The sequence below is a fragment of the Manis javanica genome, chromosome 10 (genome assembly GCF_040802235.1).
Source record: "Manis javanica isolate MJ-LG chromosome 10, MJ_LKY, whole genome shotgun sequence".
In the NCBI taxonomy this organism is placed as follows: domain Eukaryota; kingdom Metazoa; phylum Chordata; class Mammalia; order Pholidota; family Manidae; genus Manis; species Manis javanica.
Window position 1 is genome coordinate 34,551,107 of NC_133165.1, and position 143,083 is coordinate 34,694,189.

At 47.4% G+C, this 143,083-nt stretch overlaps 3 protein-coding genes and 1 long non-coding RNA gene across 20 annotated transcripts; 1 reads left to right on the top strand and 3 right to left on the bottom strand.

Moving 5' to 3' along the window:
* Window positions 1–5,319: 5,319 nt before the first annotated feature.
* Window positions 5,320–11,766, bottom strand: UPK3B (uroplakin 3B). 8 transcript variants are annotated; one of them, XM_036998632.2, is made up of 6 exons: window positions 11,390–11,766; window positions 9,750–9,899; window positions 9,289–9,523; window positions 8,235–8,314; window positions 7,258–7,387; window positions 5,320–6,763 (listed from the first exon to the last, which is right to left on the bottom strand). In XM_036998632.2, the coding sequence occupies exons 1-6, from the start codon at window positions 11,418–11,420 to the stop codon at window positions 6,604–6,606; spliced, it is 786 nt and encodes a 261-aa protein (XP_036854527.1). In that variant the 5' UTR covers window positions 11,421–11,766; the 3' UTR covers window positions 5,320–6,603. The 8 variants fall into 8 exon arrangements, 5 of the variants coding, with proteins under 5 accessions (XP_036854527.1, XP_017495939.2, XP_017495941.2 ...); XM_017640450.3 differs by having other exon boundaries at window positions 10,056–11,766; XM_017640452.3 differs by lacking the exon at window positions 9,750–9,899 and having other exon boundaries at window positions 10,056–11,766.
* Window positions 11,767–12,456: 690 nt separating this feature from the next.
* DTX2 (deltex E3 ubiquitin ligase 2) lies at window positions 12,457–52,016 on the bottom strand. Of its 10 annotated transcripts, none has more exons than XM_073215168.1 (12): window positions 51,862–52,011; window positions 50,509–50,595; window positions 42,696–42,829; window positions 33,468–33,587; window positions 30,732–31,368; window positions 25,488–25,588; window positions 20,906–21,046; window positions 18,068–18,141; window positions 16,481–16,639; window positions 15,665–15,826; window positions 14,274–14,363; window positions 12,457–13,087 (listed from the first exon to the last, which is right to left on the bottom strand). In XM_073215168.1, exons 5-12 carry the CDS (start codon window positions 31,361–31,363, stop codon window positions 12,860–12,862), a joined length of 1,587 nt encoding a protein of 528 aa, XP_073071269.1. In that variant the 5' UTR covers window positions 31,364–31,368; window positions 33,468–33,587; window positions 42,696–42,829; window positions 50,509–50,595; window positions 51,862–52,011; the 3' UTR covers window positions 12,457–12,859. The 10 variants fall into 10 exon arrangements, with proteins under 10 accessions (XP_073071269.1, XP_073071270.1, XP_017495931.1 ...); XM_073215169.1 differs by having other exon boundaries at window positions 31,191–31,368; window positions 33,233–33,587; XM_017640442.3 differs by having other exon boundaries at window positions 33,233–33,587.
* A 15,106-nt stretch (window positions 52,017–67,122) lies between these two features.
* ZP3 (zona pellucida glycoprotein 3) lies at window positions 67,123–75,908 on the bottom strand. Its single transcript, XM_017640435.3, has 8 exons — window positions 75,269–75,908; window positions 73,373–73,491; window positions 70,846–70,949; window positions 70,598–70,775; window positions 70,381–70,498; window positions 67,906–67,997; window positions 67,663–67,799; window positions 67,123–67,370 (listed from the first exon to the last, which is right to left on the bottom strand). Exons 1-8 carry the CDS (start codon window positions 75,563–75,565, stop codon window positions 67,153–67,155), a joined length of 1,263 nt encoding a protein of 420 aa, XP_017495924.1. The 5' UTR covers window positions 75,566–75,908; the 3' UTR covers window positions 67,123–67,152.
* Window positions 75,909–89,350: 13,442 nt separating this feature from the next.
* LOC140844052 (uncharacterized) lies at window positions 89,351–93,573 on the top strand. The gene is made up of 2 exons (XR_012122188.1): window positions 89,351–89,461; window positions 91,310–93,573. It is a non-coding gene; the product is annotated as an uncharacterized lncRNA (long non-coding RNA).
* The last annotated feature ends 49,510 nt before the right edge of the window (window positions 93,574–143,083 follow it).

Here is a 143,083-nt window from a genome sequence, read left to right on the forward strand (position 1 = left end):
TTTCTCTGGGATAACTTTAGCCTGGTCACCCACAGGGAATGGGGTTTCAGGGAGGCTGGGACTGAAGTGTTTGAGCCAAAGGAGCTTACAGATCTTCACTCATTTTACAGAGGGGAAACTGATGCCAGGGAGGGCTGGCAGGGCTGCCTAGTGGGTTTCATCCAGCAAATGAGGCACAAAAGGTGAATCCTGGACTCCCTTCTCACCCCGGGGGCTCTGTCCTCAGGAGCCAGGGCATCCAGGTTGGGACCAGTCTTGGGGAAGAGAAGGGGAAGGCCAGGACATGGCTGCAGTGGCTTATGGCTACTCTGGGTGAGGGGCAGCAGGAGGAAGGGGCCCAGAAAGCTGGGTCAAGGGGCCATGAGTGGGTGAGGGCCAGGGCCGTGAGCCCAAGGCTATTCTGAAGGCCTCTGTCGCTCAGCACATCACCCCAGGCTCTTACCTACAGCCAAGCCTCTGACTCACTGTTCCTGCTGCCAGAAAGCTCCTGCCCTCTGCTTGCCTGTCAGCTTTTAGCTGCTAGATTAGTCTGTTGTCTGCTGAAGCAAGATGCAGGCGGCTTAAATAACAGACATTTTTTCTCTCATGGTTCTAGAGGCTGGAAGGCCAAGATCAAGGTGGCAGGGTTGGGCTCTGTTGGTGCCTCTCTCCTGAGCTTGCAGACGGCCACCCTTCTGCTGCCTCTTAATGGTGTTATTCCTCCGTGTTCATCCCTGGTGTCTCCAGGTCCTAATCTCTTTTTACAAGAGCACCAGTCGGCCTCAGTTAACTACCTCTATAAAGTCCCTGTCTCCAAATAGTCACATTTGGAGACACTGGGGCATAGCGGTTCAACAAGAATTTTGAGGAGCCCAGTTCACTCTGTAATAGTGGTTGTGCCTTATGCCAGAGTCATAATGTGACATTCTCTAAGGACATGGACTGGATCTGAGTCCTCTGTGTGGCTATAGGATCTCTGGGCTGGGTCCCTAGGTCTGCATTCTGCCCAGGAACGGGATGCCCAGTAACTGCCCTGGGGATGTGGGGAGAGGGTGGGGGCAGGCTGCAGAGTGGGTGATGAAGTGTGGCTGTGGCCTTCGCTCCTGTTTCATTCTGAAGGCCAAGAAGATGGTGCCTGCCCCGCCCTCCACAACAGGCCTGGTGGCATCCCAGGCTGCTGCGGCAGGGACGGGAGGGGGCTCCAGGAAGCCCAGGGAGGCAGTGGGCTGGGTGTCAGAGGTGGCCGAGAACTGGATACCTCCTCTCTGTGCTCTGACTTCCTCCTATGGATGCAGAGAGTCCTTGTGTCCTCATCCAGGGGAGGGGACGGAGAGCTCTGAAGTGGCAGCAGCAAATGGTCGAAGTGACAGCTGTCTTCCTCTGAAATAACAAAAACATCTCAGAGGAAAATATACAAACTGTTTAATCGAGCATTTAGACATCAGACCCTTTCACCTACCTTATCTCATTGGCCCTCACGGCAGCCCTGGGTGATGAGAAATATTGTTCCCATTGCACAGATATGAACACTGAGGCTCATAGGTAGGATGTGACATGCCCAAGGGCTGGCCCCTAGAGAAGCCCTCCACAGTGGCCTTCAGAGGCAGGCAGTCACAAACTCCAGCAGCTCTGAAGAATTCCCAGCATTCAATGAAATTCTTTCATTACGGTGACCATGCAGCCAAGCATAAGGTCCCCATGCTGCCCCAGTGCCCAGGGCCGGGCCTGCTTCCTGAGCATGGTAGATGGCTGCCTTGACTGCCCAGCTCCTGCAACACACTTCCTGTGTCTAGGACATTGCTCTCCCGCCACAGCCATTCTCGGGGCCAGCACAGGCTGTACAATGTCTTTGTGAGAACCACAGAAAGGTGTCCCTTCGCATGGACTGTGCCCCCTCACCCTCACCCAGGCATCCTAGTGCACTGCCCACCTATGGTGGGGCCTGGGTCTGCACCTCCCACTACAGTAGCCAGACAGCGTGGCCTTCCAGGCTTCTGTGCCACCAGTGTGTCCACCTACCACGCATACACACCAGACAAAGAAGCAGATGCCATGCCCAGTCCATTCTGGCCAGGGTGGTGGCTGCCATGCCCAGCTTCCAGAAGTGGCTGGGCCGGAAGGCTCCGCAGCAGGGCCTGGAGAATGCAGCTTTGTTCTGTGCTGGGGGTCCTGGTGGTCTCTGACCATGACTCTTGGAACTTCCAGGGGCTTCCCCATCTCCTCTAGAATGTTCCTTTCCCACCTAGCCTGCCATGATTGGTTGCTACTATTCGCGGCTGAGAACACATGGGGGTTGGGGAGCTCCTGGGTTCTGTGGAGACTAAACGTGCTTGATGAACTAAACCCTGTTTATGAGACTGGGCACAGGAATGCAGTTCTACTCGGGTAAAAATGACCAAGAAATGATTCAACAAAGTGAGAGGAACACAGTGATAGGCAGATGCCCAGGCTTCTGTTTCCTTTTCCCTAAACTTTACACTTAATGAAACAAGCCAGTCGCGAGGACCATCGATTGTGTGATTCCATTCCTATGAAATGCCCAGTAAGCAGACAAGTGGTTGCCAGGGACCAACAGAGGTTGGGGAGGAGAGGGAGGAAAGTGACAGCTTAATGGGTACAGAGTGTCTTCAGGGGTGATTAAAATATTCTAATATTGAGAGTGATGATGGTTTTGCAACACTTGGAATATGCTAAAAATCATTGAATACTTAAGTAGATACCTTGTGTGGTTTGAACTATACTTCAATGAAGCTGATTTTTTTTTATATGTGAAGATGTATTGCCTTTTACACAGCCAGTAAACATTTATTAAGCACCTACTGGGAGCTGGGCATGATGTTAGCTCCAGGGGCACCCCGGTAAGCAATCCTGATGTGGTCCCAGCCCTCCTGGAGTTTACGGTTTAGTGGCGGAGATGTGACAGGTCACCAATTTAAATGTCTAATTACAAAATGGAAAATGTGCTGAGAAGGAAAATAACACAGCTCCAGGAGAGCTGAGGGACTGGAAGCATTTCTCTGAACAAGCGACGCTGGAGCTGAGGAATAATCCAGAGGAAGGGGCGTGAAGTAGAGGAGTGTTCTACATAGAGGGGAAAACAAGTGCAAAGGCCCTGTGGCAGCAGGGCTGATGGGGCATGTGTGGCTAGGACACAGGGAGCAAGGGATGTATTCATGAGATGCTGAATCCAGGTTCTGTTCTTGAAGCAGGATGTCTCTGAAAGTTGTAAGCAAGGTTATAATCTGGTCCCTCTGGGTCCTGGAAGGAGGATGGTAAGGGGGTCAAGAACACTGGTTGGGGGAGACCCGCAAGAGGGCAGCTGTTGACATCCCAGAAAAAGACAGTGGGGGCTGGCCTGGGGAGTGCAGGGAAAATGGCAAGGAAAGGAGGAATAAGGTGACCAGCGGGATTGAGAGAGGGAGCGGTGGTGCCTGGTTGCCTGGTTTCCACCTGCTACCAACCCGATTGCCTTGATTTTTGGCCTGATGAGTCATCTGCTAGTCATGGCCCCCACAGTCATTGCTGTTTTTTTCTTTTTAAACAATGAACGTGTTTTTAGCCACCGAGCCATTATGTTCTGGACCAATGGATTTGGAGACATTTCCCCAAAGAGGACCCTGAGGAAAATGGAAAACATCATTTAATAAAAGATTCTCTGTAAAGTGGCTTTCTGCTGAAGACCATCATGAGCTGGCCCATGCAGGGCTTGTGGTCCCTCTGGGGCAGAACTCCCTGGCACAGCTCCCTGGGGTTGGCAGGATGAGCCCACCACCCTTCTCCATGTGGATTCATGACACTGCATACTTGCCAGCAGAGCCCTGGTGCAGAACACCCACAGACAGGCAGGCCCACAGGGTGGCCTCTAGCTGACCCGCAGTAGGCTTCCTTCCTTATAAAATATTAACAATTTGTTAATGTTCCTGTGAACTCACCCATCTGCTAAGATGATGTCCCAAGGACCCCTTTCCTGGGGATCTGCTCTGAAGCAAGTTGGGGAGATAGAACTACTTTGGGAACATAAAGATCTCCATTTTGCATTCACCCCTACCCCCACATCTCCTGGATCATCTCCCACACATCTAAGAAGCCCCCAGTTCCCTGGACCACCTTCTGAATACTTCTGAAATTTCCTTCCTCTCTAGTCACCTTCATCTGCCCTGGTTCCATCTGCCTGGAAGAGCAGGCCAACCTCCCTTCCACCAGTTCCTCAACCCTCAGTCCCTGCTGCCACCTCTCCACCCCAGGGGACCATCTGTGCCACCACAGGACAAGACAGTTTGCACCTGGTCCCCCTGAATCGCTTTCTCATCCTCTCCTACTTGACTAACTTCCATTTGCCCCTGAAGATTCATTTCAGATCTCAACCCCTAGGAAGCCCCCTTGAGCCTCAGGTGAGGTCAGTTGCCCACCTTGGGTTCCTGTGCCCCTGGGTCCACTTCGCCCACTGTGTTATGAAGTCTGCTTAGAGCCTGACTCCATGGTCAGCCCCAGGTGGCTGGATGGGGTGAGACGAGCCCCTTAAAGGGTGCTGGGGGGCTGTTCAGAAGTGAGGAGTAAGCCGTGGGTATGCACAGGACATCAAGGGGTTGTGCCTAGGATCAGCACAGATTCAGGTGCTAAGAGCAATCGGATGAGGGCCCCAGGACATGGGAGAACCTGGGACACTTCCTCCTCCCGGCTGATCCTGGGTCCTGGGCAGGTTGGTTCATGCTGTCGTTCAGCAAATAGCAGTGGACCCCTCCCCTTCCCTACCATCCTGCTGTACTGTCTGGACAAGCTCCAAGCTGGGCATCTCAGCCTCGAGGGCTTTCCTGGTGTTGGAGCCAGGCTGGGTGAGGACAGGTTAATAAACTCTGCTGGGGGTAGCCAGCGAGGATGGGTGGCACCTCCTCCAATTCCAAGAGGCCAAGAGGAACCTGGGCTCCACAGTAGCAGAATTTCAAAAGTGGCTGCCCAAAGAGGCTGGCTCCTGTGTCTGCACCTGGAGGAGACCTTGCGGTTGTCTGGGGTGCAGGCAGGATGGGGGAGAGACCACCAGGAACCAGGGGTCATGGGTTTGGAAAGCACAGCCTCCCCGGAAGCCCTTGCCTGGGAGGGAGCTCAGCTAAGTCCACATAAGCTGGGTTAGTGACGGGTGTCCTGGCTCTGCATACAGGGGTGGGTTTCACTGTGACCACTTAGAAGGGGGCACCTCAAAGTACAATTAGGACTAGCAATCAAGGGGACAGACTCAGGGCAGCCCTGGGGGCTGGCGGTGGGGTGGCTGGACACAGTGAGGCCAGGCTGGACTCTGCATGCAGATGCCCCTCTCCCCAAACCAGTGCAGGCATGCTCAGGTGATGGAGGACCCAGACTGCGTTTATTCACCTCCAAAGAGGGAGGGTCGTCCGCGGAGCACCTGCATGCTGGGGAGCCGCTCAGGGACACTGGCGGGAGGTGGCAGTGGGCAGAGGGCGGTGGGCAAGTCACTGGGCCTCACTTTCTCCATCCAGAAAGCGGTGGCAGCTGTGCGGACTGGCCGATACACAGTAGGCCCTCAAGCAGCAGCGTGATTGCTCATCTCTCTGGCTTGGCCGAGGTAAGGTCTGGGGACCTGACCAATCTCGTTGAATGGCGGCTGCTCTTCAACGGCAGGTCACCCGGCCGGCACCCTGCTGGGCTGAGTCGGACTGCGCGTGCGCAGGGCCAGGGCCTGTGGCGCACTGGCGCCACCCTGTGGCCCTGAGGGAACCACCGGTCTTGCGGGCGGGCAGAGAGAAGCTGCGCGGTAGTTTGAAGGTTGTCCTCCGGGCGATGGGGGGCTCCTGGGCCAGAGAGAGCCCACTGGGGCGATCGTCTGAGGAGTGTGAGTCTGAGGGCATATGACAATCTGAGGGTGTGACAGCCCTCACAGATACAGGCCACATCTGGACCCGTGGTCATCTAAGGTCCAGGGCAGTGATTCCCAAGATCGGCACTGGTTCTGCCTCTAGGCGGGAAGTCCCATGTCTAACGCTGTGCATGATACACAGCAGGCAGTCAATAAACGTCTGTGGATTGAGAGTGAGTGCATAAGGATATGAGCCATGTGTGTGCAAGGGGTTTGGAAGGACGTCTGAATCAGTGGCCAGGTTGTCATAAGTTATGCCTACACTCCGGTCATCCTCAGAAAGGTCCCAGCCTCAGTGACAGTAGAGGTGCCTCCGAAGGCTTCACTGCAGCCTCGGCCACTGGCAGGTGGAGTAGTGGGACCCAGGGAGGCTCAGGCTTCACACACACCTTCATGGGCCCAGACCAGAGCATGGCCCCCTGCAGTCCTCCTCCTGGAGCCTGGAAGCTTCCACTCAGGGCAGCCTCTCCATATTACCTCCAGCCTCACTCACAGGAAGCCAAGCAGAACAAAGGTAGGGATGGAGGTGGGGGTTGGATGTCCAGCGTGAGCACCACCCTCCCCCCAACTCCCCTGAATGCAACTTTGGTTGTCTGGAGAAGGCAGGAAATGTCAGGGTTGATGGTGGTGGGATTTCAGGCAGGTGGGGAAGTGTGATGGGGGGAGAGAGGCATGTGGATGCTGGGGCTGAGAAGGAGCACAGGGCGCTTGTCCCCCATGTCCCCACTGCCCCAGCCCCAGCCACACTGGCCAGGCTAGGGATTGAGGCTGGGGAGGGGGTCCAGGCTAGGCTCACAGTCCACAGGCAGGGTGGCAGCCTCGCTGGGCAGGATGTGGTGGGTCATGTAGCGCTTCCCCATCAAGGAGCCGATCCGCAGCTGCTCAGGGGCCTCCTTGGGCCACCACAGGCTGGAGCTGGACAGAATGAGGAGGAGGCAGTGTATCCCTGCTGGATGGAGTGGGCTGCCAAGCCAGGGCCCCCTTGTCACCCAGATCCTTCCTCCTGCAGCCTCTGGTCTCTCTTTCCTCCTCTGTAGAACCAGGTAGAGGCTGGCCTCCTCCAGGCGGCCACCCTGACTACCCTGGTGTCAATTCCGAAATGGCAGAGGGCACACTGGAGATAAAAAAAGTCCCAGGAGGAGAAGGGCCTGGGCCAACCTCACACTGAAGGACAGAGGCAGAGTTAGGTAGCCCCTTCTCTGAACCTGTCAGCAGAGGAGCTGCTGCACCTCCTCCCTGACCTCCCAGGTGAGATACTCAGGGTGGAAACTCCCAGCATGTCCCTGGAAGGGGCACCTCCCACCCCAAATCAAAAACACAAGGCTCATGGAGAGCTTCCAGGTGCTGGGGCCAGTGAGAGGGAAGGGGCTCCAGGTGGGAGAGGGGCCCCCAGGGGCACCCCCACTCACAAACGCATGGTGGAGGCCACCAGGAAAGCCAGGAGCAGGAAGCTGGCCAGAGCAGAGAGGATGGAAGTGATGACGATCATATCACCACTCCGCCGTCCCGGCCATGTGTCGATGGACCCTGAGGCCTTCCCTGAACACACAGCAGCTGCTCAGAGGCCGCTCTTCAACCTCAGGGCAGTCACCTCCCCACCCATGCTCACACCCAAGGCCTAACTGCCCCATGACCCCAGACAGCCTCCCAAACCCAGCCACCTGTCCATCTCAGCTGGGCATCGGTGCCCTGCCATCCCGGACCACCCGTGAACCCAGCCTCTGCCTTCTCACCCTCTGGGCTGTTCCCACCAATATGGCCGCCCACCAAAGGGACAGCGGCGGCAGACCTCAGGGCTGACTGGTGGCTGCCCGGCTCCCTGGAGCCTGGCATTCACATGATAAGGTCCCCCAGTTACCTCCTCTTTCCACAGCCTGTCTCCCAGGCGTGCCCCACACTGGACACTCCAGCCTGGTAAATCACTGGCCCCTTGGGTCCTGCTGATGGAAGCCTCCCAAATCCATGGCCCTGACTGACCTCAACCGCCTGCCCTGGCCCTTCTCCTCCACCTGGCACTGGGCACAGGGCTGCTCCCCGTTTGAGGGGAAAGCTGTCTCTGCCCGTAACTGGGCTGGAGCCTGGGCACCCAAAGGATGGCAAAAATGGGATGGACAGAGCCAGTGCCTCTGCCAAAGTTTGAAGGATGAGGTTCTGTTTTTGGGGAGTGGGCCTGACTTGGACACTGCCCCCAAGTCCCAGTCTCATGGCAGCAGGGGGAGGACCAGCTGAACAGGACCATTTTGCAGAGGATGACCACAGGGGCCAGACCTCAGCCAGAGTGCCCCTCCCCCGGAGCTACCTCCCCTGGGGCCAGGCTATGGCTGGTGCTGCTGTGCCCCCACCATCCCGGAGAGTCCCTCCCCAGTGCACTCTCCCCCAGAGCCACCTTGGTGGAGGGCGATGGGGTCAGACCACCTGGTCTCAGCCTGGGGTGAGCCTCTGGCGTCCATCACAAGGAACTTCACTCTGGGGAGAAGAGGAGGGGTGAAGTCTCACCCAGCCCCAGCTGGTCAGATGCCTTAGCCAGGCCCCAGGCAGCTCTCCTGGGCCAGGCTGTAGGCCCTTCCTATGATGGGGGGTAAGGTGGGGCACATCAGAACCAGCCATAACCTGGCCCTGCTCTGAGAACCTTCTGAGACCTCTCCAGCCATGGTGACCTGTGCCAACAGCCCCAGTCCATCTGACCTGCTGTTTTCCAGACACCCTATCTGGTTTGGGGGAACCTACAGGATGCCTCAGGGTGGCTCAGCAGGGCTACAACGGCGGGGGGAGGAGCTCGGGCAGGGAGCTGTGGAAGGTCTCTGAACAATGAGGGACCCAGGCAGGCTGGCACAGAGGGAAGCCGGCTCTGGTGGCTGCTATGGATGGGGGCTGAGGTGAGACAAGGTCAAGCCAGGGAGTGGGCATGGGCAAGGTGAGAAAGTGGGCCTGGCAAGGCTGGTGAGAGGGCAGAGGGGGGCAGATGGGCAGAGGCACACCCCACCTTCCCTGCTCCATCTGCCTTTCTCCCCGCTGAACTTGGTCACCCTGAGGACACCTGGCCTCAGCCTGGGCTGAGGCCCTCTTAGGGACAACTGCTCTCCCATCATGGCCATACCCCTGACCTTGACAAGCCACCTGGGGCTCTGTGCCTAGTTTCTTCACCTGTAAAAGTGGGCAGTAGTTTCTCCTGCTTCCGCACTTCATACCTACTGACTGAGGCCTGCAGTCCCCAGCCCACCTCTACCAGCAATGTGGTGCCCACCTCCTCCTTGTGGCCAGGCCTTCTGGGAAGGCCAAATTCTGCCTGCCACCCAGATGGAATGCGTGCTGTTCAACCCCATGGAAGAAGAAATCAAGACTTGCAAAGGGGAGGGGCCTGCCCCTGCCTACAACCAGGAGGCTAGGGAGGGCAGCCCCTGGCCTGGAAACCTCTTCTCCCCCAGGCAGCCCTGACCCACCTGTAAGGTCCAGGGCTAGGGAGGGGGGCATTGCAGTAGGCGGGCTGGTGGAGGTCAGCAAGGCAGCCAGGGTCATTGCCCACTCGCAGCACGTGGATGCCCCTGCTGCCCCCAAGGTGCTCACAGGGCAGCCGGTCCAGGGACAGGGGCAGTGTCATATAGTAGCCATCAGTCAGCAGCTGTGGGGAGGCTGGGATCTCAGCCAGTGTCTTCGGGTTCTGGAAGTGCTTGGCGGCTGCAGGAAGGAGGGACAGACAGCTTGGGCTGGAGGGCATAGCCCCTCACTGGGTCCAAGGCCTTCAGCCCTGGCCCTCCAGGCCCCAGGTCCCAGAGGCCCCCTCTAGACACAAATCAGTCCCCTTTGTCACCCTCTAGGAGCCTCTCAGGGTAAAGCTCCACACCTCTGCAGCTCTGCTCTGCCCCAGCCCTCACCCCAGGCCCCAGACCTGCACCGGACGCACCGTTGCTGAAGGCCACCACCAGCCAGACAGTGTCGGCTGCACTGGCATGCCCATCCAGGACACAGTGAGGCTGCTCCAGGGAGAACGTGGTGGCCGTGACCTTCCCTTCCAGGTCCCAGGCTGTTATCTGGGGCGTGTAGGGGATCAGCTCTGTGGCCGTGGAGAAAGGAGTGAGGCCCTGAGGCCCACTGCCCCTGCAGCTGCCTCTCCCAATTAAGGGGTGGCCTCCCAGGGTCCAGTCACTCCAGCAATTGCCCCAGTCCCTTGGGGCTGACCAGAGGCATTCATCCCGGGACCCCCACTCACCCAGGCTCACGCAGGGCTGGGGCCACACCAGCGCCACCATGAGGAGCAGCAGGCACCAGCCAGGCTGCCTCTGGGGGAGCCCCATGGTGGCTGCCTGCCCAAGCACCCTGCCTTCCACATCCACAGCCTGCGGCTGATCTGGCTGCCCCTGCAGTACCCCCTACCCCCAACACCTGGGGCCTGGAGGAGCAGGTTAGTCAGGTTTGCCAGGCTGGCCAAAGACTGGAAAGACCTGAAAATGTAACTGCACCCCACCCCTCCCAACAGCCCGGCCCACCACGGGGAGGTGCTGGGAAGCCCAGTGAGTGCCAGGCCCCACTGCCAGGGCCAAGGGAGAAGCCACTGGACCCCCAGGTGCCAACCAGGCCAGCCCACCGTCCCATGTCTGAATTTGGGCCCCACCCAGCCTCCAGTCCTGGGGAGGATGGCCAGTCTTTGGAAACGGGCTTAGGGCCACATGCTTGAGATTTCTGCAACCCAGGCGCCAGGAACCTCCCTCCAGCCTTCCAACCCCACCCAGGGAATTCCAGCAGCAGTGGGGTGGCCCCAGCCTGCCCAGCTCCAGCCCCCTGGCGCTGCTGCCATCTCTGTGCTCTGCCCTACAGCCACCAGGCCACAGCATCCCTTCCTCCTCGGTTCCCTCATCCAAAAGAACTTGGAGCCAGAGAAAAGGCTGTAGTGCCCTTGAGAGCTGTCAAAGTCTCCCACTTACATTAGTCCCTTTAGTTCTTTTTGTAAAATTATATTTACATTCCATAAAACTCACCCTTTTATAGCTCCATGGTTTTTAGCATGTTCATAAGGTTGTACAATCCCCCCAAAAGGAAACACCGTATCCATTAAATTCACTCCCCATTCCCTCCTTCCCGCCGCAGCCACTCATCTTTCAGCCTCTGTGGATTTGGCCATTCTGGACATTTCTTATAAATGGAATCACACACTACGTGGCCTTTTCCGCCTGACTCCTTTCACTTAACATAGTTTCTAAGGTTCCTCTAAGTTGTAGCATGCATTAGGACTTTTTATTTATGGCCAAGTAACATTCCATTGCCTGGATAGACCGCATTTTATCTGTTCAGCTGATGGACATTTGGGTTGTTCCCACTTTTTTGGCTCTTGTGAATAACGTTGCCATGAACATTCATGCCCAAGATTTTGTGTGGACATGTTCTCAGTTCCTGGATATATACCTAGGAGTGGAGCTGCTGGGCCATTAAACTTCTATTGGAGTCACTAATTGCCTGACTGTTCTCCAAAGCAGCTGCATTTTGCATCCCCACCACCAGCGGACTAAGGGTTCCAATTTCTCTACATCCTCACCAACATTTGCTTACTTTTCAGTTTTTTTTTTTGGATGCTTGCCATCCTGATGGGTATGAAGCAGTGGATCGCTTTGTGGTCTTCATTTACATTTCTTTAATGATGTTCAGCATTTTTCATGTGCTTGTCAGCCATTTGTCATTTTGGAGAAATGACTAATCAAGTCCTTTAACCATTTCTAAAAATTGGGTATTTGTTTTCTCATTGTTTAGTTGTAAGGGTTCTTTATGTAGTCTGGATCTAGGTCAACTGTTATCAAGTATATGATTTGCAAACATTCTCTCCCATTCTGATTCTCACTGTACTTTAACAGAGGGAGCCGAGAGGGCAGGGGCGCTCAGGTGCTCACCCAGCTCCCACGCTCTGAGCCAGGGGAGCGAGTCTCACCGTGGAAACAAACAGGTTTGGGTCCAGCAGGTCCCTCCAAAGGACCAATTCTTCCATGATGCACAGTAGGCACAGTGCCCAGGGCCAATAGCATTAGGGGCCCATAAAAATATATATTTATTTAATCAGAAGGAAAAAAAACTTTAGATGGAAAAAAATACTAACAAACCACGAAGTGGAATTTAATTTTTTCCCTCGGGAGAGAAGGGGCTTACAAAGGCAGTGCCCCTCACCCACTCTGACTGCGGCCACGTCTCCAGGCCACAGTCACTCCTCTGGGAAGGCAACAAGTCTGGGAGCATCTTGTCCTCCTTCTAAGAGGGTTGAGAAGAACTTTTGAGGATGGTGTCTGACCAATCCTGGACTGGATCCCAGCCCCAGATTCACTACTAGCCTGACACCTGGGGCCAGTCACTGTGCCCTTAAACCTGTAAAATGGGGATGGCAGCACCTTCCCCAGGAGTACTGTTCAGTAAACCAGAACCCTGGGGGAAGGAAGTGGAGTGGGAGGCCTGGTACTTGCTGGACTGCACCCTGCCAGGGTAACTGGAGTGGGGCACAGGCTAGCACACAGGTCAGAGCCACGAGCTCTCTGGCCCTCACTGCAGCTCACTTCTTCACTTAGGGAACAGGCACTAAGCAGGCAGCCTATGAGCTGCCTCCTGCTCTAGACAAATACATCAGGCCTGCTGACTTTGGTTATATGGCATTTATTGCAAACAGAGCATCTGAGGTATGAGAAGCTGACCCCAAACCTATGCCTGCCCTGGCTGAGGACAGGGTGGTCTCTCCTCACTCCACACCAGGCCCCCAGCACTGGGGGCCAAAAGCAGCTGCCGATGACGGAGGGCCCATGCACTGAGGTAGCTGTACCTTAAGCCCCCACAACTACAACTCCCCAGGCTTGCCCAATTCCTACACAGACCCAGGCCTGGAAGGGGGAGGAAGGGGGAAAGGCTGGCAGGAGAAGCCCAGCTTTCAGCCTCTGAGGAAGGCATCTTCCCACCTGCCCATTCCAGGATAGCCCAGCTGCAGTGGAGGGAGGGGGCAGCTGGCTGCAGGTGGGGTGGGGTGGGGAGGGGTCCAGCCAGACCAGGTCACTGCTGCTCCAGACAGTCCTCGGTCACCCCCTGGGCGGCCAGCTCGGCCAGCACATTCTGCAGGTAGTTGGGGTCGGGGTAGCCGTGGCCTGTCACATTGCGGTCCATCTCGGTCTTGTGGTGGATCTCGTTCCACACCACTGTGTCCGTCTCGCCCGTGGTGCTGGACGTCCCCACTGTGAAGATAAGGCGCCTCTTCCAGGCCACCTTGAGCAGCTCCAGGACCTGCCCTCAGAGGAGGAAGAGGGATGAGGAGGGCCTGGTCAATAGGCAACTGGCCTGTGTCTTCCTTTTGTCACGTGTCACCCTGCTGGGAGCACTGACTGCCCCCACAACAACCCCCACTGGTTTGATTTGCCCCTGCGATGAGGATAAGGATGACAACAGCTACCATCCACCAAATGCCAACTGTGGGTCAGGTGTGCTGCAGGGCACAGGCCCTCAGTCCCCTCATCCTGTACCATTAACCACCAGCAGGGCTGGGGCATGCCCTTACCTGCATTCCACTTTGCTCCCTCCTATAACCTCATCTGTAGTCCCAGGGTGTGAAACCCATCTGTGGGCGGCCCTAGCCCCCAGCTCCTGCCCCGACCTCCCAGAATTCCAACAGCCGACCAAATGGCCCAACAGCACCCCATACAGGCACCTCCACCACTCAAGCCTTGGCCCCACCCTGCGCCCGGCCCTCCACCACAGAGGCCACTGCAGCTGCTCAGCCACTCAAGCCAACCCCTGAGCCATCCTGACCCCCTCACTGGTCACCCCATACATCTTGAATGAGCTCTGGTCCCTTAGAATCCGGGCACCCCTGCTCCCCCCAATTCCTGCTGCCCTCCTCTCACAGCAGCAGGGGCAGCGCTTTCAAACCTAAAACCAGCAGCTCTACTCCTGCTGTTGCCTCCTGTGGCCTCACACAGTGCTCAGAATAACCCCACTCCCCCGCTGGCCATCTCTCTCCCCTCACCCACCCACTTCATTCCCCTCACCAGCCTCACAGCCCCTCAGGCTCTTCACACCCTCCCAGCCAGTCTACCTCAAAGCCACCCCAAAGCCACCCTGGCTGTTCTGCCCAGCTGGAATGCTCTTCTCAGAGCTGGAAAGTCCCAACTCACGTCTCAGTTCAGAGGTGGCTCCACAGGCCATCCAGGTCACCCAGTCCAAAATGAACCTAGTCCCTCCATTGCTTCACATAAGCCTGTCTGAAGAGCACGTGGCCCAGCCCAACAGGCTGAAGACAGCCTCTCCTCCCCTGCTGCTCATGCACCTATGAAGTCCCAGTCATCTCTCCTTGTACCCCCAGCACCCCGAGGATGCCTAACACACAGCAGGTCACCAGAACGGAGTGGCCAACAGCCCAGCCAGCCCCCTGGTCTCCTGTCACCAGGGGCCCCTTCCCAAAGGTGGCTTTTACCTTGCGGCCCTGCACGCTGTCTGGAAGATAGCACTGGCGGGGAAACCCTCTGGCGGTGAATGGCTTTCCGGGGTTGGGGTGTTCGGGGCCCTGCAGGGGAAATACGGACACCTGGAGTGAAGGGCCCCGAGAGGGGCTACTAGGTACACAGGAGCACAGGACAGTATGCCCAGCTCACCCCTCCATCTTCCTCGCTGGGGCTATTCCTGTGCTCAAGTGACCAAATAAATCACCATCTCAAATCCTGCCCCTCAAACACCAATGTGAACATGGCCTCTCATCCATGAACCTCAGGGAGGCCGCCCTCCCTGAACCATGCCACTCTGCCTGGCATTAGATACTCCTACTAACGTGCCCTTGCCCCAATGAGGCCAGAACCCATCAAAAGCCAGGACACAGGCTCCTCCTTCGTTGGCCCTCTGGGCACTGAGCTCTCCAGACTACATGGCAGGATCCTCACTTCAGCATACAAGCCCCTCCACTGTCTACTCTACAAGTGGGTGGAGAGGGAAACCCGAGACAGTGGCAGTGAACTGGACAGAAGGGTGTGTGTGGGACAGTAGGCAGCTCTTGCTCCTGCCCTCAACACACAATGACACACGCATACAACTCCAAATTCCCCTCTCGCTCTGTGGCTCTAACGCTGTCTGGAATGTTTTTAATTTTACTTTGAGCCATGGAGAAGTGGAGGGAAACCAGGGAAAAGCACACGGTTAAACAAAACAGAGGGATACCCCGTCTGTCATGGATGAGCCCCATCTGGCAACTGGTCCCCATTGCCCTGTACTTTCCCAACCTGCCACAGACTCTGAGGTTAACCTTGGCCCAAAGCAGGAGGCTACAGGGCCAGGGCTCCTATCTGGGTCTCTACTGGAACCCTGGTGCCTTCTGCTTAGGTTTCTGTTTTGTTCCTGGCATTCAGCCCCAGCCAGCCCTGCCACTCCCAACACAGGCCTGGATGTGGCCACTGAGCTGGTCTCTCAGGAAGTCAGTCCTCACTGCTGGCAGCTCCTTGCCCCATGCTGTGCCCCCTGGGTTCCCACCCTTGGGCTCCCCAGTTACCCAGCCCATCAACACAAGTGTTCTTCCTGCCTATACACTTGGCTTTCTCCCCAGTACAAGTCCAACTAAGATGTTTCTGTATCCAGGAAGCCCGCCCTGACTCAGGAAAGAGCTAAAGACCATCTCTTTGCTTCCAAAGCCCTAAGAGCTTGATCTAACCTCAGCACTAGGGACTCCTCGTCCCTGGGAGCCAGAGTTTGGCAGCCTGAGCATCCTCTCGGTGACCCAGTGGCAAACTGCTAGGAGAGGGGCAGGGCAGGAAGAAGAGTACCCAAAATGTCTGATTCCAGAACAGTCCAAGCAAACTCCTGTTGTGCCGGACCCCTTACCTGAATACCGTGAGGAATGGTGTAAACTATGAGTATTGTCCCGCAGTCCTCGTGGCCAGGGAGGGACACCTGGAACCTGAACACTTCCATCTTCCCCTGGGGCTGGGTCCCGGTTTTCTCTCCATAGATGGTTTTACAGGAAGGACACTGCAAACTTCCATCCTGAGACAAGGCAGAGCACCACAGACTGAGCCCTGCCTGAACTCCAGGCACAGCCATGCTGCTGTCCAGACAGGAACAACCTACAGGCACCTGGACTTGCTGCTGTTGTGCAGCACATTCCCAGCAGATCGCCCTCTCCCAACCAGCCTCTCTCCCAGAAACTCTTCTAAGAGCTTCCTTGGAAAGGTAAGTTTTACACCAGAAACTCATACAATTTTCATTAAAGGGACAAGGTAGCAGGAGATGGCCATTAGGTAGGAAAATCAGATTTGTGGGCAGAAGTCTCCACACTGTAATCATGCTTAAAAGCAAAGAGAAACCTTGCCACTAGCTGACTGCTGGTGCTGGTACAGGATGGCACAGGGACACTGCAGAGAGAAGGCAAGACAGGCCCAAAGACCTGCGATGTGACTCAGTTCCCTTTGTCCATTCCTGCTAAATTCCACTGAAGGATGAGAAGCCAGGTGCCGCCCCCAGGCCCCCAGCTGCTGTGTCCCATTCTGTTGCAGGGCAAGGGCTGCAGGCATCTCAAGGCTACCTCTGAGCCCAGCCTGGGTCCTTCACAGGGCAGTCACCTGCCTAGACACAGCACGACCAGGACTCAGCTGTGGACAGCTTATTCCTGACCCCCACCCCGAGCAGCCGTGCGGGCACCTTGTTGCCATTGCAGTACATGGCTAGCAGGCAGAGCAGGTGGAAGGTATGGCTGCACTTGGCAAGGCGGCCTACAGCAACCGGCCCAATGGTCCTGCTGTCAGTCACATCACTGTACCCAGATGCCATGGACAGCTTCTCCATACAGATGATGCAGTCCTGGAGAAAGACCAAACGGCACGCTCACAACAGCCCACTGCGCCCCAAGAGGTGTCTTACAGGAAAAGGCCTCATCTGCTGGGGTGCTGGAAAGAAAGTCAATTCAACAGGTGTTTGTTCCAGAAGTTGGGAACACAGATGAGTCACTGGGATCTGTGGCCTCAGAGAGCTCACCAGGGCACAGAGGAAAACAGGCAGAGAGAGTGTGGGGGCCAGTGCAGAGACAGAAGCGAGGGCTGAGACAGCAGCAGGGACTGGCAGACAGACAGGAACAGGGTGGGCTCCTGAGAGAACAGGCCCACAAAGTTGTGTTTCACAAGGGAAAAAGGACGTGTCATTTGGACAAGTATGGGCATTCCAGGTAGAAGAAGATGTTCTGAAGTATGAAGCAGCATCCAGCTGGGGAGTGATGGTGGCCCCTGCAGGGGGCTGGGGGCATGTGTGTGAACAAGGTGTGGGAGATGAACACAGTGGGAGAGGACCAGATCTGGAAGGTTCTGATAGCCACGCTCAGGAGCTGGGGCTCTTGGTCTTACACCATCAGGGACCCACACTGAGGGGCTCTGAGCAGGGGCTACTTCCATGATCATAGCTGCATGTGGGCTTATAGAAGGCAGCTAGGAGGGGAGGGAGGCTGGAGGCAAACAGTCCGGTTATGCTGGATGAGCACAAGGGCAAAGGAAAGATACAGACTGGGCACTGTGGAGCAGGAGTACAGAGAGGGCGGGAGAGAAACACGAGAATGACTTTGAGGTTTCTGTCCAAACTTTTACCAGCTGGAAGTTTCTTACGCATTTACCTGCAGGAGAAAGAGGCATGGGAAGCAAGTCCTCAGGTCTGTTCTGGCATGACTGACCTTTAACCCACACCTCCAGGACTCTCTAATTCAAATCAGAGACAGGTGGTGCAGGAGTCCCCAAAACAGGCCTCAGCGAGTGGTTTGGGTCCTACTGAAGCTATTATGGGAGTCTAGGCAGGCCCTGTAATTATAGGAACCCTGACCAGCTCTCCCAATAGCCAGAGGGGCAGGACTGCTATCTAGACAAGGCCACTTTGCTTCAATACCAGTTCAACTCTCAGGGAGGGGACAGGCTCTCCCATCCTGTCTCCAGGACCCTGGGCCCAGGATGGCAAGGGAGGGGACTACAGAGAGACCTGTGTGAGAGAGGAGCTTTGCTCAGGACCACAGCTCATCAGTGGCAAAGCTAAGATCAGAACCCAGGTCTCAGAGAATATGCTGCCTCTTCTTAGTAGGCCTGCTTCCTACAGGAGGCCCAGAGATCAAACCCAAGTGTCCAGAGCATGGTGGCAGGCCCCAGAGGCAATTTGGGAGGTGCCCTTCCAGCAAAGAACAGGCAGGCACCCTTCCCACCTGGACCTAGCAAAACCAAGCAAAACCAAAAGCCGCATGGCTCCCATGACACCTACCTCATCTGGGGCGGTTTTCAACTCTTCGGTATAGTTTTTTATCACCTGCTCTGGCTCTGGCCTTGGAGTCCCTCCTAGAAAAGAGAAGAACATGAGCAGCACCCCAAGGAATATGAACTGGAGGCAATGAAACCAGAGAGGAAGGAGGACAAGGGAGAGGTCCAAGCTGCCGGGAATGTTAGAAGGGCTGAGACAGGAAGGTGAGCATGCGGGAGAGGAGAGACTTGGCACCAGGCACGGGGACACTCCAGAGCTCTACCTGACTGAGCCCCATCCGGACTATCCACTGGGGGCCCAGCCCCAGGAGCCCCGGAGGAAGCAGGAGAGGAGCAGAGGCAGCAGCTGATCACAGCACTAGAAGCCACATACTGGAAACCAGCCACGTCCCTGTGCACATTTGGTCTGGATGCTGGACTCAGGCTCTTCAGAGCACACACAAAAGGGCCAAACAGCAGCTTCTAAAACAAACTGCCCTGGAGAATGTCCTCACAGTGTTTTTACTCAACTTACATTGTTCTTGTAAGAAACTCTCAGTGGACAAGTTTTATGAGCTGAGCATGTAGCAGATGCCTACCCAGTGCGGGCATCTGTGTGCATGCTGACTGCAGATGACAGCCACACTGACACTGCCACACAAACCACAAAGTCTTCTGACACCTGTCCCTCGGCTGTGGGACCTCAGCAATACATCTACTCAGAACCTAACCTGAACAACTCTGGGAAGTGGCTGACAGGCAGCACGAAGGGTGCCCTGACTGCCCGGCTCCTGGAAACCTCCCACCCCTCTGTGTGCACATGTGCAGGAGGCTGGGGGGGGGACCCCTGCACCAAACAGGCCCCACCTCATTGACAAGAACGCCCCCGCTAGTGAGGGCAAACCAGTGCAGCCCAGGGGTTCTCCAGCAGAGGCAGTGGTGGAATCACAGGGCATGGCAGCAAAGCCTGTGCAGGAACTGGAGAGCAGGAACTGGGAAGCCCTGCAACCTGGGAAAGTGACAGGCACCGGGCATCTCCTCTGGCAGCAAGGTTACCAGGAGCTCCTGCTAGCCTCTGAGCCCAGGGAGGCTCTGGTCTGAACTCAAGCTCATGGCCATCAGTCTGTGGCTGCAAAGACTTATAAGCCTGTGGGTTCAGCAGCAGAGCTCCCTCTAGACCAGAGCAGGTCAGATGACAGTTTGAGGAGAGCAGAGAAGCTGGGACCAAACACGTCAGGTTTGATTTTGGCTCTTGTGCTGGGGCCAAATCAGGTCACCTGAGTCTCAGTTTCCTCATCTAAAAAGTGGAGACCTCATACCTACCCAAACTGCCATTGTTGTAAAGGCGTTAACTGCCATTACCTGAAAGGCCACTAGAAAGAAACATCACATTCACACACACACCCCACACAGATGCACACACCCATGCACGCACGTACACACATACACACACACACACAGATTTCTAGGACCCTGATTCTGGTCACTGGTGAGAAAACCAGGCCAATGCACAGTGACTTCCAGCACTTGGTGGCTATCCTGGTAGCTGGGACTCTACTCAGACTGAGGGAAGGGGCCTCTTAGAAAAGCCTGGTGGCTCAGGCCAGTCTCCAGACGAAGCCCAGGACCCCATCTGCTGGGACTAGCCTCTGGCCCACCTGTGGCGGTGAGGCCCAGTCCAGCATCCCGTTCCCCAGCTACATCCTTGCCTAGGCAGCCTTTTAGAACTGAAGGCTGACCCTGATCCATATTACTCCAAGGGGGCCATCCAGGTGACCCCCATCCCAGGAAAGGGACATCTGAGCCCAGGAAGGCCAGAAGGTCTGACAGCCTGTGTTCTTCTCCAGCAAACTCAAGTAACTCAGGGAGCTGCTGGCCTGCCCACTCACAGGTCTGTCTCCACCGCCAGGCATAGTAGTTAGGGGAGTGGGGTCAGGGGTTCTGAGGCCTGCCCGAATGCTGGGGTGGAGGTGAGGTGGGGGAATGGGTAGGTAAAGCCTGCCCCTCCCTGGGCATCCCTCTTACACTATGCATGGAGGTTAGACAGACAGTAGACATGATCAGAGCAGCCGCAGCTAGTATGAGCCAGGTGCTTCGTGTATTTCCTTTCCTTCCACAATCAATCTGCTAAGCAGGAAGCACCCAGCACATGAACAGAGACACTTGCATAAGATCACAAAGCTAGTGAGTGCTGGAACCGAGGCTGAGAAATGGGCCTGGTTGAGACAAAGCCACACTCCCTGCTCACTGCACTGCCCTGATGATCACTGGACTTTCAGCAGACTGGGCTGCTCTGGACCAAGGATGGAGGCAGAGCCACTATCAGCTGTGGAAATGGCAGGTTTATAACTCACTACTCACAGACCCCTCCACAGAAGTCTTATTAAAACCCACAGCATTTTCCACGGTCCTGAAATCCCCTTTTCCAAAGCCAAGAGATGAACAGGGAAGTGGTCATCAGAGGACCCCTCTGAAGAAGACCCACACAGTGGCCAGACAGCTGGGGTGCTTTCTTGAGACACATGCTGGCCCCAATGGAAGGGACAGAGTCATCCCCCATCCCGTACCAGGCCTCACCGAACACATGTTTACAAAGTCAGAGTCCTCATGAACAAGTCCCTGGCACTCCAATTGTGCCAGGAAGACAGGACCTGAACTCTGGGTGTTCAGCAGAAAGTAGATTGCCAGGGGCCACCTCTGTGTTGAAGGCAGGGAGGGGCCACTGAGCCCATCCCCAAGGGGTGAAGGAAGCAGAGAAGGCTGTAGGAGTCAGAGAAGAGTGATCAATGTGGCAGTCAAAGGCAGCAAGACTTAGCTGGAGGAGGCTTAGCAGAAGCCAAGAGTATTTGTGAGCAGGAACTACCTTTCATGGACATTTTCCTCAATCTCTTAACTGAGCTGTGACTTTTAGAGGCCAGACAGGAGGCGGGAGGGCTGGCAGGCTGGGGCGCACGGCTAAGACACACAGGGAGTCCAATGGCTGACATCAGAATACTCGTCATGCCTACACGGGGTGCGAGATCAGACATGCAGAGGGGAGAAACGTTAGAAGGAGTCATTGGCACGTGACTTCCACAAACCTCAGCTGAATCCAGGTGGCACTGTGATTGGCCATCAGGACCCGCCGATGCCATGGAATCTGGCTGCTCAAGGATGCCAGGGCCTACCCAGGAGGCAGGGCTAAGCTCTAGGCCAGAAACAAGTGAAATAACTGGCTCATCGAACCCATGGCCCCAATTCCACAGGTGTCCATACAAGCAACTGCTCAGCCCACTCCCTGAGCATGCAGGGGGCAAGGCGTTTGCTTCAGGAAGCCTCCTAAGCAGTTTGGAGTGGGGTCTCCCCATGCCAGTTGCAAGGAAGGAGAGAAGGGGCGACATGGAAGAGTGCAGCCAAGCTATACAAAAGTTTACAGGGTCTCGAGCTCAGTCCTCTGCCTGTGCTAATGTGGATCCTAGCCACTTAGCCTCCGGTGGGGTGCTGTCTGCTTTCCACACCCCATCTCATCTGTCTGGGTGCCTTCAAGCTGCCTTACCAGAACAGGTAAACAGGAATGCAGTCCCTGAGCCTGCTCCCCGACAGCCTGTGACAGTTCCTCCGGAGCAGAAAGGTCCTGAGCCCACAGCTTCCTTCTCTGGCACCCTCAGCCACAGCCCCAACAGCCCCTCTGCTCGCACGGTGGGCATGACCACAGGGGAGGGAGCTGCAGCAGCCAGCCATGCTGAGAGGGGCTATCCACTCCTGTCATTCTTCTCAACCTGGTGCTCCCCAAACGTTCTAGCTGGATCCTCACCCCACACTGCTCCCTGCACACCCAAGGACCCGACACTTTCTGAACATGGCACATCCTCCTGTCAGAGCCCCTAATCCTGCCACTTGCCCAGCCCACCCTGCTGTCATGGTACCACCTACCCAATCCTCCTGGTCCTCAGTCTGGCTCCAAAGCAACTTCTCCCCAGGGCAGGGGAGCTCTGGGCTTCTCTTTGGGTACCTCCCTGAGGGTGGCCTTCCAGTGCTCAGAATCTGGCTTGGGGCTGGGCACAGTGGCAGCCTGGGACAGGAAGTGGGGATCCCAGCCCTGCTGGGCCCCATTCCCCACCAGGCCAGGCAGTGCTCTACACTCCAGGGGGTGACCCAGAGGTGTGAGGGGAAAATTGGCCACTGTGGCTTCTACCAGAAAAACAAAGACTTTCCACATGGCAGATGCACCCAGCTGGGCACAGAAGCAGAGGTCAGCCAGTAGGTGGGCAGCTCAGCCAGATGGGAAGAGTATGTTGTGGTGGCCGCTCAGCAGCAGACATGAAAGTGTACACCGGACCAAGGCAGACCAGGTTGGACCCTGGGTGCCCACTCAGGTAATGTAAGGCCGCCAGCATCCCATGTTCCTGGGCTCAAATGTGGGTTCTCTTGGCAACTAAATGCCAGGCAGACTGAATGACAAGCAGGTAAGAGGATAAAAAGAGGGAGAGAAGAGGAACAATTCCTTAAAAGAACCTGGGGCCTCTGTACTGACCATGACCTCTTCCACCATCCATTAGCTCCCATGTGCCAACCAGACCGCTCCTCAGCATCACCTTAGAAGCAGCTCTCTGATGACCCCATCTAAAAGGCCTCGTTCCCCTCAACTCTGTCTCCTTTACTCTGCTCAGCATCCCTACCACCTGAGAGGACTCACTCATCTGTTTTGTGACTGATGCTCTTCCCCTACTGAGTACTAGGGCAGGAAGGCCTGGTCAAACAAGTTGCACAGTCCCTGTTTGCTGGGGACAGTGACATCCTTGAATGTCACTGGGTGACCTCCACCCTGAGGCCACCATATCAGCCTCCAAGAGGCCAGCATGACCAATGTTCCTGCCCTTCTCAAGGCAGGACCTGCTCCCCTGAATTCAAGTCACAGACACTAATGTCTCAACATCCAGTGAGCAGGATAGGGGGAGGCAAGAGTGGCCATCACATCTTCCCTAATAGCAAGGGCTCAGGGAAGCCCCCCAAACTCCTAACACCCCAAAATAACTAACAGCAGGGATAGATGTGGCTTCTCCTCCACTCATCTGAGAATTCCCACCTGATCTGTGAGAGCCCCAGAGGGTTCAGGCCCTGTATGCAGCCAGATGTGCAAACACCCATTTTCTGGCACCAAGGGCTGGCCTATGGTCTAGGGACCAGGGCCCAGGGCCCAGGTCTGAGCCTACCCTCCTCCAGCCCTGACCTTACCAAGCTGGATTCTGCCCAGCGCCACTCCTCCCTGAAATGTCCCCTCACAGGGTGGGGATGCAGCCCCAGCCCCAAGGGCCTACTCCACCCCACCCCAATAAAGGAGAGGGCCTGGCCATGCTGCAGATAAGGAAACTGTCCCTTAAGGCACTCCTAGACCATGGGTTTGTGAACTGCCTGCAAAGCCCTATGCCCAAGTGCTCACCTCACTGTGGCCGTGTGTAATCCCAAATCCATAAACTAAGGCTAAGGGGAACTCTCCAGATCCTACTTTTGGGGGGCTGACCTGGGATCTCTTGTTCTGGGGTGTCCTAGACATCAGTCCCACCAACAGGTACAAGCTAGAACTTGGTGTTCAGGGAAGGCAGCATTTGGCCATGGACTCCAATCTCCATTATTTTCTATCTGGGGAAACAGGTCTGTTTCCCCAATGAGTAAAATGGAGGTTAAGATGCCTGCCTAACTCCAGGAATTCGGAGCCAAGACGACAGGGTCATCGTTCCCCTCAACTCTGTCTCCTTTACTCCGCTCAGCACTAGGACAATCTGGGATGAAGCCTGGACAGGGTCCTCAGGCTCAAGAGCAGAGGAAAGGGACCAAGAGCTAGTCCCCACACCCAGACCACTTTCTTTGAGAGGTTATTATAACATCTGTATTAAAGCCTTGACAATTAGAGCTGAAAGGATCTGGGCCACATGCAGGCCGGGCCTGTTCACTTGCCACCTTTCTCCAACAAGACCGCCACCACACACACATTCACAGGCAGGCACACACATGTATTCACGCGTGCATGCACACACACACACACATCTGGCTCACCTATGACATCTGCTGCCATAAGACCTAAATTGAGCAGGAACTTTCTAGTCACCACATCTCTGCTCACTGTTCCCTTCTCCCCAGAAGACGACTGACAGCTGAGTGGCTGCAGCACATTCTAGATGGCCTGCTGGGCAGGGTCTCCCCCAACCCCCTCTCTCATCTGCTACCACCTCTTTGATTCTTCCATTCCCTTCAAGGGCTCTTCCTCATGTCCCAACATTGTCTTCATAAGCTCACACACTCCCATGGGACAGGGGGGCAGAGGCTGCCCCATCCCACCCGAATGCTCTTCTGCACAGCACATCCAAAGTCGCAGTGTCTCTGGAAAAGCTCCACCTGGCTACACCCACCGCCTTCAACCCCCACCCCTCCCTGTGCTCCCATCAGACTCAAACAGCACCTTGTAACATCCCAAGGCCAAGAATGCCTGAGGGTGAGTCCCAGCTATGCCAAGGGCTGGCTGGTTGGCTGACCCTGGGAAGTTTTTGGAATTCTCTGAGCCTCAGTGTTCTCAAATATAAAGTGGCAATAAAAGTTCCTACGTCACAGAGTTGTTATGGGGATGGAATGAACACACATGCGAAGCCCCTGGTACTCCTCATTGACTGTGAGGACAGAGGACAGCCCCACCATTGGCAGCAGTATATCAGTCTCCTTCCATTCCTTCTCTCACAACCAATCCAATCACCAAGCCAGCAGCTCCTCCCTCCCTCCCTCCCTCCCTCCCTCCACTGCCAGGGCCTTGGCTGCCTCACCTGCAGCAGGACATCAGGCTCCACACAGGTCTCCCTGCCTCCAGGCCTGGCCCGCTAATCCCTCCGCTACTCCAGTGCTTCACTTCCCTTTAAACCATGGAGTCACTATACCCTCAGTCCACCTTTCTGCAATGCTTCACATTTCCCTGAAGTTAGAAATAACTTTCAGTGGCTCCCTAACACCTGTAAAAGGAATTTTTAAAACAGTTCAACAATGTATGGTTAATAAAAGATCTAGTCAGACACAAAAGGTACTTATTTAAAACGTAACTCCAACCTTCTATGAGTTCCCCAGAAGGCCCCTTCAAGAAAGTGTCCAAAGCATTTCAGGACAGAAAAGTGACTTCCTCAACCACAATACATGGTAACATGAAAATTTTAAAGATGGGGAAAGGCCCACACTAGGGCACCCACCGTCTTCAGGCATGACTCCCCCTCTGAGATGAAGGGCACCCCAGGCTCACTCACTGGGGGTACACCATCACCGAGAAGAGGCACTGCCACCAAAAGGAGCCCCTTTAGCTTTCCACGAGAACACAGAGGGTAACAAGACCCCCACCACACAATCTCCTTCCCCCACCCCCATCCTCCCAAGTACTGCCCCTGCGAGACACTGTCTGCTCTGGAGTTGGGAACCGGGAGCCATGTGCCTACCTGCAAGGGCTTGCTGGACCCTGCTGGGCTTCGGCATCTGTATGGGCACAGTGGCGGGGATGCTCCCAGGGCTGCTGGTGGGACCGCTGGGGAAGGAGGCACTTGGGGAGAGAGAAATCGAAGCTTAGTGTGGAGCCTACAGCACAAACAAGAGTCCCGGATTAGGAAGACCCTGGTACTGCCGAGGCCCCTTTAAGGTTGGCTTCCTTTACCACGGCTGCCTCTGCGGGAGGGAGGGCTTCTGAGTCTTTCTTTAAAGATCCTGATGAAGAATATCTGGAAAGAGGAGCAAGGAGACCTGAATTTCACCACTTTCAGACCTAAACTAACCTAGAAAACCTGAATACGAAGGTGTTAAGCCCAGAATCTGACCCACCATCACTTTGTCTGGGAAAATCAAACAACCAAAGTCAAACTTGAAGCCTGGCCTCAGGGGTCGGGGAATGCGGGCAGGGACAGGGCAGTGATGGGCAAGAACACTGAGGGCAGGAGTCCATCTTTTCACAACGTATCGAGGATGAAGCTCTAACTGTCAAAAAAATGTTTTCCCTGGCAATTCAGAGACTCTAAGGACAATCCTGAAAGGATTTTGAACTCACCAGCTTCATCAAAAGCAAGGCTTTATGGTATCTTAGAGGGAAAATCTAGCAGAAACCACTCTAGCCAGTGATCAAGAATGACATCCCCAGTCACATGACCAATCAAAATCAGGACCCTCAAGGACAGAACACCTCTTTTATGGCTCCTGCCAAAACCCTCAGTCCCATCATGAGAAAACATGTGACAAATCCAAATTCAGGGACATTTGACAAAGTAACTCTTTAAAGTGTCAAGGTTATGGGAGATGAAGAAAGACTGAGCAACTCTTACTGACTGAAGGAAGAGGAGGAGAAATGACAACTGGATGCAAACTGGGAACCTACAGGTTCCTGGGACAGAATGAGAACAGCAGGGAAAAACTGGTGAAAACAGAAAAAGTCTTTAATTAATAGTATTGCACCAATGGTAATTTTCTGGTTCTGACAACTGTGCTGTATTTATGAAAGACGTTAACATGAGAAGTCAAGTAAGGGAGACAGGGAAACTACTATTTTTGTTACTTTTCTGTTAAATCTAAAATTAATTCAAAATAAAGGCATTTAAAAAAATAATAAGGGTCTTGCTCCCCACAGTGACCATGTTTGAGTCACTCAGGTGGTCTTAAGCCATTGTTTTTAAAATAACAAATCTATGCCATTACAGTTTGGGGTGGGCCCGCACCGGAGAACACTTGCTGCCAATGTCCCAGATGCCTGCCACCTCCCATGTCCTCTGGTCCATCCCCGCCCGTGTTACAGATGATGAAATAGGAGGGTTATGAAACCGCTCCATGGAGTCCCTAAAGTGGAGCTCCCCAAGGAGAGAGCCTGGGCATGTATCTGAGGGAGAAGGCCTAGTTCAGGTCCCATCACCAAGAACTAGAGCAGAAAGCAGATGGGCAGTAAGCTTCCATCCTGGCACTGGGACCAGAGGCTGTGACTAAGTTCCACTTCACAGGGGTCTCACGATGCTGCCACTTCCCCTGTAACTGACTCAGCTCTTCCCCCACATGCTTCACTGCTGTAAGCAGGAGGAGCGGAGCAACAGGAACAGAGCAGTAAAAGGACCCAGATGTTCCCGAGATGGGAGCAGACAGAGAGTTAGAGGTCACCAACAACCCTCCACTGTCCTCATAAGGGCCCAGACTAGGAGAATGTTCCCCAATATGGGCACCATTTGTCCCATGAGGCGCCCTTCTCTGAAATTTCCTCCAGTCACTGCCTCCTTGCCTCACCTGTTCCTGGGTCTTCCTACTAGGCCCTACCTGACTTTCCCATCTAGAACCATCTCCAGGAACTTGCCTCTGGAGCTGAGAATGTGAGACATGAGGACTTCTAGTCTTCTACACAGACAGGATTTGAAAGCCCCATGCAAGGGGCAGAGCTGGGATGCTGGGAGTAGGGAATTACAAAGCCTCTCTCCAGCTCCCAGAACCAGCCAGGGAACCTCTGAGCAAGTACAGTATGAGGAACAGGATGCACAGTAAGAGCAGCTTCTGATGCTGGCTTTCAGTTAAAGCTGTCTGCCTTTGGACATTACATGCCTCCCTTCTGAACTTCAATTTCTCCATCTGTAAAACGAGAGTAATTCCAAAAGGCCCCCGGGCATTTGTGAGGCTCCATGTATAGCCCAATAGAAATGTGTGTTGTTTCCCAGGTCTCAAGAGGAGCAAAGTGGGGGCAGAAAGCAGAAGGGCCACCAGGCACCTGCCCTGAGAGCTCTCACTAGCTACTGAGACCCATAGCAATCCCAGGGCAAAAGGAAACTTCAGAAACTGACCAGCCCAACTCCTTAATCTTAAGGGGAAAAGAGAGACATGGAAAGGGAGCAGAGCTGACCCCAAGAGCTTATGGCGAGTCAGGAGGAGTCCCACCTGGAACCCAGGACTCCACGAGCCTTAAGAGGGTGGCTGGCAGCCGAAGGGAGGGGGTGCTTTCAGAGGCTGGGAGCAGTGCAGTAACAAGGACAGAGCAGGTAAAGCCACCTGGGAGAATCACCTCCCAGGGCCATTCAGTGCAGGGGCGAAGGGCCCCAAGGCTTAGCCATGCTGAAGCTGCAACAGACTACTGGCCCAGATTGCCACCCAAGTCACTGGAATGCCAAGCTGCCACACCCTCTATTACGACAACAGTGACACATTTTGGAAAGTTTTCCATACAACATCATTAAAACACAAGTTTCGGTGCTTAAAAGATAAACTTCAGCTACCAAGAAATGTACTGGAAACCAGCAGCTCAGGGACAAATGATGTACCTTCTTGATATGTTACTGGTCCCTGAGAAGTCCTCTGAGGGTACAAGGACATCTGTCAGCCCAGGCTTTCCCCACATTGAGCAAGAAGTGATCTGAAACCACATGGGTTCCACAAATCTTAATTTCACTTGCTCACATGTTCTTTCCAATGGCTACAGTAAACACAGCATTCTCAGGCTTCCCCAGCCCATGGGGCTGCCCACCCTGCTGCGTTCTCCTCCATGCCTACCACATGCTTGTCTGTGAAAGTGCTGTTGACATTCATTCAGTCTGGAGAGCTCTATCCCCCAGGGAGGCTGAGGTGTCAGGTGTTTTCAGCCCTCTCAACCTCCTGGGTTAAGAGGTCAGGTATTTATCAAGACCCTTTTGGCTCTATAACACCCATCAGAAGAGGGTAAACTGAAGTTGGCCACTCACTACAAATTAGACATGGGAAAACCCTGCTCGTCAAAGCAGCGCTAGGCCCATCCAAGTGAAGGATGCTCCTCCCAACTCCTGAAGAGCTGCAGAAGATAAAGATGAACACCCAACTAAGGAGGCAGGCCCCTCTGACGCTGTTTCAACTAAGAGAGCTGGCCAATTCCCTCCTGACTTACAATGCAGAGTAAGCAGGGCAGGTAGCAACATGCATGGCCAAGCAGCAAAGGTAAGACCATCTGGCCCAGCCACCTTCCCCCAACACCCTGCCTGGCCTGCACGATAACGGCCCACAGCAGCAGTCTCTCAGGCCCAGAGGATGGGGAGGGAAGACCCCAGAGAAATAGCAGGGGGTACCACATACCAAGAGAAAGCAATACAACCCATTAAATCACCTGGCTCAGTAGAGCATTCCAACCCTAGAATGATCTAGATATTTGCCCTAAAAGAACTTAATGAGAATCCAGGAAGCTAGGCAAAGCTAACCTAGTAGAAGCAGCTCCTGTCCTGCTGACAACCATTCTGGGCTGGCAAACAGAGCACCCTCTAAAAGACTGACCCACTTATTGGAGGGGGCATCACAGAGCACTGTGTGGGCTGGGAAAGCAGCAGTCTAGGAAGCTTGCTGAAGTCTATGTGAAGGTCTACAGAGAAGGCCAAGTGGAAGTGAAACCTCCCTCTACTCCCAATTCCCAGAAAGAGCACACGGCCTGACTCCTGACCTGTCGAGGCCCAGCCTCCTCGTCTGTGATGAGACTCCTCTGCACTCAGGATGCTTCTGCCTTCCTCCCACTCTGCCTTTAAGAGGAGCTCCATGTGCCCCACACAGCCCACTCCAGGGCCTGGGTTAATCCCAGCTCCCCCACTTGCTGGCTGTGCTGCCAACCTTACCAGCCTCACTCAGCTCACCTCAAGCAGAGGACACCACCCACCAGCTGGCCGTTATGAGGATAAATGAGATCACACCAGCAAGCAGTCTGCTCAATACAGCCTAGCTATAATGCATGCTCAACAAATGATAGCTGTCACTGTGTCTTACAGAGGCCCGCAGGGTCCTCTAACACCTAGCTAGAGGCCCAAGAAGCTACGAAGAAGGGCTCAGGGACACTAGGAGGCTTCAGCCCTCCCCTGGGGTCAAGTGGGCAGGGATGCAGCTAGGTGAGGAAGGTGACACCAAGACGCTGGTCCCCTGGGAGACAGGGCAGCCACAGGGCCACTAGTCATTACTACCCATCCAGGTCACCCTCCCTCAGAAATCTATCCCCATCCCGGCTAACATTTTCAATTCTCAAAACCTTCTCTAAGCCCAACACCCTCAATAAGGATCAATTAGGAGGCCCCTCATCAGTGACAGGTCCTTGAGCACCTCAGGGACACCCCCACTGACCACTCCAGGGTTTTTTCTCATTCTAAGGTGTCAGCTGGTCTGGATGGGGTCTATTTCATCCTGCTCCCAAGGTGCAGAGCACTCTGGGAGACACTGGGCAGGACTGTACTGGCACAGCTGTCCTATGTCACCAGCTGCCACCTCCCATACCCTCAGCATTTAGGTCTCCCCTTCGCCAACTTTTAAGCACCAAAACTGGGCTCGCAGCTTTCCCCCAGATGAGACTAGATTTGTGGGAGAAGACTGAATTCTCTGTGTCTGGGTCTTCAATGCTGGGCACACAGAGTTGTCAGTGAGATGCGCTGAGGTACATGGCATCAGCTGTGTGGCATACAGGCACAGCCTAAAGCTCTTTGCTCTCCACAGAGCCTTGTTCTCCTGAGTGAACATAGGGATTACTGGTCTTAGCCCATCTGGCACCTATCAGCATGCAAGTACCAGAGGTCAGGTAGGCTCCATGGGATGTGAAGCTGAGGACAGCCACAGCACCCTAGTGCCACATAGCATGCGCCAAGGAGACACAGCAGGGCAGGAGGCAGGTAAAAGGAGAAGCCCAAGCCTGCTGACAAGGCACACAGGAGCCCCAAGCGACCCTCAACACAAGATACCTGGCTCCACTGGCAGTGGATGATCCTGGGGGCTGGTGCTGCAGTCCCAGGTGGGAGAGGCTGGCGCGGTAGAGGGGCTGGCTCCCCAGGGAGGGTGGCACCCCACCCCAGGAGTTGGTGGTGTTCAGTCTTGGAGCAGACCTAGCCCCAGAGAGTGTAGGCTTACTATATGGGGCGAAGGCCTGGTGGGCCCCAAAGATAATAGCAGTCCTGTGGGAAGGCTGGGGGACAGGGTATGAGGGGAGGTTGGTCATGGAGTGGCGGTAGCGGCCTGACACAGGGCCAGTACCACTGCCACTGAGGCACTGATGGCAAGAGCAGGCAACTCCTGTGTGGCCTGGTGGAGCAATGATGGTAGTCACTGGGTAAGGGAGCCCTGCTTGGCGCCGCACACTGCGACAGAAGCTTGAAGTCTTATTGGTCTGCTTGTGGGTGGCGTAGTTGATGGTATAGTTGTACCCAAGCGGGGCCAAGTCCACCAGCTGGTTGCCCCTGGCCACCTGCTGCTCCAAATAGTCACAGACGCTGGCTTCATAGGCTGTCCAGGAGCCATCATCACTCAGCCACTCCCAGATGATGCCCTGGCCCAATGCTGAGTGCTGGGGGAACAGGTGTCTGCGCACAGCCCGCATGGTGCCTATTGGAAAAGGAGTATCACACATAAATGGTTCATCTGCTAGCCCCCTGGAGATAAAAGGCAAAGGATTTTAAAATGTTGTTTTCTACAACCAAAACCAACCAGTATGATCATGGTGTACATAGGGTCATGCTGCCATCTAACCTGGAGGCTGGTACTAGTTATTCTTTCCAAATTTGGGATGAAGGGTAGAGAGCTCTGTCTAGGTAAAGAAACCAGGGCCCATAGAGATCACGTGGCAGAGGGGGATCTGCACTCCACAGCAGGAATGGGAGATGCCAGGAGCTTAGGTCAAAGAATAGCTCAGACTCAAGGAGGCTTTTCAAAATAATATTTCTAATGATGAAAACTATACAGCCTTAAAAATTTTTTAATGAAGCATAAAGAAAATTAAATCATCCACAATCCAACTACCAACAGGAAAGTGCACAATTTATATTGCAATGTATTTAGTTTTCTAGGCATGTACATTAAGTAGCTTAATCATAATAAACCATACTGAAAAATTTTTCCTTCTATTTTCATACATTATGTTGTATTTATTGTGTATCTAAACTTTGTAAAATTCTTCACTATTTGTTAGGTAATTCTCTCACACAGATGTACCATTCCCTTTGACTTCTCAAGTAACAAATGGATCCTGGGGGAGGTACATATTCTTCCCTGATATTTGGAAAGCACCCTGTGATTAGCTTATTTTCTTAATAAAGCAAATCTGAAGATTAAGGAAAAAAAGGAAAGAGATCAACCTGGGCCATGCTCCCAAAAGTACTTGCCATAAGATGACCACTACGATTGCCTTCTAGAAGCCTGGTCTCTGGCCTCAGCCCTGCCTCCATCCACAGCAGCCAGAGGGATCTTTTAATCCTCAACTCAGATCACATCATTCCTCTGCCCAAATCCTCCCAAGATTCCCCACTTCAGAAGAAAAGCCCCCCACAACCTGCCTGTCCATCCTGCCCTTCCTTCAGATCTGTCTCTGTTCCTTCCCAGTGACCTGGCCACCCAAGCTCAAACTTCAGATACACCTCTCCCAACACTGTCCACTCCTGTTCCCCGAGTAACACATACTGCTATTACAATATACAATGTATGCACTATTTATCTTCTTCACTGCCTTCCTCGGTTGACTGCAAACAGCCATGCAGGCAGGGACTTTCACCTGCACCCAACTGATTGGAGGCCTTGGTGCCCAAGGGTGCTGCTACAGGACCAGAGCCAGAGCTTCTCAGTCTCAGCCCTGAGGACATCCCGTGTCAGTAATTCTTTGTCATGGGGCCGATCCATACACTGTAGAATGTTTAGCTGCACCCCAGCCTCCACCTCTAGATGTCTGCAGCACCCACCCCTAACCCAGAATCAGGACAATCAAAAATGTTGCCAAATACTGCCAAATGTCCTGGGGGGCAAATTCACCCCCAGCTGAGAACCACTGGTTAGAGGGACAGGGCACATCTCTGGATCAAAACATTCACATAAAAAACAAACATGTGTGCCCAGGAGTGTGAAGTCACTGGCCCAGGTCACAGTGGAGCCAAAACTCACCACCTCATCACAAGGACCTCTACCTAGCATGTCTCCCCACCTCCACATCAGCCTGCCTGCCAGTGAGACTCTCAAATCTCCATAGGGGGAGGCAGGCATTTTGGGTTCGGGAGACAAGGGAAAAGGGGCTGGAAGGGCCTCTGCACTGTGCTCCCAAGGTACCCTCCACTACTAAGCGGTACCTCTCACACCATGTGGTACCTGTTATCACTCACACACCTGCCTCCTGAGCATGTCAATTCTGTAACCCCAGCACTCAGTGTGGAGCCTGGCCCAAAGCAGGCACTTGGACACATACTAGAGACAGGAAGTGTCTTACCAGTGTCCTGGCGGAACTGAGTCCAGCTGGGGAGGTCGATGATGTAAGGGGCCAGCAAAGGGTCAGCTTGGCCTAAGGGGATGCTGTGGGCCAGACTTCCCAGCCCAAAGCGCTGGCCCTTCTGCTGGACAAACTGCTGCTCGATGTAGCTGCACACGGCAGCACTGTATGGGTGCCAGGTGCCCAGCCCATCCTGCCATTCCCACACGGCCACTGCCACAGGGCTGGTGTACACCTGAGCCAGTGAAGGGCTTGGGGCCATGGCCATCTTCTCCAGGACGTCCTCTGCTTTCTCAAACGGTTTCAGACCACTCTGGCCTGGAGTTTCGGGTTCATCTCAGGGCTTCCTGCAGACCTATAAACAAGATGGACAAGCAGTTACCAAGGCACACAGTGGCCCTGCCGAGCCAGCCTCAGTGCAGGGAAAATACCATGCTTTTCTTCAGTCCCTATTCTTCCCAGTATCTTAAGAGCATTGTGACCAAGTACCTGAAGCTGTCTTTTTGCTTGGCAGCCAGGATGAAGGCAGTCAGTCTAGCAGCCTACCTCCCTCTACAAATGGTCAGGAAGACACTGTGGAGTGAATCTTGGGTGCTAATCATCAGCTCAACTTCTCTCTTTTTACCAATAATTTCCTTCTGACTCAACTACTAAGTGCATCCTTTTAAACTGTATGTATTTTCATGAGTCATCCCAAATCTGTTGTGGACTGAGGCCCTGATGGCCCCTTATACTTGTGTGAGGACTCTGTGGTTTCCAAAGCCGGTTTGTTTGTGGTACACATAATAACACCTGCTATGCTACAGCTGAGAAAAAGCTGTGTCTCAGAAAGGCCAGGACACCCAGGGGTCAACGGCAGAGCTGGGACTCAAAGCATGGGTCCTGGCTGTGCCCAGATCTCCAGGCTGCCCCCAGGGTATCATTAAGCACAAAGAGTGCCCCAGATAAACATTAAAATCTCACGGATGCTGAAGCTCTCCCTCTCTGGCCTCTCTGCACCCTACTCTGTGGGCCTGGCCTTGCCGACCAGCAGGTGGGTCCAGAGAGTTTACACCCACCTCCCAAGACATTCTCTTCCCTTGTAAACTCCACTTATCCTCAGGCACAGACTGCATCACTCAGGGAGGCTTTCCCCAGCCACCTGTCACATGAACTTCTTCCTCACAGCACTGTCCAGGGTTCTAAGACCCACCCAGATGTATGGGTATGGGGACACTGTCTTTCTGCCCTGCCGAGACTGGACAAACTGCTGCTCAACAGACTGCAGACACCCAGTAAGTCTGCCTTGTCCGCAGCCTGACTGCCAGCCCCAGCACAGGTGTTATCATGGAATAAGTGTTACAAAACGCATTAGTTCAAAACATGCTGAATGGAAGTAGCCAGCAGCCGTCCACAGGAGAAGAGATCTGTGGATGTACCAGACCATGGAAGTTCCCCAGAGCCCCAGCTCCTACAGGACAAGAGGAACAGGACTAATGTTTAAAGACAAACACCAAGTGTACTTGTCCTATTTAAACCAGATGGATGACCTGGTATTCCTCCCACTTTATGGAGTGGAAACTCAAGGCTCAAAGAGGTCAACATCTTGTTGGAGGTCACATATACACAGCTAAGTGGCAGCTAAGAGAGCAAACCCTATTGCTCTCTTATGCCTATTTTCTCAGAAAAGTTCAGCATGAACTCTACCTTCACCTCCCCTAACAGGCCCCACTTAAAGGAAGGCAAGGAGGAAGAGAGGAGCCTGCACTGCAAGCCCTGAGCACCTGCAGCTGTCACGGCAGGTCCATGTGGAGCCTGGTGCCAACAGGGCTCCTAGTCATACATCTGCTCTCAGATGTGGTATTTTCTCCCCATTTTGTAGATGATGAATCCAAGGCCCAGGTAGTTGCAGTGACTTGCTGTGGATAAAATGAGAGTTTCTGTGGCCAGGATTCTCACCTGCCCGTGGTTGACTAGCTCACTGCACACCTGTGGGCAATGCATGGCTGTTGACTCTACATAAAGAGCTCCGCCCAGTGCTCTGAGCGTGACGTGGTGGCAAGGCTGCAAGGGTGCAGGAGAGCAGAGCAGAGGCTGGAGTGGTGGCAGCGCCGAGGACAGAGGCCCAGAGGACAGCTGTGTGAGACGACTGTGCAGAGAGGTCCAGAGGACGGCTGTGTGGAACGACTGTGCAGAGAGGCCCAGAGGATGGCTGTGCAGGCAGAGAGAACCAGAGGATGGCTGTGCAGGACAGTTGTGCAGAGTAGCCCAGAGGACAGCTATGCGGACAGAGGGGCCCAGAGGCAGAGACCAGCTTGCTGCATGCAGACTCGCTCTGAGTAATGGGATTCTAGTGACTGAAATAAAGTTGGGTATAACCCTTTCACCCCAAAGAGCGTTTTGCTGTCAGTTTTCTTTGGTCACATTGAATCCATAGTGAACTTGCCTGGGGCTGAAACCCACTGGCAAGACACTTGCTTACATGGCTGGTCACAAGGCTGGAAGCCTGGGATTCCACTGCAGTCCCTGTGATTGCACTACACCATTGAGGTTTGGAGGACAAGGCCAAGACCACCTGCCCCACAAGGAAGGGAGATCTGGAGCAGCACATGGGCTCTGGCATTGACACAGGAACACCTGCTCTCCTCTACTCACTGTATTATCTTGATAAGCACTCCAGGCTTGCTTGCTTTCACCTGGAAATGGAGACAGCAACATCCATTCTAAGAGCTTCTGTGGGGATCAGAGCAGGTGTGTATAAAGCACCCAGCATAGCACCGGACACACAACTGCAATCAGCCAACCCGACCTCCCTGCCCTTCCCTGACCCCCTCAACCCAGCACCTCCCCACCCCTCAAGTCTGAGTGAGGAGTGGTGGCCTAGGGCAGCACAGGGCAACACAGCAAGGGAACGCGAGGGATGAGTCAGGTTGACAATAATTGAGCACATCTGTGAGTGCCAGGGCTGCTGTGCGGCTGCCAGCTGCTCCAGCAAAAGAGCCGCATGGGAGGATCAACCTGGGGTGCCCTCGGGCTGGCGGGTTGGCTGATTAGCTCAGCGCCTGCAATTAGAAATCTCTGTAACCATGTCCAGGTACAAATCACAGGACTGGTTTCAGAGCCAAAGACTCTTGGGCCTGGACCTTCCTCCTGGCACCTCCTGGCACGCATCACTCATCTCTCAGGCAGTGGGGCCTCCCACAGATCAGCGCATGAGCTGTGTTCCAGCCTGTCCACACATCCCCAGATGAACCAACTTGCAGAATTCTGCCAAACAGCTCGAGCAATAAAGCCCAGAAATTCAGCTAAGGCTTTTCAGGAGGGCATTCGGTCTCTGCAGACAGCGGGCCCACCACGGCCCAGACTTTGTTGGGACAGTGGAGACCCAGAGATGAGGAAGACATGACACACAGCCCCTCCATAACAGGCCACTGTCCCCACCCATACCAATGCCTCCACCTTATGTCCAGCCACATGAGATTCTAGCAAGTGCTAGAACATTCAGAGGCATTTCCCACCTCTCAGCCATGGATCTTGCTGGAGCATGTATCCGGTTCCCCATCCTCTCTCTACCTAGGCCCCCAAGCAAGCCTGTCCCATCTTTCCAGACTTAGCCACTGCAGCACCTCTCCTGTGCACCATGACCCACACCCTCACAAGAAAGTGCTGACTCCACTCTCTCGTGCCTCTGGGCTGCCTACTCCACTTATCTGAACAGGACTGCATTTACTGGTTTCAGTATCTGTCTCCCTCCCAGAACAGGAGCCCTGAGGGCAGAGCTAGAGCTGACCCAAAGCTGGGGCTTCAGCTTTTCAAATGCCCAATATCCCAGGGGGTCTGAAACACCAGAGGACAAAGACAGAAAAGCCTTCTGCTCCAGGGGCCTGGGGTATATGTGAGGCAATGCCCAGGAATGCCCACTGGCGTCCACCTGAACACAACAATTATGCACAAACATCAGGCGTGCAGATGCACCCATTCTCTGCAATAACCTCACCCATCATGGAGCTGCCGTTCAAAAACCTAATTTGTTTCAGCTTCTAATGACAGTAGCTCTTTAGGGTGTTCTTAATGATGAAAATTATTATAATTGGCCTCCATCTGGAAGCAACCTAGCCCCTTAAAAATAGGAGATTCTTAAATAAATTATGGTATATCCTAATGGTGGAATATGAGTCTTGAAGAATGTTTACAAAAGGCTTATGGACCTAAGATAATATTGATAACAATAAAACATACAGGATATATAACTGCATACTATGCTCTCAGGCAGGTGGGTATGCCACTTACTGAGCACCTACTATGTGGCATCCACTCTGCTTCGTGCTTTAGTCAACCAGTTCTCTCAACCCTCAGATGCCCCCAAATATAGGGATTATCCCCATTTTAGAGATGAATGAACTGAGGTCAAAAGAAATTAAGAACGTAATCAAAGTCAGGTAGCTAGTTGGGGACACCATAAAACCCAGGTTCTTTCTACCTTATGTAAACTAATTTTTAAAAGGCTGGAAGGAGCAACTCTGAAATGTTCGTAAGAGTGATGGAATTTGGGATTTTTTTTTACCCCTTTCTGTACTTGCAAATGTTCTATAATGGTCATATTACTTTTTATGATCAGACCAAAAGTTATTATTTTTTAAAATATCAACAAGTTTGACCAGGAAAAAAAAATCCTGCTTTCTCTTGCGTTCTCTCACTGGATTTATCTACAAATCCCTATTCAAGCATTGTGGCTCTGAGGCACACAGGAATGCCACTATTCTACCAGAGAGGCATTTTCACACAAAAGAAAAAGGTTACATGTGTCCAAGAGTCTTTCTGTTCCCAGAGGATTTAGAAAAGCTTTAGAATGAGATCTGAGCTGGCACAAGAATTTGAGTGAAAATCATCCTGGGTCATTGTGGGCCTCCGGCTAAGTGAGCCATGCAAATGGATCTGAACAGTTGTGGCCTCTGGGAAGAAGGCCCCAAAGTGTTGTTTTTAAGCTGGCGTTCACACTGAGTGACTGCCAACTGCCAACATGTGAGGACCCCATTTCATCCCTCCAAAGCCCACTGACATACAAAACCACCTGGCCCATGCTAAAGCATGGCAGATCGCCCGGTCCACACTACTGCAATGGCTGTCCCTCTGCTGTCCAGAGCAGAGATGAAGATGGCCTGTCAAATCCCTCCCCTTGGCTCACACCTGCATCAGTCTCCCACAGGCCCAGTGACCTTGGGACAGTCCCCTCCCCTTCCCTAGGTTCTACTATGCAGATGGTTAGATAGGTTGTTGAGCCTTTTACAAGCAGCAGAACCCCTTTACAAATAAGGTTGTATGCTGCTCAATTTGTAAAATGAAGAAACGTGGGGTGCTCTCTTTGACAGAGGTGACCTCCATTCTTTCTTCTCGAAAGGCCCAAGAAGCTCTTTTGCAGAACACAAGGGTTCAGAGGAGTGTGGATCAAAAACTAGTGAGAACAAAAGATTGTTTTCTAAGCTGCCTCTTTCCAGCCTTTTCCAAAAAGCATGGACTGAAACTCCACACTCTACCAGTTGATACAGTGAACATGAACGTGACCTGTAACTAGAGCTTGACCTTCAAAGACTTCTTATAGTGCAGCCAACCAGCCCTAGAACTGTCAGGAACCCTTCCCACAAACCCAGGAAAATCCGAATCCTGTACACCAAGAAATGTTTTATTTTCTTTTATGTTCTACGTGACTAGAAATGTGTTTCTAATACAAATTAAAAACACTGGAGTATTATTTTTCACCTATCAAAGTAATAAAAAATAACCAAATTTCAATACTCAGTGCTGACAAGAACACACTGAACTTCTGGAAAGGATAAAACCCTTCCAGAAAAGAGTTTGGTAATATGTACAAGAGGTTTAAAAATGTTCAGTTGCTTTGACCCAATAATAATCAAAGGAGATAATAAAAAATTTTGACAAAGACATTCATCACAGCACTATTTTAACTAGGCAAAAGAGAAGCATAGAGAAAACTCAACAAAACTGTACTAAAACAGCTGCCTTTGAGGAGCAAAAATGTAGGAGGCCTTTTGTTTGACTTCCTTATATGTCTGAATTCTCCCCATTTTCTTAAGTGAGAAAGTATTACTACTGTTACCAGGAACAAATCTCTTTAAAATGCCCAATGCTCTCAAAAGACAGTAAATATAAATCAAACCACCATGCTACTATCATTACTTTTAATGCCTGTTGCTCTCTCAGTGGGGTTTCACTAACAGGCCTTGTCAAAGTATCATGGGGCCTCTTAGCCAAGAGACAGCTCTCATCCCTGAGTTCCAAGAAAATGCATTGAAATAGGCCATTTGGGCACCTATACTATTTCAGCAGGTGAGCACTATAAGGTGGGGCTTTTTGTCTTGAAAAGAGATGGCTCAAGCCAGTGTCACTTCCTAGGTAGGTTTCTGGGAAATGGAAGGAAACCAACACATGACCTGTCTCTTGTACACTGGGCTGATTGGCAGGGAAGTGACAACTCCTCTTCTGGCTAGTGCCAGCTTTGAGCCCTCCAGGGGCAGGTCAGAGTAGAACCTTCCAAATGGGGCTCAGAAAGCCTCAAGGTGGCCAGGGAGCAGGCCCTAGTAACCTACGATTTCCTTGCAGGCAACCTCTTCTGCCAGCACCAAGAACCTGCTGCTCATTCTCTGCCAGGAGCAACCTGACCAACAGCATCTCATCAGGGGACAGAGCCCTGGTTCCCAGGCCTACCCAGGGGTCAAAACGGGGAAGGAGTATAAAGTGCAGTAGCAGCATCATAGCAATGCCTCCCAACCAAGAGCTTACAGGCATCAGGCATTAAGTGCACTTATAAGGCACCTTATAAGTGTCCTCATTTAATACTCACAATTGTGGGGGTGGGGGTGGGGGTATCTCTATTTTACAGATGAGGCAAAGGAAGACAGGCAACTTGCCCAAGGATACAAAGGTAAAATAAACTAAAATCTGCTTCCAAAGTCCACCAAGACAGCAGGGGTAAACTGATATTGGGCAAATCAGCCTGCCAGATGTGGTATTTTTTGGCCTATAGTTTTTTAGGTTTTTTTTTTCAATTGAACTGATGTTTAAAAATTGGAATATTCACCATGAGAAAAAAAATCCAGGTTCCAAGCTTCTTGGAAACCAGAAAAGTTGGCAACATTTGCAGGGATTACCTAGACTCACTATCTATCCAGTAACAACTAGCTGAACTACAGTGTCAGAGGGTACACAGTCTCCAGGTTACCACAGTTATGATGACTCCCCAAGACAAGAGTCAGCAAGTTTTTCCTGCAAAGGGCCAGAAAGTACGTATTTTAAGTTTGGCAGAACATAGGGTTATCTGTTGCAACTACGCAACTCTGCCACCATAGTGCAGAAACAGCCACAGACAACGTGTAAACCAACCGAAGTGGTTGTACTCCAATAAAACTTTATCAACAAGAACAAGCAGTAGGCTGGGCCACCATTTTGCTGATCCCTGCCCTACTGCCTCCTCAACATCTAGTATGGTGCACCCATTGTGCTATAGTTGAGAAATACTTCTCTGAACCTATTTCCCTATCACAAAGTAAGAGGGTGCCTATGCCTCTGGCTAGCCTCCCCAACAACATCCCCTGCCCTCTGAAGATATGTCAGTCTTTGCCCAACATCTGAGGATGAATTACAGCATCGAGCAGTATGGCAGGCAGCATGTTATCAGGCCACCCGCAGGAACTCCAACTGCTTCCCAGACCAGGCCTCACCACCTTTCCCTGTGTCAGGCAATCAGGCCCCGGTCTGCACCACCCCTAGGCCTTCTTCTCTGTTCCTATGGCTTCAATAATCCCATACATGCAAACCATCCAAATCTTTCTTTAGATGCCCAGCCCAACCCCTCAAGGCCTCTGCTCCAGCCATCAGGAACTCCAGGGTGGGCCCAGAACTGGCCAGCCTGTTTCATGCCCCTCACCCCCACTGAGAGTGTCTATCCCACTTGTTCACTTACTCATTCTTTATTTCCCAGCTTGAGACTCTCTAGTTTGTGAAATCTTTCATACACCCACTCATGCCCCACAGGGAGAAGTGGCCACCTCTAAGCATCAACGTCCATTTAACATCTGAGTATCTATCTGTTCCCTCTGCTAGGGTTATAGGTACCTTAAAGGCAAGAATCATGTTCATGAAAAGATTTTTTCAAACAAGACACAGAACGGTGACTATCAATGAAAAAACACATTTCGTTATGTTAAAATGAAGAATGGTTATTCAACAAAAGATGCCCTAAAGCAAATAGGAAGTTACAAGATAGAAGAAAATATTTGGAATGCACAAAGGATTAAAATTAAGACTATTTAAAGAACTCCTACAAATCAATAATAATAAAACACAAAGAACCCCACAGAAAAATTGGTGAAAGACACAAATATTTCATAGGGAACACATATGCCAATAAACTGAATGTTCAACGTCAAGGCTTAGGAACCTACAAATCGAGATACCAAAGATCCCATTTTATACCCATTCAATTGGCAAAAAAAATGTTATTTTCTGCCTATAGCAAGTACTGGCAAGAATGTGGAGCAACTGCAAGCCCCATACACTGCTGCTGGGGGGAAGTGGTACATCACTTCAACAAAATCTGGCAATATCTATGAAACTGAACATTATTTACCCTATGATGCAACAAAGTATCACCCCTAAATTCATGCCCAAGAAAACCTCTTGTACACATACAGGAGATATGTATAGAAATGTTCTGAGCAGTGGAAAAGTACCCATCAGTGGAAGATAAGATGCATACACTGTGATGTATTCACACCAGAGAATATCACTCAATCGTAAAAACGAATGAACCAGATGCAACATGGATAAATCTTTGCAATATATATTCCTGCTTTCCTTAGAAATACATAGATACAATAAAAACTGTATGAAAAAGAAAGCAAGGGGATCATGGTTATCTCAGGATGGGAATGGGAAGAAAGATCAAATGATTAGATGTGTTCTTTTGTTTCAAGTCCCAAGCTTTTGTTTTGGGTGACTAGAATGGGGGAGCTTACTATACTCGTTAAAAATAACTTAGCAAATAAATAAAAGCCATTCATGAACAGTTATGAGTGTGTATTAATCTAGTTCTTCATCTATCTTAGGTAAAAATTCAACACATAAAAGTGATGATTTAATTCATCTCTGTACTCAAGTGCCAAGCATGATCTGTGGCACACAACTCCTTTAGGCATGTGTGGAATGAATGAGATTTTTCTCCCCAGACAATGGCCCCATTCCTTTTGGTCTCCTAGACACCTTCAACATGACTGAAGTGAAATTAACCTTCCTAATTGTGCTTTTCCTCCTGGATTCCTTAACTCCCCTCTGCCCCAGGCAGTGAGGACAAAAACTGGGATTCTTGCTCCTCCTCAACCCTCCCTCCACAGTCCTGAAGGTGTCACAGCTTGCTCGCTCTCTCCTCACCTCCTCAGCCCCCCACTGCCAGCATCTGGGTGGGACCTACCTGCTTCTCACTTTGATATGGATTCTCTCTACTGGCTTCTCCAATTCTTGTCTCTCCTTCTAGTTCACCTCAGAGACCAGTGCAAGATTAAGCTTCCTGAATCATCGTTCGATCCTGTCTCTTCCACACCTTACCTGGATTTCCAAAATAAAGTTCAAGTTCCTTGGGTTAACACTAAAAGCCCATCATAATCTGGTTCCCCCTATTTGTCCATGCATTTCCCTTCCATACCCTCTTTTCATACCTCCTCCCACAATCCATCCCAAAGAGCGTAAATGATGACCGGCTACCCCCATATACATCCAGTTTCCCCACCTCCATGCCCTGGCTCTACCCAGAGACCCATTTACTTGTCCACTCATCACTCACCTTACTCATAGTTTTAAGACCCAATTTAAACAGCACCTCCTTGATGCTTTGATGTGTACAATAAAGGAACACCCTCCCTCTGATCAACATTCATCACATTGTCTGTCCTTCACAGCTCTCTAGGTCCATTCCATCTCTTCAATGAGACTATGAGCAAGTGAAGGCAAAATCTAATGTCTACTTCCCCCTCTATCTGAAGCTGGCATGGTGTAAGGAACAGTCACAAAAAGAATAACCCAATCTAATCCACTCCATACTTTCCAGTCAGTGTGCTCATTTAAATGCCCCTCATGGGGGGATCACGGGAAGATGGCAGGATGAGTAGTTCAGAGGAAATCTTCTCCACAAAACATATATATTTATGAAAATACAATAAATACAACTATTCCTAAAAGAGACACCAGTGGATGCAGTACAACAACCAGGATACATCTACATCTGTGAGAACTCAACATCACATGAAGGGGGTAAGATACAAGCCGCGGCCAGTCGGGACCCGAACGCTTCCCAACCCCAAAACCTGGCAGGAAGAAAGGAGTCGGAACGGGGAGGGAGTGAAAGCCCAGGACTGCTAAACAACAAGCTCTAGAAAACCGCACATGGAACGCAGACACAAGGTGCACGGGATGCTGGATATTAGAGAAACGGAAAAGCAAAACCTGTGGGCAGGTCCCCACAACCGGCGCCCCGAGACAAAAAGAAAAGCGAGTGCTTTCTGCAAGTCTTAAAGAGACAGGGAACCCATAGCTGGCGAAGTTGTCCTGGCAGCTGGGAATACCGGGGAAACTTAGGCGCCCTAACCTCCGGGAGGCAGTGCAGCTCTGAAGCCCCTCATGGCAATAAGCAGCCTGCCAGTCATTCCTCCAACTGACGCAGACCCCAACACACCAGCCCAGTAGCAGGAGAGTGGCAGTGTGTGCCGGGGATGGCAGCACCAGAAGGGACTGAGAGCAGATCCGTGCGCTGCAGGAGAGGCTTGTGCTAGCCCGCAGCGGCGCTACCGAACAGCCCAGGCACGGCTCGCGTGCACCGGCAGCAGTGAAGCCAGAGGAGCCTGGTAGAAGCCTGCAAGGAAGAGCCCCGCATAGCTAGAGGGAGCAGGTGCACTCCCAGCAGCCGATCGGAAACCCAGCCCAACGCACAGCTGCCCGGGCCAGACCGAAAGGCCTCTGCTGTCACACAGCTGCCTGGCAGGGTCGCCGCTAGCACGGAGGAGTGCACCTGGCATGCCTGCCACTCCCCACAGGGCTCCACGCTGCTCTGATGGACACCCCGCCCACAGCAGCTTAGGAGACTAACCCCGTGGCTGCTCCAGGAGTGTGGGTAACCGTCAGAGGCAGTGGAGAAGGGCAAGGTATCCAGCAAGCAGGAAAGGACTTTCTTCTCCCAGCTGACACACCCGCAATCTGCCTGCAGCCACTGCTACCATCATGAAAAGGCAAAACAATCTGGTCCAGTCCAAGATAGTTACACATGAGAAAGGATCTGCAGAGGCAGACCTAACCAGTCTCCCTGAAAAAGAATTCAAAATAGAAATCATAAACATGCTGACAGAGCTGCAGAGAAATATGCAAGACCTAAGGGATGAAGTCCAGAGGGAGATTACAGACGTCCAGAGGGAGATTACAGAAGTGAAACAAACTCTGGAAGGATTTATAAGCAGAATGGATAAGATGCAAGAGGCCATTGATGGAATAGAAACCAGAGAACAGGAACGCATAGAAGCTGATGCAGAGAGAGATAAAAGGATCTTCAGGAATGAAAGAATATTAAGAGAACTGTGTGACCAATCCAAAAGGAACAACATCTGCATTATAGGGGTACCAGAGGAAGAAGAGAGAGAAAAAGGGATAGAAAGTGTCTTTGAAGAAATAATTGCTGAGAACTTCCCCAAACTGGGGGAGGAAATAGTTGCTCAGACTACGGAGGCACACAGAACTCCCGAGAGATGGGATCCAAAGAGGACAACACCAAGACACATAATAATTAAAATGGCAAAGATCAAGGACAAGGACAGAGTATTAAAGGCAGCCAGAGAGAGAAGAAAGGTCACCTACAAAGGTCACCTACATCAGGCTATCATCAGACTTCTCAATAGAAACCTTACAGGCCAGAAGAGAATGGCATGATATATTTAATGCAATGAAACAGAAGGGCCTTGAAACAAGGATACTGTATCCAGCACGATTATCATTTAAATATGAAGGAGGGATTAAACAATTCCCAGACAAGCAAAAGTTGAGGGAATTTGCCTCCCACAAACCACCTCTACAGGGGATCTTAGAGGGACTGCTCTAGATGGGAGCACTCCTAAAAAGAGCACAGAACAAAACACACAACACATGAAGAATGGAGGAGGAGGAAAAAGAAGGGAAAGAAATAATCATCAGACTGTATTTATAACAGCTCAATAAGTGAGTGAGGTTAGACAGTAAGGTAGTAAACAAGCTAACCTTGAACCTTTGGTAACCACAAATCTAAAGCCTGCAATGGCAATAAGTACATATCTTTCAATAATCACCCTAAATGTAAATGGACTGAATGCACCAATCAAAAGATACAGAGTAAAAGAATGGATAAAAAAGCAAGACCCATCTATATGCTGCTTACAAGAGACTCACCTCAAACCCAAAGACATGCACAGACTAAAAGTAAAGGGATGGAGAAAGATATTTCACGCAAACAACAGAGAGAAAAAAGCAGGTGTCGCAATACTAGTATCAGACAAAATAGACTTCAAAATAAAGAAAGTAACAAGAGACAAAGAAGGATATTACATAATGATAAAGGTCTCAGTCCAACAAGAGGATATAACCATTTTAAACATATATGCACCCAATACAGGACCACCAATATATGTGAAACAAATACTAACAGAATTAAAGGAGGAAATAGAATGCAATGCATTCATTTTGGGAGACTTTAACACACCACTCACTCCAAAGACAGATCCACCAGACAGAAAATAAGTAAGGACACAGAGGCACTGAACAACACGCTAGAACAGATGGACCTAATAGAAATCTATAGAACTCTACATCCAAAAGCAACAGGATACACATTCCTCTCAAGTGCACATGGAACATTCTCCAGAATAGACCACATACTAGGCCACAAAAAGAACCTCAGTAAATTCCAAAAGATTGAAATCCTACCAGCCAACTTTTCAGACCACAAAGGTATAAAACTAGAAATAAATTGTACAAAGAAAGCAAAAAGGCTCACAAACACATGGAGGCTTAACAACATGCTCCGAAATAATCAGTGGATCAACGACCAAATTAAAATAGAGATCAAGCAATATATGGAAACAAATAACAACAACACAAAGCCCCAACTACTGTGGGACGCAGCGAAAGCAGTCTTAAGAGGAAAATATATAGCAATCCAGGCATATTTAAAGAAGGAAGAACAATCCCAAATGAATAGTCTAACATCACAATTATCGAAATTGGAAAAAGAAGAACAAATGAGGCCTAAGGTCAGCAGAAGGAGGGACATAATAAAAATCAGAGAATAAATAAATAAAATTGAGAAGAATAAAACAATCGAAAAAATCAATGAAACCAAGAGCTGGTTCTTCAAGAGAATAAACAAAATAGATAAGCCTCTAGCCAGACTTAAGAGAAAAAGAGAATCAGCACACATCAACAGAATCAGAAATGAGAAAGGAAAAATCACGACGGACCCCACAGAAATACAAAGAATTATTAGAGAATACTATGAAAATCTATATGCTAACAAGCTAGAAAACCTAGGAGAAATGGACAACTTCCTAGAAAAATACAACCTTCTAAGACTGACCCAGAAAGAAACAGAAAATCTAAACAGACCAATTACCAGCAACGAAATGGAAGCAGTAATCAAAAAACTACCCAAAAACAAAACCCCTGGGCCAGATGGATTTACCTCGGAATTTTATCAGACATACAGAGAAGACATAATACCCATTCTCCTTAAAGTTTTCCAAAAAATGGAAGAGGAGGGAATACTCCCAAACTCATTCTATGAAGCCAACATCACCCTAATACCAAAACAAGGCAAAGACACCACCAAAAAAGAAAACTACAGACCAATATCCCTGATGAACGTAGATGCAAAAATACTCAACAAAAGATTAGCAAACCGAATTCACAACCACATCAAGAGGATCATACACCATGACCAAGTGGGATTCATCCCAGGGATGCAAGGATGGTACAACATTCGAAAATCCATCAACATGATCCACCACATCAACAAAAAGAAGGACAAAAACCACATGATCATCTCCATAGATGCTGAAAAAGCATTCGACAAAATTCAACATCCATTCACGATAAAAACTCTCAACAAAATGGGCATAGAGGGCAAGTACCTCAACATAATAAAGGCCATATATGATCAACCCACAACTAACATCATACTGAACAGCGAGAGGCTGAAACCTTTTCCTCTGAGATCGGGAACAAGACAGGGATGCCCACTCTCCCCACTGTTATTCAACGTGGTACTGGAGGTCCTAGCCACAGCAATCAGACAAAACAAAGAAATACAAGGAATCCAGATTGGTAAAGAAGAAGTCAAACTGTCACTATTTGCAGATGACATGATATTGTACATAAAAAACCCTAAAGACTCCACTGCAAAACTATTAGAATATCGGAATTCAAAAGTTGCAGGATACAAAATTAACACACAGAAATCTGTAGCTTTCCTATACACTAACAATGAACTAATAGAAAGAGAAATCAGGAAAACAATTCCATTCACAATTGCATCAAAAAGAATAAAATACCTAGGAATAAACCTAACCAAGGAAGTGAAAGACCTATACCCTGAAAACTACAAGACGCTCTTAAGAGAAATTAAAGAGGTCACTAACAAATGGAACCTCATTCCATGCTCCTGGCTAGGAAGAAATAATATCATCAAAATGGCCATCCTGCCCAAAGCAATATACAGATTCAATGCAATCCCTATCAAATTACCAACAGCATTCTTCAATGAACTGGAACAAATAGTTCAAAAATTCATATGGAACCACCAAAGACCCTGAATAGCCAAAGCAACCCTGAGAAGGAAGAATAAAGAGGGGGGGATCTTGCTCCCCAACTTCAAGCTCTACTACAGAGTCACAGTAATCAAGACAATTTGGTACTGGCACAAGAACAGAGCCACAGACCAGTGGAACAGAATAGAGACTCCACACATTAACCCAAACATATATGGCCAATTAATATACGATAAAGGAGCCATGGACATATAATGGGGAAATGACAGTCTCTTCAACAGATGGTGCTGGCAAAACTGGACAGCTACATGTAAGAGAATGAAACTGGATCACTGTCTAACCCCATACACAAAAGTAAACTCCAAATGGATCAAAGACCTAAATGTAAGTCATGAAACCATAAAACTCTTAGAAAAAAACATAGGCAAAAATCTCATGGACATAAACATGAGTGACTTCTTCATGAACATATCTCCCCGGGCAAGGGAAACAAAGGCAAAAATGAACAAGTGGGACTATATCAAGCTAAAATGCTTCTGTACAGCAAAGGACACCATCAATAGAACAAAAAGGTATCCTACAGTATGGGAGAACATATTCACAAATGACAGATCCGATAAAGGATTGACATACAAAATATATAATGAGCTCACTCAACTCAACAAACAAAAAGCAAATAATCCAATTAAAAAATGGGCAGAGGAGCTGAATAGACAGTTCTCTAAAGAGGAAATCCAGATGGCCAAGAGACTCATGAAAAGATGCTCCACATCGCTAATCATCAGAGAAATGCAAATTAAAACCACAATGAGATATCACCTCACACCAGTAAGGATCACCGGCATCCAAAAGACAAACAACAACAAATGCTGGCGAGGTTGTGGAGAAAGGGGAACCCTCCTGCACTGCTGGTGGGAATATAAACTAGTTCAACCACTGTGGAAAGTAGTATGGAGGTTCCTCAGAATGCTCAAAATAGAAATACCATTTGACCCAGGAATTCCACTTCTAGGAATTTACCCTAAGAATGCAGCAGCCCAGTTTGTAAAAGACATATGCACTCCTATGTTTATTGCAGCACTATTTCCAAGAAATGGAAGCAACCTAAGTGTCCATCAGTAGATGAATGGATAAAGAAGATGTGGTACATATACACAATGGAATATTACTCAGCCATCAGAAGAAAACAAATCCTACCATTTGCAACAACATGGATGGAGCTAGAGGGTATTATGCTCAGTGAAAAGCCAGGCAGAAAAAGACAAGTATCAGATGATTTCACTCATCTGTGGAGTGTAAGAACAAAGAAAAGACTGAAGGAACAAAACAGCAGCAGATTCACAGAACCCAAGAATGGACTAATAGTTACCAAAGGGAAAGGGACTGGGGAAGGGTGGGTGGGAAGGGAGGGATAAGGGTGGGGAAAAATAAAGAGGGCATTACGATTAGCATGTATAGTGCATGGGGGGCACGGGGAGGGCTGTGTAACACAGAGAAGACAAGTAGTGATTTTACAGCATCTTACTACTCAGATGGACAGCGACTGTGAAGGGGTATGCGGGGGGGAATTGGTGAAGGGGGGAACCTAGTAAACATAATGTTCTTTCTGTAATTGTAGATTAAGGATACCAAAATATAAATAAATAAATGCCCCTCATGGAATTCTTGTGCTAAAATCCTGCTCCCCAGAGCCTCGGCATGGCCCACCAAACCCACCACTCAGTCTTCACCTACCTTACCAGCCTGCTCTACCCCACACCCAACCCCTTGTTGCTCCACCCATATTTAGCTACTTATAGTGGCCCAGACATGCCAGAGAGCTTCCAGACTTTGTGTATGCCAACTCTTCTGCCAAGCTACTCTCCCTGCTTTCTAAGTCCTGCTCCTTCACTGCTCATCTTGGCTCTTATCTTACAGAAGCCTTCCTGAACTCTCTCTTCCCCTTTCCTGGACAACTGGGGTGGTGGGGGAGCTTTGCCCTGTGATTCCCCCCTCAACATGTTATCATATTGACAACACCTTGTCACTGTTTCTGGTTTGTCTGTCTCTTCCACCAAACAATGAGCTCCCAGAAAACAGAGCTCTTGTTACTCATCACTGTACCCCCAGCAATCAGCACGGGGCTTGACACAAAGGAGGCACTCAGTTCTGTTCATGTGATGAAAGAAATAAAAATTTCCAGTTCAAATGCAGAAATTGTGATTTTTGTCCTTTATCCCATAAAGGCATGTCTTAAAGCAGAAACCATGTGGCAAGCATCCCCTAAGACTGGTTAAGCAGGAGAAACCACTGGCAAGAAGCCACTGGATTTGAGACCGTTGGCAATCAACAAACGACTCCCAGGGATCACTTTCATCCTGGAGACCTCAAATTCCTCTCTCCTCAGTCCCTACCTTCTCTACGGAAAACCTGACTGAGAAGGCAGCAGTGCCAAGGCCCCGTGACTCTCACCTTTTCTCTCTGGAGAGCTCGCACAAACTGTCACTTCTTGAAGGAGATACCAGATCCTTAGGAGGAATGACTTGTTTGAGTTCCCATCTTGACACAAAATGTAAACAAAAAAACCAGGCAAATGTGAAAGGCTTGCTGACTCAGCAGCACAAATTACAAGGCATCTTTGCCAACAATAAAAAAGATGATCAGGTCTTAAAACTGAGAAACAGCAGTTAATGAAAACGAATTCACAAATGTCGGGTCTGCGCGCTGCAGCTGGTGACTAGAAACCAGCACATTTATTTTCCAACAGCCTGGACAGAGCAGAAAGGACAATCTCCCTCTGCTCACTCAATAATGAAGGGGATGGCTTGAAAAAAAAAAAAAACCAGAAAACCTCAGCCCTTTCATGGAAAGGCCTAAAAGGATTTCATAAGCCAGTCTGCAGTGCGTAAATATCCAGGAAATTAACACACCAGAGAGGATAAAAGTTTGGCCAAGATCACACAGCAAATGAACAAGAGACTTAGTTGTAGCTACCCTGATTAAATCTGTACTTTATAGTTACCCAGATTAATTTACAGGATTAAGTAAAGCCTGATTTTGACTACCAGAAAGTCCACCTTACAGAACTCTAGAGGAGCTAGGATGGCATACAAAAATTATTTTGAGTTTCTTAAAGGTCCAAGTGGCTGTGCACACACTATTTTCACTGTCCCTCGTTCCTCTGGAAGTGGAACCAGTGTGGAGAGGAGCAGCTAGATGAGAAGGGGAGATAAATGGTAGCTCCAGAAAAAGTCTTCCAAATCCTCTTTCCGTATACATCTTGCCCCCACCCCCCAAAGTGACCCAGGGTCCCAGGAAACAGAATCCTTCTGAAGGCGGACCCGACTTGAGAGAAGAGAAGCAGTTAGGAAGCAGATTCTTTCAAAGTACGGCCCCTGGCTCCAGTGAGTCGTCTACCTGGAGACAGACCCCCAGCAGAGTCCACGCCCAAGCCAGGTAGCCCCGCGTTGGTATCACCACCGCCTCCCGTGGGAAGGGGCCCACTCCTCCCGACGGACCCTCACTCCCAGGGTCTGCGCCCCGCCCCCTGCTGGCCCCCGCCTTCCACTCCGGCGTTCACCCTCCCACCCAGAAGCCAGTCCCGCCCTCAGCTCCCAGTGCCACTAACTCCCTCCCTCAAATCCTCCAACTCCCGCCTCAGGACCTCCAACCCGGGGCCGGTCCTCCCGATTCCCCCCGGCCCTCACTCCGGGTCTCCTCTCCGGCCCGGCCCACCCCTTCCGGTCTCAGCTCCGCTCGGTATCCCTCCGCGCCCTGGGGAACCCAGCCGTGGCGACGAGAAGGGGGCCTCCCCGCCCCTCTCACCGAAGCTAAAGAAGGCGAGGGGGCAGGCTGAGGGAACCGCCGCGCTCGGGCTGCAGCTCCGGCTCGCTGTGCCTCCGACTCTGAGGAGACAGCCAGAGTGAAACTCAACCGTCACAGCTTCCTCGCGCCCCGGCGCATGCCCGCGACGCGGGGCCTTCTGGGAAATGTAGTTCCGGCGGAGGCGGTGCCGGAGAGGTCGGGGAGGAGCCGAACAACCGCTCACCTGTCCAGATTTATCCATTCTGTCGTCTTAGCCTGTCCACTCGTTGACTTTGTCCTTCGTTAATTTACCGGCTCATTTTAAATAGTTTTTACCGGTACGTGCATGATGCCAGGTCCTTGTCCTGGATAGTAGGGATTAAAAGGTGCATCAGAAACCTGGTTTCTTTGCTGGGAGAGCTTCGTATCTTGTGGGGAAGACAATGACAACATAGTGGAATTAATCTAATAAAGGAGTAGAAGCACAAAAGGGTGTGCCTACCTTTGGGAGGGGGACAGTCAGGTGTCAGGAAGACATCACAAAGGGTGATGCCTGAGTTGGGTTTTGATATATAAGAGGGTTGCCAGATGGAGTACAGGGAAGCGCTTGGGAAAGAAGAGAAGTATGGAAGTGCCTGACACATTCGGGAAGCAGTGGAATGTCCCCTGTGGCCAGGGCAGATGGTATATCAAGTGGGTGAGGACAGAGGAAACAGATTAGGGTGTGGCAGGATAAAGCGTGGGGAGAAGGCCTGGGAAGGTTATGATTGTCTCTTAATGCTGTGCAAGGATTTTAGGCAATGGGAGTCACTGGAAGAATTTAAGCAGGGGAATGACAAAGTTGGCATTGAACAGGAGAGGGATACCCTGTGTGGTGGATGGAAGATAGATGAAAGAGAAAGAGGTAGGGATACCAGTTTGGAGGCTATTGCTGTCTAGACAGAAAGTGAGGAGGCCTGAACCAAGCTGGTGACTAATCTTTTGGGATCACAGACCTCCTTTACAAAGCCAAAGAAAGCTATTCCCAGAAAAGTACTCAGATGTAAGTATTCACACATGTGTACACACATGTTCCATATATATACAATCTTGCATACAGTTTCAAGGGATTCAGAGTCCTCTGAATCTGGGACTTTAGTCAAGTCTCCTTGACCAGACCTAATCTAACATCAGTCATACTTGATCAGGGATTTTAGGAAGATTCAGACTGCTGGTGATGGAGGAAGAGACCTCCCCCATCATTAGGTTCAAAAACTTCAGTTTATGGAGGAGGAAGCTGAAGCTCAGAGACGGGGAGGAACCCACCCAAAGTTTGTGAAGGAGGAGGAGTGCCTAAAGCAGACCCAGTCTCTAAAACCCTCAGCCAGGATCTGGACCTGACTTAGAGGACACAGGCCTTGAGTCTGGGAAGGCAGCAAAGTCAGGGTCCCCCAGTTATTCCCAGAGCCAGTCCCCTATCAAGAAATGAAGGGTCGCATTCTCCTGTGAATTATACTAAACGTCTGCACTGGCTACTGTTCAGATGGGATTGTTTCCCTTCCCCTCTCAGAAGCTCGGATTCCTCAGCCCTAACCACCTATACCATTTCTAAAGCACCAATTATCACCAAGCACGTGACACACATCACCTTATTGAATTCCTGTTGTTATCCCCATGTTAGAGGGACACAGAGACTAAGAGCTTAAGCAACGTGTCTAAGGTCACACCATGACAAGTGGCAGAGCTCGTCTTTATAAATTGAGAGAGTCAAACTGCAGGCTTGGGCACCCTGTATGACTGCCCTTATGGAGCAGGGGTGGGGTGCAGACACAATGTTCTGAAGCACCAGAAAAGCCTTTCAACATTCCAAAGATATTTTCTTAAGTGCTTCCTTTTTCTTCAGGGAAATGCTGGAGAGATATTGTCTAAAAGCCCCACCACACACACACCCATGGAGACTCAAACAGAGATAACAGTGGTGGGAGGCCTGGCTGAAAAGGTTCTAGAACCTAGGCTCTAGAGAAGGGAGGACATCCCAACCCAGAATGCTGGAGGAACCGGAGCTGTGAGGGAAGCTTGAGGGGGCCGCCAGGGTTGGGGACCAGTGTGAGAGCCAGGGGAAGGCCAGGGCCAGAAGCCCACAGAAGCAGGAAGTAGAGGAAGTAAGACACAGCCTAGAAGATGGGGTGCTTGGGAGTGCCCCCCATGTGCTAGAAAACACTAGAAAAGTGGAAGGTATTGGTCAACAAGTTATGTTTGAGGTAGAGAGAGGGGGAAGAACAGCCAGGGGTAAGGCTCTGAGTTAGAGAAATTTTGGGGTCACAGGCAATGAAATCAAGATCCCTTGGAAAAACCACAGAAGTTGAGAAGGTCCCAGGCTGAGGAACGCTGACTTTTAAAGAACAGATGAGATACAGAAGTGTCTGGTGGGGTCGAGGGAGGCTGGACTGGGGGACATCAGGTAAGCATGATGGCAGAGAACCAAGGGACGTGTCCTATGAAGGTAGTGCCCATTGGTGACAGACACTTCTGAGAGGCCCAATGAGCTGGTCCACTGGGAGGGGAACCCATACCAGATCCAGGGGGGTACTGCCTTGAAGTTCTAAGCTCTCTCATCTTTCTGTCTTCTAACTTCAAGAAGGTCCCAGGTTTCTGACTTAGCTACAGGGAGGCCACTGGTGACCATAGAGTGGTTTCCACTGAGAGGTTGGAGCTTGAGCAGATAGATGTCTGTGGTTATCAAGGTTAGGAATGCAGTCTAGGAGCATAGATAGCTCTTCCACAGAGCAATCTTTATGTTCCACACATTGGGGGCAGGGGATGGGGATGGAGGGGGCAGAAGGGGCGGTGAAATATAAACCCACACGTGTGGAATGATGCCACTTACATAGGGTTGCCCATGGCTGTGTGTGCCCAGAAGGACACTAGCCAACACAGTAACTTCTGAGTGGCAGGATAGCAGGTGATTTTCACTCCCTTTGTATCATTTGAGTGTGTCCCAGTGAATTTTTTTTGGTATCATTAATCTACAATTACATGAGCAACATTAAGGTTACTAGACTCCCCCCATCATCAAGTCCCCCCCACATACCCCATTACAGTCACTGTCCATCAGCATAGTAAGATGCTATAGAGTCACTACTTGTCTTCTCTGTGTTGTACAGCCCTCCCCGTGCCTCCCCCCTACATTATGTCTGCTATTGTAATGCCCCCCGTCTTGCCAATGGGTTTCAGCCCTGGGCAAGTTTGCTATGGATTCAGTGTGACCAAAGAAAATGACAGCAAAACGTTCTTAGGGTGAAAGGGTTATATCCAACTTTATTTCCAGGTGGCAGGTCAGTCACTAAAATCCTGTTCACTCATAGCGAGTCTGCAGGCAGCAAGCCAGTCTCTGCCTCTGTGTGCCCCTCTGTCCACACAGCCGTCCCACACAGCCATCTTCCGGGCCTCTGTCCTCAGTGCTGCCACCACTCTAACCTCTGCTCTGCTCTGCTCTCCTGCAGCCTTGCAGCCCTGCCACCGTGTCGCACGTAGAACACTGGACGGAGCTCTTTTTATAGAGTCAACAGCCGTATATTGCCCACAAGTGTGCAGTGAGCTAGTCAACCAGGGCCTGGTGAGAATCCTGGCCACAGAAACTCTCATTTTGTCCACACTCCACCCCTCCAGGATTCTCTCCTCTCAATCCATGTGCTCTTAGTCCTCTGCAATGGTCCCTGTGCAAGGAAGCTTGAACATTGTTCTCCAGCCTCTCCAGCAAAAAGTCTTGCAGACACACAGACCACACTCGTGGCTCTGTCTCTGACCTCTGCCTCTTTGGTCTTAATGGCTGGAACTGCTGCTCTGGTTTCAGTTGTTGCCATAGCTCCAGTAAGATCCTATTTGGCTTCCCGTCTAATTTCCTTCCATCTACTCCTGCCTGTATCAAATCAACCCACATCTGGGTCCTCGTAACCCTCATGAGGCCCCTCAAATTCCTCCTGTGAGTAACAGGTCTTATTTCTTTCCGGGTTCTCATTGCTCCAGCTACTGTACATGTCACCTCGCATTTTGTAATTGCTGCCTCAAGGCGGGCTGCACTGTCAGGGAAGACAGCTTTCCCATCTCTGATCCTGACAGAACAATTCCATCCACACCTAAGTCCCACAGCCCCCAGCTCAGCGTGAGTATAGGGGCAAACCATAGAGTGCTCCACGACCCGGGGAGGGGGCTGCTCCTCTCCTTGCGGAACTTTCAGCAGCTGGGCCTTTATTTTCTTTACAACCCTGGGTGTGCTTTCAATACAGGAGGGACCAGTGCCTCTGGCACCACCCCTTCATCCTTCTCCAGCTCCTCCATTTCTGGGACTGATGGCACCTTTCTGTTCACTCCCCCAAGTGCCTCCTCTGCTACAATCTTTACTTTTTCTACTGTGCCTCACAGCAATGCCAGCTCAGTCTTCAGAAGGTCTCTTACCTTCAGCTCAATGCTTTGCAGCTGATGTTCTCGTGCCACCTCCACCTGTGCTTCCCTCAGGAGTTCGTTCTTTTCCTTGATGGCCTCTTCCTCCTTCAGAACACCTGGCAGCGCTGCTGTCTTGCTTCCAATGGCACCTTGCTGCAGGTGCTCTCGTGCTGCCTCTTCCCACATCAAGGCCATCTCCTTCCTCAGGGAATCCACAGACGTTTGCAGCTCATGTTCTCGTGCTGCCATTCCTTGGGTCTCCTCTGTAGATCTTTTTTTTTTTTGTAGATAATTATTTTTTATTGAAGGGTAGTTGACATACAGTATTACATTAGTTTCAGGTGTACAACACAATGATTCAAAATTTATATACATGATAATTCTAGCTACCAGCTATCACCATACAAAGTTGTTACAATATTTTGACTATATTCCTTATGCTATACATTACATCCTGGTTACTTATTTATTTTACAATTGGAAGTCTGTACTTTTTTTTTTTTTGAGAGGGCATCTCTCATATTTATTGATCAAATGGTTGTTAACAACAATAACATTTTGTATAGGGGAGTCAATGCTCAATGAATAATCATTAATCCACCCCAAGCCTAATTTTCGGCAGTCTCCAATCTTCTGAAGCATAACAAACAAGTTCTTACATGGAGAACAAATTCTTACATAGTGAATAAGTTCTTACATGGTGAACAGTACAAGGGCATTCATCACAGAAACTTTCGGTTTTGATCATGCATTATGAACTATAAACAATCAGTTCAAATATGAATATTCGTTTGATTTTTATACTTGATTTATATGTGGATACCACATTTCTCTATTATTATTATTTTTAATAAAATGCTGAAGTGGTAGATAGATGCAAGATAAAGGTAGAAAACATAGTTTAGTGTTGTAAAAGAGCAAATGTAGATGATCAGGTGTGTGCCTGTAGACTATGTGTTAATCCAAGCTAGACAAGGGCAATAAAACATCCACAAATGCAGAAGATTTCTCTCAGAACAGGGGGGGTGAAGTTTTAAGCCTCACCTCTGTTGATCCCCAATTTCTCACCTGATAGCCCCCCTGCAACTGTGCCTGTCTTAGGTTGTTCCTCCCTTGAGGAATCTTACCTGTCTCTGGCTAACCAGTCATCTTCCGGGGCCATACAGGGAAATGTAAAATTGGTAAGTGAGAGAGAAGCAATATTCTTTGAAAAGGTTAGCTTTTTACTTCTTTGCAGATTTATGCCCTGTGGCTTCTATGCCCAGCATTTGTCTTGAGGTATCTTTACCACTTGGAGGAATTATGATACTTGGTAAATTCAATATGAGGCACGAATTCTATTTAAGGGTTGTAATTAGGAAGGAAGAAGAAAAGCTATAGAAGTAGCAGGCGGAAGAAAACATGGGATGATTGATTATTTCTTTAACATATCTTCTTGTAGAGTAACTTCAGCATGTATAGGTTTTAAACTACTAATTAAATTGTGCACACACATTAACATAATAGGAATACAGTTGCATAACCAAAGCAGACCTATAATTACCAGCCATCTCCAGTGAAACCAAGAAAACCAGTTAGGTACCCTAGGCATTTGTGAAAACTTATCTATGATATGGTGGATATTGTCCAACTGAACTTGAACAGTCTGAGAGAAATCAGAAAAATTAAAACAACCCATTCCTGGGGACTTTTCACATCCCATATGTTCTTTTAACAGTAGATAGTCTGTAGTTGTAAGATTTTGGAGCATTGCAACTTGCACTTCTCCTAATTCTTGGTTGAGTTCCAACAGTATAGATCCAGTCAAATTTGCTGTCTTACTGTATGCACAGGCCAGCTTAGATATCTCCTTCTTCATTCCCATGGCAAGTCCAGGAACCAGTGGGATGAATGCAGCTACAGCTGTAGCAGTGCCTGGATCTTTGTTGAGGTTTTTTGATGATCATCTTCTGGTATGAATCTTCCAGAGAGTGCTGATGTTGGAAGTTCTTCTTCATATCATATCTTAGCTCATTTTCTGGGTAGCCAAATTAGGCTTTGACCCTCTGTATAAACACAAACAGACCCTTTGCCTACACTTTGATATGCCCTTTATACCATTGTGTAGAACTCATTGGAGGTCACCACACAGGAACTGCTTTTTTTTTTCTCTTAAGAGAAAGTAATATTATCAGAAAAATGTACCTCCATACCCGATCATCTGACACCCTTTAAGTGATCAAAATTAAGGATATTTAAAGCATGCATTAATCGTTGATTTACAGTTAGTTTTATCCCATCAGGGAGTAATCCCCTTTTCTGTAGATCTTTTTAAGACTGAGAAGCAGCCAACCCACAGTCCCTGCTGCCTCCCGGGCACTCTGCTTCTCAAAGGATCTGCTTACTATACCAAGTGCCACCCCTACTGCATCAGGTGTCACCTCCACTTGCCTCCAGTCCTAGGGTGAGGCCCAGTCCTCTAGGAGGAAAGCCACCTCACACCACATACCCATTGGGGGACGATCCACTGTCTCCCCATTCACAGGGGCAGCCCACTGAAACACCTCTCCCATCAGGGCAGCCTGTCTTTTTCCTTGGTCAACAATGAACCCTGCTGACTTTTGCCAATTGTCTTGCCAATGGGTTTCAGCCCCAGGCAAGTTCGCTATGGATTCAGTGTGACCAAAGAAAATGACAGCAAAACGTTCTTGGGGTGAAAGGGTTATACCCAACTTTATTTCCAGGTGGCAGGTCAGTCACTAAAATCCTGTACACTCAGAGAGAGTCTGCATGCAGCAAGTCAATCTCTGCCTCTGGGCCCCTCTGTCCACACAGCCATCCTCTGGGCCTCTCTGCAGTCATCCTGCACAGCCGTCCTCTGGGCCTCTGTCCTTGGCGCTGCCACCACTCTAGCCTCTGCTCTGCTCTCCTGCAGCCTTGCAGCCCTGCCACCATGTCACATGCAGAGCACTGGGTGGAGCTGTTTTTATAGAGTCAACAGCCATGTATTGCCCATAGGTGTGCAGTGAGCTAGTCAACCAGGGCCTGATGAGAATCCTGGCCACAGGAACTCTCATTTTATCCACACACACCCCTTTTTTCCCCCCTTATCCCTCCCTTCCCACCCACCCTCCCCAATCCCTTTCCCTTTGGTAACTATTAGTCCATTCTTGGGTTCTGTGAATCTGCTGCTGTTTTGTTCCTTCAGTTTTTTCTTTGTTCTTATACTCCACAGATGAGTGAAATCATCTGATACTTGTCTTTTTCTGCCTGGCTTATTTCACTGAGCATAATACCCTCTAGCTCCATCCATGTTGTTGCAAATGGTAGGATTTGTTTTCTTCTGATGGCTGAGTAATATTCCATTGTGTATATGTACCACATCTTCTTTATCCATTCATCTACTGATGGACACTTAGGTTGCTTCCATTTCTTGGAAATAGTGCTGCGGTAAACATAGGAGTGTATATGTCTTTTACAAACTGGGCTGCTGCATTCTTAGGGTAAATTCCTAGAAGTGGAATTCCTGGGTCAAATGGTATTTCTATTTTGAGCATTCTGAGGAACCTCCATACTACTTTCCACCATGGTTGAACTAGTTTACATTCCCACCAGCAGTGCAGGAGGGTTCCCCTTTCTCCACAACCTCTCCAACATTTGTTGTTGTTTGTCTTTCGGATGGTGGTGATCCTTACTGGTGTGAGGTGATATCTCATTGTGGTTTTAATTTGCATTTCTCTGATGACTAGAGATGTGGAGCATCTTTTCATGAGTCTCTTGGCCATCTGGATTTCTTCTTTGGAGAACTGTCTGTTCAGCTCCTCTGCCCATTTTTTAATTGGATTATTTGCTTTTTGTTTGTTGAGTTGAGTGAGCTCTTTATGTATTTTGGATGTCAACCCTTTATCGGATCTGTCATTTATGAATATATTCTCCCATACTGTAGGATGCCTTTTTGTTCTATTGATGGTGTCCTTTGCTGTACATAAGCTTTTCAGCTTGATATAGTCCCACTTGTTCATGTTTGCTTTTGTTTCTCTTGCCCAGGGAGATATGTTCATGAAGAAGTTGCTCATGTTTATGTCCAAGAAATTTTTGCCTATGTTTTTTCCTAAGAGTTTTATGGTTTCATAACTTACATTCAGGTCTTTGATCCATTTTGAATTTACTTATGTGTGTGGGGGTTAAACAATGATCCAGTTTCATTCTGAATTGTTTCCATTTTTATAACCTCAGAAGAAAGATTATTTTTCTTTGGAAAAAATAAAGAGTTCTGATAATGAAAGAAAAAGCTAAATAGGGCAGCAGCCAGAAGGAAAATGCAAGTGACGTGGGGCAGACATGAGCTTTTAATTTTTAAGCAGAAAAGTACATGTGCTCTGTTCTGAGGGTGCAGCAGGATGTCTCTCAGGAAGCTGGAAATGAGGAAAATAGTATGGGTCACTTGCAAACAACTTCAAGCCATATACACAGCAAACAATAAGCAATGAGTGCCCAGCCAGCCGAAGAGGGCTGAACACTAGGCAGAAAGAATGAGGAAGACTGACAAGCGCTGATGCAACCTGGTGGCCAAGATCTATTGTTACATAAAAATGAAACTTTCAGAGCAGAAGGTAGAATAGAATGTGCACCTGTTTGTGTGTATTTTTGTAATGTACACACAGGCTTGTAGGAAGTTTCCAGGAAGAAACCTAAAATGCTCCAAGAAGATAGGGATGAGCTGAGGACTTTTATTTATTATGTACTCAGGCTATTTGTTTTCTATTAGAAAAATGTTAGGATGCCCTCCTAGCATACACACACACAGTAGGGCAGATTGGATATGCCTTGCACAAAGGCACATAAGCTAGGGGTGAACAGAAGCTAAAACATTCTGGCAAGGGGCTCTTTGTCCAAAATCATCTGCCCAGATACTTTCTAATATCTCAATGGCTGGAATCTGTGCTGTTCGTGGGCCTTCAAGTGCCCCCAAAGCAACTGATAATGAATGAAGTGGCCCAAGAAAGAATGTGGCTGTTGGCCATGGAATGGGGAGTAATGATGTTGGCCAAAGAAATTTAGATTAAAAAAAGAGCCCTTAAACACCTCTCCGGTTTACTGCTTCCTAAGGTGGAACCAGCCCCGGGAGCCAGAAAAGATAAATGCTCACCTGAGAAAAGGAAAGACACTGGGGCCTAGCATCACACCTAAGAGGCTGAAGCCCTGTTCTCATGTTCTGCTTGGAAAGGCAGAATTTTGTTGCTTGGCGCCTCAGCTCATTGGCCTCCATCTGACACTCTGGAGGGATTGTCTGATTAGAAGCCTCAGCTGCCTTGTTCATTATTTCTGATTAATGACAGCACCTGAAATCTCTGGGCAACAGGGTCTGCCTGGGACCCAGGCGTGACCTACCCCGTCAACAAAAGCAAAATGGCTTTGTAGCCCCAGAGTAAGCAGTCTCCCGAAAACCGTTGTCTTAAGTAAGTCCTGGCCCCCTAGGAGCACATTTTGAACTGGCTCCTCCTCCTTGCCAGTTCCTTGCTGCAAATCTAAAATAACTGACATGTGCTCACAGTGAATTCATTTGAGAAGTTTGTTTTAACATTAAGCAATCACACAAGACCTGTATCCACCGCCACCCGCCACCCGCCACCAGTTGTTATTCTCATTGTACATTGATACTGTGGCACTGTCATTTGGGATCGAGAGTTGCTCAAGAGAAGGGATCAGTTGTGGTGTGTGGGCAAGCCAATCCTCCCAGCCTAAATGTTGAGAGCCAGAGGCCCCTTGGGAGATACAGTGTTATCCACCTTCCCCCTGAAAACTTCCATTAGCCCCTAGGAGCCACTCAGAATCCATTGCTAAAAACACCTGATAAAGCTAACACCTGTCAGGAAAACTGTGACTTTGACATTGGCAAAAAGATTGCTGTGTGCTCTCTAGAGCCCTTTCAGATGGTCTGATTCTACAAGATTCCTTGCCTTTCTGAATCTTTGACGAAAGCGTTGTACAATTCTGTAAATGGTGGAAAACCAATAGTAATACAAATGATTGTGAATGATTCTTGTCCATAGAGGTGCAATTGACGTCTGCCTTGGAAGAAACCATTTTTGCATCTATCAGCAAAGTCATTTCTGCATTTGATTAGCTGCATTTGATAAGCCTGTTCTTTGGATTCTCTTGTGAGCCCATTTCTTTACTCCTGCAGTTTCATTCAATGAAGGAGTTAGAACAAGATCTCTGACACATTTTCATTTTGTATTTGAACAATGATCTTATTTTTATCCCCCATTGTCCTTTAACATACCTCATCTCTTTTTATCTTGGCTACCCAGAAACACAATAGCAAAATTTTAAACCCACATGCAAGGTGTTGATTCACCAAGAATTTAACAGGATATAATGGAGAGCTGCTCCAAACACCTGGGAGGCAGCTGTAAAGCAATGAAAATTGCAGCAGCCCTCAGCTTCCCCCCATTTCCCTCCCTTTCCCACTCAAGCTTCCACAGGAGGCCAAAGGCAGGGCCCTCTGACATTACTACAGGATGCAGCCACTCTGGCCCTGCAGTGGAGGGAGGCAAGTGCCTCATGCTGATCAGAGGCTCATCTGGGTCTGACATTCAGGGTCACATCCTGGTCACACTTCCTCCCCACACCAGACACAACCACTTCCTCTTTCTGCTGAGGACAGAAGTTGAATGACAGATGAGTTCTTAGGGTGTTGTAACACCCAGGAACATGAGGGTAAGTAATGGAGGAGTGTTCATTGCAGGGAGTCGCCCGAGCAGTTCCATCTGAACACATGCTGGTGTTGGAGAGGAAACATTTTCTTCTGACCTCTAAAGTTTCTTTTGGCTGGTCTAAGAATTAACGTGGGACAGATTAGCAGGAGACAATCAAATTTTTGAACATATAGGAACCCCACATCCATGAGAGATTCAAAGACAGAAAGATAAAATGAATATGCCATCCTGAGCAAGGAGGGCAATTCACAGGGCAACAAGAGCAGGTGCTTGATAATTAGATGTTTGCCTGGCCATATAGATGGTCATGCAGGCAAAATTCATCTCTGGTTAAAAACTCTTATTTTAGGAAAGTACCCCAATTTAGATTTCTTCTAGGTTAGGTAAAGGGCACAATTTCTCTTGAGCCCACTGTGTCTCCATTGACCTCAGCTCAAAACAGTCCACCTGCCAAAGTGGGAGGGAGACTTCTTCTGAACCCCTTCGCCCATACTAGGTGTCATGTAAATCCTTATATTAACCCTGACATCGACAACTCCCCCATGTGAAATAGGATGCAAAGCAGGAGGAAGTGTTAGGGGAGCGCTGTGTATTTTCCTTGGTCCTTGTCCCTGCTGAAACAAAGAATTGAAGGGCAGAGTCACAGTAGTAAAGCAGAGTAAAAGTTTTATTTTAAGTTACTTAAAGAGAGAAAACCTCAGGGAGAGGAGGCACCCTGAAAGGTTTGTTTTATTTAAAGAGAGAAAGTGCACACTCGGAGAAAGGGGAGTGTGAGCTACCTCATAGAAGAGGCACTGAAAGATTGGGAAGGTTTTATTGAAGTTATGCACTTAGAGTACAGGTGACTTCAGAGAGGGGTACACACTGAAAAATTTAGAGTCTGGGGTTTTATAGGTGTTTGAGGATTTTCAGGAAGATGACAGAGGGCCAGGTGCAGACCTGTCAAATGGTCCCAGAATGTTAATCTTTGCTAAGACATTAAGTTTCTTCTTTTAACTTAACACAAGAAATTTTCTGCTTTGATTCCTTTCCAGGATGTCAGTTTCTGTCTAGCAACATATCAATCAAGACTGTCTGCCCTGCCTCCAAGGTGGACTGAGCCACTGTCTGTTTGATTAAAATGCAATCTTAGCTTTAAGATAGAATTCTTCCTGAATAGCTGGGCCTTTGAGCAGGCAAGAGTAAATCCTACAACGGTATGTTCTAATTGACACAGTGACCACATAGGCTATGCTGAGATACTTTTATCTGGGGAGTATTTGACATTCTAGATCAAGTTGCTCCTGGCCTTCTGAGCTTTCTATTTTTAACTGGTTAACTCTTTGAGTCCCTTCTAGTGGGCTTTACTGGCCTTATTCTTATTCCACCCCACTCATATCTCTTTTCCTGCCTAACAGAGAAGCCTCTTCAGTCAGCGGCAGAGCTGAGGGAGGATGTTGTCAGGCAGCTGTGTCTGGGTAGGTCCCTCTCTGTGCATTAGGTAAAACTTGGACAGGGGAGGGTTCTTGATTCTGAACGAGAAATAACTCTCCAGCAGATTGGAGAACTGTAGGTAAGGAAGGAATTCATTAAAGTGAGAGTAGTGGGGAATGGCAGCTGCCTTGCAAGCAGCAGAGAGCAAGGAAAAACAGGGAGAAAAGGGAAGCTCACTGAACTCCTGCTCTGCATAGGGCAGATCCCTTGCCAAGTCCTGAAGCCAGGGTCACTGAGTGTCCAGTATCTGCTTGAATTTGCACAGCACAGAGACTAAGCCCCTTCCACCCCAGGATTTGGGGGAGCCGCAGAGCACTGGACAGAGTGAGATTATGTTCTGAGAACTTCTCAAAGGCAAAGGAGATTTTCATGCAGACTACTTAAGTGTGTGATCATATAGTCGCAGTCCTGGCCAGGTCACTCAGGTGATGGGAACTTGCAAACCCACATCAGAGATCTCACTAGCCCTTCCCTACTTGTCTGAAGTAGAATGGAGAGAGTGAACATTTGTGCTTAAGTCTAGAAAACTGAATGGAATAACAAAGTAACAAAGACATCCACCACTGGCAGGGTGCAAAGACAAAACACAGCAAGTTGAATGATGAGAAGTCTTTATTTAAGGCAAAAAGTACACACTCAAAGAAAGGGGAGTGCAGGCAACCTCAGAGAGGAGGTATACTTAAGGGCTTAGGATTTTGTCTTTTAAGGCTTTCAAGAATGGGTCAAAGGGCAGCGGGGGACCAGTGTGTAAGCCTGACATGTAGTCTCATATCTCTCTTGTGAGAGACATGTCACCATCAATAGTCTTCTAGATAATTTTGTAAGAAACTTAACACAAGGAATTTATTGATCCTGTTCTTCCCCAAGACAGTGGTTTCCCTCAAGCAGTGGGAACATAGCAGGACTGCTTGTCCTGCCTTCAGATAGGTTATTGTATGATTACCAAAGGATCTGTTAGGAATCTTACCTCCAAACTCCCTGGTTTTTAAAATGGAATCTGAGCCTTAAGATGAAATCCCTCCTGTTCTTACTATACTATTTGTATCTTAGCATTTTTCATCAAAGGCAGGAAATATTCATTATGTTGCTTGTCCTGTCCTTGCCCCACTTCAAGCTGGGCCCCACAGCCCTGCTACATGACCCAGGACCCCACTGAGCACTCACCTCAGTGCCCAGACTGTCCTGTTGGTCCCATCTTACAGATGAGGTGACCTGGCAAGGCAGCCGAGGCAGGAAGCCAGGCTGGCTTTCCCTCAGCCTCCAGGCCATGTTCTCTGCTGCTCTGTTGGTCTTCTTGATAGGGATGGTCCATTCATGCACTCAGAACTCCTTTGCATATTATCACTGGCCTTGTGAGGCCTCCCTCTCCACCCCCTGCCCCTTTTACTGGACATCAAAGCCCGCTAGTTCTTTTAGGATTTGCTCTGGGATCACCACCTCCAGGAAGCCCACCTCCTGTACCCCCATCCTTACTCCCTTAGGCAACACTTCATGACCTTGCTTGGAGAGCATGATTCCTTCTTGATGCAAACCCCTGGTCCAGTGTACTTTAACACACAGAAATCATCTGGAGATTGTTAAGATACTGATTCTTAGGTCTGGGGTGGGTGCCTTTCAAATCCCTGGGTGATACCAACAGTGTTTGCTGAACACACCTGGAGTGGCAACAACATATATCAAGGGGCTTCTTGTTCTCAGTAGACCCAGAATCATAAACCCTTTCTCTGAAGGTACTCTACGGTACCCTTCAACACTTGTGAGCCCTGCCCTCAGCCAGACCCCCCACCCACAGGTCAAAGAGATGGAGCCACTCTAGATGTAGTATTTAAGTCAATTTATACTCAACCCTGCCCAGCAGGCACCAACTCCATTGTGCCCACAAGGACCCTGAGGCTCACAGCAGGTAGCTGGCAAAGCTGGCATTCCACATGAGGGCAGCCTTCCCTGAGAATGAGTCAGGTCTGGAGTGAGGCAGGAGCCAGCAGAGGGTCAGCCCACTGTGAGGCTCACAGCAGAGGGAACATAACCACCTCTCCTGGAGAGGGGGCCACAGCTCCTTGGGGATCCCCGAAGTGCCATGCCCTTGCTGGGCACTCCCAGGAGCTGTGGCAGGAAGACAGCCTGTGTTGGGGAGGCAGGAGGCAGCTCCACTGAGTATCAGGAAGCCCAGAGCAGGTCCCAGCCCTCTGGAGGCACCCACCATGGAGCTAGTGACTTGGCCACGGCACGCTCTCTCACACTCCTCTGCAGGGGCTTAGAGCCCCAGCCGACCACTGCCCTGCACCCTGTCCTCTCTGACCTTCATGCCTCTAGCCTGCTGCCCCTGGGGCAAAGGACTGGAAGCATGCCCTACCACTGAACTAGATCCAGGGGCCCAGATGCACAAGACCCTTTGCTAGCCCAGAAGTGGCGCTGGCAGGGCCCACCCCCCGTTGTCCCCAGCAACTTGCATCTTGGCTTCCCTGGAGACATGGGTTTACAGCTGCCCCAGGAAGAGGAGCCATGGCCCATGGGAAGACACATCGCCCAAAGCCAGGAAAATGCAGTCTTTCCTTCATGAATCGGCCTGGCCTCTCACTGTGGGAACAAGCCAACTCACTAGAGGCAACACTACTTGCAGGCTGGTGCTACTGGAGCCCATGGCCCTGCTGTGCACCCTCCATCCCCAAATCACCTGAATCTGTAGTCACTGTGCTTCATGCAGGAAGTCACTTTATTAGGAAGCAGACACAGGGTACATTGGGGAGTGGGAAGCAGTGCGCTGCCTCCTGGCAAGAGCCAGGACAACAGTAGCCAGAGTCAGGGTGACCCCTGTGACCAGGCCCAAGCCTAGCATCACAGAAGTGACAGATGAGACCGAGCTTCCCATGCTCTGGTCACCAGCCTGGCCCAGGAAGATCAGCGGCCCCATGGTGACATATGCTTCTTCTGTCACTGAAAAAAGACACCCAGGGTCACTTTAGTCCCTAACCAGGGATCAGATTAGGGGTTTTGCTCTGCATCCAGGGGCTGAACTAGGTTTTGTGCTAACAGCTGCATTATCCCCCATACTTCTGATTACATCTATTCAGAACCCCCCACGACAGTAGAGCTACCCTGGCTGACACCCAGAGGGGTGCTTAGAAACTCCCACTTAGCCCAAAACTGCATTCCCCTAGGAGCAAGTAGCCTAAACTAGGGGATGAAGGAAGAGTGTCCCCCAGAAGTGACAGCAGTTAAGACCTACCATGCCTACGACTGCGGGTAGCAGGCTTGTGCCACTTTCTCACTAGTGGGGACAGACTCCTGGTATGGCCTGGAATGCCACAGCTCCCCTTGTGACAGCATTGACAGATGTCAGCAGTGCCTTCCACAGGGGACCAGCTGAGAGAGACACAAGAGCATCAGATGGCCATGTTGCCCGCAGAAGGCACTGATAACATGCACATTGGAGACCGAGTGGACACCAGGGCCCCATCTGGTCGCTCACCTGTTGGAGGACTTGCTGAAGGAACAGGCTTTGTTTAGTTGGTCCGGGACTCGATCAGCCGGAGTGACCTTCAGATGGCAGGTGATATATACCTGGAAGTAAGAGCAGATTACCATGTAGAGTTCTTGGCTGTGCCAGTGATTTTCACACACCATTTCTTACATAACCTTAACCCTTTGGGGATGCCCCATTTTAGAGATTGGGACAATAGAGGGTCACAGGTTGACTTGCTTAAAACTTGGATTGGAACACATTATCGCCCAGTCTTTCTCAAACTTGTCCAGTCACTTAGCATCCTGCCCCCTGTAGAAGGGAGGATTTTGACAAACCCAGGGCTCAGGTCTGCCCTGGTCCTCTTGGCAGAGGCATCCCCTGCCAGAAGTGACCCTCTGACTCTAGGGAGTGCTCCCAACACTGCAAGGCCTTGAAGTTCTACCACCTTCCCTCTGCAGAGCGACAAACCTTGTCCACCACCTAGTGGTTGAGTACCAGCAGGGAGGACATTTCAGAAACTTGAACAAGCCAGGAAGCTCCTCTGGCCTCCTTCCTTCTGTCTGCCCCACCAGAGAAGGGCTTCTGTGTCCTTTAGAATCCCTGGTTTTAGGAAGGGAACCACTTTTATCCTCAGCTTCCCCATACATTTTTCTGATGCTAACTGGGGCCTACATCCCAGGGTGGTTTTAGTAGCTCTGGATTAAGAGTTTCCTTCTCCTTTGTGCCATGGCCATGGTCAACCTAGCCAACCCCTCCCTTTGAGGGAGAACCCTCCCAGAACTGAGGCTACCTTCCATTGATCTGCATGTCCTCTGGTCTCTGTTATCCATCCCCCACCCAAGTCCCTGGAGATACAGATGCCAACTCAGGTTTCACTCATGCTGATGACCACCATCCCTGTGAGACCTTATCCCCTTATTCCTTCCCACTGGACTGCCTAATATCAACATCAACTCCCTACCCTAACTGGGATCCTCTGCCCTAAGACCTAGAGGGTCCAGGGATCAGGACCCTTTCTCTGTCTTCCTCATTTCCAGCCCCATTCAACCTGGGACCGGCCATCAGAAGCTTTAGGACAGGTAGCAGGAGGGACATGGATTAGAGCTGTCTACCCATCTGTATCAAACTACTGTTCTCTGAACAGAACGATTGGTCAAAGTGAGGTAACATCAATGGACTCTCCTAAAAATTCACACTGCTCACCCTTTAATGCCATCCTACCCTAGGAGGCTCTGGGTCAGTGTTTTGCAAACCTAGCTGCTTATTAGTCACCTAGAAGCTTAAAGCTTCTGATTAATTGCCAAGTAAAACAAGATAGACTAGTGGATGGGTGGTGGAATATGATATTAGGGGGAGAACCTAGGTTGTAGGTACATAGGTGGTTGCTATAAAAATTCAGTTTTACATGAAGACTAATAAAATGTTGGGAAAAAGTGATGTCAGGCCTCACCCCAATTAAGTGAAAATATAGGATTATATGCAAGTATCAATATTTTTATGGCTTTTCCAGGTGACTAAGAGCCAGAGTTGAAAAATCCCTTCTTTAGTCACTTCTCCTTCCTGACCAGCTATTCCAAACTTCACATCCCCACTCCTGTGCTGGGAAACTTCTTTAGAAGCTGCTTGATTTTTAGTTGTAAGATTTAACCAGTCTTTTCTGGCTAGAAGCCAGTCTTTCTACCTATGCTTCCTGCCCCACCTGCCCAGGCCTCCACCACCAGGAGTGGTCTATACCCTAGCTCCCTCCCCCTCTACCGCCCTTAGCTTCAAGTTGGGGTTTTTAGCTTAGGAGTTCAGGGGGTGGCCCCCAGAGCAGCAACACCAACAGTACCTGGAGGCTTGTGAGAAATGCAGATTCTAGGCTCCACTCTGGACCTACAGAACCAAACCCTGGGGGTGGGGCCCACAGTCTATATCAACAGGAAATCTGAGTGCATCAGCATCATAAGGAATCACCAGTCTAGCCTACAGTCAAGTTTGAGAGGCTACCCTATGTGAAATGAAGTTCATACACACTTTCCTTACCCTTCTAGAAACCTCCAGGAAGGCCAACACTCACTTTTATCAACTCCTTTACTCAACCCAACATCGGCTTCTGGCTCTGCTACCCCTGGCAGGGACAAGATGAATGACCTGGTCACCAAAAGTTGTGGCTGTTGGTCATCTTTGAGACATTGGCTAAGTCTCCTGGGTTCCTATTCTTCTAGTTGGTTCTATTTCTAGGACCCCTGGTTCTCTCTCCATCCTTCACAGGTTTTCTACTTATCTCCTAAGGGTCTGTGTTGATCCTGCCTTCTCCTTGAAGATCTCACTAGAGCCCATGGCTTTATCTACTTGATAAGTTGGTGGCGTTTGAGACAGGGGCAAGCTATCGAGTTGTTGCTTAAGGGGACAGCTAGTGAGTGACAGCAGCAGACAGTAAGCCTTCTCTGCCCAAGCCTGCAGTTTCGTCTGATACCAAGCCATTAAAAAAGCTATTACCGTGTTTCTGGAGTCATTTGCAAAATGGAACACATCTACTGTGAACTGGAGAGTCTCTGGCCGGGGTCTGGGGGCTTTGAAGGCAGAAGAAGCATCAGAGAGACCATCCACAAGACAACTTTGAATAGAACAAGTGAAGAATGGAGTTAGAGGCCAGGGAAGGTGGCAAAGTTCATGTTGTTACAAGGATTGCCTGGAAAGGCAGGGCAGCCCTCACCCGTGGAAGTCCACAATGCTGTGATAAGGGGAAGTGTTACGGTCTGGTGTCAGTGTGGCCACACAGTGGTCCACGAATAGTCGCAGTGGCACATGGCTGCCAGTGTGGACTTCGGCCTGCAGGTGGGCTGTATCTCCCAGCTGAAAGGTGGGGGACCTCTTCTCAGCAACCCAGTTCTCTGAAAGGCATACAGTGATCAGAAACAGCTAGAACTCTCCACCAGCCCCCCACCAGCCCTCTTTGCTCACCATCCATCAGGCGTAGAGAGAAAACCAGCTTCTCCTCCGAGAACACTGTGCTCTTGAAGGGTACCCAGGTGGGCAGGATGGCCTGGCTGCTCACATTGCCCTGCCTGGGAGAAGAGCAGCAGCTGCTCACACCAGCCTGGGGCTCACTGCATCTGGCTCCAGAGTGGGCAGAGTCCTCAGCTGTGGCCCTAGGCAGCTGCTAGTCCCTGACGGCTGACAGGCCCCTGAAGCCTGAGCCTGCCCCCAGCGCTGCTAGCCCCCACACCTGTGAGCAGGCCCCACCCCATCAGCTGTGACAGACCTCCAGGCTGCAGCATGAGACAATACACCTGAATTAAGAGTTTGGTTTCTAGATCCCCATCTGCTCCTTATCAAGGTTATTCCTGGGGGCTCAGGCTTGGGGCCTGAGGGTGCAGCCCCTCTGCACCCCTCAGGGTTCTTGAGAGTCCTAGCAAATGCAGGCCTCTGGAGGTAAGTGCGGATAGGCCTCTGGTTCTCCAGGAGCCACTGAGACAGCCCAGGCCTATACTGGAACAGGAAGGTCCTTGGAAGCAGCCAGGCACCCCCAGGTGTCTGCACTGCTGATCCCCCAGGGCCATGTGGAAGAAACTGCTCCTAGAGTGGTGCTGCTATGAGGCCAGAGCTCAGGTCCCTGGGGCCAGGATAAAGCACTGTAGCTAGGGGCAGCCACCCTGCAAGGTGCACAGCTGACAGGCCCAGTGAGCCAACTGTTAATGTGTGTATGCAATTTAACTAGTAGTTTGTTAAAACCTATATATATATATTCAAGTTATGTCTGTCTTTCGACATGTTCGATCTCAGCCATGTAATGCATATTTCACCCAAAACTGAGATACCATATAATCCACAAGGCCAAAGCATTGTAGAATGTGCCCATGGCACCCTTAAAGCTCAATTAGAAAAAAAAAAGGGGGGGGGGAGTTATACCCCCGGTCACCACAGAACCATTTAAATCATATTTGCAGCCAAAACCACATCTGATATATTAAATCAGATAATACATGTTCAAAGAACCCCTGAATAGTCTCTGGCACAGTCACACCTCTCTTAACCCTAAGCATTTTATGTCTTCTATTGCTGTTACTAGGGCCTTGTGTCCTTCGCAGCATGTGGAAACTCATCCAACAAGCCTTAAGAGACCTGCATCATTTGAAATTGCAGACGGCCCCCCCACTTGTAAATCATAAGTTCTAAAGTCAAGTATGGTAGCCAATGACGGGTAAGATATGGTTGAATTGTAAATACCAACCTAAGACAGGGAGTGGTTGACAGAGGACTATAGCCCCATGACAGGTAAGGATTTACTTCAACCATACAACCTAAGACAGGCACATACCTTGACCCAGTCTGGGTTAGGCTGGTTGTTTTACTAAAGAAAAAAAGGGGGAGATGTTGGGGACGGCCTTTGTCTTCTCACATGTTTGCAGGCAGAATGGGAAAGCATCTTCCATGTCTGAACACAGCATAGGAAAGCACAAGCTTGAGAGCAACCGGTACAGTCCTTGGAAGTTATCTGCCCACAAAAACATATCTTGTCCTCAAAGACAAGCCAAGACTCCTCACTCTGAAAATAGGGTGACCTTGAGAATGTGTGAAAACACCTCCCCTGCTTCTGGCCTGCCCCCCACCTCCCCGAGAAGGGAAAGATGAGTATAGCACTTGGCTGAGGTCCGAGAAAGGCAGTATAAAAAAGGTGCTGCACCACATCGGGGCTGCAGCCATTGTCTGTCTGTGTTGTCTGTGTTCTTTGTTCTCTCCTTTCACCTAAAGAAGATGAGCAGCACGTTACATCTGGCGCCCAACGTGGGGCGTCCTCTCAGAGTGAGGTTAGAGATAGATTAGAGCTTGCTTGCTTATGCTGTAATAAAGAGCTTGAGTGAACTATCAGTCCCAGCCTGCCTCCTGTCCAACCCTCATGCTGCTGGACGGCACAAGGAGAAGAAATTCTAATGATATGTTCCAGGGGCCCTCTGGAAAATATCACCAACGTTCTCAGGTCAGTCCCAGGCAGGGGTTCTGAAGTGAGAAACGGCTGTGGTCCCAGGAAGGCTTTGGCCTCTGACCAATAAGAGAGCAGCTGGGCTTTCTGCCCTTGGCTCCTACGCCTGCCACTCCACGTGGTCAGGCCCAAGCTCCTCAGTGCTCAGCTGGGCCCTAAGCCCCTGCTGCTACATCTCAGCCCCGTGTCCCAGACCCTCTCACCAACTGCCATCCACCTGCTATATCAGCTACCGGTGACCTTCCAGGCTGAACAGCAGGCCTCATGCATTCTGCAGGACTCTCAGGAGGGGCATGGGCTCAGGTAAGCCTGAATGCTTTTACTGGGCCTATTGGGCTCTGAGAACCTGTCTGTCGCTCTCACCTTCCCAACTTTTGATGAGACCCTGGGCTCCAGCCCCTACTGGTGACATGCCCTCCCCTTTGGGGAGCAGAGGGCTCTGCCCAGACTGTCTCAGGCCCCTCCCAGGGTCTTGCTCTGGGAAACTCTACCTTGACCCACGCTAACCTGGGGTAGTGGCACTTGATGGGAATCTTGGCGAGGTTAGTCCTCAGGATGGACAGGTTCCTCTCAGGGTGGGGCTTGTGGAGCAGGAATGTGCTGTACACCAGGGCATCATCGGTCACCTGAAGGAAAGGGGTGGGTTAACCCTACAAGCATCACCTGTCCTAGGTGTGCCCAACCCATGCTGGTTGAAGGGGGAGGGTAGAGAAAACACAGACTCTGGACTCAAAGCCCACCTGGCTGTTGGCCTATGGAGAGCCTGACAGGTGCCACCCTCGCCAGTGTTTTATCCCCAAAAGGACACCACCACCAGAGGGTGTGGATCAGCTCTGCAGCAAGCAGTGCTCAGTGACCAGAGGCGCTGGGCATGGGCTCTGCAACTCAGGCTACCACAACCACCCCACTCTCACACTTGGTTTCCTTTTTCAGGGGCATGGGGCCAAGAAAGCCAGGCAGTTCCAGGAACTTGAACTCATTGTCACAACAGTTAACACTAGAGTTGTCCTCTCTCTTCTGACCTATTCTCAAGCCCATTTCACAGAAGGAGAAGCTGGTTCAGTGGTTTCCCGAGGCTGGAAGAGCCCAGGTAATGTGCAGCTTTTGATAGGCTGCACAGAGGCTGCTAGGGCCCAAGTGGCTGCTGGCCCCACCTGATCCACTCGGTCTTCAGGAACAGTCCTAGCTTTCTGCTAGCAAGCACCCCAGGTGGACCATCTCTGTAATTTGTGGGACCCAGTACAAAGTGAAAATGTGGGGCCCTTGTTCAAAAGTCAGGAATTCAGGACAGCCAGCACTAAGTCAAGTGTGGGCCCTGTGGGACTGCATTCCCAGGAGCCAGCCCTGGCCCCAAGTGATCCTCATCTGGCAAGGCTGGGAACCCGCACTGGAGGAGGAGGGACCAGGCTGTGCTCCACACTGGACTCACCTGGGGATCTGAAAATTACTGACACCTGTTCCCACTTTCATTCTCATTTAGGATGGGAGATAGGATTTTCCCTAGGTGATTCTAATGCCCAAGATTTGGGAGTCGCTAGACTAGAATAATTCTGTTAGTAACTCCTAGGACTCTCTGGTCTGCCTCCCCTCTCACCAGAGAAACAAGGGTCAGGAGACCTCAAGCCCTGGGGCTTCCCCTTAAGGCCACAGCTCCAGGTGGAGGCTCCAGGGGCTGCACCAAGGGTACCCCAGACTAGCCAGGGATCCTGCACCCTGCCCAGTCCTTCCTTGCCTTGCTGGCAGGCCCATTCTTGTAGACTGATATCCGTGTCCCCACTGCTGACTTGCGGAAGGAGGTGTGGCCTGAGTCACTCAGCTCTCTTGTCGCATAGCCTCCCATGTGGGACTGACTCCCAGATGCCTGGTTTGAGCCTTAAGGTCTTCAACACAGAAGAGATAATACCCTTTGTCCCTTCCTTCAATGCCACCTTTAATTTGAGGCTTCAAGCCATTAGACATGAGAGAGTTAGGCCAAAATTTAAGTTTTTGGATTACCTCTGGGCTTTCTGAGGTGTCAACATTGACCTCTTCCAAACAAGTTTCTGGGGCCCCAGCAAGTGCTGGGCTACCCACAGGGTTATCCTAACATACCCCACACCTGGGCCACGTCTCTCCTGGATGCTCTCGAGAGCTTCATAAACCCTCAGGAATCAAGTGGAGTACCCAGTCTGACCCACAGTACACTGCCACCTGTGGACTCTGCCCTACTTACCCGATTTTAGCAGCTAGAGGGAGACCTTCCCCCCTCCACACCCCATGTCACCAGTGCCCAGCTCCCAGCCTTAGCTGCTCCTCCCTGCCCCCCAACCAGGGAAAGGGAGCTGCCTTCACCCACCTGGAGCTGGCTCTGCAGCACCCCCACCATGCCCCCCACTGAAACCAGCCCTGTGGCCCCAGCCTCACCTGCATGCTGCTGCCACACTTATGCAATCCGACCTCAAACCTGACCACATTGTCCTGGTCCAGGGGCTCACAGTTCTCAGGGCCGAGGGTGAGGTCTGCAGGCCTGACGAGCTTCCCAGTGCCAAAAAGGTCCTTGTTCACAGTGACCACCAGCTGGGCCTCCAGGCACTCCACCACCACAGGCGCCTTAGAGGGCCTGGGACTGGGGGTCTCACTCCTCCAGGTGGTCTGGGAGTAGCATAGCTCCATACCTCCCCAGAGCAGAAAGCAGACAAAAAGCCTGTGACACAGGATCATGGTGCCCACAAAGTCACTCCCACTGGTAACTGCTAGGTAACCACCACCAGCCCTCTTATATCCTAGATGATGGCCATGCCCACCTGGGCTCCCACCTGCCTCCCTTCCCCAGCCAATCCAGTCAACTAGGCCCTAGCTGCTCGAAGTGGCCCCTGGCCCAGCAGCATTGGCATCACCTGGGAGCCTGATAGAGCTGCAAACTCAGCCCCACCCTAGGCCAATCTTCTGGTTTGTCAGAACCTGGTTTTCCACTGTCTCCCCATATGATCTGTATTCATGTTAAGGTTTGACAAGTGTGGGCTGGCACCTGGTCAATCATAATCTCTCACCCCCTCCTTATGCCCACCCAACCTCACAGCCCAGTGAGGGAGCTGAGGGCCATCCCAGGTCAATGGGGGAGACCAGGAGAAAGGCCTTGACTGAAGGGTGAGGAGTGTTTTGTCAGAGGTGGTAGGGAGCTCATTCCAAGTGGAGTACAGGAGGCGGTGTCATCAGGAGGCCAGGGAATTTCCCTGGCTGCTGCCCAATTTTGGGGGAGATAAGAGGGGAGGTCGCTCAGGCAGAGGCAGCTGTACAAACAGATATGTAGAGAGGGCACTGGGTGAGCTTGGGGGTGAAACTCAGGGGCTCAGAGTTGCTGGTGTCTCAGGTCATGGGGGTGCAGGGCAAGAGTGGCAGTTCAGGGGGCTGGGGAGTTGGAAGGAATAGGATCATGAAGGTACCCCGCTGAGAGGCTGAATTTTGCTCTGCAGGCAAGGGAAGCCACAGAAGGGTGCTGAAGGAGGTGAGTGACCTGGCTAGCTCTGGTTGGGAAGGGGTAGGACTAGAGACAAGGGTCAGGAGGCTACTGTCCCGGTCCTGGCAGGAGAGGGTGAAGGACTGCCATGTCAACATTTACTGGTGGTCTGTTCTGCCAGGCCTGTGTGAGACTCCTTCAAGAGAGGAGGAAACTACAAAAATGAATGGCACTTAACTCCTAGGGGCAGTAGTGTAGACTCACTTGCAAATGCTTGCTTCCAAAGCAAGTGAACCACAGATTTAAGTTACCTAATCTGTCCGTGGGTTCTTTTTGCTGCGTGTGTGTGTGTGTTGGGGGTGGTGTTGATACTCCAGTTTACTTGTGGAGGGAAGAAATTAACCCCACAACTTCTTTGATTTGGGGGTAGTGGGTAGAGGCAGCCAGCAGAGAGAAGCAGGTGAGAGCCTAGAGCTCAGGCTCCAAGCTTGCCTGGGAGGCCTACAATAGTGGAAACCCTCCCCTCCGGGTTTCCTGCCTGCTAGGCCTAAAGGGAGAGAACCAGCTGTGGCCTGAGGCCGCTGAGAGACAGTGAACTGTGTCCTCCAAGTGGTGGCCCGCTGGGGGAGGGGCCTCTCCGTGCTTGTTACCCCCTGTGTTTTCGAATTGAGCGGAGGATGAAAAACCAGGGCCTCCCTAAAGCCTGGTATCAGTCCCCTCTCCCTCTCTGCCTTCAAGTTAACCACCCCGACACCCGTTTAGAAGGCTTCAGAAAAAAAAGATTGAAGAAATTGGTGAGGGTGGGGATGAGGTGTGTAGTGGGTGGGGAGCCTAGGTGAGGATAGGGGAGAGTCTGTGCACATGAGGTGGTGGTAAGCATGTGTTCCCCTAATCCGGAAAGAGGACTAGACACAACCCATCAGTGAAGATGGCTTGTCCAGCCCCTACTCACTCAACCCTGTCCAGATACGGGGTCTTTTGCATTTTTCTGAGAAGTGCTGCCATCTGGTGGCCAGAATGCGCCAAAGGTGTGGCCACCATCCCATAGCATTTCCCTTAAAATTCCTTAGATCCCAGATACTGGTTTCTAAACACTATTCCTCTCTAAAAGCAGGACTCAGGGATTCTTGGAGAATTGGCTGATTCCAGGACTGAGGCCAAGAAAGTACAAGGTGAACCTGGAGTATCTTGTGCCCAAAACTCACAAAATGATGAGAACATGTGAAAGACCACAGGAACCAAATTGGGGAAAAATGTATATCAAAGTGAATGAGAACAATACAGACTATTGAATAAAATAAGAATCCATGAGCATCCATACTGATGATAAATACATGCATAAAATCTCATAAATGGGAAACTTCCTTACAGTGGAAGGTCAAGTAATTAATCTTAGGAGGAATGACAGATTTAGAAAATAACCATTTGCAATCACAGTAGTAACAAATCCAGGCAAGAATTATCAGTGTATGTTAAAAACTTAGTTGATGGCATGATGGAGATGTTAGCTAACTGAGGTTGGAATTATTTTGCAATATATGCATATCAAATCAACATGTATACATCTTGAATTTGCACATTGTCAATTATATCTTGATAAAGCTGGGGAAAAAAGTTCTGGAGATGGATGCACATCAGTATGAATGTACTGAATGCCACTGAACTTAAAAATGGTTGAAATGGTAAATTTTCTGTTAAGTATATTTTACCAAATAAAAATAGTAAAAAGAACAAAATGAAACTAGCTGATGGATGTTTGAATACATAGTTTCAAAGTTTCTCCCTAAAGATTCTTTAATTACAGAGGAGTAAGTGGTTACTTTAGCTGGATAAATCAGCAGATACCACTAGCCACATGGTCAAAGTTAACTAACCACTAGTGGAATAAGTCTCCCATTAGTGGGATAAACTGACATCATATGCCCCCTACTGTGAGGGGCTGATGCTCAGTGTTTAGAAAAAAGTATGCATATGTGTATGTATACATGTATGTGTATATATACTTGTGTGTATGTATATATATGTGTGTGTGTGTCACCCAAATGGGGGAAAAATTTTGATTTCTACTTCATATATAAAAATAAAGCCTAAACAAAGAGCTGAATGTGGAAGAACAATCTTTAAAACTTGTAGAGGGAAATAGAAGCTCCTAGACCAGATTGAGGTAGAAGATGCTCACTAAATACGACTCCACTCCCTCATCCCATAAAAACACAGATCATTAAAGAAAGGTGTCTTTTTAGGGCACTTTCATAAATAGTGGTAAAAATATCTGTAATAACAATGACCATTTATCATTTAATCACACTATGCCAGGACCGGGCTAAGTATCCCAATCCTTACACCCACCTAGGAATTCATCATTGACCCTGCTTCACACATGAGCAAACACACACCCAGAAATTGTGCCTGAGGATCCAAACCAAGATTCCATACCAGATCTATCATACTCCAGTTCCTGTTCTGTTGCCTCTAATGCTTACTGTCTCTCTGATGCTTTACAGTAGAGCTAATAATACCCAATGAATGTCAGGGTAGGGGAGGAGATACACCCAGGTAAATATCTCCAACACAAGTGTTAGAGTTTACATACCCCAGCTCCCCAGCTAGTTCACGTTAGACATTCCGTAGATGCTTAGAAAATTAGGACTTCCCCTTCTACCTGTCACCCTGGAAAGACAAAATAGCTGGCATGTGATAGAGGATAAGAATAGTCACAAATTTGGGAGCAGCTACAATTTTCCAGACACACTTAGTCAACTGCTGTTTATTCTACTACCATTTCATTAAGTCTGTAGCCAGACCTTAGCTGGAGGGGCTCCATCGGCTGAGATTTGTGTGTAGTTTATTTGTGTAGTGGTTGAGGTGAAAATTTAGAGGTACAAAAGGATAGGGGTTCTGGAGTGTGTGGAAAACTTTTCACTATTTCATTATTAAATGTCAAATGGTATGTAAAATTTACAGCCCACTTGAGCAAGTATGTGACCTTGATTACAGCTAAGGAAACTGGATAGTTTGTACAACATTTTGGCTTTTTATTATCAGGTGTTAAAATTATCTTAAAAAATAAAGACGTGTCTAAAGTAAAAATGAAATCCATTCCCTCCCACCTCCAACCATTGTTAATAGTTTGTGGTGAATCCTTCCAGACATTTTTTTATATGCATATATAATCATTTAAAAATACACGTAATGGGGCAAGGGAAACAAAAGCAAAAATGAACAAGTGGGACTATATCAAGCTGAAAAGCTTCTGTAAAGCAAAGGACACCATCAATAGAACAAAAAGGTATCCTACAGTATGGGAGAATATATTCATAAATGACATATCCGATAAAGGGTTGACATCCAAATATATAAAGAGCTCACACACCTCAACAAACAAAAAGTGAACAATCCAATTAAAAAATGGGCAGAGGAGCTGAATAGACAGTTCTCCAAAGAAAAAATTCAGATGGCCAACAGACACATAAAAAGACACTCCACATCACTAGTCATCAGAGAAATGCAAATTAAAACCACAATGAGATATCACCTCACACCAGTAAGGATCGCCATCATCGAAAAGACAAACAACAACAAATGTTGGAGAGGTTGTGGAGAAAGGGGAACCCTCCTACACTGCTGGTGAGAAATGTAAATTAGTTCAACCGTTGTGGAAAGCAGTATGGAGGTTCCTCAAAAAGCTCAAAATAGAAATACCATTTGACCCAGGAAATCCACTTCTAGGAATTTACCCTAAGAAAGCAGCAGCCCAGTTTGAAAAAGACAGATGCACCCCTACGTTTATCACAGCACTATTTACAATAGCCAAGAAATGGAAGCAACCTAAGTGTCCATCAGTAGATGAATGGATAAAGAAGATGTGGTACATATACACAATGGAATATTATTTAGCCATAGGAAGAAAACAAATCCTACCATTTGCAACAACATGGATGAGCTAGAGGGTATTATGCTCAGTGAAATAAGTCAGGCGGAGAAAGACAAGTACCAAATGATTTCACTCATCTGTGGAGTACAAGAACAAAGAAAAAACTGAAGGAGCAAAACAGCAGCAGACGCACAGAACCCAAGAATGGACTAACAGTTACCAAAGGGAAAGGGACTGGGGAGGATGGGTGGGAAGGGAGGGATAAGGGGAGGAGGGGAAGAAAGGGGGTATTACGATTAGCATGTATAATGTGGGGGGGGCATGGGGAGGGCTGTGCAACACAGAGAAGACAAGTAGTGATTTTACAGCATCTTACTACACTGATGGACAGTGACTAATGGGGTGGGGGGGACTTGGTGAAGGGGGGAGTCTAGTAAACATAATGTTCATCATGTAATTGTAGATTAATGATACCAAAATAAATAAGTAGATAGATAGATAGATAGATAGATAGATAGATAGATAGATAGATAGATAGATAAAGATAGATAGATAAAAATACACTTAATGCAATGTGGTATCCTGGAACAGAAAAAAGACATTAATGGGAAAACCGGTAGTATTCAACAAAGTCCGGAGTTTGTTTAATATTAATGTGCCAATGCTAATTTCTTGATTTTGACAAATGTATTGTGGTTGTATAAGATCTGTGTTAACATAAAGGGAAATTAGGTGGAGAACATATAGGAACTCTGTGTACTATTCTGGCAACTTTCTGTAAACCTAAAGTGATCCCAAAAGAAAAGGTTTATTTTAAAAATACACTTAAAAATGAGGTTCATATTCCACAGTATTATGTAACTTGCTTTTTCACAAAATGAGATGTAGAGGACATCTTTCATGCTAAAAGGCCCCTCATTCCATATACAAATGATGTACCACCGTTTATCTGACCAATGTCCTCTTGCTGAACATTTAAAAGGTTGCAGTTTTTTCGCTGTTATGAACTAGAACTCCCTTATACCTCTGTCTTTGCAGGTCTGCATGGGGATTTCTGCAGGATCAATTCTTAGAAGTGGATTGTGGGTCCAGAGGTATGTGTGTTTAAACTTTTCATAGATACTGTCTCTGAACCTATGTTCATTCTCACCAATCTTTTATGGACATGTCTGTATCCCTTACACTTGGTCTTTTCATTCCTTATCCCTGATGTACACATTTATCCAGTAGGGAAGGGGCCTATTACCCATAATATATTCCCTCCCCCTAAGGGTACCTGCCACTTGCTCACCTTCTACAGTCAGGGGTGTGGTACTGGGATTACAGGAGCATCAAACTTTTCCAACAGGACCAGGAAGGGTGGAGAGTGATGGAGCCTGCAGATTTGGAGAGGATGGTCAGGAAATGACATTCTGAGGAGGTGACCCTGGAGACTTGTGAGCAATTCCAGGCCAAAGGAATTGCAAGCACAAAGTCCCTGAGGCAGAAGCAGACTTGGTTCAGGAAATGGCTCAGAGGCCAGTGTAGCTGAAGAGGAATGAATGAGAGAGGGACTGGTAGGAGGTGAGCTCAGAGAGGTAGCCAGGGACCAGTTTGTGAAAGGCCTTGTGGGATGACAAGCCCCTCAAGAATGACAGCAGGTGAGTAATAGGACGTGATCTGTTTTCAGAAAGGACACCTGTCGCTGTGCTGAGAATATATTTAGACGGGCAAGTATGCAAGTTAAGGGATCAGTTAGGAAGCGACTATAGACTATCTACTGTTAAAAGAACATATGGGATGTGAACAGTTCCCAGTAATGTGTTGTTTTAATTTGTCTGATTTTTCTCAAACTATTCAAATTCAGTTAGACAATATCCATCATATCACTGATAATGTTTTCACAAATGCCTAGGGTACCTAACTGGTTTTCTTGGTTTCACTGGATATGGCTGGTAATTGTAGGTCTGCTTTTGTTATGTAGCTATATTCCTATTATGTTAATGTGTGTATGCAATTTAATTAGTAGTTTGTTAAAACCTATACATGCTTATGTTACTCGACAAGAAGATAATGTCAAAGAAATAATCAATCTTCCCATGTTTTCTTTCGTCTGCTACTTCTATAGCTTTTCTTCTTCCTTCCTAATTACAACCCTTTAGTAGAATTTGTGCCTCATATCGAAAATTACTGAGTATCATAATTCTTCAAGTGGTAAAGATACCTCAAGACAAATGCTGGGCATAGAAGCCACAGGGCATAAATCTGCAAAGAAGTAAAAAGCTAACCTTTTCAAAGAATATTGCTTCTCTCTCACTTACCAATTTTACATCTCCCTGTATGGCCCCGGAAGATGACTGGTTAGCCAGAAATGGGTAAGATTCCTCAAGGAAGGAACAACCTAAGACAGGCACAGTTGCAGAGGGGCCATCAGATGAGAAATTGGGGATCAACAGAGGTGAGGCTTAGAACCTCACCCCCCTGTTTTGAGAGAAATCTTCTGCATCCGTGGATGTTTTGTTGCCCTTGTCTAGCTTGGATTAATACTTAGTCTATAGGCACACACTTGATCATCTACATTTGCCCTCTTACAGCACTTAACTATGTTTTCTACCTTTATCTTGCATCTACCTACCACTTCAGCATTTTATTTAAAAATAATAATAATAATAAGGGAGAAATGTGGGATTCACATATAAATCAAGTATAAAAATCAAACGAATAATCATATCTGACTTGTTTATAGTTCATGATGCATGATCAAAACCGAAAGTTTCTGTGATATGACTGCCCTTGCACTGTTCACCATGTAAGAACTTATTCACTATATAAGAACTTGTTCAAAATGTAAGAACTTGTTCATTATGCTTCAGAAGATTGGAGACTGTTGAGAATTAGGCTTGGGGTTGATTAATGATTGTGCATTGAGTCCCCTATACAGAATTTTATTGTTGTTAACCATTTGATCAATAAATATGAGAGATGCCCTCTCAAAAAAAAAAAAGAGATCAGTTAGGAAGCTACTGCCAGTCCATGTGAGATATGATGGTGGAGCATATCAGACCCCGGCGCTTTTGGCATTTTTAGGCTGGATCATTCTTTGTTGTGAAAGCCTGTCCTGTGTTTTATAGAATGTTTTGCAGCATCTTACCCTGTTTTGACAACCAAAAATGTTTTTAGAAGTAGCCAAATGCCCTCTAGGGGGCAAAATCACCCCGGTTGAGAAATATACCGTATCAGAGAGACATGGAGGAGGGAAGAAGAGGCTGGGTGCTGGGTATGCATTGAAGTAGGGCTGAAAAGATTTGCTGATGGAATGGATGATGACAGCAGGATGCAAGAAAAAGAAGACACGAGAATGACTTTGGTGGATAAATAAATGGGGTCTCTTCATACAGTGAAATATACTATTCAACCTTAAAAAGGAAGGAAACGCTGACACCTGCTACATGGATGAACCTTGAGGACGTTATGGTGAATGAAATAAGCTAGCCACAAAAGACAAATACTGTATGATTGCACTTGTATGAGGTCCCTGGAAGTCCAGTCACAGACACAAAGTAGAATGATGGTTGCCAGGGGCCAAGGGTGGAGAGAGTTGGGTGTTGTTTAATGGGTGTAGAGTTTCAGTTTTGCAAGATGAAAAAGATCTGGAGATTGATTGCACAACAATGTGAATACACAGAATATGACTGGACTATATGAAAGGAAAGGAGTGACACATAGCAGCAATTCACCAGAGAGTTCCGCTTTATTAGGGAAAGGTGCTGGGTTATATAGGAGGGGGCATGAATTGATTGAGGTGTCACTTCTACGGGGCTGGTGGCTGTCGGCTAGGTGCTGGGATTGGGAGGGGGGCGAGAGGTGATTGGGCTTCAGGTGGCGCCAGCGGGAACTGAGGACCCCCGAAGAGAAGCCGGAAGTTTGCCATCTTACTGGTGGGGACCCTTCATTCCCCCCTTTCTCCTCTATGGGTTTGTGGACGTTGCTTTCTCTCTGGCTGCTTCCTGCTGAACAGGGGCGGAGAAGGGAGTGAGGGCTTGAGGATTGGGAGGAAAGGGTTGATAGGACTCCCCACAGTAAGGACGAGTAGATGTGGACTTCTTCAGGTTTGGAAATCAATGAAGGTTCCCTGTAACCATAGGTTGGCCAAGAGGATATGGGTGTCAGGACCCAGGCGTCTGTGGCTATTGTTTCCAGGAACAGTTTCCAGTGGAGAGAGGGGTCCATCTCAGCGAGTGGTGAGGAGGTCACGTGAGGGTGAGGGATCTTCTGTGGCCAGAAGCTGGTAGTTCCTGAGTAAAAGCTGGTTGAAAGCTTGATTAGAGATTTTTCCGACTTGGGATTTGATGAACTTTATTATACAGGGTAAGAAGAGACAGGCGAGAAGAATGATTATTATGGGGCCTGCAATGGGCCAGAGCCAGGTGAGGAAGGGGTTTGTTAGTATTGACGAGAATGGGTTGGAATTGGAAGCAGAGTGGAGACTGGAGGCAAGGTCGGTGAGTTTGGTAATGTCAGTTTCTACAATGCCAGATTCGTTGATGTAATAGCAGCACTCTTCCCAGAGGAAGACGCAGGTGCCGCCCTTCTCGGCTGTAAGCAGATCTAGGGCCCGCCAGTTTTGAAGGGTGACTTTAGCTAGCGAAGTGACCTGTCTTTGGAGAGAGGCTAGAGAATCGGCAGTGGATGTCAGGGCTCCCTCAAGTTTGGCGTTGAGATCTCTAACTGCCTATAGAGAGTGACCCAAGGCTTCTCCCGAAAACCCTGCCCCAATGGCTGAGGTGATCAAAGAGCTACTGACCATGATGGGAAGGAAAGCAGCTCTTTTTGTGCGCGAAGGCAAGGGAGGTTGGAGCTCAAGGAATTCTGCCATGCTGTAAAGTGTTAACTGTGGGATTAGGGTGACGAGAATGCAGGGTGTATCAGAGTTGAGAGGCAGTGAGTTGAAAAGACTGCTATTACACTAAAAGAAGTGTCCCGATTGCATAAAAGTCTTAGAGCCGGAGGTAGGGGTGTAGATAGAGAGGCAGTGAAGTGCGCTGGAAGGGGGTGGAGTTGGGCTTACACAGTGGTGGATGGTGAGATTATTTGCGTATTCTGGTTTCCATAGGGGTATGTCTGCCAGGGGGCAGAGGGGTTGTCTTTCTGCATGGAAGGAGTAGTTGGAAATATTAAGGGGCACGGCGGCCAGCAGTGGGCGCTGTAGCGATGCGCACAAGAAACAATTGACTGTTAAGGGTGTGGTTCAGAAAGATGGTGGTGTCCTGAATGAGCTGTAATGAAGAGTAGGAGAAATGGGAAGAGGGGTGGGGATACGAAGATGAAGAGGCACTATCAAGAGTTTGGGTAATGACTTTTTGGGAATGTCTGCTATCTGATGCAACTTGAGAGATCTGGGAATGAGAGGGAACATACTTTCGAGAGATATGAAGGGTACCGTGGGGGGTCGAGGACCCCCCGTAGTAAACTGAGGCTGTGACTCTGGCGGCCCATCGAGAGTCCCAGGGATCTGGGATTGATAAGGAGAATGAGCCGTTGGGATATTTCATGAAACGGTTGGAGGAGTAATACTGTGGGTACTGGAAGTTACCTATGTAGTGAATGGTGCAAGACTAGTAGGGACATCTCCTGTAGGTGTCTGGCCATCGCCTGCAATAGGCTTGTTTTTGGTCATAGAGGAAGCAGAGGTAGGGAGAATAAGGGTAGCTGCTAGTGAACACTTCAGTGGAGGGAGGAAAGTGGAGGTATAAAGGCTCAGAGCAGCTTTTCAGAGGGTAGTCTGGTGTGGCAATGAGGGCAGTAACTTTTGTTTGATGCTGTGTGTAAGTCTGTCTGACTTTGAATCGTCGTACAAAGGAGGCTGGGGTGGTGGGGAAGACAATAGGAATGAGGAAAAAAAGCGAGAGAGCAGTAAAGGAGGAAAAAGTCATGATTCGGGTATGGATGGCAAAGGGGGTGAACGGGATTTTGGAGGAAAGAGGACAGTAAGGTCAGGAGTCTGGAGGGAGGGAGAGTCTGTAAACTTTTGTAGGTTAAGAGATCTTTTAGGTGATGTGGGGACAGAATGGTAAGGGGCGCTCTGAATGTCAGTTTATGAGCTTCTTTCTGCAAGAGCTGTCTAGCGGCTAATGCTCGTAGGCAGGGGGCCCATCCCTGAACTGTGGGGTCTAATTGCTTGGAGAGATAAGCTACTGGGGCAAAGGATGGGCCATAATATTGGCTTAGGACTCCTAGAGCTTGACTGGACCTCTCATAAATGTATAATGAGAAGGGCTTCGACAAATCAGGAAGATGGAGAGCTGGGGCTTCCACAAGGGCTTGACAGAGCTTAATGAAGGAGTGTTGGGGTGAGGAGGATAATGGTTTTTTAGGGGGGTCTCTTGCTGAGGTCGTATAGGGGTCTTGCCAACAGGGAGCAGGGAGAAGTTAGGGATCTATGTTTTAAAATATCAAGCCAGGCTTAGAAAGGGCCTAGAAAGGAAAGGATTTCCGTCTTGGTTTTGGAAATGGGCAGGTCAGAGAGGAGCCATTTTCTGTCTAAGGTAATGGACTTTCTTTGTTGAGATAGAAGGAATCTGAGGTAAGTGACAGGAGGGGAAGAGATTTGAGCTTTGATGGGGGATACCTGGTAACTTCTGGAAGCTAGAAGGTTAAGTAGGGAGGCAGTGTCAGGTTGAGACTGTTCCCACGAGAGACTGCAGAGTAGAAGATTGTCCATGTATTATAATAAAGTGGACTTGGAGTGATCATGATGAAACTGTTTGAGGTCTTGAGCTAGGACCTGTCTAAAAATATGGGGACTATCTTGGAAGCTTTGTGGCAAAATTGTCCAGGTGAGTTGTTCAGAATGTCTTGTATATGGGTCCGTCCAGGTGAAGATGAAAAAATCCTGGGAGCAGGGGTCTAGAGGGATAGAAAAATGGGTCCTTGAGATCTAGGACTGAGAAGTGGGATGCTGAGGCTGTATGGATTTGGAACTAAGGGATGGATAGGGACAATGGCTATGTTGATGAGGCGAAGGTCTTGGACAAGGCGGAAAGATCCGTTGGTTTTTTTAACAGCTAATATGGGGGTATTAAATGGGGAGTGAGTGGGTGTGCTTGAATGATGGGTTGGAGGCCTATGAGGGCTGAAGTGGTTAGGGGGTATTGGGCCTGACAGATATACTGAGAGGGGTCACATAATTTGATAGAGGCAGGGGGACATAGGGCCACGGAGGGGCTTGTAATGTCCCAAACTTTGGGATTTACAGGGTGTATGAGGGCAGAACCGGAGCTTTCATTGGGTAGAGGGGGGTCGTCGGCTATGAGGGCCATCAGAAAGGGAGTACTGGGGGCTGTGGGAGTGGATATAGTTATGGAAACGTGGAGGAGGGAAAGGATGTCTCGTCCTAGTAAAGGGATGGGACACTGGGGCATAACCAGGAAGGACTGGGAGAAAGGTATGGGATTGTCTTGGATTGTGCATAAAAGGGTGGGTGGGGGGTTTAATGGGAAAATCTGTTTACCTCCTACTCTGACTATAGGAGTAATGGCTGGCGTGGTAGGGCCCCGGTATTCTCACAAGACTGAGGTGGCTCCTGTATCTAGGAGGAAGGAGATGGGGTGACCGTCTACTGTTAAAGTAACACTGGGCTCCTGTTTGGTGATGGAAATGGTCGGGCGAGAAGCCCCCGGGCCCCATCAATCTTCTTCTGCCAGCCCCACTACGGCGGGCTTAGGATGGGGGTTGTTCATCCAGCCTCCCCTTCTGGTGGTTGGGCAATCAGACCCGCAGTGGCCCTTTTTGTGGCATCTGGGGCATGGGGTGGTAGGAGATCTGGGGGAGGGGCACGCCCTTGACCAATGTCCCTCTTTTCTGCACTTGAAACAAGCTCTTGGGGGGGCTTGTTTGTAGAGGGGCGCCCAGGTTGTGGTTTTATCAGCTGGGCCAACATCTGGAAATTGGCCTGATCAGCCTTTTGTTTACGGCATTCTTTCTCCTCCTCCCGCTTATGGAAGACTTTAAAGGCCACTGTTAGGATCTCAGTCTGTGGGGTAGCGGGGCCCTGTTCTAACTTTTTGAGTTTAGCTTTAATGTCGGGGTAGCCTTGAGCTAGGAAGTATGTCATAAGGACATGTCTTCCTTCAGGTGTTTCTGGGTCCAGGCTGGTATACTGTAATAGGGCTTGAGTGAGTCTGTCTAAGAACTCGGAGGGGATTTCATCTCTCTTTTGAATTATGTCTTGGAGCTTTTGAAAATTGACTACTTTACAAGCTGCCCTTTTTCAGACCTGCTATTAAGCAGGAGGCAAAAATATCTCGAGAGCGGAGACTCATGGCGGTGTTATAATTTCAGTGTGGGTCTTGTTTGGGGACAGCAGTGGGGCCAGGGGGATAGGTGGGGTCAGTCCTGTGGGTTTCAGTAGCCTGCATTTGGGCGAAGTCCTAAACTCGTCTACGCTCTTCAGGGAGGAGAGTATTGGCCAGGAGCATGAAAATGTCATGATGTGTGAGGCTGTAAGACTGGAGGGTCTATTGAAACTCCCTGATGTATGTCATGGGATCAGTGGAAAAGGAACTTAGGCATTTCTCTAGTTAGGCTAAATCTCTTAAGGAGAAAGGGACGTGAATGCGCACAATGCTTTTGGATCCTGCTACCTCCCGGAGGGGGGCGATAATTTTGGGAGGCTCTCGGGACTGAGTCTGAGGCGGACTGAAGGGTTCTGGCTCAGTCTGTGGGGGAGTGACGCGGTCTAACCATGCCTAGTCGAGCAGGTCCTGAAGTGCAGAAGGGGGGCAAAGAAAATAAAGATAGAATCGGACCCACATGTCACCAGCTAGCAGCCCAGCTGCTTGCCTCTGCTGCTTTAGTTGGGCTTGAACTCATGACTCTGAGGTTAAGAGTCCCATGATCTACTGAGCTGCAGCAGGGCTCCAGTTAATTGCTTATGGAATGCGTTGTTTTCTATTCCTGCCACATCGGCAAGTGGGGGAAGGGCATAGCTAGCAGCAGGGACGGTGTTTCTACACATCTTCAAGGTCTCCCTATTTTCAGAGTGAGGAGTCTTGGCAAGATATGTTTTTGTGGACAGATAACTTCTAAGGACTGCACCGGTTGTTCTCTAGCTTGTGCTTTCCCATGCTGCGTTCAGACATGGGGGGAGGTGCTTTCCCATTCTCTCTACAAACACGTGAGAAGACAAAGGCGGTCCCTAACAGGGGAGAAACAGGTGATGAGGGCAAAGACGGAGAGGCCCCTGGGACCTAGTTAAAGGGGGGCTGAAAGGCTCAGGCTTAATCTGCAGGGAATGAAGGTGGAGGAGGTGAGATGGGGGAGGAGATGGTTGGGGAGGAAGGGAGAAGGGCTGTTGTAGGAGAAGAAGGGTAAGGGAGAGGATGGGAAGCTTCTGCTGCGGGGAAAGAGGCAGCGGTGGCGGCGGTAGAGGAAGGGGGAGGGGCTGTTGTAGGAGAAGAAGGAGAAGGGAGAGGATGGGAAGCTTCTGCCCCGGGGAAAGCGGCAGCGGTGGCGGCGGTAGAGGAAGGGGGAGGGGCTGTTGTAGGAGAAGAAGGTGAAGGGAGAGGACGGGAGGCTTCTGCCATGGGGATAGAGGCGGCAGCAGCGGCGGAGGGTGGAGGGGTTGTAGGAGGGGGAGGGGTCGAAGGGGGAAGTCTGTATGGCGGAGGCTCCTCGGCTGGGTCAAAGGTAATTGAAGAGGGACTGGGAGTGTGTGGAGGGGAGGGAGACGGCTTGCAGGCTAGGAGAACTTGGGCCAGGGCGGGGAGCAGGTGGTGCAGAGGCTGGGATTTTGAGCTAGGAGGCGAAAAGCTTCAATATAAGGAATCTCCTTCCATTTTTTCAGGCGCTGGCAGTAGTTAAAGAGATTGCGAGTGATGTTAGGATCAAGTTTTCCCCCTGCGGGCCATTGGTTTTTATTGTCTAGGGGGTATGTCGGCCAATCTTGGGAGCAATATTTACAGAGAAGTTTTGGTTTTATATCAGGCATCAGGGAGAGGGTAGCCAGATGCTTAAGCAGGCATTCAAGAGGTGAACTTTCAGGGAGGGATGAGGAGGCTCCCATGGCTAAAGGACAGAGAAGGAGACAAACAGGGGAAGACGAACGGAGATCCTAGGACTGGAAGCAGACCACAAAGAGACAAAGGGCGTCCCCGATGATCCTTGGTGGTCTGCGGAAACTCGTATACGAGTCGGAATTTCTTGGGAAGTGTGGGTCGTCACCCAGACTTCCCTAAGAAGGCAGAGTGCCGGAGTCACGAGGTACCTAGCGCTAGGCGTTTTCGGCGGACGGAGCAGAAGGAGGAGGGGGGGAAAAGGGAGCATTCTCATCCACAAAGGAGTCACCTCGTTTATGGCTGTTGGAGGGGGGTGCCTGAGAGTCAGCCGCAGCCGTGAAGGCCTGAGGCGGGGATTTATGACTGTCGGAGGAGGGGCCTGAGCGTCCGCCGCAGCCGTAAAGGCTTGAGGCGGGGATTTATGGCTGTTTGGGGAGGGGCCTGAGGGTCCGCCGCAGCCGTGAAGGCCTGAGGCGGGGAGCGTTCCCTCCTCATCCCCGAGCGTCAGGGCCTTGCCCGACGATCACGGTCAATGGCACTGCGATAGCTCGGGGAAGAGTGGCCCACTCTGGGGGGAAAACTTACCTAAAGGCCAGAGAGGAGTGGTGAGTGTGATGAGCCAGCGCCGGAAAAAGAGGATGAGGGCAAGCTGCTGCTGGTGTCGGGGGAAGATGGGGCCCAGTTGGGGTGTCCCGTCTCCCGGGTTTCAGCACCAATGAAAGGAAAGGAGTGACACATAGCAGCAATTCACCAGAGAGTTCCGCTTTATTAGGGAAAGGTGCTGGGTTATATAGGAGGGGGCATGAATTGATTGAGGTGTCACTTCTACGGGGCTGTTGGCTGTTGGCTAGGTGCTGGGATTGGGAGGGGGGCGAGAGGTGATTGGGCTTCAGGTGGCGCCGGCGGGAACTGAGGACCCCCGAAGAGAAGCCGGAAGTTTGCCATCTTACTGGTGGGGACCCTTCACTATACACTTAAAAACTGGTTAAGATGGTGAATTTTATGTTATATGTATTTTACTACAATTAAAAATAGCATTAAAAATTATTGGGTTAAAAAAAAGAATAGTTTCTAACCAATAGGGTCTGCTTGCTTCTCAGAATGTCACAGCTGCTACCAGAAGGTTCTCTGAAATATTGGTTGCCCAATACAAGGGCACTTTCTTTTGGGATGTTTCTGCCTTGGCAGCCCTAATAACTCAGGCTGCTTCTGAAAGAAAGTGCTGGACAAACATAATCGCCCCCAGTCCTGGTCTCACAAAACCCTCCTTGAACACCAATGCTTCACCAAATGTGGGAAGCGGGCTATGCCCTTCCCCCACTTACCGATGTGGCGGGAATGGAGAACAAAGAACATTCTGTTTACGCATTCCATGAGCAACTAACTGGAACCCTGCTGAGCCTACCTTTGCCAGGCTACTGCTGACGTCAATACTGTGCTTGATTGTCTATTGGATAATGCTATGTCCTGGAATCATGTAACCCCACTGCATTATATAAACCCTGGACCTTCATTAAAGTTTTGCTGGCGACGCGTAGGAGCGTCAGCCCTCCCAGTTCTTTCTGTCTTTCTTTATTTTCTTCGTCCCCCCTTCCGCACTTCAGGACCTGCTCGACTAGGCGCGGCTGGACCGCGTCAACCAAATATGTGTTCTGCAGTCGTCTCTAGAAATATTGAAGGATGCAGCTTCAGTGACTCTCAGAGGAAATATTTGGCACATCCTTTCTATCCTCTGGATTTTACTTTTGCATGTTCTGTGTGTGGAAATTGCATTTTGTGGCAGTTTGCAACACTGGATTTCAGTGGATTCCCACTTCATCCATCTTGTCTAGAAGGAATGGTGATCTGGGCACACTTGTCAAATTGAACGCCATCAATTTCCTGACTCGAGGGCTAGCCGTTAGAAGTGTATGAGGAGGTCTTTTCATAACTGACCTAAATGGAGTCATCAAAGTATTTGAGTGTCACTGTCCTCCCAGGGACCTGAAGAGCAGAAGAGTTGTGCTACCTGGGAAAGACATCCAGAATGTGGAGCCCGGTGGGAATCCACTCACACACTGTGCACCAGATTTTCCTATACTCCAGCCAAACCCAGCTGCTTCCAAAGCATCTTTGATCTCAGAAATCAGTGAATCGATTCCTAGTCACCTGCAGCATCTCATAACTGGAAAAACCACGTGTTGGAATCCATTTTCTATACCTCAAGGTCATGATTAAGTGCTAGAAATCTTTTCTTTTATTTTTACTTATGAGTCTGTTTTGTTCTTCTACATCAGCTGAGACTTTTTAAAAGATGTTTTATTTTGAAATAATGACAGGTTCACTGAAAGTTGCAAAGAAATGTATAGGGAGGTCTATGTGCCTTTACCAGGTTTTCCCCCAATGGCTACATCTTACATAATTAAAGTATAATATCACTGTGACACATATACAATGTGAGTGTATAGTTTGTCATGTTAAACGTGTAGATTTCTTGTAACCGTCATCACAGTCAAGACACAAAACTATCCTATCATCACAAAGACCTCCTTGATGCTCTCCCTTTGTAACTACACCCTCTGCCCTTTTACCTCCACGATTCTCAAACCTCGGGCACCATTCATCTGTATTCTGTTTCTATAATTCTGTGATTTTCAGAATGTTGTATATGGAATCATATTGTGTGTCACTTTTTGAAATAAGTTTTTTTTCACACAGAATAATGAGGTTCAGAATAAACAGAAGCCCTGAGGTTCATCCAAGTTGTTGCACCTATTAACAGTTTGTTCTTTTTTATTGCTAAGAAGTATTTCATAGGATGGCTGTACCATGGTTTGCCTATTGTAAGACATTTTGATTATTTCCAGTTTTTTGGCTATTACAAATAAAGCTGCTGTGAACATTCATGTATAGGTTTTTGTGCCAACATAAGTACTCATTTCTCTGGGATTAATGCCCAGGAATACAATTGCTGGGTCACAAGTATAGTAAGTGTATATTTAGTTTTTAAACATACAATAGTTTTCAAAGAAACTGCCAAACTATTTTCCAGAGTGGCTGGACCATTTTACATTCCATCAGCAATGTATGAGGGATCCAGTTCTTGCACATCCTTGTTAGCATTTGGTTACTGTCACTATTTTTATGTTAGCCACTCTGATAGGTGTGTAGTGATATCTCACCATGGTCTTAAATGCATCTCCCTGATGACTAGTGATGTTAAGCATCTTTTCACATGCTCATTTGCCATCTGTATGTCCCCTTTGGTGAAATGTCTTTTTGTGCCTTTCTAGTTGTCTAATTGGAGTGTTTGGTTTTTTTATGTTGAATTTTGAGAGATATTTTCATGTATTCTAGATAGGAATAAATCAATTCATATATGTGATATAGACATATAGTGGAATATTACTGAGCCATAGAAAGGAATAAAGTACCAATAAATGTTATGACATGGATGAACCTTGAGAACTATGCCAATTGAAAGGAGTGGGGCACAAAAAGCCACACATTGTGTGATTCCATTTATCTGAAATATCCAGAACAGGCAAATCCATAGAGAAAACAAGCAAATTAGTGGTTGCCAGGAACTGGAGGAAAGGGGAATAGGGATTGGCTGCTAACAGTTACAGGATCTCTTTTTGGGCTTTTGGAAATGTTCTGGAATTAGATAATGGTGATGGTTGTACAATTCTGTGAATATCTAAAAACCAATGAATCGTACACCTTGACCTTGGCCAAGGTCTCCCACAGAGGGAGTTTGGATGGAAAAAGAGGCCCAGGACTGAGCCTAGGTCCCCTCCGCTTGCCAATCATGCTCTGCAATGGGCAACTAACTGAATCTTGCCAAAAAGACTTAAGGGGATATTTGTTGGGGGCTTTTCTGGGATAGTCTTCCTAACTTTTAAAATGGGACGCAGATAGGGATGTTCCCCCTTTTCTGGCTCTAAACGCTGTCATATGCACGGGATACTCATATTGAGGCCACTGTCTTGAGTCATGAGGGAAGCCAGGCAAGAGAAGAAGGTGACTTGCTGACAATGCAGAGTAGATGCCCAAGGAAGGGCCTGGGTCCCCAGTGATATCACTCCACTCAATTCACCAGTTCTGCAGTGGTCTTACCCCCAGGCTTCTTGTTCAGTGAGATAAAACCCTTTTATCAGCAACTTTGTGTTTTCTGTTACCTGCAGCCAAAAGCACTGTACCTGGTAAAGTATCAAATGCTGCTGAACTATCAAGTAATACAAGGACAATGGCAGAACTAGCTGTCCCCTGGCATCTGCTCTTCCCTCTTACACAGTAATAGTATTCTTACCTGGGCTGTGGTCATGAGAAGTTGTAGCCATGAGATATGAACAGAAGGGTTGTGATCATGCCTTTCAAGGAAGGAGCATTAAGCTAATCAATTAAGCATGAGCTTGCCCTCCATTTCTCCTCTCTGCCTTTTCATTGTTATGGAATGAAAGATGTTCCTCCAAAATTGGTTAAATCTGTAGCCCCAGTCATGACTACCTATGGAAATAGGGCCTTTAGGAGGTAATTAAGATTAAATGAGGTCATAAGGATGGGGCTCAGATCCTAGGGAATTGGTGGCCTTCTAAGAAGAGACATCAGAAAGTGCTTCCTCCCTGACCCCCTGCATGTGAGGACACAGTGAGAGGGTGGCTATCTGCAAGCCAGGGAAAGGGTCCTCACCAGGAACCAAACCCTGCTAGAGCCATGGTCTTGAACTTTCCAGCCTCCAGAACTGTGAGAAAATTAATTTATATTGTTTAAGACACACAATCAATGGTATTTTGATGTGGCAGCCAGAGCTGACTGATATACTGGCTGAAATAGAAGCATGATGGCAGATGCTGGAGCAGCCCTTTTGGGCCATGAGAAGGCAACCCTATGTTGAAGATGGCAGGTAATAAGAAAGAAGGGATCTGGACCCTAAACAATCATGAGCTGTTATACTAGTTCCAGATCTCCTACCAGGACCTGTCACTGAGATAGAAAAATAAATCTGGATATTGTTGAAGCCTGTTATTTTCTGGTAGGTTATACTACTATTCAGCAAATATTCACTCTTTCCTCCTCTTTATGGGAGGGGCTTACTTCCCCTGCCCCACTGATAGGTGACAGCCCTAGCCATATCTCTTGCTTTAGCCGTAAGCAGATGCAATGTGTGTCAGGCCCAAGCAGAGGCTTTAAATGTGCTTGCGAGGTTTGGCTTGGTTTTTTGGGTTTCTGCCTTCCTCTTCGGGAGGAGTTTGCCCCAAGTAATCACCACTCCTTTAGCCTGGGTCCTGAATTGAGAGACACATAGAGCACACCTGAACCAAACTCAGCCTGAAACAGCCATCGCACCAATGTGCAGAACCATGGAAAAAAGGAACTGTTGCTGAAAGCCATTGCAATATGGGGGTTGTTTGTCATGCATGTTATCACAGCAAAAACTGACAAATACATGTTATCCCTGTAACCTTATCAGAGCTCCTATTCTAACTAAAACAGGGAATGAAAATTGATTCTTGAATCTTATGCAGAGGTCACTGGTGACCTTAGTAAAGGTACCTCATTGGACTGGTAAGAACCCAAGGCAGACTGGGGCAAGCTCAGCAGAGAGTGAGAGGTAAGGAAATAGAGATATATGTGCAGACAGCTCTTTAGAGAAATTTGGCTGTGATGGGGGAGGAGAGTGGAGCACAGTGGAGCAAGTGCAGTCCAGAGGCAGCTGGCAGATGCTCAGCTCAGATCTCCCTCTGAAAAAGAACCCAGTCAGCTGACAGTACCACTTGTAGCACCTTCCAGATCTGCTACAGCATTTGAATGAAGGCCACACTCTTCGCGGACTTTAGGGCTTGACTATTTCTGAGGACCCAACTAGAGCAGGTTGAAAGGGTTTTCTATTGTTTACTTTTAATGACAGAGACCAGAGTATGCTTAGAAGCCTGATGCAAAGAATCCAGCTTGGAAGGAGCCACCAAATGTGGGGGAGAAGATGTGCAAGTGGGGAGAAGGAGGCCCTGAGAAGGCAGATGAGACAGGGTCTAGCTGCTGGGGAGCGGTGCCATAGCCAGTGGAGGAAGGAAGAGGTAGGGAGAAAGGACAGATGGGTGTAGACAATGAGGGAGCAGGGTGATGGCTGACCTCCCATCAGAGTTTCTTTTTCCAGGGAATGGAAAGCAAAATCAGGCCCAAGAGTCAGGAATATATAGTTTTTCAAGGTGCACAAGCTGCACCAAAAAACTCCATTTTTGTTTCTTGGCCTCAGTCTCCCCACATGCATGATTAACACTTGGGCTAGATTCCTGTGGGTTAAATTGTAATATTTCCAGAATATCTTGCCTGGCTTTAGTACATCTGCATATCAATAGGCGTTTAGAGGTGGAAAGAAGTATGGCTTCAGTGACTTTGCATCATTCCTCAGAGGTAGAGAAGTTCATCTCCATATCAATGAGTAATTACCTGGGCAAGGAGGGCTTATCTGTACCCAGAAAGGAGAGAGGATGGCTGGTTTTGCTTCTGCTGTAGCAGGAAAGATAGAAGGGCCTAGACTGCAGTTTGTAAGCAATAAACAGATTTTAAACTTTATTTCTCCCTTTGACTGATTTCAGTTTTTAGAGGTATTCTGCCCTGGGATTTCCTCTCCCTGGACTTACAATCCCTCATCCCCAAACATGTTTGATCATCAAGAGCCTTTCAAAAATACACTTCTGGGGGGCCCCATCCCTGAACTGCTGGATCTTAATCTCTGGGGCAGAAGTGGTCTGGGCAGGTATCTACATATTTTTTAAGTGCCCCAGGGTGATGTGGACACACTGCCAGGTTTAGGAACTTCCCTGCAAGGGGCGCTAAGGGCCCCTGCACCTGAGTGTTTGTGGTTCCAGCAAGAAGGTACAGAATTCTAGCACAGTATTTTATTGACACTAAAAACTACAGAATAAGTCACATGCCATTTCCTGTACCTGTAACTACAAAAACCTACAAGGTGAGCGGATTCGAGATGGCAGTGTGAGAGGTGAGACAGAGAACTCCCAAAACCACATATAGTATGAAAATATAGTTAATATAACGAACCCTAAAACAGCAACAGGAAAGGAGGCTGTGCCAGGCTGCACACAGACCTTGCAAACAGAGCAAACCTTACAAAACAGAGTAACATACCAAAGCCTTGATCAAGTGGGACCCAAGCCGTTCCCCCACCCCAGCTCACAGGCAGGAGGAAGAGAAGCGGAACTGGGGAGGGGGTGGAAGCCTAGAACTGCTGAACAACCATCCCTGGAGGCCTGCTTTGGAACACAAACCTACATTGTGTGGTGCTCTGGAGGTTGGTGAGGTTGGGGAGCTGGGACAGGTGGAGAGCTTGAGAGACTGAGATTCTGGGCATTTGTGGATGATGGGATCCATGTCCAGCCACTCTGGAACAAAGGAAAGGCAGGTGGTCTTGTAGGATCTGAAGAATCAAAAGTTAGCATAAGTACAGCCATCTTAAGGCCTAAATACCACCCCCTAACCCAAAAGAAGGAAAATCATTAGAATCTTGAAAAACAAGTTAGTTAGCCTGTGTCAATTGTAGTGACCTTTAGTTAGCTAACCGTAAATCAGTTAATCATACACGCCTAGCTTATCTTACTAGAACCACCCTAGACATTCCGTAGGTGATCTCATCTAATCAGACCCCAGGATGTGGCGCCAGCAAAAGATTTATGAGCCTATAGAAAAAAACCCTGTATTGTAATTATAGAAAATTTTACCCCTTTTGAAAATGCTATAAAACCTTCTGCCTTAGTGTGCTCGGGGTCCTCGTTGAGACCTGCTGCGACAGGCTGACTTGGACCCCAACTAGTTGGCTTCCGAATAAATTCCTCTTGCTTGTTGCATCAAGAAACGTCTTTGGTGAGTGATTTGGGGCGGCGCCTTCCTCAGGGGAATCCAACATTTGGGGGCTCGTCCGGGATCATGCGCTCACCCCGCTTCACTCCCGAAGTCGCTCTTGGAGGAAGAGGTAAGATTAGTGGCGCCTTGGTTTGTCTGTGTTCTGTTTTCTGTTTTTCAGTGAGACCGGTCAGAATTCTGAAAGGGGGTACCCACTGTCTGGCAGCTGTCCCGATCCCGTAAAGGGGTCGAGACTGCGGTCGGTAGACGTACTAGGAGCACCGCAGGCTGCAACCCTGGGGGACGCCTCGGGGAGGTTGGGAGGCCAGGGACGCCTGGTAGCCTCCCGTCTGTTTTTCCGGCAAGGTGAATCTGATGAGATAGGGTTGATTTTCAGGTGCCAGGAATATCAACCCTCTGATTCCTTTCGGTTTCTGTTTGAAAATCTGAGAAAAAACAAAAAGCGGCCGCTGTGTGTCTAATCTGTGTGTGTCTCTGTTTTTTTGTGTCTTTCATGTGCCTAATAATTGTTATACTGACAAGGGGACAGACTCAGACAACCCCCTAAGTGTGTAAATGAATATATCTTTCTACCTCCGGATGGTATTAATGAAATTGATTTAAAGACAAGCGCTTGTGAAAATTGAGTGTTCTAAAACTTCCAGAAAACCTGGTAAAAAAGTGTTAAGCATTAATGCTAATTTGAGTTTGCCTGAGGCGGGCATGTCCTGGTAGTTGTCCGCTGCCTGAGTTTACCTAGAGTCATTTGAGTCATGTTATCTGCTAAATCTTTTAAGAATAGAATGCTTAGAAGCTTGGCTTTGTCTAGTGTTCAGTGGGGGTCTTGTGAGTAGGCTAGCATAGTTGTTGCAGGTAGGTGAACTGGATAAGTGTGGCAAGTGAACACCTTTTAAATTGTGTGTTGCAGTGTGTATGCCTACCTGCAGCCTGAGAATCTTTGTAGTAACTTAAAGCCTTAGAGTTTTGTTAAGTTGAGAAGATGTGCTCTGTGTTTGCTGGGAGATTGTGCTGTGAAGCTCATGGTTGCAGAAATTGTAGAATGTGTTTGTGAGTTTGTTGGTCTAGAAAATGTTAGTTTGACAGTTTGCAGTGTCCTGCTTCTCAGTGTTCACTAGAAGTTAAAGTTTCTAATGGTTTTAAGTTCTAATTAAAACCACTTAAAGTAATAAAGAAAAACATTTCTCTATGCTAAAAGATGTATGTTTTAATAAGAAAAAGTATAAAAAATGAAAACTCTTCTGCATGCTAAAGAATGTGTTTTGTGATAAAAGAAAGTAACTTTGTTCTAAAGTACAGCTATTTATTTAAAGAGAGACAAAGAGAGAAAACAGCGTGGTGCCTTTTGTTGTAAAAGATCCGCTCAGCCTGTTGCTTTGGGGGGAGGGTTAGGATGTTTAGAGATAAAGTGAGATAAACCCAGTCAAGCCGCAGGCAAGCCCAGGCATAATTCTCACCGGCTTATATGCTTGGGACCATGGGGCAAATGAAGAATAAATTACTATATTCTTACAGATATAGTCATGCCTAGTGAAATTAAAGCAAGTGAGTCTTGATATCAAGTGCACAGCAAAATTAAAATCTCGTTTCCAGTTAAACAGTTTTAACTGTTAGTCTGCTCTTAATGTTGAAAGATCACAGCAGTTTCTCATGCTTAAAGTCTCAGTGAGTTGCCATGAAATCGTAATGTTAAAGAGACTAAAAGCTAAAGTTTGTTAACAACTGCATAACCTTTATTTGCCTTTGAAATATTTTGTTATTAAAAATGATTGCATGGCCTGAAAAATTGAATTCCTAAGCAGAATAGTAACAAAGCTTTTTTCAGCTGATTAAATGCACTTAGTTAACAAACCAAAATTTATTAAACTGTAGAATCTGGACAAGATTATGTTTCTCCCAGAAAAACAGGTTTCACTGTGAAGGTTTAGATAGACGAACGTGTGACCACTTTTGAAAAAAGTTGTAATAGATTTTTTGAGAACCACCAGGTCTTCTTGTTTAATTTATATGCTGTATGTTTTAAAAAAAAAAAAAAAAAAAAACATGAGGGAATCTACTATTAAAGAGTAAAACATTCTTGAAGCTTTCAGGGAAGACCTGTAAACTTAAGCACTTTCTCTGTTTTTTGTATCTGGTCTTAGACACTTATGCTGAGTTATGTTCTTATTATTTTCACTGTTTGTAAGCTATTGATTGTAAGCCAAAGGTCATCATTTCTCAGTCCCTAAATGAAAAAGTAAAATGCCTGATCTCTTTCATCTCAAAGCATATTTCTGGTCATATCTGAATATCTGTGTGAAAGAAAGAGACATTTAAATTTGAGATTCTGCTTAAACTTTTAAGTTGAATTTGACTATAGCCATATTCATTCTTTGTATGTATCTCTAACAGGTCTTTTGTATGCCTGGTAATATTATACTCTGCCTTGAGTTTAGACAGTTCTTTCAGCTAAATATGAATTCTTATTGTAGCTTTTTTCCCCTCCTGAAGATGAAAGCAGAAGAATCTACCATCTGCTACCATTCTCTCAAGAATGCTTAGTAACCTAGAATTAGTTTGACTTTCTGTATGTTGTCTTTAAAAATTGACAGCAGCAGTCTCCCCTGCTGCCCCACTTTTTAAGATATCTTGTTTACTGTGCTGAGTATATAGACAATAAATGTGTAATGATAGTTCTAAAAAAATTAAATGCAAAAAGGTGCTTTTACCTCTAGTTAACTCTGATATTTTCCAGAGAGCCCCTGGAACATGTCAGAAGAATTTTTTCTCACTAGACAAAGTATTTGACTAATTTGGCTTATTTATCTGATATATATATATTTATTTACCAAGAAAGCACTGTCAAAGAGAATGATGCTAAACTTTGTTACTGAATGTTTTGTATTACAGAAATATCAGAATTTCCTTATGTCAACTGTTTTACAGTAAGCTCTCATCATATCTTTAACCATTGTCATTTGTAAGTCTTTTGTCATTTATAGTATTATCCCTAAACTGGTAAAGAACTAGATTTCAGCAGAACAGGTATTAGTTACATAAGATTACATAAACTAAAGAAAATGATTTTGTGTCTTTTTGTTTCAAATGTTGCTGGTAAAGTGTTTTAACCTTGTTCTCTTAAACTGACAACAGTTTAGTAAATGACTATCTTTATGAGCAGAATTGAAACATCCTTCTCTCTACTTGATCCCTCCAGAGTTTAAAAACTTTCAGTGACTGTTTTTGTATTCCATGGCAGTATGTTTATTTGCACGAGTTCAATAAGAATCTGCTTTCCTTGTGAGAAGACTACTTAAGAACACTGGTTATACTACCAGGGCTTTGACTGGAATGTCGTACCTGAGAGACATGTGTATAAACTCAGATGTGAACAACTTTAAAGAACTAAGATTGACTTTATAAAGCCAACAAAACCCCTTGGAAGAACTGGCCTGGTACCTTGCTTACAGAGTTCCCAGCAGCCTTACCAGGTGAGTAAAGAAGGTCACTTCCTGGCAGGTGCAGAGACCTCGAGAAGAGAAGAATTCATCCAAATCTACAGGTACTGCAGGCAAAGCCTGATGGCAAGTCTGGCTTGGCTGTCTGGCCTCAAGAGGCCTTTAAAAGTTCAATCTGAAATTCCTTACAAAAAGTTCCAGCAAAGCATATTTAAAAGAGCCTGTGTAATCAATTGCTCTTCTTGCTGCACCTGTGCAAATAATCAAGCCAGCTGTTAATTATTTTCTTAACCTAGTTACTTCTAGTAAAAATGAGAGTGATTTTTAGAGAGAAGTATCGTTTCAATAATGCAGCCTCCTTCCAGAATAAAAAATCCAACTCCAGATGTTGCTACATAACCTAATAACACAATTTGTTTTATCTTGCCTAGAAGCCACAAAACTGCAAATAGTAATAAAAATGAAACCCAGAATAAAAGCGCCAGCCTTCTGAAGCCCTCTCAACTGACCAGTGATGGAGACCTAGCTGCACCCTTTACTGCGCCCCCTTCTCAGCATGAAGCAGCCAGAGCGGTCATCACCCCTCTTCCCTAGCAGCAGCTAGAGTCTCTATCTGTAGAAGAAGGAATGAGACCATACCCATAGCCTTCCCTGATAAAAACAGGTATTTAATCCCTCCTCCCGAGGGATAGTGGGCTTGTAACACTGGAGTGACCCCATGTGTCTCTACTTCTGCCTTCAACTCCTCCCGTGATTTCTGTATCATGGTCCAGCTGGTGCCCAGGTTAATGTATCATGATGATCTCTCATTCGTAGCTGAATTTGAACCTAAGCATAGATATAAGAGAGAGCCGGTCTCGCTAACCTTAGCCGTGTTGTTAAAGATAAGAGTCGCAGCTGGAGTGGGAACGGAGGCAGCCGCTATTGTTCAAGGGAACCAGCATTATGAAAGACTAAGGACTGCTATTGATGAAGACCTAAAAACCATAGAGCAATCCATTACAAAACTTGAAGAATCTCTGACTTCCCTCTCTGAGGTAGTCTTACAGAATAGACGAGGGCTAGATCTGCTGTTCCTAAAAGGAGGAGGACTGTGTGCAGCTTTAAGAGAAGAATGCTGCTTTTATGCAGATCATTCCGGGATAGTAAGAGATTCAATGTCAAAACTTAGAGAAAGGCTAGATCAGAGGAAGAGAGAGCGAGAAGCAGGCCAAGGACTGTTTGAATCTTAGTTCACTAGGTCCCCGTGGTTTACAACCCTGATATCCACTCTGGCTGGGCCCCTACTCATCCTTGTGTTGCTTCTAACTTTAGGACCCTGCATGTTAAACCGGTTAATAACTTTTGTTAGAGAAAGAGTGAGTGCCATTCATGTACTAATGTTGAAGCAACAATACCACTCACTCAACTCACAAGAAGATACAAACATTCCATGATTGGAATGCCCCAAAAAGAGAAGTGGGGAAATGTAGGATCTGAAGAATCAAAAGTTAGCATAAGTACAGCCATCTTAAGGCCTAAATACCACCCCCTAACCCAAAAGAAGGAAAATCATTAGAATCTTGAAAAACAAGTTAGTTAGCCTGTGTCAATTGTAGTGACCTTTAGTTAGCTAACCGTAAATCAGTTAATCATACACGCCTAGCTTATCTTACTAGAACCACCCTAGACATTCCGTAGGTGATCTCATCTAATCAGACCCCAGGATGTGGCGCCAGCAAAAGATTTATGAGCCTATAGAAAAAAACCCTGTATTGTAATTATAGAAAGTTTTACCCCTTTTGAAAATGCTATAAAACCTTCTGCCTTAGTGTGCTCGGGGTCCTCGTTGAGACCTGCTGCGACAGGCTGACTTGGACCCCAACTAGTTGGCTTCCGAATAAATTCCTCTTGCTTGTTGCATCAAGAAACGTCTTTGGTGAGTGATTTGGGGCGGCGCCTTCCTCAGGGGAATCCAACAGTCTGAGAGGCTTCCTAGCAGCTAGAGGGCTGATGAAGGGGTGGGGTTTGCACAGAGCTTGCTGCAGGAGAAGGGATAGGTAGACAGGGTTGTCTGGGCACACTCTGCCCAGCAGGTTGGGAACTCTGAGGAGCTTCAGGCACTCCATCCCTCTGGCTGGCTACTCAGTTCTGAGGCTACCCTGCTGTGACATACAGCCTGCTACACCTCCCTCCTGGCCTGCCAGCACTGGCTCGAAAAGCAGCAGTCACTGCCCTGGCATCAGGTCAGCCAGAGGGAGGTCCTGCCTACAACAGTTAGACATGCAAAGCACAGGGGCTTACAGGCTCTGATACTGGAGACAAGCACTGCAGCCAGGAATCAGGAAACAGCTCTTTCCTCCCCCCAAGCACCAGCACCACTCCCCTATGAACCCCAAGCTGACTCAAGGGGCTGAGCAGTTCCAGAGACTACAGCTTCTGGGCACTAGAGGGTACCACATAGAAATATGAAACATCAAAAGAACCTGGTTCATACAAAAATCTCACAAACCCCAGAAATAGGGCCAAATGAAACTGAACTCAGCAATCTTCCTGAAAGAGAGTTCAAAATAAAAATCATAAACATGCTCATGGAGATATAGAAAAATATTCAAGAACTCAGGAATGAATTTAATCATTAAGAGATTCAATCATTAAGAAATTCCAGATCTGAAATGAAACATACAATGGAAAGATTTAAAAGCAGATTAGATATGGTAGAAGAGACAGTAAATGGAATAGAAATTAGAGAAGAGGAATACAAAGAAGCTGAGGCACAGAGAGAAAAAAGGAATCTCTAAGAATGAAAGAATATTGAGAGAACTGTGTGGCCAATCCAAATGGAACAACATTCGCATTATGTGGGTACCAGAAGAAGAGAGAGAAAAGGAGATAGAAAGTGTAATTGAGGAGGTAATTGCTGAAAACTTTGCCATTCTGGGGAAGGGGGTAGTCTCACAGACCATAAAGATACACAGACCTCCCAACACAAGGGACCCAAAGAAAATGACATCAAGACATATAAAAATTAAAATGGCAAAGATCAAGGATAAAGAGAGACTTTGAAAAACAGCTAGAGAGAGAAAAAAGATCACATCAAAGGAAAACACATCAGGCTATCATCAGATTTCTCAAGAGAAACCTTACAGGCCAGAAGAGAGTGACATGATATATTTAATGCAATGAAGCACAAGGGCCTTGAACCAAGGATACTCTACCTGGCAAGGTTATCATTTAAATTTGAAGGAGGGATTAAACAATTTTCAGATAAGCAAAAGCTGAGAGAATTTACCTCCCACAAACCATCTCTACAGTGTATTTTGAAGGTACTGCTATAGATGGAAGTATTCCTAAGGCTAAATAGATGTCACCAGGGGAAATAAAACCACAGCAAAGTAAAACAATTAATTACTAAGCAGATACAAAATCAAATCAACTACACCCAAAGTCAATCAAGGGATAGACAAAGAGTACAGAATATGATACCTAACATATAAAGAATGAAGGTGGAAGAAAAAGGAGGAAAAAAAAAGAACCTTTAAGTTGTGTTTGTAATAGCATACAAAGTGAGTTAAATTAGACTGTTAGATAGGAAATTACCCTTGAACCTTTGGTAACCACAAATCTAAAGCCTGCAATGGGAATAAGTACATACCCATTGATAATCACCCTAAATGTAAATGGTCTGAATGCACCAATCAAAAGACATAGAGACACTGAGTGGATAAAAAAAAAAAAAAGACCAGTCTATATGATGCCTACAAGAGACTTCAAACCCAAAGATATACCCAGACTGAAAGTAAAGGGATGGAAAAAGATATTTCATGCACCTAATAGGCAGAAAAAAGCAAGAATTGCGGTACTTGTATCTGAAAAAATAGACTTCAAAACAAAGAAAGTCACAAGAGACAAAAAAGGACATTACACAATGCTAAAGGGGTCAGTCCAACAAGAGGATATAACTATTATAAATATCTATAAACCCAACACAGGATCACCTACATATCTGAAACAAATACTAACAGAATTAAAGGGGGAAATAGAATGTAATGCATTCATCTTAGGAGACTTAAACACACCACCCACTCCAAAGGACAGATTAACCAGACAGAAAATAAGCAAAGAGACAGAGGGACTGAACAGCATGTTAGAACAGATGGACCTAATGGACATCTACAGAACAATCCATCCAAAAGCAACAGGATACACATTCTTCTCAAGAGCACATGAAACATTTTCAAGAATACATAATATACCAGGCCACAAAAAGAGCCTCAGTAAATTAAAAAAGATTGAAATTGTACCAACCAGCTTCTCAGATCACAAAGGTATGAAACTAGAAATTATTCAAAGAAAATGAATAAGCCCACAAACACATGGAGGCTTAATAATGTGCTCCTAAATAATCAGTGGATCAATGACCAAATAAACCTGAGATCAAGCAACATATGGAGACAAATGACAACAATAATTCAACACTGCAAAATCTGTGGGACACAATGAAGGCTGGGCTAAGAGGGAAGTATGTTGCAATACAGGCCTACTTCAGGAAAGAAGAACAATCCCAAATGAACAGTCTAAACTCACAATTAACGAAACTAGAAAAGGAAGAAAAAATGAGGCCCAATGTCAGTAGAAGGAGGGACATAATAAAGATGAGAGAAGAAATAAATAAAATTGAGAAGAATAAAATGATACAAAGAATCAATGAAAGCAGGACCTGGTTCTTTGAGAAAATAAACAAAATAGATAAACCTCTAGCCAGACTTGTCAAGAAAAAAAGGGAGTCTACACACATAAACAGAATCAGAAATGAAAAAGGAAAAGTCACTATGGACAAACAGAAATACAAATAATTAAGAAAGAACACTATGAAAAATTATATGCTAACAACCTGGATAGCCTAGAAGAAATGGACAATTTTCTAGAAAAATACAACCTTCCAAGGCTGGCCAAGGAAGAAACAGAAAATCTGAATAGACTAATTACCAGTGAGGAAATTGAATTGGAAATCAAAAAACTACCTAAGAACAAAACACCAGGACCAGATGGTTTCACTGCTGAATTTTATCAAACATTTAGTGAAGACCTAATACGCATCCTCCTTAAAGTTTTCCAAAAAGTAGAAGAGGGGGGAATACTCCCAAACTCATTCTATGAGGCCAACATCACTCTAACATCAAAACCAGGCAAAGACACCACAAAAAAAGAGAAAATTACAGACCAATATCCCTGATGAACATAGATGCAAAAATACTCAACAAAATATTAGCAAACCAAATTCAAAAATACATCAAAAAGCTCATCCATCATAGTCAAATGGGATTGATCCCAGGGATGCAAGGATGATACAACATTCAAAAATCCATCAACATCATCCACAACATCAACAAAAAGGACAAAAACCACATGATCATTTCCACAGATGCTGAAAAAGCATTTGACAAAATTCAACATCCATTCATGATAAAAACTCTCAACAAAATGGATATAGAGGGCACATACCTCAACATAATAAAGGCCATATATGACAAACTCACAGCCCACATTATACTTAACAGCGAGAAGCTGAACGCTTTTCCTTTAAGATCAGGAACAAGACAAGGACACCTACTCTCTCCACTGTTATTCAACATAGTTCTGGAGGTCCTAGCCACGGCAATCACACAACACAAAGAAATAAAAGAAATCCAGATTGGCAAGGAAGAAATCAAATTGTCCCTGTTTGCAGATGACATGATATTGTAAATAAAAAACCTTAAAGAATCCACTTCAAAACTACTAGAGCTAATATCTGAAGTCAACGAAGTTGTGGGATACAAAATTAATACACAGAAATTTGTTGTATTCCTATACACTAATGATGAACTAGCAGAAAGAGAAATCAGGAAAACAATTCCATTCACAATTGCATCAAAAAGAATAAAACACCTAGGAATAAACCTAACCAAGGAAGTGAAGGACCTATACTCTGAAAACTACAAGATACCCATGAGAGAAATTAAAGAAGATACCAATAAATGGAAACACATCCCATGTTCATGGATAGGAAGAATTAATATTGTTAAAATGGCCATCCTGCCTAAATAATCTACAGATTCAATGCAATCACTATCAAAATATCAACAGCATTCTTCAATGATCTGGAACAAATAGTTCAAAAATTCATATGGAACCACAAAAGACCCCAAATAGCCAAAGCAATCCTGAGAAGGAAGTATAAAGTGGGGGGAATTATGCTCCCTGACTTCAAGCTCTCCTACAAAGTCACAGTAATCAAGACAATTTGGTATTTGCACAAGAACAGACCCAGAGACCAATGGAACAGACTAGACAGCCCAGATATAAACCCAAGCATATATGGTCAATTAATATAGAATAAAGGAGCCATGGATATACAATGGGGAAATGATAGCCTCTTCAACAGCTGGTGTTGGCAAAACTGGACAGCTACATGCAAGAGAATGAAACTGGATTATTGTCTAACCCCATACACAAAAGTAAACTCAAAATGGATCAAAGACATGAATGTAAGTCATGAAACCATAAAACTCTTAGAAGACAACATAGGCAAAAATCTCTTGAATATAAACATGAGCAACTTTTTCCTGAATGCATCTCCTCAGGCAAGGGAAACAAAAGCAAAAATGAACACATGGGATTACATCAAACTAAAAAGTTTCTGTACAGCAAAGGACACCATCAACAGACCAAAAATGCACCCTACAGTATGGGAGAATATATTCATAACCAACATATCTGACAAGGGGTTAACATCCAAAATATATAAAGAACTCACACACCTCAACAACCAAAAAGCAAATTACCTGATTAAAAAGTGGGCGGAGGATATGAACAGACAATTCTCTGAGGGAGAAATTCAGATGGCAAACAGGCACATGAAAAGATGCTCCACATCACTAATTATCAGGGAAATGCAAATAAAAACCACAATGAGATATCACCTCACACCAGTTAGTATGGCCTGTATCAAAAAGACTAAGAACAACAAATGCTGGTGAGTATGCGGAGAAAGGGGAACCCTCCTATACTGCTGGTGGGAATGTAAGCTAGTTCAACCATTGTGGAAAGCAATACGGAGGTTCCTCAAAAAACTAGAAATAGAAATACCATTTGACCCGGAAATTCCACTCTTAGGAATTTACCCAAAGAGTATAATTTCCCAGATTTAAAAAGACATATGCACCTCTATGTTTATTGCAGCACTATTTACAATAGCCAAGATAAGGAAGCAACCTAAGTGTCCATCAGTAGATGAATAGATAAAGAAGATGTGGTACATATACACGATGTAATACTATTCAGCCATAAAAAAGAAACAGATCCCACCATTTGCAACAACATGGATGGAGCTGAAAGATATTATGCTAAGTGAAATAAGCCAGGTGGAGAAAGACAACTACCAAATTATTTCCGTCATTTGTCAAGTATAACAGCAAAGCAAAACTGAAGGACTAAAACAGCAGCAGAATCACAGACTCCAAGAAGGGAATAGCAGTTAACAAAGGAGAGGGGTAGGGGAGGGTGGATGGAGGGGGAGGACAAAGGGCATTGAGGGGTATTATGATTGGCACACATGGTATGGGGGAGATAATGGGGAAGACAGTGTAGCACAGAGAAGACAAGTAGTGACTCTGTGGCATCTTATTACATTGATGGACAGTGACTGCAATGGGGTACAGGGTGGGGGGGGACTTGATAATATGGGTCAATGAAGTAACCACATTGGCTTTTATTGAGAGATACAATGAGATGACAAAGCTCCTGGATCATGCTAAGAGGGGACAAGAGAGCCCATAGTGGTGCATTGTCTAGGGGTTTTATAGGCAGTTGAGGATTTTGGGGAACCAGATAAAGGCTTAGGGGTATGGACTTAAGTTACCACTTAACACAGAAACCTCCTGCTCTGATTTATCCCTGAGATACCAGCATCTTGGTCTGGGAGCATATCAAACAAGGCCACCTCTCCCACCCCTAAAGTGGGCTGAAGTATTGTTTGCTAAAGAGTAAGTTAAGAATCTTACTTCTTAAACTTACTAGGTGTTAAAATGCAATCTTATCTTTAAGGTGGAATCTTTCCTGCCTTTTACTATGTTGTTTATGCCTGGACTTACTTGCTAAACTAGTTGCCCAGTTTGCAAAATCACCTCATCAGATCTGAAGGAGGAAAGACAGCACATAGGCCTGAGCCTTTTAGCGCTAAAGTGAATTTTACACATGATTATAAATGATTAGCACAATAAAAACGTGCTATTTTTCTTTATCTAGGGAATATTAATTGATCTCGCTGAAGAATGACTCTCTAGAGCTTAATGTTTAACACAGAGTTTTGGTAGGGGGTTTCCTTGCATGTAGTTATATTGTGCTGACTACAAATATCCTGCCTTGCTTTTTCCAGAGGCCCTCACCCTACTCTGACTACACCCACGGTCCCTGTCTCATTCCCCGCTCTACAGATAGAGACCCTAGCTGCTGCTTGGGAAAGTGGGTGATGACTGCTCTGGATGCTTCATGCTGAGAAGGGGGTGCAGTAAAGGGTGCAGTTAGATCTCCATTACTGATCAGTTCAGAGGGCTTCAGAAGATTGGCGCTACTATCCTGGGTTCCATTTCTATTACCATTTGCAGTTTTATTGCTTCTAGGAAAGATATACCAAATCATGTTATTAGGTTAAGTAGCAACATCTAGAGTTGGATTTTTCACTTTGGAGGAACAAATTTGATGAGATTAAGAATACATGGCTGAATATGAGGGTTAAGAAAAGTAAGATTCTAATTGAAATGATGGGAGAAAACAAACATCTGGAGAATCATAGCCAGATATCTTGGGGAAACTAGAATTCTGGATCTAGTCTACGTCCCAAGGACTAGTATTAGGACTTAGTATATATAAGGCTGCATTATTGAAACAATACTGTAAGGCTGGAGGCGCTGGATGGAAGGGCAAAGACAGTGCAGGTGGAGCAGAAACAGCGCCACGTAGCTCTGTGCTGTATGGGGAAGGAACAACAGCTCTTTCTGGATTCCAGTCCCATGACATGCTTACAAACCCCAGATGCAGACCCCCCTCCATCTGGAAGGAGGAGACCTCTGGCTGTCATCACCCAACCCTGAGCCAATAAAAATTCCCCACCTACCCCTAGCGTGGCCCACTTCCCCCTCCCTTCCCTGTTCTCTTAAAAACTCCTAGCCTTCCCTCCTGGGCATGACTTCCCCGGCCTGTGATAGCCAGACTGGGGAACATCACCTGGGAATTGCACTCAAATAAACTGCCTGGCCCTTTGTTGCCTCTCATCACCTGCTTATTTCAGTTATAATTTATCTTACATTTGGTGCCAAAATCCCAGGAAGGAGCGTGAGCATGGGGCCCTGACTGGCCACTGGCAGCCCTGCCCCCTCCTTCCCTGACCCGGGACCTCAGCCTGCTCTCTGCTGCATGGACTATTTTCCGGTGAGTCCCTCAGTTTCCCCTGATCTGTTTCCCTTCCTAACTCTGTTTCACCTGGTTCATCTGAAATCGTAGCTACATCCAGGTTGGGGCATCTAGCCCCTGGGCATCCAGCCCATCTGCTGCGGGCATCCAGGATACCCGCTCCTGGCCCTGTAGTGTGGGAGACATCCCTCACCCAGGCTCCCAGGCCATCTCCCCTGACTTGGCGCTCTTGGGATGCTAGGTGCTCCTCTCAGTGGGATTAGTTGGGGAGTGGCGCAGACATGGGGAACCAGCCCTCAAAAGCAGAGGCTCAGACCCCGTTGCGGTGTCTCATTTCTAATCTGGCTACTCTATATTTGTCCCAAGAAGTTCATAAATGGAAGCTAGTCTTTCTTTGCTCTGAGGCCAGGCCTCAGTATCCCTTGAACAACCAATCTCACTGGCCCTGCCTGAGGGAACTTTCGATTTTAGCCTCCTCACTGACTTGACTAATTATTGCCACCGGAGTGGAAAGTGGAGTGAAATACCATATGTGCAGGCTTTCTGGACATTGCGCTCCCACCCAAACCTTTACATTAAGTGTTCAACAACCCAAGTTCTGCTGGCTCAATCTCCAGTTAAAGATTGTCAGACTCTTATTCTGCCCAGTTGTTCTTCCTTTTCAGATCCACCAGAGGACCTTGGTCTCCCACCTCTCTCAGCTCACTACCCCCACCCCTCTCTGCCACCATCTTTAAGTTCTTTGTCCTCCCCCATGTTGCTGCCATCTTAAAGTACTACATTCTCAACCATGCCATCGTCCTGCTCTCCTCTTCCGGTGGCTGCACCACCCCCTCCCCCTCTCCTTCTGCCTTCACCGCCCTCTTCCCCCACTGGAACATGCTCCTTCCACCCTCCAGTTCCAGAAGCCATGGACAAGAAGCTAAAAAGAAAGAAAGCAATTAAATATCAGTAACTAGGATCTTTCTACCAGTTTGTCTTTCTGTGTATATCTTTGTACATGAAAAGTGTTGCTAACTGTAGTCATTACATCTCAATCTGTGTGTTTGTGTGTCTAAGTGTGTAAATGAAAATATATCTTTACCTCTGGATGGTATTAATGAAATTGATTTAAAGACAAGCACTTGTGAAAATTGGACATTCTAAAACTCCCAGAAAATTCTAACAGAAAATATTAAGCATTCATGCTAATTTAAGTTGAACTGAAACGAACATGTCTCTATGGTTATCAGCTGCCTAAGTTTACCTAAAGTCATTTAAGTTGATGTTATCTGCTAAATCTTTCAAGAATAAAATGCTTAGAGGCTTGACTTTGTCTAATGTTCAGTAAAAGTTTTGTAAGTAACCTGGCATAGTTAGGAATAAGTGAACTAAATAAGTGTGGCAAATGAACACCTTAATAATTGTGTGTTACAGTGTGTATACCTATCTACAGCCTAGGAATCTTTGTGGTAACCTAAAACCTTAACGTTTTGCTAAGTTAAAAAGATATACTTTGTGCTTAGTGAGAGATTGTGCTGTAAAGCTCATGGTTACAGAAATTATGAAACATATTCATAAATTTGTCAATCTAAAGAATGTTAGTTTAATGTTTACAATAGCCTACTTCTCAGTGTTTGCTGAAAATTAAAATTCCTAATAGTTTTAAGGTCTAATTAAAGCTACTTAAAAAAGAAAACATCTCTACTTGCAAAAAAAGATGTGTGCTTTAATAAGAAAAAGTATGAAGAATGGAAATTCATTTTGTTGAGAGTAAAAGAAAGTAATTCTAAAGTACAGCTATTTATTTAAAGAGAGAGAATACTGAATGTAAAAAGAAAGTTGTAGAAAGCTTGTAGAAAGATTTAATATAGTCATGCTATATAAAATTAAAGCAAATAAGTCTCAGTATCAAGTACACAGCAAAATCAGAATTTTATTTTCAGTTAAAAAAACTAAGTTTTCTTAACTGTTAATCTGCTCTTTCTGTTGAAAGATTGCAAAGCGTTCTCTAATTGTTTTATCAAAGCAGTTTCTCATGCTTAAAGTCTCAATGAGTTGTCCAAGTATTAAAGAAAATGAGATCTTAATATTAAAAGGACTAAAAGCTAAACTATGCTAACAACAGTGTAACCTTCCTTATCTGCCTTTGAGGTATTTTGTTGTCATTCTGGTTAAATAGATAAGTATTGCTTCATGGCAACCTATAATCCTATTTAAGCAAGTGCAAAAAAAATGCAAAAAGGTGCTTTTACCTCTAGTTCACTCTGATGTTTTCCAGAGGGCCCCTGGAACATGTCAGAGGAATTTTTTCCCATAGGAGAAAGTATTTGGCTAACTTGGCTTATTTATCTGATATATAATTACCTGCTTAATTACCTGGAAAGCACTGTCAAAGAGAATGATGCTAAACTTTGTTACTGAATGTTTTGTGTTCAAATGCCAAAGAAACATTCTTTTGACAACTTTCCAAAATCAAATTCAAAAAGGTGCTTTTACCTCTAGTTAACTCTGATATTTTCCAGAGGGCCCCTGGAACATGTCAGAGGAATTTTTTCTCATTGGAGAAAGTGTTTGGGTAATTTGGCTTATTTATCTGATATATATTTACCTAGAAAGCACTGTCAAAAGGAATGATGCTCAACTTTGTTACTGAATGTTTTGTGTTACAGAAATATCCAAATTTCCTTATGTCAACTGTCTTATAGTAAGCTCTCATCAGATCTTTAGCCATTGCCATTTGTAAGTCTTTTGTTATTTATAGTCACGGTTTTATTACTCCTAAATTAGTAAAAAACAAAATTTCAGCAGAACAGGTATTGGTTACATAAGATTAAGTAAACTAAGGAAGATGATTTTGTGACTTTTTGTTTCAAATGTTGCTGATAAAGTGTTTTAAGCTTGTTCTCTTAAGCTGACAACAGTTTAGTAAATGACTATCTTTGTAAGCAGAATTGAAACATTTATCTTTCTCTCTACCTGATCTCTCCAGAATTTAAAAACTTTCAGTGACTATTTTTATATTTCATGGCAGTATGTTTATTTACATAAGTTCAATAAGAACCTGCTTTCCTTGTAAGAGGACCAATTAAAAACACAGGTTATACTACCAAGGCTTTAACTGGAATGTCATACCTGAGAGACACATGCATAAACTCAGATATGAACAGCTTTAAGAAACTGAGGTTGACTTTATAAAGCCAACAAAACCCCTTGGAGGAACTGGCCTGGTACCTTGCTTACAGGGTTCCCAGCAGCCTTAGCAGGTGAGTAAGGAAGGTCACTTCCTGGCAGGTGCAGGAACTTCAGGATGTCTTGGGGGCCTCGAGAAGAGAGGAATTCACCCAAATCTACAGGTACTGCAGGCAAAAAAACCTGATGGCAAGTCTGGCTGGGCTTTCTGGACTCAAGAGGCCTTTGAAAGTTTAATCTGAATTTCCTTACAAAAAGTTCAAGCAAAGCACATTTAAAAGAACCTATGTAATAAATTGCTCTTCTTGCTGCACTTTTACAAATAATAAAGCCAAGTGTTGCTTATTTTCTTAACCTAGTTACTTCTAATAAAAATGAGGGTGATTTTAGAGAAAAGTATTGTTTCAATAATGCAGTCTTATCTATACTAAATCCTAATACTAGTCATTGAGATGTAAACTTGATCCAGAATTCTAGTTTCCCCATGATACCTGGCTATGATTCTCAGTTAGACTCTTCATATTTCTAGTTCTCATATTCAGCCATGCATTCTTAATCTCATCAAGTTTGTCCTTCCAGAATAGAAGCGCCAACCTTCCAAGACCCTCTCAACTGACCAGTGATGGAAACCTAGCTGTATCCTTTACTGCACCCCCTCTCAGCATGAAGCAGCCAGAGCGGTTGTCGCCCCTTTTCCCTAGCAGCAGAGTCTCTATCTGTAGAGGGGAAAATGAGACAGGGACCATAGGCTTAGCTAGAATAAGATGAAAGCCTCTAAAGAAAGCAATGCAAGATATTTGCAGTCAGAGCAATGTAACTACATGCTAAGAACCCCCCCCCGACTACAATGCCCCTTGTCAGCTGGAAGTAGCCAGATCGAGTCGTTGCCCATTATGACCAAAAGGCTGGAATGTAAGGCTGGAGGCACTGGAGGGAAGGGCAAAGACAGTGCAGGTGGAGCAGAGACAGCACCAAGTAGCTCTATGCCATATGGGGAAGGAACAATAGCTCTTCCTGGATTCTAGTCCCATGATGTGCTGACAAACCCCGGATGCAGACCCCCCTCCATCAGGAAGGAGGAGACCTCTGGCTGTCCATCACCCAACCCTGAGCCAATAAAAATTCTCCACTTACCCCTAGCGTGGCCCACTTCCCCCTCCCTTCCCTGTTCTCTTAAAAACTCCCAGCCTTCCCGCCTGGGCATGACTTCCCCAGCCTGTGATAGCCATACCTGGGAACATCACCCAGGAATTGCACCCAAATAAACTGCCTGGCCCTTTGTTGCCTCTCATCACCTGCTTATTTCAGTTAGAATTTATCTTACAAATACCTTTCTCTAAAATCTCCCTCATTTTTACTAGAAGTAACCAGATTAATAAAATAATTAATACTTGGATTGATTATTTGCATAAATGCACCAAGAAGAGCAATTGATTACATAGGCTCTTTTAAATGTGCTTTGCTGGAACTTTATATAAGAATTTCAGGTTGGACTTTTAAAGGCCTTGAGGCCAGAAAGCGAAGTCAGACTTGCCATCAGGTTTTGCCTACAGTACCTGTAGATTTGGTGAATTCCTCTCTTCTTGAGGTCCCCAAGGCATTCTGAGGTTCCTGCACCTGCCAGGAAGTGACCTTCCTCACTCACCTGGTAAGGCTGCTGGGAACCCTGTAAGCAAGGTACCAGGCCAGTTCCTCCAAGGGGGTTTGTTGACTTTATAAAGTCAATCTTAGTTCCTTAAAGCTGTCTGTTCATATCTAAGTTTACACACATGTCTCTCAGGTAAACCCTTGGTAATATAACCAGTGTTTTTAACTGGTCTTGTTACAAGGAAAGCAGATTCTTATTGAGCTTATGCAAATAAACATACTGCTATAAAATATGAAAATATTCACTGAGAGTTTTAGATTCTGGAGGGAACAGATAGAAAGATATATGTTTCAATTCTGCTTATAAAGGTATTGTCATTTACTAAGCTGTTGTATCTCAGCCTAAGAGAAAAAGTTTAAAGCACTTTATTATCAATATTTGAAACAAAAAGTCATAAAATTATTTTCCTTAGTTTACTTAATCATATGTAACAAATACTTGCTCTGCTGGAATCTAGTTCTTTACTAGTTTAGGATACTTGCTCTGCTGAATTTTAGTTCTTTACTAGTTTAGGAGTAATAAAAGTGAGTATAAATGACAAAAGACTTACAAATGACAATGGTTAAAGATCTGATGAGAGCTTACTATAAAACAGTTGACATAAGGGAATTTGGGTATTTCTGTAACTGTGGGTAAAATTGTAACATTTCCAGAATATCTTGCCTGCCTTTAGTATATCTGCATATCAATAGGCACTCAGAGGTGGAAAGAAATGTGGCTTTAGTGCATTTGTATCTTTCCTCTGGGGTGGAGAAGTTCATCTCCGTATCAATGGGTAATTACCTGGGCAACAGAGGGCTTATCTGTACCTGAGAGATGAAGGGGAGGGCCGCTGGTGTGGTTTCTGCTTGAGCAGAGAAGAAAGATGCCTGGGACTGCAGTTTGTGAGCATTAAACAGGTTTTAAACTTTATTTTGTAACAGCATGCAGAGAGCATCAAGTCAGGAAAAAGAACTAATGACACTTAACCTGACTGCCTAGAGCGAGAGCCACCCAGTCTTTTCTTGTGTAAATTACCCGAGGCTTCTGAGAAATGCGCCTACCCTAAGTTAGATAACTAGAAGTGGCCAACAGCCTGGGAATGCCTGGGGATGTAACCCCTGATAAGTCACATAGACATGCTTGGGTAAGCAAGAGATAACAATTGAAGAGGGCAGGCAACTGGCGTGTTCCCTAAAAAGGTTACAATGTTTCCCATTGGTTACAATATAGAGTGTGTTTTAAACCTATTAGTTGTAGAACTGCGCGGGCTTTGATGTAACTGCTGTGAAGATCCTATATAATCAATACCCAAAGTTGCTTCGGGGTCGGCAGCTCGGACTCGACCTGCGTGTCAGGGGAGGTGCTGTCGACCCCAGCTTGCTGGCTGAATAAAGACTTTGCTTGGATTTTCATCTCCGTGTCCGTGTGTCTTGTTCTCTGGGAAACCCCGGAGTCCTAGACCCTAACAATTTCTCCCTTTGACTGATTTTGGTTTTTAGAGATATTTTGCCATGGGATTTCCTTTCCCCAGACTTACAATTGGTGTAAGTCAGCAGGATTCCTGTGAACCCGAAACCTGTCATAATGGGTGCAACCTTTGGGAGGGCCGCCCCTAGAAATGTTGGGGAGAAGTGGCGCTCATGGCGAGGGACATGTGTCTACACTCATTTGGTCATGGAGATGCCACCATCGCTGCTGGCCATGCCGACTCCGGCCCATAGCCCAAGCTTAAGGCTACTGCTTCAGCCACTGTTGCTGCTCTTACTGCTGGCAGGAGCCTGGCCACAACTATGGAAAGAAGCAGAGGTCCAGGTCACCTTGAAGCAACTGGCTGCTGTGTACCACACCTTGCTGGCTACAGAGCCCATCACTGGAACAGCTCTGACCAAGGTAATAACCTCCTATCCCATGACAGGCTGGGTGCAAGACTGGACCCAAAGGCCATGGAGTGGCATGGCACAGACACCTCAAAAGACAATGTGGTCCCGTCGGTGTGGCTTGTCTTTCACCTTTGAAAAAGTCAGCTGAGCCCAGAAGAAGTGCCCTGCATGTTGTGCAGATCAGCAAACCACCAAGAGGGGCCTAGAGCGTCTCTCTGCAGCCTATGGTCGGTCACCAGTTACTGAGAGCAATCGAGGTACCCACTTTATTGGACATGTGTTGCAAGGATGGGTGCAGCAATTAGGAGTAAAATGCACATGGCCCTGGACATTTCAACACATGGATTGGTGATGGCTGGCTCTCCTGGCACCTTGGGGAAAAGGCCTGGAGGCTGGCCTTCTGTGTATTCCTGTAATAACAGCAAATTGGCCCCCGACCATCATGGTCATTTGCTTCTATGGTCTTTGTGTCCTGGATGTGCCCCCTGGCTACAGCTGCCACATGATGGCTGGAATGGACGAGCTTTGGACTTAATCTGCATGGGACTTTGAACCTAGCTGAATCCTCTGGCTTGAGAATTATGATTTGAGAATTATGATTGTGTTGCTGTTGTCAAGAAAATAATGTTTAAAGAGAGGCTTGACTTTGTCTAAAAAGAGGCTTGACTTTGTCTTAATGTTTGGTAAATGTTTTGTGAGCAATCTAGAATGATTGTTAGGAATGAGCAAATGTGTAAAAATGAATTTTTGCACTTAGTGAGAGATTGTGATTGCTGTTGCTATTGCATGTTACTACATTAGTTGTGTTGGATTTTCCCAGAGGAGGACGCCGCCCCAAATCACTCACGAAAGGCGTCTCTTGATGCAATAAGCAAAAGGAATTTATTCAGGAACCAGCTAGCTGGGGTCCAAGTTAGCCCAACGCAGCAGGTCTCAACAAGGACCCTGAGCACACAAAGCCAGAAGGTTTTATAGCATTTTCAAAGGGGGCAACATTTTCCACAATCACAATACAGTGTTTTTTCATAGACACATAAATCTTTGGCTGGGGCCACATCCTGGGGTCTGGTTAGATAAGATTACCTTCGGAATGTTTAGGGTGGTTCTAGCAAGATAAGCTTGGTGTGTATGATTAACTGATTTGAGGTCAGCTAATTAAAGGTCACTACATTTAACACTGGCTGACTAACTTGTTTTTCAAGATTCTAATAATTTCCCTCCTTCTAGGTTAGGGGGTGGTATTTAAGCCTTTAAGATGGCTGTACTTATGCTAACTTGATTTTTCAGATCCTACAGTTGGAAGAGGGGGATGCAGTAAATTTTAAGGTGAGATTTCTGGAGGGGTGGATTGTGGGTAAAATTGTAAAATTTCCAGAATATCTTGCCTTGCTGTAGTATATCTACATATCATTAGGCACTCAGAGGTAGAAAGAAATGTGGCCTTAGTGCATTTGCATCTTTCCTCAGGGGTGGAGAAGTAATCTCCATATCAATGGGCAATTACCTGGGCAACAGAGGGCTTATCTGTACCTAAGAGGTGAGGGAGAGGGCCCCTGGTGTGGTTGCTGCTTGAGCAGAGAAGAAAGATGGCCTGGGACTGCAGTTTGTGAGCAATAAACAGGTTTTAAACTTTATTTCTCCCTTTGACTGATTTTGGTTTTTAGAAGTATTTTGCCCTGGGATTTCCTTTCCCCGGACTTACAGTAACGTAAAACATTCAGTAACAAAGTTTAGCATCATTCCCTTTGACAGTGCTTTCCAGGTAATTGAGCAGGTAATTATACATCAAATAAAAAAGCCAAATTAGCCAAATATTTTCCCCTATGAGGAGAAAAAGATTCCTCTGACATGTTCCAGGGGCCCTTTGGAAAATATCAGAGTTAACTAGAGGTAAAAGTACCTTTTGAGTTTTATTTTGGGAAGCTGTCAGAAGAAAATGTTTAGGGCACTTGCCTAAATAGAATCATAAGTCACTATGAAACAATACTGATCTATTTAACCAGTATGACAACAAAAGATCTCAAAGGCAAATACACAAGTGAGGGACCTTGGGTGTAGTCAGAGTAGGGTGAGCACTCCCAGAAAAAGCAAGGCACTGATGCCGGGGTTCTTGTTCACAAAGCTGAAGAATGACCTTCACAAACACTCAAGGTAGGAGAGCAAGGTACAAGCTTTTATTTAGAGATCAAGTGAAAGGACAGAGCTCCCGGCACATGCCAGGAGGGGACAAGAGAGTCCGCACTGATGCGCGTTGTCTAGGGGGTTTTATAGGCAGTTGAGGATTTTTTGAGAACCTGAAAAAAAAGCTTAGGGGTGTGAACTTACTAAGTGGTCCTAGGATATTCACAAGTAACCTCCTACTCTGTTGATTTCTCCCAGAGATACCAGCATCTTGGTCTGGGGACTTCTATGAAACAAGGCCACCTGCTCAGCCTGACCACCAGGTGGGCTGATGCATTGTTTGCTAAAGAGTAAGTTAAGTGCCATCTTATCTTTAAGGTGGAATCCTTCTTGCCTTTTACTGTGTAATGGCTGGGCTTGCCTGCTAAATTAGTTTGCCCAGTTTGCAAAATCACCTCATTAGATCTGAAGAAGGAAGACAGCACATAGGCCTGGGCCTTTAGCATGCTAAAATGAATCTTATACATGATTATAAATAATTAGCATAAAATAAACATGTGCTGCTCTTCACCTGGGGTACACCAACTGATGTCACTGGAGAATGACTCTAGAGCTGAAGATTTAACACAAAGTTTTAGTAGGGGAGTTTCTTGTGTGTAGTTACATTGCTCTGACTGCAAATATCCTGCCTTGCATTTTCTGGAGGCCCTCACCCTACTCTGACAACACCCATGCTCCCTGTCTCAGCAGGAAATTTAGTCAGAGCAGTGTAACTACATGCAAGGAAACCTCCTACCAAAACTCTCTGTTCAACATTAAGCTCTAGAGCCATTCTTCAGTGAGATCAGTTAATATTCCCCAGATAAAGAAGTTTCTAATCATGTGTAAGATTCACCATAGCATGCTAAAATGCCCAGGCCTATGTGCTGTCTTTCCTCCTTCAGATCTGATGAAGTGATTTGCATACTGGGCAACTAATTTAGCAAGCTAACCCAGCTGTAAACAACATAGTAAAAGGCAGGAAGGATTCCACCTTAAAGATAAGATTGCATTTTAACACCCAGGAAGTTTAAGAAGATTTTTAACTTATTCTTTAGCAAACAGACAATACTTCAGCCCACCCTGGGGGCTGGGCAGGCATCCTTTTGATAAGCTCCCAGAACAAGATGCTGGTATCCCAAGGAGAAATCAAAGCAGGAAATTCCATATTTTAATTCTAAATATTCAGGGACCACTTAACAAGTCCACACCCCTAAGCCTTTTTTCAGGGTCCCAAAAATCGCCAACTGCCCATAAAACGCCTAGATTACGCACTGCCACGTACTCTCTTGTCCTCCTCCTGGTGTGAGCCAGGAGCTCTATTCCCTCACTGTATCTCTAAATAAAAGCCTCTCTCTGACTCTCCTACCTTGACTGTTTGCTAAGTTCATTCTTTGACTCTGCAAACAAGAACCCCAGCATCAGGTTACACAGTTGTTAGCAAAGTTTAGCTTTTACCCCTTTTAATATTAATATCTTATTTTCTTAAATACCCAGACAACTCATTGAGACTGAAGGGCCCCCACCAGTAAGATGGCAAACTTCCAGCTTTTCTTCGGGGTCCTCAGTTCCCGCTGGCGCCACCTGAAGCCCAATCACCTCTCGCCCCCCTCCCAATCCCAGCACCTAGCCAACAGCCAACAGCCCCGTGGAAGTGACACCTCAATCAATTCATGCCCCTTCCTATATAACCCAGCACCTTTCCCTAATAAAGCGGAATTCTCCAGTGAATTGCTGCTGTGTGTCGCTCCTTTCCTTTCAGAGACATTAAGCATGAGAAAAACTGCTTTGATAAAACAATTAGAAAACCCTTGGCAATCTTTTAACATTAACGGTAGACTAAGAAACCTTTGTCCTTTTAACAAACAAAAAAATTCTAGTTTTGCTGTGTACTTGATATTAAGACTCATTTGCTTTAATTTCACATAGCATGGCCATATTAATAATTCTTCCATTAATTTTATACAACTTTCTTTTTACATTCAGAGTTCTCCCTCTTTAAATAAACAGCTGTACTTTAGGACAAAGTTACTTTTTTATCAAAAGACACATTCTTTAGCATGCAGAATGAAATATTTTCCTTATTATTTTAAGTAGCTTTAATTAGAACTTGAGACCATTAGGAACTTTAATTTTCAGTGAACACTGAGAAGTAGCCTGTTGTAAACTGTTACACTAGCATTCTTTAGATTGACAAATTTATGAACACATTCTATAATTCCTGAACTGTTAGGAAAGAGTATAAAACCTAAATGTGATTTATTCCCACTTGGATGTTTAAACATTTTAACAGTAAGGTATTAACAAAGGGCCACGTGGTGGAAGCTGCTTGGGCTGAGAGTGGGGGTGGGGGAATTGGTAAGGGCCTGACTATACCTGTTTGAGTTTTTTTTAAACCTACCAATAAGAATAAGTCAAATATAAAGGAAGGATATAACAGGCTTAGGTGACATCCGGAGAAGACTGTGAAGCCTGTAGTACTCAGCCAATGAGGAACCAGAGGAGGGACTCGCGCACTAGGAGATAAATTATTGGCGCCAAACTCCCCAGGTGTACCTGCCCACCAGACACCTAATCTTGCAAGACCGTCATTAAAGCCTCGCTCTGCTGTTCTCTTTGTCTCCATGTCCACTTATTGAATTTGGACCAGTGAGTGTGTTTCTCACAATTTGGGGGCTCATCCGGATCCTCTTGCCTGTGCGAGGTGGGGGCCCAAGTGGAGTGGGAAGATGCGTCCCGCCTGGCTTTGGGCGGCCCGCTGTGTCTGGGCATCTCACCTTTGCACAGAAGCTGAGGGGAGACCTGAAACTGTTGTGCAGAGACAGCGTGACTGATGCAAGGAAGGAAATGCAGGCACAGCGGCAACCAGGCAACCTCATACACGAGCCAAAGTGGGAAAATTGGGCTATAAGTACTGCGTTGGTGGTTGGGCATTTTTCAGAGGTCGAGTGTGTGTGTGGCTGAGACGTGTAATCTCAGGGTGTGTGCAAGAAACTTCCATTATGGGGGGTTGAGTATACAGGGATCTCAGACACAGGGACCTCTTGAAGGATGGGAAATACAAATTCTAGGCCTAGGGAAGCAGAGAAAGGGAACCAGATGAGCTCCCTTGGAATTTCCCTCCAGATAGCCTGCTGGGGTGAAGGTTATAGTACTGGGGGGACGCCTCCTGTACCGGGTTAAGGACAAACAAGATGATCAAGTTTTGCTGTTATGTCTGGATTAAAGTTAGACCAGATGAAAACTGGCTTTGCCAGGTTTGAGTTATTTTTTTATGGTAAAACCTCCAGTTCACCTGTGGAATCTGTTGGTTACCAAGGGCGCTTCCCCTATTTCCCCTCAACACCAGGGAAGGGAAAGCTAGGGAGGAGGAAATACAAGAGACCTCCCAGGACAAGCCCTGGTGTTGGGGAGAGCATTGTGTGTTTCCCTTGGTCCCTTTCCCTGCTGCAGACACAGCGGAGAGTTGAGAGACGGCGGTGAGATGGAGTGAAAGTTTTGTTTGGAGTTACTCCTGGAGAGAGAAAGTGAGGCCGCCTCAGGAGGCAGGGGCACCCTGGGAGGTTGGAGAGAGAAAGTTTTAAGTTAAAAGGTTGTGCACTTTGAGGGTGCTGGTGGCCTCGGAGAGAGGAGCACTCCAGGGGTTGGGGGTTCCCTTTTTAAGGGTTCTTTAGGAGTGTGGCTGGCACCTGGAGGTGTAGACTTGTTAAGTGGTCTAGACTTGTTAAGTGGTCTCAGGTATCTTTGATAAGACATATTTCTTATCAATCCTCTGGGTAATTCTGCAAAATTAGCTTAACACAAGAAATTTACTGCTTTTAGTCCCCTCCCAGGATGGCAGCTTCCTGGTTTGAGAGCATATCAGGACTGGCTGCCCTTCTAACAAGGGGGGCAGAGTTACTGTCTGTTTGCTAATTAGGAAGTTGAGAACCTTGCTTCTTGACCGCCTGGGTGTTAAAATGCAATCTTTGGGATGAAATCCTTCCTGCCTTTTGCTATGTTGCTTACGGCTGCGCCTGCATGCTGAATTGATTTCCTGGGTTGCAGACTATTTGGGGTCAGAAACAAAAAAAATAACATATACGTAAAGTTAAAAAAAAAAAAGAAGAGGCTGGGCCTGTATGATTAACATAATAAAGACAGGCTGTGCTGAGGTACCCTCCCCTTTATCTGAGGAATATTCAAACATCCCAGGCCAAGTTGCTCCTGTCTTTTTGAGCTTTAATTAATTAACTCTGGGTCTTTTTAGTGGACTTTCCTGGCCTTTTTCTCTTTCCACCCCACTCATATATATTTAACATTGAGACCCACTTTCTTGTCTCCCTCACTGTGGGTAAAATTGGAACATTTCCAGAATATTTTACCTGGCTTTAATACATCTGCATATCAACAGGCGTTCAGAGGTGGAAAGAAGTATGGCTTTAGTGCATTTGCATCATTCCTCAGGGGTGGAGAGAAGTTCATCTCCATATCAGTGGGTAATTACCTGTGCAAGGAGGGCTATTCTGTACCTGAGAGGTGAGAGGGAGAGGCAGATTTTGGCTGATGCTAGAGCCTGAAAGAGAGAAACGGCCCCAGGCTGAAGCTTGTGAGCAATGAATAGGTTTTAAACTTTATTTCTCCCTTTGACTGATTTCAGTTTTTAGAGGTATTTTGCCCCAGGATTTCCTCTCCCTGGGCTTAATGTAAGAAGGACTTAGAGTTTCCCCTTGCCTTCTGGGGAATCCACCAGGAATCCCAAGACATTTCCATTCAGAGAGGTCCCACCAGGACAAGGGGAAATTTGTTAATGCTCCCCACATGGGTACTGAGGTGAGAAATTGTAAGCATTGCTAGAAGATCCCCTTGGCCTAGTGGACCAACTAGACCAATTCCTGGGACCTAATATATATACTTAAGTTGAACTGATGTCCATCATGAATATCCTATTACCTGGTGGTGAGGGGGAGTTGATCAGGAGAGCTGCTGTGTCCATTTGGGAACAAAAACACCCACCGGGCCAGGGTGTCCAGTCAGCGGAACAAAAGTTCCCAAATGTAGATCCTAGATGGGATAATAATAATCTAGGGGATAGAATTAAAATGCAGGATCTTTGAGGGCTAATTATAAAGGGAATTAGGGAATCAGCCCCAAGATCTCAAAATGTTTCTAAGGTGTTTGAAGTCCAACAGGAGAAGGAAAAGACCCCAACTGCATTTTCACAGAGACTCGGTGACCAGATGAGAAAATGTTCAGGACTTGACCCAGAAGCTCAGGTAGGACAGGATCTTTTAAAAGTCAATTTTGTAACCAAAAATTGGTCAGATATATCTATGAAATTACAGAATTCAGGTAGATGGAATGAAAAACCTAGAGAAGAATTACTGAGAGAGGCTCAAAAAGTGTAAGAAGAGAGGCTAGAAGCTTGTATTTCAAATTGTTAGAGGGAGAGCCAGACCCTCTCCAATGGACCCAGCAAAACTGCAATTCTAGAGGAATTGAAAGTAATCTTTAGTCACCACCCCAGTGCTGGCGCTCCCATCTTTAGAGAAGCAATTTCACTGGTTTATTACCATTAAACAAGGTTCCCTGTAGGGGTTTTGACCCAAGCCTGGGGAGGAAAGGAACAGCCAGTGGCCTTTATATGTAAACTATTGGACCCTGTCTCTTGAGGATGGACTGAATGCGTTCACGCCATCGCAGCCATGGCCTTACTGGTGGAAGAGAGCAGGAAATTAACTTGGAGGAACCCTCATGGTCAGTACTCCTCACCAGGTTCGGGTCATGCTTACTTAATCAGTGGGCTGGGCACTGGCTAATAGATTCTCAAATTTTAAAATATGAAGCAAGTTTACTTGAAAAAGATGACCTGATCTTAATCACAGACACCTGTCTCAATCCGACCAGCTTCCTATGGGCAAGGGAGGCTGAAGGTCAATCAGAATTGAGCCATAGTTGCATAGACCTCATAGAGTATCAGACTATAAAGTCAGGCCTGATTTAAGGGAAACTCCTCTAGGTGGGGATATGAAACTGTTTATAAATGGGTCCTCCTGGATGATAGAGGGCAAATGACATAATGGCTATGCCATCATTGATGGAGACCAGTTATCCATCTACATGGATCCATCTACAATGATGGGGTGATTACCCAATCATTGGTCAGCTCAAACTTGTGAGTTGTTTGCTCTTAATCAGGCTTTAAAACTACTTTCAAATAAAGAAGGCACCATTTACACAGACATGCCTTCGAAGTAGTCCATACCTTTAGAAAAATTTGGACAGAAGTCTTATAAATAGTAAAGGACAAAAATTAATTCATGGGAAATTAATTAAAGAGGTTCTGGAAAATCTTGTACTTCCAACTGAAAGTTCTATAACGCATGTGAATGGTCACCAGAAAGGAAGTTATTATGAAGCTACAGGTAATAAGATTGCTGATGTAGCTGCTAAAGAGGCTGCATCTGAGGATGAAAATAGATTTTTGAACCTCACCCCAAATATCCCTAAAATCTCATTGATCCCAAAGTTTTCCAAGAAGGAGATTAAGAAGCTACAGGAGATGGGGGCATCTCATGATGAAAAAGGGAGGTAGACTTTACCAGATGGGAGAGAAATGATTGGCAAGCCTATTATGAGAGAGCTGATGAACATGTTACACAGGGGGAGCCATTGGGGTCCTCAGTCAATGTGCGATGCTTTGCTAAAGGTTTATGGGTATATTAGCATTTACACCATTGCTAAACAGGTTCGTAAGAGCTGCATAATGTGCCAAAGAATTACTAAGAAGTGTATGAGAAAGCCAGTATCTGGAGACAGACTCCCAGGAATAAGACCATTCTGAAGTATTCAGATGACTTTACTGAGATGCTGAAAGTAGGAAAGCTTAAATATTTAGCAGTGGTTGTTGACCATCTCACTGGATGGGTGCAGGCCCACCCACTAACAACTGCAACAGCAGGATCAGTGATAAAGGTACTTTTAGAGCAAGTTATTCCTAGATTTGAGTTAATAGAAAATGTTGATTCAGATAATGGGAGTCATTTTACTTCAAAAGTACTACAGGGAATAATGATTATTATATGAGCTGCCATATCTGGGAAGGGCAACAGACTTACCCACTATGGAAACAAAAGATCAATTTTTAAGAGAATGTGTGCTGCCCATGTCTTCTAATTTATCTTCTCTCAAGCTGAAGGGACTCCTCACCCAGACTCCCCCACTTGAGTTCTTTGCTCACTGCTTCCAGCCTAGACCTGGTGTTAGTAAAATCCTGGAAAGAAGATGGACTCCAGCCCAGCTGGGAAGGCCGCTACCAAGTGCTCCTGATCGCGGAGACTGAAAAGGGTTGGACTCACTACACCAGAGTAAAGAAACTGACTGGGGATGTGGGGACAAAGCAGAGAATTGGCAGGTGTCTCAGGTGGCTAACCAATCCTTAAGGCTGAAACTAAAAAGAACCTAAAATGTTAACTTTTATCCTAACTCTGTATTTCACAGGCAAGTCGCAGAGAGCCCTAAGATGGGAAGGAACTCCTGGTTATCCTGTCAAACTGGTAATCAATATTACTAAAACATCAAGCCCCAACCATTAGGTTTGATGCTTGTCAGGTTCTCTCTTGTGGTGACCTAAATGACCAAAAACAGCTTTCTGGAGATAATAAGTATCTCTGTCCTGAGTGGACAAATCTTAATAGAATAAAAAGGCAAGTGGGCCCCCATGTCCAGGGTGGAGCAGTGTTTAGTGGACTACCCAGTTTCAAGGGTGGATGGCCCCTCATACAGCAGAAAAATCTTTAAAAAGAAAGCTCCACTTAGCTAAAAGAATTCCTCCTGACAATTGCCAGGACAGTGTAACCCCCTTTTATTAACTATACATAAACCTCAAGACTTAGACTCAGATTCTGTAATTGCCCCTCATGTTTACGGACTTGGTGCAGATGTCATTGGAGTACATCCCATGGGAAGGTTTAGTCTTAATTTAATCGAAGGCAAGACTTCACCCATAGTGGCCGCCCCCAATCCCAAGAGAAATAACAAGCCAGAGCTTCCCCATAATGACCCTAGACTAGTTACTGTAAAAGATCTAAAACACACTCTTGAAGTAGAGACAGGTTATGGAGACACTAATGCCTGGGTAGAGTGGGTTAAATTTTCAGTACTCACTTTGAATAAAAGTGATTGTTATGTATGTGCTGCTGGATGGCCACAGGCGCAGGTGGTCCTGTTCCCTCTCTGCTGAGACACAGACCCCACTGAGATGAACTGCATGTTGGCCCTGTACCAGGACAGGGACGCTTGGGGAAATGGGACTTGCAAGGGCTTGTCTCTACTCTTTAATGCACTAAAGAAGTCAGACCCGAGGGCAGTCCCCTCTTTTTCCATAAGGAAGGTGAATCATTCATTCCTCATGCCTCTCTAGGCAAGGGGAAGGTTTCACAACTCCTGTGAGGAACATACTGACTTGTACCCATGTCCTAAATGTCTCTAAAGAGGGCAACTTCTTGAAATTACACATCCCCTGAGTGGATGTTTGGTAGTACTGTGGAAAGGGGAACCTGTGCTATTTGTTGTCACCCACCTGGACTAGGACTTGTGCTTTAGTCCAATTGGCAATTCCATTTACCCTGGCATTGCTCTTGTTGGATTTTCCCAGAGGAGGACGCTGCCCCAAATCACTCACGAAAGGCGTCTCTTGATGCAATAAGCAAGAGGAATTTATTCAGGAACCAGCTAGCTGGGGTCCAAGTTAGCCCGATGCAGCGGGTCTCAACAAGGACCCTGAGCAGCTAAAGCCAGAGGTTTTTATAGCATTTTCTAAGAGGACAGTATTGTTCTACAAGCATGTACACATGATTCATCGGCTGGCGTCACATCTTGGGGGGTTCAGTGAGATAAGATTACTCTCAGAATGCTAGGGTGGGTTTCAGCAAGATAAGCTTGGTATGTATGATTAACTGACCAAGGTTAGCTGACTAAAGGTCACTACAGTTAACACTAGCTGACTAACTTGTTTTTCAAGGTTCTAATAATTTTCCTCCTTCTAGGTTAGAGGGTGGTGTTTAGGCCTTTAAGATGGCTGTGCTTATGCTAACTTTTGATTCTTCATATCCTACATTTCCCCACTTCTCTTTAGGGGCATTCCAATCATGGAATGTTTGTGTCTCCTTGTTGGGTGAGTGAATGATATTGTTGCCTCAACATTAGTACATGAACGGCACTCACTCTTTCTCTCCGATTTAGTATGCAGGGTCTTAGAGTGAGGAGCAACACAAGGATGAGTAAGGGCCCAGCCAGAGTGGATATCAGGGTTGTAAACTACGGGGACCTAGTGAACTAAGATTCAAATAGCCCTTGGCCGGCTTCTCGTTCTCTCTTTCTCTGGTCTAGCCTTTCCCTAAGCTTTGACATTGAATCTCTTACTATTCCAGAATGATCTGCATAAAAGCAGCATTCTTCTTTTAAAGCTTCACACAGTCCTCCTCCTTTTAGGAACAGCAGATCCAGCCCTCGTCTATTCTGCAAGACTACCTCAGAGAGGTAAGTCAGAGATTCTTCAAGTTTTGTAATGGATTGCTCTATGGTCTTTAGGTCTTCATCAATAGCTGTCCTTAGTCCTTCATAATGTTGGTTCCCTTGAATAATGGCGGCTGTCCCTGTTCTTACTCCAGCTGCAACTTCTACTCCCAGCAACTCGGCCAGGGTTAGTGAGACTGGCTCTCTTCTAAACTTCTGGTTGGACTCAAATTCTGTTATGAATGATGAATCATCATGGTACATCAGTCTAGGTACTAGTTGGACTATAATGCAGAAGTCATGGGAGGAGTTGAAGGCGGAAGTGGAGACACATGGGGTTAGTCCAGTATTACAAGCCCACCATCCCTCGGGAGGAGGGAATAAATACCTGTTTTTACCGGGGAAGGCTATGGGTATGGTCTCATTCTTTCTTCTACAGATAGAGACTCTAGCTGCTGCTAGGGAAAAGGGGCGATGACCGCTCTGGCTGCTTCGTGCTGAGAGGGGGCGCAGTAAAGGGTGCAGCTAGGTCTCCATCACTGGTCAGTTGAGAGGACCTCAGAAGGCTGGCGCTTCTATTCTGGGTTTCATTTCTATTACTATTTGCAGTTTTGTGGCTTCTAGGCAAGATAAAACAAATTGTGTTATTAGGTTATGTAGCAACATCTGGAGTTGGATTTTTTTATTCTGGAAGGAGGCTGCATTATTGAAACAATACTTCTCTCTAAAATCACTCTCATTTTTACTAGAAGTAACTAGGTTAAGAAAATAACTAACAGCTGGCTTGATTATTTGCACAAGTGCAGCAAGAAGAGCAATTGATTACACAGGCTCCTTTAAATATGCTTTCCTGGAACTTTTTGTAAGGAATTTCAAATTGAACTTTTAAAAGCCTCTTGAGGCCAGACAGCCAAGCTAGACTTGCCATCAGGCTTTGCCTGCAGTACCTGTAGATTTGGATGAATTCTTCTCTTCTCTAGGTCTCTGCACCTGCCAATGAAAAATTTTTTTTCACAGAATTTGTAGATCATTACAAGGCACCACTTTAGCTAATGAATTAGCTGAAAACTGGCACCAGTGACCCTTTTTATAGACTGGTTGGAAAGATGGTTTGGAAAATAGAAAGGTATAGTTGCCTGTTTTAACATCCCTTGTTATAGTTGCGGGAGTTGTAACTGCTGTAAGTGCTGATCATCCCTTGTGTGTGAGGCTTGACTCAAGCTTATAAAAGCAGCCATAAACAAATACCTATGACCTACACCCAAATAATCTTAGAAGAAAATTTGAACTACAAGGAAGAGAGTAAAAAGCTATTAAGAGAAATTTGAGAAAGTACCAAGCATAAATTAAAATACATTACTGGGAATAAAATCAGAAATGCTTAAATAAAAAGAGGGAGGAACTGTTAGGAAAGAGTATAAAACCTAAATATGATTTATTCCCACTTGGATGTTTAAATATTTTAACAGTAAGGTATTAACAAAGGGCCACGTGGTGGAAGCTGCTCGGGCTGAGAGTGGGGGTGGGGGAATTGGTAAGGGCCTGGCTATACCTGTTTGAGTTTTTTTTTAAACCTACCAATAAGAATAAGACAAATGTAAAGGAAAGATATAACGGGCTTAGGCGAAGTCCGGAGAAGACTGTGAACCCTGTAGTACTCAGCCAATGAGGAACCAGGGGAGGGACTCGCGCACTAGGAGATTAATTATTGGCACCAAACTCCCCAGGTGTGCGGTTCACCAGACACCTGATCTTGCAAGACCATCATTAAAGCCTTGCTCTGCTGTTCTCTTTGTCTCTGTGTCCACTTATTGAATTTGGACCAGTGAGTGTGTTTCTCACAAGAACAAAGTAACTTTTTTTTATCAAAAGACACATTCTTTAGCATGCAGAAAGAAATGTTTTCCTTATTATTTTAATTAGCTTTAATTAGAACTTAAGACCATTAGGAACTTTAATTTTCAGTGAACACTGAGAAGTAACCTGTTGTAAACTGTTACACTAGCATTCTTTAGATTGACAAATTTATGAACACTGAAGGGCCCCCACCAATAAGATGGCAAACTTGCAGCTTCTCTTCCGGGTCCTCGGTTCCCGACGGCGCCACCTGAAGACCAATCACCTCTCTCCCCCCTCCCACTCCCAGCACCTTGCCAATAGCCACCAGCCCCGTAGAAGTAACACCACAATCACCCCATGTCCCTTCCTATATAAACCAGCACCTTTCCCTAATAAAGCGGATTTCTCCGGTGAATTGCTGCTGTGTGTCACTCCTTTCCTCTCATTGGTGCCGAAATGGGACACCCCAACGGGGCCCCGTCTTTCCCCCCGACACCAGCAGCAGCTTGCCCTCGTCCTCTTTTTCCGGTGCGGGCTCATCACACTCACCACTCCTCTCTGGCCTTTAGGTAAGTTTTACCCCTGGAGTGGGCCACTCTTCCCCGAGCTATCACAGTGCCATTGACCGTGATCATCCAGCAAGGCCCTGACACTCGGGGATGAGGAAGGAACTCTCCCCGCCTCAGGCCTTCACAGCTGCAGCGGACCTGCAGGCCCCTCCTCCGACAGTCATAAATGCACTCACCGTCCATTCCATCAGTGCGGAAACTTTTTAAGCAAAATTTCCCCCGGGGTGGGCCACTCTCCCCCGAGCTATCGCAGTGCCATTGACCATGATCGTCCGGCAAGGCCCTGATGCTCGGGGACGAGGAGGGAACTCTCCCTGACTCAGGCCTTTACGGCTGCAGCGGACCCTCAGGCCCCCCCTCCAAACAGCTATAAATGAGGTGACTCCTTTGCGGATGAGAATGCTCCCTTTTCCCCCCCTCTTTCTGTTCTGCCCGCCGAAATCTGTTCTGTCTGCTGAAAATTCCTAGTACTAGGTACCTCGTGACTCCGGCAAACTGCCTTCTTAGGGAAGTCTGGGTGATGACCCACACTTCCTAAGAAACTCCGACTCGTGTACGAGTTCCACAGACCACCAAGGATCATCGGGACGCCCTTTGTCTCCTTGCTGTCTGCTTCCAGTCCGAGGATCTCCGTTTGTCTTCCCCTGTTTGTCTCCTTCTCTGTCCTTTAGCCATGGAAGCCTCCTCATCCCTCCCTGAAAGTTCACCTCTTGAATGCCTGCTTAAGCATCTGGCTACCCTCTCCCTGATGCCTGATATAAAACCAAAACTTCTCCATAAATATTGCTCCCAAGATTGGCCGACATACCCCCTAGACAATAACAACCAATGGCCCGCAGAGGGAACTCTTGATCCTAACATCACTCGCGATCTGTTTAACTACTGCCAGCGCCTGAAAAAATGGAAGGAGTTTCCCTATATGGAAGCTTTTCGCCTCCTAGCTCAAAATCCCAGCCTCTGCACCACCTGCTCCCCGCCCCAAGTTCTCCTAGCCTGCAAGCCGTCTCCCTCCCCTCCCCACACTCCCAGGCCTTCATCAATTACCTTTGACCAAGCTGAGGAGCCTCCGCCATACAGGCTTCCCCCTTCGGCCCCTTCCCCGCCCCCTTCCACCACCGCTGCTGCCTCCACCCCCACAGAAGCCTCCTGTCCTCTCCCTTCCCCCTCTTCTCCTACAACAGCCCCTCCCCCTTCCTCTACCACCACCACCGCCACTGCTGCCTCCACCTCTGCAGAAGCCTCCAATCCTCTCCCTTCCCCCTCCTCCCCTCCCTACACCAGCATCTCCTCCCGCACCTCACGACCTCCTCCTCCATCCCCCTCACCAGCCCCCCTCCCACAGATCGAGCCTGAGCTTTTCAGCCCCCATCTAACTAAGTTCCAGGAGCCTCTCCGTCTTTCCCCCTCAGACTTGGTCCCGAGGGCCTCCCAAAATTATCGCGTCTTTGCCCCCATCACCTGTTTTCCCCCCACAGATTGAGCCAGAACCCTTCAGTCCCCCTCAGACTCAGTCCCGAGGGCCTCCCAAAATTATTGCCCCCCTCCGGGAGGTAGCAGGATCCAAAGGCATCGTGCACGTTCCCGTCCCTTTCTCCTTAGGAGATTTAGCCCAACTAGAGAAATGCCTAGGTTCCTTTTCCACTGATCCCATGACATACATCATGGAGTTTCAATGGACCCTCCAGTGTTACAAGCTCACACATCATGACATTTTCATGCTTCTGGCCAATACTCTCCTCCCTGAAGAGTGTAGACGAGTTTGGGACTTCGCCCAAACACATGCTACCGAAACCCACAGGACTGACCCCACCTATCCCCCTGGCCCCACTGCTGTCCCCGAACAAGACCCACACTGGGATTATAACACCGCCATGGGTCTCCGCTCTCGAGATATTTTTGCCTCCTGCTTAATAGCAGGTCTGAAAAAGGCAGCTCGTAAAGTAGTCAATTTTCAAAAGCTCCAAGACATAATTCAAAAGAGAGATGAAACCCCCTCCGAGTTCTTAGACTCACTCAAGCCCTATTACAGTATACCAGCCTAGACCCAGAAACACCTGAAGGAAGACATGTCCTTATGACATACTTCCTAGCTTAAAGCTACCCCGACATTAAAGCTAAACTCAGAAAGTTAGAACAGGGCTCCGCTACCCCACAGACTGAGATCCTAACAGTGGCCTTTAAAGTCTTCCATAACCAGGAGGAGGAGAAAGAACGCCGTAAACAAACGGCTGATCAGGCCAATTTCCAAATGTTGGCCCAGCTGATAAAACCACAACCTGGGCGCCCCTCTACAAACAAGCCCCCCTCCAGGAGCTTGTTTCAAGTGTGGAAAAGAGGGACATTGGTCAAGGGCATACCCCTCCCCAGATCTCCTACCACCCCATGCCCCAGATGCCACAAAATGGGCCACTGGGGGTCTGATTGTCCAACCACCTGAAGGGGGGGCTGGACGAACAACCCCCATCCTAAGCCCACCGAAGTGGGGCTGGCAGAAGAAGATTGACAGGGCCCGGGGGCTTCTCACCCGACCATTTCCATCACCAAACAGGAGCCCAGGGTTACTTTAACAGTAGACGGTTGCCCCATCTCCTTCCTCCTAGATACAGGAGCCACCTTCTCAGTCTTGCGAGAATACCGGGGCCCTACCACGCCAGCCATTACTCCTTTAGTCGGGGTAGGAGGTATACAGATTTTCCCATTAAACGCCCCTACCCTTTTATGTACAATCCAAGACAATCCCATACCTTTCCCCCACTCCTTCCTGGCTATGCCCCAGTGTCCCATCCCTTTACTAGGATGGGACATCCTTTCTCTCCTCCATCCACTCCCACAGCCCCCAGTACTCTCTTTCTGATGGCCCTCATAGCCGACGACCCCCCTCTACCCAATAAAAGCCCCAGTTCTGCCCTCATACACCCTGTAAATCCCAAAGATTAGGACATTACAAGCCCCTCCGTGGCCCTATGTCCCCCTGTGACTATCAAATTACGTGACCCCTCTCAGTATATCTGTCAGGCCCAATACCCACTAACCACTTCAGCCCTCATAGGCCTCCAACCCATCATTCAAGATCTCTTGAACAAATATTACCTCAGACCCACTCACTCCCCATTTAATACCCCCATATTAGCTGTTAAAAAAACCAATGGATCTTTCTGCCTCGTCCAAGACCTTCGCCTCATCAACCTGGCCGTTGTCCCTATCCATCCCTTAGTTCCAAATCCATACAGCCTTTTATCGCAGATCCCTGCCTCAGCATCCCAATTCTCAGTCCTAGATCTCAAGGATGCATTTTTTCCTATCCCTCTGGACCCCTGCTCCCAAGATTTTTTCGCCTTCACCTGGACGGACCCATGCACGAGACATTCTGAACAACTTACTTGGACAGTTTTGCCACAAGGCTTCCGAGATAGTCCCCATATTTTTGGACAACTCCTAGCTCAGGAACTCAAACAGTTTCATCATGATCACTCCGAGTCCACTTTATTTCAATATGTAGACAATCTTCTACTCTGCAGTCCCTCATGGGAACAGTCTCAACTTGACACTGCCTCTATACTTAACCTTCTAGCTTCCAGAGGTTACCAGGTATCCCCCGTCAAAGCTCAAATCTCTTCCCCTTCTGTCGCTTACTTTGGATTCCTTCTGTCTCAACAAAGAAAGTCCATTACCTTAGACAGAAAACGACTCCTCTCTGACCTGCCCGTTCCCAAAACCAAGACAGAAATCCTTTCCTTTCTAGGCCTGGCTGGGTATTTTAGAGCATGGATCCCTAACTTCTCCCTGTTGGCAAGACCCCTATACGACCTCAGCAAGGGCCCCCCTGAAGAAGAACCATTATCATCCTCACCCTGACACTCCTTCATTAAGCTCTGTCAAGCCCTTGTGGAAGCTCCAGCTCTCCATCTCCCTGATTTGTCGAAACCCTTCTCATTATACATTCATGAGAAGTCCAGTCAAGCTCTAGGAGTCCTAGGCCTATATTATGGCCCGTCCTTTGCCCCAGTAGCTTATCTCTCCAAGCAATTAGACCCCACAGTTCGGGGATGGGCCCCCTGCCTACGGGCATTAGCTGCTGGGCAGCTCTTTCAGAAAGAAGCTCATAAACTAACATTTGTGGCACCCCTTACCATTCTGTCCCCACATCACCTAAAAGATCTCTTAACCTACAAAAGTTTACAGACTCTCCCTGCCTCCAGACTCCTGACCTTACTGTCCTCTTTCCTCCAAAATCCCGTTCACCCCCTTTGCCATCCATACCCGAATCATGACTTTTTCCTCCTTTACCGCTCTCTTGCTTTTTTTCCTCATTCCTATTGTCTTCCCCGCAACCCCAGCCTCCTTTGTATGGCGATTTAAAGTCAGACAGACTTACACACAGCATCAAACAAAAGTTACTGCCCTCATTGCCACATCGGACTGCCCTCTGAAAGGCTGCTCTGAGCCTTTATACCTCCACTTTCCTCCCTCCACCAAAGTGTTCACTAACAGCTACCTTTATTCTCCCTACCTCTGCTTCCTCTATGACCAAAGACAAGCCTATTACAGGTGATGGCAAGACACCTACGTGGGATGTCCCTACTGGTCTTGCGCCATTCACTACATGGGTAACTTCCAGTACCCACAGTATTACTCCTCCAAACATTTCATGAAATATCCCAACGGCTCATTCTCCTTATCAATCCCAGATCCCTGGGACTCTTGATGGGCCGCTGAAGTCAGAGCCTCAGTGTACTATGGGGGGTCCTCAACCCTCCATGGTACCCTTCATATCTCTTGAGAGTATGTTCCCTCTCATTCCCAGATCTCTCAAGTTGCATCAGATATCGGACATTCCGAAAAAGTCATTATCCAAACTCTTGATGGCGCCTCTTCATCTTCTTATTCCTCCTACTCTTGGTTACAGCTCATTCAAGACACCACCATCTTTCTTAACCACACCCTCAACACCGCCAATTGTTTCTTGTGTGCATCACTACAGCGCCCACTGCTGGCCGCCGTGCCCCTTAATATTTCCAACTACTCCTTCCATGCAGAAGGACAACCCCTCTGCCCCCTGGCAAACATACCCCTATGGGAACCAGAATACACAGGTAATCTCACCATCCACCACTGTGTAGGCCCAACTCCACCCCCCTCCAGTGCACTTCACTGCCTCTCTATCTACACCCCTACCTCTGGCTCTAAGACTTTTACACAACTGGGACACTTCTTTTGGTGTAATGGCAGTCTTTTCAACTCACTGCCTCCCAACCCCGATACACCCTGCATTCTCATCACCCTAATCCCACAGCTTACACTTTACAGCATGGCACAATTTCTTGAACTACAACCTCCCTTGCCCTCGCGCACAAAAAGGGCTCCTTTCCTTCCCATCATGGTCGGTATCTCTTTGACCACCTCAGCCATTGGGGCAGGGTTTTCGGGAGGAGCCTTGGGTGACTCTCTATGGGCAGTTAGAGATCTCAATGCCAAACTTGAGGGAGCCCTGACATCCACTGCCGATTCCCTAGCCTCTCTCCAAAGACAGGTCACTTCGCTAGCTAAGGTCACCCTTCAAAACCAGTGGGCCTTAGATCTGCTTACAGCCGAGAAGGGCGGCACCTGCGTCTTCCTCTGGGAAGAGTGCTGCTATTACATCAATGAATCCGGCATTGTAGAAACTGACATTACCAAACTCACCAACCCTGCCTCCAGTCTCCACTCTGCTTCCAATTCCAACCCATTCTTGTCAATACTAACAAACCCCTTCCTCACCTGGCTCTGGCCCATTGCAGGCCCCATAATAATCATTCTTCTCGCCTGTCTCTTCTTACCCTGTATAATAAAGTTCATCAAATCCCAAGTCAGAAAAATCTCTAATCAAACTTTCAACTAGCTTTTACTCAGGAACTATCAGCTTCTGACCACAGAAGATCCCTCACCCTCACGTAACCTCCTCACCACACGCTGAGATGGACCCCTCTCTCCGCTGGAAATTGTTCCTGAAAACAATGGCCGCAGATGCCTGGCTTCTGGCACCCATATCCTCCTGGCACCACCATTAGAATCAACAAGTCCTTGACCTATAGTTACAGGGAACCTTCATTGATTTTGAAACTGAAGAAGTCCACATCTACTCATCCTTACTGTGGGGCGTCCTATCAACCTTTTCCTCCCAGTCCTCAAGCCCTCACGCCCTTCTCCACCCCCGTTCAGCAGGAAGCAGTCAGTGAGAAAAGCAACGTCCATAACCTCATAGAGAAGAAAGGGGGGAATGAAGGGCCCCCACCAGTAAGATGGTGAACTTGCGGCTTCTCTTCCGGGTCCTCAGTTCCCGACGGCGCCACCTGAAGACCAATCACCTCTCGTCCCCCCTCCCACTCCCAGCACCTTGCCAATAGCCACCATCCCTGTAGAAGTAACACCACAATCACCCCATGCCCCTTCCTATATAACCCAGCACCTTTCCCTAATAAAGTGGATTTCTCCGGCGAATTGCTGCTGTGTGTTGCTCCTTTCCTTTCAAACACATTTTATAATTACTGAACCATGTGCTTTACAGTACAATCTCACTAAGCACAAAATATGTCTACTTATCAAATCTTTAAGGTTTTAGGTTACCACAAAGATTCTCAGGCCATTTGTAGGTATATACTGTATACACTGTAACACACTGTAATACAGTTATTAAGATGTTTTCTTGCTACACTTATTTAGTTTATTCATTCCTAACAACCATACTCACAAAACTTTTACCAACCATTAGACAAAGTCAAACCTCTCTAAGCATTTTTTCTTGAAAGATTTAACAGATAACATCAACTTAAATGACTTTAGGTAAACAGGCAGCTGATAATCTTAAGGACATGTCTATTGCAGTTCAACTTAAATGAGCATTAATGCTTAATATTTTTTTATTAGAATTTTCTGGGAGTTTTAGAATGCCCAATTTTCACAAGCACTTGTCTTTAAATCAATTTTTATTAATACCATCCAGAGGTACAAAAATCTTTCATTTACACACTTAGACAGACAAACATACAGATTGAGATGTAATGACTACAGTTAGCAATACATTTCACAAAAACATACACAGACAGATAAACTGACACAAAGATTTGAGATGCTAATATCCAATTGCCTTCTTTCTTTTTAGCTTATTTAATTAAAAGTATCTCAGTTTTCAAGAATACACTCTAAGGCAAGCAGTTTACACAACTGGGTTAAGGTTTAGATGGCCCCAGATGAACCGGGCTGATGAAGGCTCTGTACTGATGGGGACTGTGTGTGTCCAGGGGGCTGGAAATGAAATGCAAGTATAATTCTAGTACCAGTTATTTAAAGCCAGGCTTTACTGCAGAAGATAAATTTCTTTCATCTCAGGTAGTCTAGTTTAAAAACCTCCCAATTTTTGAGGATAATGATGAACTCAATAAGTAGAATAGATTTTCACAAAAAAAAAATTTTTTTTAGAAAACTAGTACTATATTGTAGTAGTCTATGGGACTTTTGACTATTTTCCTTCCTTGTGGCAAAATATATTTAGTGGAATAACCTTCTGCAGGTAAAATGCCATAGCCTCAGGATCACTTCTAAGGAAGAGAAGTAATAGAGCTATTTGCGTGTTGGGCTCAAGGTGTCAGCTTGACTACTTCACAGACTTCATTTACATTACACAGGATAAAGTGGCTCAGGCCTAAGAGGACTGCTCTGAATGAGGAGCAGGGGAACTATTCCCAAGCCAGAGATAAAATTCAAAGGCTGCCACGGACATTTATGGGGAGGTATCTATACTACTTTTTTTTGTCATTAATCTACAATTACATGAAGAATATTGTTTACTAGGGTCCCCCCTTCACCAAATCCCCCCCACAAACCCCATTACAGTACTGTCCTTCAGCGTAGTAAGATTCTGTAGAATCACTACTTGTCCTCTCTGTGTTGAACAGCCCTCCCCATACCCCCCCACATTATACATGCTGATCGTAATGCCCCCTTTCTTTTTCCCCACCCTTATCCCTCCCTTCCCTCCCTTTCTCCCCAGTCCCTTTCCCTTTGGTAACTGTTAGCCCATTCTTAGGTTCTGTGATTCTGTGGCTGTTTTGTTCCTTCAGTCATTCTTTGTTCCTATAGTCTTTGGGTTTGAGGTGAGTCTTGTAAGCAGCATAGAGATGGGTCTTGCTTTTTTATCCATTCTATTATTCTGTGTCTTTTGATTGGTGTATTCAGTCCATTTACATTTAGGGTGATTATTGAAAGATATGTACTTATTGCCATTGCAGGCTTTAGATTCGTGGTTGCCAAAGGTTCAAGGTTAGCTTCTTTAGTATCTTACTGTCTAACTTAACTCACTTACTGAGCTATTTTAAACACTGTCTGGTCATTCTTAATTTTTCTGCCTTCTTATTCCTCCTCCTCCATTCTTTATATGTTGGTTGTTTTATTCTGTGCTCTCTTGTGCTTCCTTTAACTGCTTTTGTGGGTAGCTGATTTTATTTTTTGCCTTTAGTTACTATTTGGTTGGTCTGCTTTCTTAGCTGTGATTTTATTTTCTCTGGTGACATCAATTTAGTCTTAGGAGAGCTCCCATCTAGAGCAGTCCCTCTAAAATACCCTGTAGAGGTAGTTTGTGGGAGGCAAATTCCCTCAACTTTTGCTTGTCTGGGAATTGTTTAATCCCTCCTTCATAGGTAAATGATAGTCATGTTGGATACAGTATTCTTGGTTCAAGGCCCTTCTGTTTCATTGAATTAAATATATCATGCCATTCTCTTCTGGCCTCTAAGGTTTCTGTTGAGAAGTCTGATGATAGCCTGATCGGTTTTCCTTTGTAGGTTACCTTTATCCTCTCTCTAGCTGTCTTTAAAACTCTGTCCTTGTCCTTAATCTTTGCCATTGTATTTATTATGTGCCTTGGTGTCGTCCTCCTTGGGTCCCTTCTGTTGGGAGTTCTGTGTACTTCCGTGGTCTGATTGATTATTTCCTCCCCCAGTTTGGGGAAGGTTTCAGCACTTATTTCTTCAAATGCACTTTCTATCCCTTTTTCTCTCTCTTCTTCTTCTGGTACCCTATAATGTGGATATTGTTCCTTTTGGATTGGTCACACAGTTCTCTTAATATTGTTTCATTCCATTTATCTCTCTCTGTGTCAGCTTCTATGCCTTCCTGTTCTCTGGTTTCTATTCCATCAATGGTCTCTTGCATCTTATCCATTCTGTTTATAAATCCTTCCAGAGATTGTTTCATTTCTGTAATGTCCTTCCGGACATCATCCCCTAGCTCTTGCATATTTCTCTGCAGCTCCATCAGTAATGGTTATGAGCTTTATTTTTAATTCTTTTTCAGGAAGACTGGTTAGGTCTATCTCCTTCTCAGGGTTTGCCTCTGTGATCTTGGTCTGTATCAATTTCTTCTGCCTTTTCATGGCGATAGATACACTTATGGGGGCTGGTGTGTGTGTTGGATAAGAGAAATTCCCTCTTGCCAGTTTGTGGCCTTCCTCTCCTGGGAGAACAGTGACTTCTAGCGGCTTGTGCTGGACACCTGCATGCAGACGGGGCTTCTGATCTTGCCCGGCCGCTATGGAATTTATTTAGCTCTGCAGTTGCTGTGGGCGTGGCCTGCCTCAGGCTGCTTCTCCAATATGGCAGAGCTGCATTGGCGGGGAAACAGGCAGGAGGCTGTTTATCACGGTAAGGGGCCTCTGGGCTGTGCTGCGGGGGTTCAGGCACAGAGTTCCCCAGGATTCCCAGCTGCTAGGCTGTGTATCCCAGGGCACTTCCGTCCACCTGTGTGGTCCCTGTCCCTTTAAGACTTTCAAAAAGCACTCGTTTTTCTTTGTCCCAGGTGTGCTGGCTGCAGGAACCCACTCACAGGTCTTACTGTCCCGTTTCCCTAGTGTCCAGTACCCTACGCATGCACTGTGTGTCTGCACTCTGGTGTGGATGGCTAGGGCTGGGTATTTAGCAGTCATGGGCTCCCTCTGCCTCCCCGCTCTGACTCCTTTCCTCCCGCCGGGAGCTGGGGTGAGGGGCACTCGGGTCCCACTGGGCCGCAGCTTGTATCTTACCCCCTTCGCGAGATGCTGGGTTCTCGCGGGTGTGGATGCAGTCTGGCTGTTGTCCTGGGTCTTCTGGTCTCTCTTTTAGGGTTACTTGTATTTGTTGTATTTTCAAAAATATATATGGTTTTGGGAGGAGATTTCCATTGCTCTACTCATGCCACCATCTTGGTTCTCTCAGGTATCTATACTCTTAAACACCAGTTTCTGCCTGGGCACTATTTAGCCAGTCACCCACTTTAAGAAACCTGATCTGTGAGACAAGAGTTCAGGTGTCATCTGCAACTCTGACATAGGCAGCAGCCTAGCCGGAGATTCACTCAGTGCCATCTGATCAATCAGCTGGAGCCAAGATCCAAGGACTGCTATCTACTAGTCTGGTCTGCCCTCAGAGTCCACAGATTAGGATAGGAAAGTAGGAAATCAGCTCAGCCACTCCCCGACATTCCCATCTATCCAGAGGCAGGGGATCAAGGCACAGCAGACACCGGGAAACCTTTCACCTGAGACTAGGACTGGTGGGTAATGCTGATCATCTTAGAAGTGGCTAACAGATGCCCAGACACATTTCTGAGATAAAAAGCACAGCATTTAGTCAGGAATAAAAGCGAAGCATTGATCTTCTACCTAGAGGTGGTGAGCATCAGGTTCCGTGAAATTGATGAATTTGGGAGAGAGTTAGGGACGTCCCGTGCCTCACTGAGGCCAGGGTGGCCTGAAGAAGCAGGCTGGAAGCCAGAGACAGAGAGACACTCCTCACGAATACCCAGTCAGGCAGTCCGGATCTGATTCCAGACACGCAGGCCTTTGAGAAGCCGCTGAAGTGTGGCCTCAGCCTAGACTCTCGCAGTTGCCCATGGCTTTCCTCAGTCCCTTGCATCCAAGGAGAGGCCTCTGAAAGGGAACCCTGGCCTCCACTCAGGTGACTTTCCCAGCTCCCAAGGGAGATGGGGGATCCACTGAGGGTGATGCAAAGGAACCTGTCGCTCGAAACTTTGAGATTGGCAGCCGGGCTAGTCCCATTTAAGTGGCTGACGAGCACCTGATGTTGTGTGCCATAGACGGCTTCCTTCTATAAGGACAGTGAAATAAAAGGCAGGCTTGGATGCCGATACTCACCTCCGAAGCTATCCCAGATGAGCCCCCAAAAATGATGCTGTGGTTCTTGCTGGTGGAGTCGAAGAATGAACTTTGCAAACAGCCAAGGTAGGAGAGCCAGTGAGAGGACAGAGTTCCTGGCTTGTGCTAGGAGGGGACAAGAGAGCCCCACCACATTGTTTTTTCATGTGAAACCTTCATAAGAGTGTATATCAATAATACCTTAATAAAATTATTTAACAAATTCCAGTTAGAAAATGGGCA

Bases quoted from the DNA above. Each gene is read 5' to 3' on its own strand.
- UPK3B (XM_017640448.3), bottom strand. From the start codon at position 10,140: ATGGGGCTCCCCCAGAGGCAGCCTGGCTGGTGCCTGCTGCTCCTCATG. The intron at 9,524-9,749 runs GTGCGTCCGGTG...TCCTTCCTGCAG, and splicing joins GGTGGTGGCCTTCAGCAACG to CCGCCAAGCACTTCCAGAAC. The intron at 7,388-8,234 runs GTGGCTCTGGGG...CTGTGTGTTCAG, and splicing joins CCCCATCGCCCTCCACCAAG to GGAAGGCCTCAGGGTCCATC.
- DTX2 (XM_017640445.3), bottom strand. From the start codon at position 33,500: ATGGCCATGGCCCCAAGCCCTTCACTGGCTCAGGTGTACACCAGCCCT. The intron at 31,369-33,232 runs GTAAGACACTTC...CTTTTCCAATAG, and splicing joins TCAGTTCCGCCAGGACACTG to GCACCATGCGGGCTGTGCGC. The intron at 21,047-25,487 runs GTAGGCACATGG...CACCCCGTGTAG, and splicing joins GGTCCAGCAAGCCCTTGCAG to GCATGACGAGTATTCTGATG.
- ZP3 (XM_017640435.3), bottom strand. From the start codon at position 75,565: ATGATCCTGTGTCACAGGCTTTTTGTCTGCTTTCTGCTCTGGGGAGGT. The intron at 70,499-70,597 runs GTGAGGGCTGCC...TTCTATTCAAAG, and splicing joins AGCATTGTGGACTTCCACGG to TTGTCTTGTGGATGGTCTCT. The intron at 67,800-67,905 runs GTGAGCGACCAG...TGTCTCTCTCAG, and splicing joins TTCAGCAAGTCCTCCAACAG to CTGGTCCCCTGTGGAAGGCA.